The sequence below is a fragment of the Pongo abelii genome, chromosome 10 (genome assembly GCF_028885655.2).
Source record: "Pongo abelii isolate AG06213 chromosome 10, NHGRI_mPonAbe1-v2.0_pri, whole genome shotgun sequence".
NCBI lineage: Eukaryota > Metazoa > Chordata > Mammalia > Primates > Hominidae > Pongo > Pongo abelii.
In genome coordinates, this window is record NC_071995.2 from 54,220,610 (window position 1) to 54,326,033 (window position 105,424).

Sequence of the window (105,424 nt, forward strand, 5' to 3'; positions counted from 1 at the left end):
GCATATGCTCTACCAAATACTGGGCTATAATTTATTATAATGAACCTCCAGAGGGTTCAGATAAATTCATGCATTCCTTGTGATATGAATTAAAACATGTGCAAAGCCGGGCATGGTGGTGCTTGCCTGTAATCCTAGAAACTCAGGAGGCCAAGGCAGGAGGATTGCTTGAAGCCAGGAGTTAGAGGCTGCAATGAGTTATGATCATGCCATTTCACTCCAGCCTGGGCAACAGAGCAAGACCCCTGTCTCGCTAAGATAGTAATAATAATAATGATAATAATAATAAAAAAAGAGGTTTGCAAAGTGTATCTTCCTGCTGGGCACGGTGGCTCACGCCTGTAATCCCAACACTTTGGGAGGCTGAGGCGGGCGGGTTACTTGAAGCCAGGAGTTTGAGACCAGCCTGGCCAACATGGTGAAACACTGTCTCTAGAAAAAACTCAAAAATTAGTTGGGCATGATGGCACATGCCTGTAATCCCAGCTACTTGGGAGGCTGAGTCAGGAGAATCGCTTGAACCGGGAGGTGGAGGTTGCAGTAAGCCAAGATTGTACCACTGCACTTCAGCCTGGGCGACAGAGCGAGACTCTGCCTCAGGAAAAAAAAAAAAAAAAAAAAAAAAACCCACAAAGTGTATCCTTAATCAAGCCTAGAAGGTAACATCCACCCTTTCCTATATAGGACATATCCTTTGTGTACCAATGACAAAGTCTCTCCAGCTGCAGAGTTCTTAACAGCTGTACTTTGACAAACCAGAAAGGTGCATCACAAGTAACTTGTTACTGATTAACATTAAACTTATTTATTTAAAACTATGAATAATTTGTTTTCTAAATTAAAACAGTTTTAAGTTTCCAGAAGAGTACTCTCTTTATTGTATTTGAGACAGGGTCTCACTCTGTTGCCTAGGCTAGAGTGAAGTAGTACAATCACAGCTCAGTGCAGCCTCAGCCTCCTGGGTTCGAGAGATCTTGCCACCTTGGCCTCCAGAGTTGCTGGGACCACAGGTGCACAGCATTATGCCGCCTAATTTTTGTATTTTTTGTAGCGATGGGGTCTCACTATATTGCCTAGGCTGGTCTCAAACTCCTGGACTCAAGTGATCATGATTCTTCTACCTTGGCCTCCCAAAGTGTTGGGATTAGGGGCATGAGCCACCGCATCTGGCTTGAAGAGTACTCTCATTTATACTTCTGATAAGCTTTCTGATGGAAAAGAAAGGCATTTTTAGGCACAAAGCATGAAATGGACAGCACCTTGGGTATACTTTCAGGGACATGAAAAAATGTAATTATTACTTATATGCATCATAGAAGAAAAAATAAGGTTTATAATAGTTGGTTTGGAAAACTAGACAGAACACAGCATTTCTTATGGATGATGGGAGAAGATGGAATTAACACCAGGCTGATATTAGTTGACAATAAATATCAGAGTGCTTGCTCAGTGCTCTAGTTAATTTGTCAGATTTCGCAGGGATTTTTGGTACAAAAAAGCTTTGTGGAATATATGCATTCTATGTGCCAGGCTTATTGCAAGGTATTATTAGAGAAAAAAGACTTAAAATAGAAGCTACTCTATAGCTATATTAGATCAGATTGGCACTTGGGAAAGTTAGCTTATAGACCCAGTTTTGCCATTAAATACAGAACTTCATGAAGTTCTATGGCTTCTCTGAGCCTCAGCTTCTTCATCAATAAAATGGGCAGAGGTGAACCAGATGACCTCTAAGGTTCCTTTAGATTCTAAAATGATATAATTTTTAAAACCTTTGAAATGTTTATTCAAGTCTTCTCTCCTTGAGGTGTTCTTGGGACTGGAGACATTCCATTTGAAACCCTGAGACAACCATACCTCAAGCTCAGGGTGTTTTAAGAATTTTCCACCAGGCGCGGTGGCTCACGCCTGTAATCCCAGCACTTTGGGAGGCCAAGGCGGGTGGATCACGAAGTCAGGAGATCGAGACCATCCTGGCTAACATGGTGAAACCCTGTCTCTACTAAAAATACAAAAAATTAGCTGGGCGTGGTGGCGGGTGCCTATAGTCCCAGCTACTCGGGAGGCTGAGGCAGGAGAATGGCGTGAACCCGGGAGGCGAAGCTTGCAGTAAGCTGAGATCACGCCACTGCACTCCAGCCTGAGCGATAGAGCGAGACGCCGTCTCACACACACACACACACACACAAAATTAGCCAGCGTGGTGGTGGGTGCCTGTAGTCCCTGCTACTCGGGAGGCTGAGTCAGGATAATGGCGTGAACCTGGGAGGCGGAGCTTGCAGTGAGCCGAGATCGCACCACTGTACTCCAGCCTAGGCGACAGAGCGGGACTCCGTCTCAGAAAAAAAAAAGAAAAAAAGAATTTTCCAAAAGAAGGTATCCTTTAGGTTTTCATCCCTATGCCCCAGTCTGGAATCTCTACACACAGAAGTGTGGACAGACTTATAGTCCAGATTGACAATGGCTAGTGATAGAGATAAGAAAGATATACTTTATTGTTGCCACTGGCATCAAATTTAAAAGCTTAGGCTGGCAAGCAAGGCCTCTCATTAAACAACCTTCCTTACCTCATCTGTCCCTATCCGATAAAGCCCTTACTTTTCAGCTGAGTTGGTCACATCCATTTTCCCCTTCCTGTCTCTGTTCTTGCTGGTCCCTCCATCTGGATGGACAGGGAAGGAAGAATAATGAATGTCCGTTATTTCCTTCAAGACCAAGCCCTGTCTTACTTTATGTTTCAACAGCCATGAACACAAGGGATTTCTAGAATGCTACACTACCATACACTTATGTTCCCCTGCTTACTCATGGAGGTTCCTCTATTCTCCACAATTAGACCCTAAAGACGTGGTATTGAGTGGGCACTGACTGAAAGCTTATCTAGTTTATGAGTGGAGTGGAATCTCAGAAGGTAGAAGAATTAAAGGTTCAGGCCTCTCCTACCTTTATCCTGTATCTATCCCAAAACTCTTCTTTCTCCTCCCATTATCTTTCCTGTCTATAACTCCTTATCTTCAAGCTTAATGTAAGGGCAATTCTGGGCATGAAAAGACAACACAGTTTGTACTTTTGGTTTCATATTTTTTCAGTTCATTTCAGTAAAAACATAATATATAAAAGGCATTGCCACCATTTTCCCCTCCTGGGGGTGATCCATCAAGCCAGTGTGGGCTGCTCCAGTGGTTCATAGCTCATCATGCGATATGTGCAGGGCATGGTCACAAAGATCTGCAAATGGCAAACAATTTAAAGGAAAATGCCATTCTCATACTGATATATGCCAGTATCAAGAAAATTTCCCAGACCAAGCTGACACAAACACACACCAACCACCATTCTGCAGAATATATGCTTATAAATGATAAAACATCCCCACTGCCCTCTCATCACCTGTATCTCAGGGTCAAGGAGACACAAATTCTGAAAGCTGACAGAAAATGTGGAGGAACACCCCAAGTCCCTAAGCCAAGGGAAATGGAAGACAGCTCTTGACCTAATACCAGAGGTTTCTGGGATGGGGGTGTATGGGTGAGTTAGGGAATGTCAGGTTCCACAGAGCTACTAGAACAGGAGATAAAGTGGGGGCAGCTTACCTGTTCGCTTACTGCAAAGTTTGTCTTTAACATTGTCAGCCTCTCGGGAAAAGAATTCAATGAGTTCATCCTCGTATTCCTCCACAATGCTCTCACACTGCCAACCCAAGGGAGAAATGGGTGACACAGGGCAATAAGAGGCCTCTTGCCTTCACTTCCAAAGAGGAGGACAAGGATATCAGCCTAACTTTCTAATTGGTTCTCCAACAACCCCTTAATGTCCAAGAACCAGCTACCGATTCCCATAGCTCACCGCAAACTTGAGGGTGCCGCTGATATCTGAGTCGATTCGGATGCCTTGTAGGTCCAGTTCATTGGATTCTCCATTCCGGCCCACTACACGTACGTAGTTCTTGCGATGGGTGGAAGGATCAATCTGTTCCCCATACTCCTTCATCCGGTCACATATCTCCTCCAGCAGCTCTGTGAGGTGGGCCTCTGAGCGGGCATAAGGCACCTAGAAATGTCCTCAGCCTTGGGTCACTCTCTTCTACCTCTGTACATTAGTAATTTATATCCTTACTTTTCTTTCCAAATCTAGCTCCAACAACCTATTCTAAAAGGCTTTCCCTAATTGATTTTAATTTTTAATTAGTTTTTTTTTTTTTTTTTGAGATGGGATTTTGCTCTTGTTGCCCAGGCTGGAGTGCATTGGCGCGATCTCGGCTCATTGCAACCTCTGCCTCCTGGGTTCAAGTGATTCTCCTGCCTCAGCCTCCTGAGTAGCTGGGACTACAGGCATGCACCACCACACCCGGCTAACTTCTGTATTTTTAGTAGAGATGGGGTTTCTCCATGTTGGTCAGGCTGGTCTCAATCTCCAGACCTCAGGTGATCCGCCTGCCTCGGCATCCCAGAGTGCTGGGATTACAGACATGAGCCACTGTGCCTGACCTAGTGTGGTTTTTATTTATTTTATTTTATTTATTTATTTGTTTTTTTGAGATGGAGTCTCACTCTTTCGCCCAGGCTGGACTGCAGTGGCGCTATCTCAGCTCACTGCAAGCTCCGCCTCCCGGGTTCACACCATTCCCCTGCCTCAGCCTCCCGAGTAGCTGGGACTACAGGCACCCGCCACCACGCCCAGCTAATTTTTTGTTTTTTTTAGTAGAGACAGGGTTTCACCGTGCTAGCCAGGATGGTCTCGATCTCCTGACCTCGTGATCCGCCCACCTCGGCCTCCCCAAGTGCTGGGATTACAGGCATGAGCCACCGCGCCCAGCCTGGTTTTAAATTAGTATGGTTTACTTGATAGTAAACCATAAGTTTACTATGGTTATTTCAAAGTACTTTTTTTTTTTGAGACAGACCTTACTCCGTTGCCCAGGCTGGAGTGCAGTGGTGTGATGACTGAGGCTCATTACAGCTTGGATCTCCCAGGCTCAGGTGATCCTCCCACCTCAGCCTCACACAGGTGCACACCACCATACCCAGCTACTTTTTTGTATTTTTTTTGTAGAGATGGGGTCTTGCCATGTTGCCCAGGCTGGTCTTGAACTCCTGCGCTCAAGTGATCTGCCTGCCTTGGCCTCCCAGAGTGCTGGGATTACAGGTATGAGCCACTGTACTTGGAAGTAGTTTCAAATATATGATTTTATTTTACCTCATTGTACAATTCTTTTTTTTTTTTTTTTTTCTTTTTGAGACAGAGTTTCACTCTTGTTGCCCAGGCTAGAGTGCAATGGCGCGATCTCGGCTCACCACAACCTCCACCTCCCGGGTTCAAGTGATTCTCCTGCCTCAGCTTCCCGAGTAGTTGGGGTTACAGGCATGTGCCACCACGCCCAGCTAATTTTGTATTTTTAGTAGAGACGGGGTTTCTCCATGTTGGTCAGGCTGGTCTCAAACTCCCGACTTCAGGTAATCCGCCCGCCTCAGCCTCCCAAAGTGCTGGGATTACAGGCATGAGCCACCGTGCCCGGCACCTCATTGTACAATTCTAAGAAACAAGACAGTTAACATTAGCTCCAAGTTATAAACAGAATTTTTTGATTAACCTGATCAACTTATACTTCTAATTTCTATAGATGAAGATAATTTTTTTTTAAATTATACTTTAAGTTCTGGGATACATGTGCAGAACGTGCAGGTTTGTTGCATAGGTATACATGTGCCATGGTGGTTTGCTGCACCCATCAACCGGTCATCTACATTAGGTATTTCTCCTAATGCTATCCCTCCCCTAGTCCCCCACACCCCAACAGGACCTGATGTGTGATGTTCCCCTCCCTGTGTCCATGTGTTCATTAATATTTTATTTTTGGCCGGGCGTGGTGGCTCACGCCTGTAATCCCAGCACTTTGGGAGGCCGAGGAGGGTGGCTTACCTGAGGTCAGGAGTTCAAGACCATCCTGACCAACATGGAGAAACCCTGTCTCTACTAAAAATACAAAATTAGCCAGGTGTGGTGGTGCATGCCTGTAATCCCAGCTACTCGGGAGGCTGAGGCAGGAGAATCGCTTGAACCCGGGAGGCAGAGGTTGCCGTGAGCCGAGATTGCGTCATTGCACCCTAGCCTGGGTAACAAGCGTGAAACTCCATCTCAAAAAAAAATAATAATAATAATTTTGTTTACATTGAAACTAATATCCTCAGTAAGCACAGTATTAAAGAGGTAGTGTAGGCTCTGTGAATAACAGCTATTAAAGTACCATAATCTTTTTTCTTTTCTTTTTTTTTTTGAGACGGAGTCTCGCTCTGTCACCCAGGCTAGAGTGCAGTGGTGCCATCTCAGCTCACTGCAAGCTCTGCCTCCCGGGTTCACGCCATTCTTTTGCCTCAGCCTTCTGAGTAGCTGGGACTACAGGCACCCACCACCACGCCTGGCTAATTTTTTGTATTTTTAATAGAGACGGGGTTTCACCGTATTAGCCAGGATGGTTTCGATCTCCTGACCTTGTGATCCGCCCGCCTCAGCCTCTCAAAGTGCTGGCATTACAGGCGTAAGCCACCGCGCCCGGCCTTTTTTTTTTTTTCCAAGACAGAGTTTTGCTCTTGTCAACCAGACTGGAGTGCAGTGGTGTGATCTTGGCTCACTGCAACTTCCGCCTCCTGGGTTCAAGTGATTCTCCTGCCTCAGCCTCCTGAGTAGCTGGGACTATAGGCATGCACCACCGCGCCTGGCTACTTTTTTGTATTTTTAGTAGAGACGGAGTTTCACCATGTTGGCCAGGCTGGTCTCGAACTTCTAACCTCAGGTGATCCGCCTGCCTTGACCTCCCAAAGTGCTGGGTTTTGGGTTTTTTTTGAGACAGGGTCTTGCTGTGTTTCCCAGGCTGGAGTGCAGTGGCACGATCACGGCTTACTACAGCCTTGACCTCCTGGGCTCAAGTGATCCTCTAGGCTCAAGTGATCCTCCCACCTCAGCCTTCCAAGTAGCTGTCACTACAGGCACATGCCACCATGCACTGCTAACTTTTGCATTTTTTTGTAGAGTTGGTGTTTTTCCATGATGCCCAGGCTAGCACTGTAATCTTAACGTTGCCTTATATATTGCTTATTAGATACATCTTTGTGTACATGTGTGTTGTTTTCGACTAAAATTTCCTAATTATGAGGATAAGACCTTTTATTCTTATTTCTGTTTTTTCATTTTTTATTTTTAGCTCCGACTCAGATTTTGAACGGATGTTTATATGTATACCACAGTGCTACATTAAAAACGAGTCATGTGGATGTGGAGAAGGGTGCTGATCAGGACTCCCTGTTTGCTACAAATTCTACAGCAGAAACAAAGTATTAAGGTTTGCAGCCAGGAAGCAAGTGCATGGGGAATAAGCCTGCAGCTTCTTCCAAATGAGACAGAGCCAAATCTTTTTTCTGAGTGTGTTTTCTTCATTTCTATTAAACCAAGGTCCTTTTTAAGCAGTCGAATTTTCATCCAAAGCCAGAGTGAGCTACTTTGTTTGGGGGAACAGTAACAGTTACCTCCACTACTGACTGGCTGCCATCTGGATTGATCCGGAAAGATCCCATCTGAATGGTCTTCTTGGGGTCCACCTGGGCAATTTCCCATTCTAGTTCATCCACCAGAGCCCTGCATGCTGGTGGAAGAGGAGAGAATGAGAGCAGGGGACAGGGTAGGGGGTAGGGTGTGAGGAGAATGGGATCAACCCAGGATTTCCATTCATCCTTCTCCCAGGCCTTGGATCTCACGCCCTCCCAAGGCTCTGCTTCCTCCACTTCTTTTTCCCGTTGTGCCTTTACCTCCACAGTGGAGATCCTGGCTCCTCCGAGCCCAGGCGGTTCCCAGCAGGGCCCCCAGAAGCAGGGCCAGCCAACCCCAGCCTTTCATCTTTAGCGTAATGGGGTCGCTCCACCTGGGTTTGTGTGGGAATAAAACATAAGTGTGAGGAGCCGACTCCATTTTTCCCTGACCCCCCCACTCCTCACCCCAAGGCTTTCAAAGGCCTCACTGGGACTCTGGCTCTACTTTCCAGGAAATGGCCGGGACACAAAGGGGCTTCTCTGTTCCAGCGCTTGAGGGCTCTGATTCCCCCAGGGTGGTGGGTGGGAGCGCGAGCTCAGGACTTGCGGCTCAGCCCGACTCTACGTGGATACGTGAGGCCCTGGGTGTTGGTACTTTAGCACTGCATGCCTAGGGTTCACGGGGCTTTGTGGCAGCTACAGGAGGTAAGTTGGCGATTACGTGAGGACTACAGGCACTAGGGAACTGCCGGCAGGGAGCCCTCAGTCAGGCCAGGAGGCCAGCGAGGAGAGCAATAACTAGGGCCCATTTGGATCCTGCACCGAAGATTCCTGCGTCGCCACCTCCAGCCCGTAAGTGATTATCCGTACGCACACCAGCCCCCTTTCTAAGGACTCCGCCATTGCTTTCGCTTCAGTCCATCCCCAACCCTCAGCGCCCAGCGCCTCGCCGCCCGCATCCGTCCCACCTCTGCTCCCAGGGCCGCCGCCGTGGCCCAAGCGCTGGAAGACCGCTGGATTCTCACTTTGGCCCCAGTGGCTCCCGAAACTACACCTGGCTGCAGGGAGCAGGGCTGTCCGGGATTCTCCAGAGCGCTTCGCCGCCTGCCACACACGGGGTGTCCCGGTGACCGCCCGACCCAGCTCCCCTGGCGCTAACTGGTACCTAAGCAGGGCTCCAGCGTGCTGCGGTGCGAGCCCCAATCAGACACCGACCCCAAACCCGCCCCTCCAAACTCTCGCGTGAACAGGCAGCTTAGGAGAGGCTCCCGGACAGCAAGGACCCCGGTCAATCGCCGAAGGACCCAGACTTGCGTGGCGAACGGCTCCACGTGACCACCAGGGGTCAGCCGTAGAATAGGAGTGGCCTTAAGCGACGACAGAGCCCGGGCGTGCTGTATGGGAGCGGCTAGTCGTGCGCGTGAGCCAGCCCAGGTGGGCTAGGACCTTCAAAATGGTGCGCTGCCGGCCAGCGAGCAGCCCAGGTTTCAATACACAGGAAACTACATCTCCCAGGAAGCACGGCAGCACCAGACCCATCTTTGTGAGCAATTACAGGTCTCAAGCTATCCTGGGACCTGTAGTTTGTCGGCTTACACAATTAACGGAAACCATACTGTACATCTTCAGTCTGACTTAGGGTACTGGGCAGCTATAGCAAAGACCCAGCATTGCCCAGAAAAGGCATAAATTATACCCTTTTTTTTTTTCCTTTTTTTGAGACAGAGTCTCGCCCTATCGCCCAGGCTGGCATACAGTGGCGTGATCTCGGCTCACTGCAACCTCTGCCTCCCGGGTTGGAGCAATTCTCTGCCTCAGCTAGGGTTACAGTCGCCATCCACCACTCCCGGCTAATTTTTGTATTTTTAGTAGAGACGGGGTTTCACCATCTTGGTCAGGCTGGTCTTGAACTCCTGACCTCGTGATCCACCCACCTCGACCTCCCAAAGTGCTGGGATTACAGAAGTGAGCCACCGCGCCCGGCCTAATTATACCCTTTCATATCCATAACTTTGGATTCCGGACCTTTACCTTCAAAGGAGAGGAAGACTGAAGCCAGAGAACTCACACTAGCAGTTCTCTAATGAGATAAATGGCAAACAATATTTTATTTTTATTTTATAAAACATGCAGTTTACAACAAATTTTTAAAAAATGGAACAAAACTTGGGACAGGAGAGTGGGATGGAAAACAGATGCTTCTCAGCCATCAGCAGGAATAAATGAAGCCGGCAGCCAAGCTTTGTCCAGGATCCAAAGGCCCTTTTGGCAATGGTATTGGCAACACTGGTTTGCTTGGGCCACCAACACTACTTGCTGGCCCCTCCAGGTATCCCTGAAGCAGTTGGTGACTTGTGCTAAGTCTTGAACTACTGTGGTATCCTCTGTCACTGTCCAGGACTTCAATCCCTAGCCAGCTAGGAACTTACAGTTATGGTTCCAGAAGCTTCTCTGCCTGGATATTAGTCACCCAGGATATTAAGAATACCAATTACCTTCCATCTGGGTCAATTCTAGACTCCATGTCTGTACCACTGTTTTGCAAAGAATGAAGAAGGAATGAATCTGGCTCCTAGAACCTTTGCAACAATTCTGCAGTGTTCCAGTTCAATTAATAGCACCATCTGTGACCCTAGACCCTGAGCACGTCCAGTACTGGAAGTGGACAAGGTATAGCCAATTTAGGAAGCCATCTCCCAGTTCTGGGGCTATAGAACAGTAAAGGGAGAGGGTAGTGGTTCTTTGGGAAGGGTAGTCAGAGCGCCAGCACTGAGGAGAAGACAGCTGCATCTGTCAGAGACAAAACCAAAAGCGTGATTCAAGCTGAGTGGAGAAAAAGCATCTTCTCATACTTCCTATGAAGGAAAAATGCAAGAGAAAAAAGGGCACGGACCTTCCCTGAACATTTTAGACTTGGGCAAGAGGAAGTTATAGTTAATGGAGAGTTTCGATAAAATGTATTTTACTGAATGTTAGGAGGATGAAGTGCTTTGTAAACTGTTAAGTGCTATTCTCCATATGTGCAATCAAAATCCATCCAATTGGGGGCGCCAGGCTCATGCCTGTAATCCCAGCACTTTGTGAGCCCAAGGTGGGTGGATCGCTTTAGCCCAGGAGTTTAAGACCAGCCTGGGCAACATGGCAAAATCCCGTTTCTACAAAAAGTACAAAAATTAGCTGGGTGTGGTGGTGTGTGCCTGTTGTCCCAGGTACTTGGGAGGCTGAGGTGGGAGAATCACTTGAGCCCAGGAAGTCGAGGCTGCAGTGAGCTGTAATCACGCTACTGCACTTCAGCCTGGGTGACAGAGTGAGACCCTGTCACAAACAAACAAAATACAAAATCCACCCAGTCCAGTTTCCCTTGTCCCATCCCAGGTCTTACTCTTGGGACTTGTTTGGCCCTCAGGCTCAGGCACCTTCCAGTCCATCTTTCTGCCCTTCTCATAAAGACCCTTGAGCACCTTGTGGAAAGACTCAGGCTCAGTGCCATTTTTGCTTAGCTCCAGATACTTTCGGTAGAGCTGAAGGGCTGTGCGGGCATCCTCAATACTGTCATGGGTTTCCCCTTGAATCTTCAGGTCTGGGGTAAGTAAAGGTGGAATAGTTTGGGACCCAGCAAAGGGAGGTAGGAACATGTCTCCCCACTCCTACCTGACTCTAGAAAACTAAAAAGCCTGAATGCCCTTAAGGAAAATTGTCAAACATCTTCTTCAGTGCACAGAAGGGATATTGAAATTAATTAAATCCATTAGTAACTGTCACCACTAACTGAGGGTCTCCCTTACTCCCACTTTGTCCTCTAACACTTTTCCTACTTTTTCTTTTCCCCCCATGCTTTTATTTTTTATATTTAAATTTTATTTTAGATTTGGGGTACATGTGCATGTTTGTTACATGGGTGTATCATGTACTGGTGGGGACTGGGCTTCTGGTATCCCTAATATGCAAATAGTGAACTATGCACCCAATACGTAATTTTCAACCCTCACCCCTCACCCACCACCCCGACTTTTAGAGTCCCCAATGTCTATTATTTCCATCCTTATGTCCATAGGTACTCATTGTTTAGTTCCAGCTTATAAGTGAGAATATGTGGTATTTGATTTTCTGTTTCTGAGTTAGTTCACTTGGTATGATGGCCCACAGCTCCATCAATGTTGCTGCAAAGGACATGATTTCTTTTTTTTTAAATGGCTGCTTCTGCTATTAATATAGCAGGGGCCTACAAGGCAGAGCAACTCACCCAGAAAGTACCAAGCAAGGAATCGCAGGGAAATCATTCGTTTTCGGGGCATATGGAACAGGTAGACAGTGTCAAGGACTTGGTCCTTGGGCACCTGGCAAGGATAAAAAGGGTGGAGACTTAAGGTAGGGGACCTATAATTCCCCATTCTCTAAAGGCACAATGTATACCCTGAGGGGCCCACTCTCACAAGAAGACTCTTAAAAGAGCCCTGCCAAACCATCAGGTTGATGACCCGGAAGTCCTTCTGCAGGCCATGACCCACAAACTTGACTCCAATGTCAATGAGAAAACGAAGCTTTAAGTAGGTAGACTTGAGAGTTGTTAGGTGCTTGGAGGAAATTTTGGCATCGAGGTCACCAGGCTTTATACCCGAGTATTGAGTCAAGTAATCCACCACCTAAGAATAGAGAAAAGGACAAGTCTTTTTCAGGAAGTGAGATGGAGTTTTCCCCTATCACTCTTCCCTGGGTTCTTGAGCACTGTAAATATGCACCAGGGTGTGCCTCACTTGCATCTCCATATCCTAATACCTGCTCCTGGGTAGAGATGTAGTCATCAATGAAGGGGATACCCTCATTGGGTCCCTGGCCCCGAACACAGGTAATCCTGGCTACTGACATCTGGCTTGGTTTAATGGTAGACTTGGTACCATCACTGCGTAACTCTGCTTCCTCCTACATGAGAAGAGTTAATAAAGAAATCAGAGAAATGCTTACAACTCCTAATATCCTCAGAGTTCTCTTCCAATGCCCCATCCCTTTGGTCTTGGTTACCTCATTAAGGGTGACAAACTCAGCATCCAGACCCACCAGGTCCCCAATCTGTGGCATCTCATTCAGCATCAGTGGAATAAAGGTAGTATGTGTTTTCCGCTGCTTCCGTGCCAGCGAGGCTTCAGCCAGCAAGACACTTGCCTCAATAGGGTTCTTGACTAGAAGGGAGAATGCAGAGGACACAGAGCTTGGATAGGGAAGTGACTAGGGGAGAGAAGCCCAGTGTGGCTGATCATAGACTCTGGGTCTTCACTGTGATCCCTCAGTAATCAAAGCACGTGAGAAAAAAGATCATGTCCGATAAATGGGACAGGTACACAGAGCAGGTCACATCACAAAATTATCAACAAACATGCTGAGAAAAAAACCAGAAAAGACCACAGAGAAGAAAGAATAAGATTTTCACTTGGACCTTAGTTTACAGAATCCAGAAAAAGGTTACAGAGAAACTATGGTTTAAAGGTACTAAATAGGTACTTAATAAGGAGCTTATAGCCGGGCGCGGTGGCTAATGCCTGTAATCCCAGCACTTTGGGAGGCCGAGGCGGGTGGATCACCTGAGGTCAGGAGTTTGAGACCAGCCTGCCCAACATGGTGAAACCCCGTCTCTACTAATTAGACAAAAAAAAAAAATTAGCCGGGCGTGGTGGCACATGCCTGTAATCCCAGCTACTTGGAAGGCTGAGGCAGGGGAATCGCTTGAACCCGGGAGGCAGAGGTCGCAGTGAGCCGAGATCACGCCATTGCACTCCAGCCTGGGCAACAAGAGCGAAACTCTGTCTCAAAAAAAAAGAATAATTAGATGTAGCATCATAACCTAAGCCATTCTGATCAAACATCCCCCCCATCTCATTTCCACTCCATTCTCAAGATTTACAGCTGCTTTTTTTTTTTTTTTTAAAGACAGGGTCTCAGGCTGGGCACCGTGGCTTACACCTGTAAACCCAGCACTTTGGAAGGCCAAGGAGGGCGGATCACAAGGTCAGGAGTTCAAGACCAACCTGGCCAACATGGTGAAACCCTGTCTCTACTAAAAATACAAAAAATTAGCCGGACATGGTGGCAGGCGCCTGTAGTCCCAGCTACTCGGGAGGCTGAGGCAGGAGAATTGCTTGAACCCGGGAGGTGGAGGTCGCAGTGAGCCGAAATTGTGCCATTGCACTCCAGCCTGGGCGACAAGAGTGAAACTCTGTCCAAAAAAAAAAAAAAAGCAGTCTCATCCTGTTTCCCAGGTTGGAGTACACTGGTGCAATCATGGCTCACTCACTGCAGCCTTGACCTCCTGGGCTCAAGTGATCCTCCCACCTCAGCTTCTCCAATAGCTGGGACCACAAGTATATGCCACCACACTCAGCTAAATTTTTTTTTTTTTTTTTTTGAGACAGGGTTTCACTCCCATCACCCAGGCTGGAGTGTAATGATGCAATCTCGACTCACTGAAACCTCCGACTCCCAGGCTGAAGTGATTCTCCTGCCTCAGCCTCCCAAGTAGCTGGGACAACAGGAGCACATCACCACACCCAGCTACTTTTTGTATTTTTTGTAGAGACAGGGTTTCACGATGTTGCCCAGACTGGTTTCGAACTCTTGAGCTCAAGTGATCTGCCCGCCTCAGCCTCCCAAAATGCTGGGATTACAGGCCATAAGCCACTGTGCCTGGCCTACACTAGGCTAACTAAAAAAAAAAAGAAGAAAATTTTTTTTTAGGCTGGGTGTGGTTGCTCACGCCTGTAATCCCAGCACTTTGGGAGGCCAAGGTGGGCAGATCATAAGGTCAGGAGTTCGAGACCAGCCTGACCAACATGGTGAAACCCTGTCTCTACTAAAAATACAAAAAAATTAGCCGGGCATGGTGGTGGGCATCTGTAATCCCAGCTACTCAGGAAGCTGAGGCAGGAGAATCGCTTGAACCCAGGAGGCAGAATTTGCAGTGAGCCGAGATTGCGCCATTGCACTCCAGCCTGGGTGACAGAGCAAGACTCCATCTCAAAAAAAAAAAAAAAATTTTTTTTTTCAAAGAGATGGGATCTTGCCATGTTGCTCAGGCTGGATTTCGCACTTCTAAATTTAAGGTCTGATAAGCAGGAATCTCTAGTATCTCCAGAAATATTAACACTGGTTACCAATCCTAAGTACTTGCAAGCAATGTCCCAGATTTCATCCTGAAGCCCAGTCTAAACTGTCCACACACTTGGGTCTACTATGTAGCACTTACTGTTCAGGTTGTATCTGGAATTGAGATTCCGTTTGACATAATAAAGGATTGCAGGTACTTTCCAATTCATGTCAAACTGCACAGCTTCATGCTATAGAAGAGAAAAAGCACTTATGGCTAATGTATATCACCCTTTTCCTTTTCCCCACTTCAGACGGAGGCAAGGATTCAGGTGCTAGTTGTTTTTTTTTTTTTCAGGTGCTATTTTTAAGTGCTAATGGTTTTTATTCCTGAGGATTCCTTCCTCTCTCCCTGTTGAATCTGCCTGGCATTCTATAGAGCCCTAAAGATATGGATGCTAGGAAAAGGGGAAATGAAAGAAGAAACAGAACATGTTGCAACTAACCTTATCAATAGGTTCAATAAGAAAGTCATTGAACAGATACCACTGCTGGTGAGTAACGCCCTATGGAAATACAAAGAAAGCCTGTGGCGATACAAAGTGATGGCTGGACCACTCTGTCTCAGACTCAAGGACAGATCTGGGACTCACTGTGGCCATCCCAGAAGTGTTCCTGCCCTCTACAACGTCACTCACCTCCTTGCGCTGGTGGTAGGTCTCTCCAACTTTGATGTGAGCCACCAGGCTGCCCCCTGTGCGTGAGTCCAGGATGTGTACCACAGTAGCCATCAGGTCATACACACAGACACCATGCTCCTCCTCTGCCCTGGCTGGGCCCCACTGTGAGGGGGGTACCCAGGCTGCTAAGCTAAGTTTAAGGATGGGGAAGGGAGGGGAATGGGGACAGAGGACAGGGAGTTGGGGGTATAGGGGATGGGGGACCAGGGTGGGTTATCTCCATCCTAGCCCATCTAGGACCCCAACACTGAACTAAGTGACTGTGGAAAATCCCCTAACAGGTAAATACTACGCCTTATTCTCTTCCTTTTCCCTCTGCTAAGTTTCACCTTCCCCTGCCCTCCTTTACCTTCTGCCCCACCTTCTCTCCCTTATTCCCTTTCCTCTTCCCGGTTTTTCAACAACCTGCATCTCATCCCCATCAGTCCAATTGCAAACATCCAGCCCTTTGTTTTTGGTCATCTTCATGCGAATGGAGAAAGGAAGCCAGACGTTCTTCAACTCCTCAATGGAGGGACACACCAGCACACCCTCTGGACTCCCTAGTTCCTTCCTATCAGGTCAGAAGAATTGGAAATTTGTTCCGAAAGAGATCTTGACAAGAGGAACCACTGGGCAATTCAATCCTTTGACAACTCCCAAGACAGCACCCACCAATCAGCCAAAGCAAATTCCTTGTTCTTGGAGACTTCCCCACTGTGTTTCTTTACTGCCATCTTGAAGGCAACCTGAACACAGAAGAAAAACATCCAGTTCTTCAGGAATGTAATCATATATGGAGGTCAGAAGGGGGATAAAATGAAAAATTATTCTGGAAGCCCTGTTTCTAGTCTGAGTCCTTACCTCAGCCTGCATTCTCCAGAAATCAGCCTCTTTTGAGCTGTTCACCTCACAATTGATGACAAGAATATCTGGCAGATGGCGGATGTTGCGGGTCTGAATCTGAGAGGAAGAAACAAACAAGGAATGGCAGGGAATGTACAGGAAAAGGAGTCTGGACAGGGACCTGAGTCTGCATCCTCAAACTGGGATTCTTCACTCCACCAGAGATCCCAGGATGGCAGTGCTGACAGAGCCAGCCACACATGGGATGGTGGTTGAATCTCCATGGCAGGACCAGGACTCTAGTCCAGCCCAACAGTCCACTCACCGTGGGCTGGTACTTTTCACAGGTGTCACACCAGGCCTGTGTATTCTGGTCCAGGCAGATGCTTCGCTTCAGCACCTGAGCAAAGTCATAGTTCTTCCCAGTTTTATCTGAGGGAAAATTAGATGCTTTACTCCTGGTTCTCCCCTCTACCCACAGTTAGTCCCCAACACCCTCTCCCTGATATTACAGGACATTTTGGGGAGCCTTCCCAACTGAGCTGCAGGGTACACCACTTCTGCTACCATCAGGGTAGGAGAGTGTGAAAAGCAGGGTGGATGAGGCGCGCACGGTCTCACTGCCACAGCGGCAGAGGCTGCAGTTCTCCATCTCACAGCTGAAGAGCTGCCCAATAACAGAGTCCCCCGATGAGCAAAAGCTGCTAAGAGTGGAGAGAATGGTATATGCACATTGAGGAAGTTAGGAGACCTTTTAAATCACAGAGGGGCCTGTCATGATGGCTTTAACTATTTCTATCCTGATTTCATACCTGCCTCCAGCACCTCGATAAGCCTGTGGTACTTCCAGCTCCTGCATATCTTGATGCAGTTGAGTGAGAATGAAGCGATTCCACCTCTGAATGAGCCTGGCCAGATTGCCCTTGCCTGAGGCCTCATCTGAGTCAGCCAGGATCAGACCAAGGGCTGAGGCCTCAGGAATAGTACGGAATGCCCGAAGAAAATTATTGCCCTGGAAATTTGTTGGTGGAAAGGGGTTATTTTGTCTTTTGTGTCCACCTTCCTTCCCCTTCCATTTTAAGTGTCTCAGGTCTCCAAGTACTGACCTGGCAAGGGTCACCACGAGAGAGGTCCAACATGTGAAACAGGAAGCCCAGCTCACATGCCAGACAGAACTCCTTCTGGCAAAGGTGGTTTTGAATTAGACAGCGTACAGGCTCCAGGAAATAGAGCACCTAGAAGGAAAAGTGGGAGAACTAATGTAGGAAACTGGCCTGGGGGTGAGGAGAAATATAGAGGTTAAGTGAGCTGGTGGAAAATACACAGCAGGAGTCCACCGAAGCAGTGAGTCCACCAAACCAGTGGAGTTCAGAGGAGACTTGAAAGTTGTAGAGGCAAGAAATAATTGTAGAGGAGACCATGGTAAAGGGAACATGGCTGAGGAGACCTGGAAAGAGCAGGGTCGAGAGCCATAAGGAAGAAGAAAAGCAGTAGGCACGTTCAAGTTATAGGAATACCCAACCCTTACCTGGATCATGCAGTTACAGTAAGCGTTGGGAATGTGGGGCTCTAATCCAGCAAACAAGGTCTTATTGTAGTGTTTGAAGTCAAAGTCCTCCAGCCCTAGCTTGGAATATTTGATGGTCACCTAAGGCAGAAATTGTCTGAGCAAGACAAGGATATTCTCGGAGTCCCCAGATCTTTCCAGTAGCCACAGCCTTTCCTAGAACCTTCCTCCTGGGTCCAGGGTGGTAGGTGAAGGCCTCCTGACTGAGTCCTTCAATCCTTTCTCATATGACTTCCTTCCCAGGGTACCCTTCCCCACATCCCACAGGCCCTGATGTCCCCCAGCACCTTGCGGTATTTCTTAGAAACCATGTGGAGATGTGGTTCCTCTTCTCGTCCTACTGGTGACTCAGTGACCTGGCTGAAGCTGTCAAATTCACTGTCTGACTCCTTGAGTCTGTAAGGTATCTAGGGATTTTAGGAAGAGGTAACCTTGTTTGATGTCTTGTCATCTTTGGCTTCACACTCATTTATCCCAACATTGAAACAGCCACCAAGTCCTGAACCTTCTATATTCATAGCATTCTCAGCATCCACTGCTTCCTTTCTATTTCCACTGCCATCACTCTGCTTCAGCATAGATGGACAACTGTGATGGCGTCCACACTGGTCTCCCTATATTCACTCTGTCCAGCACACTACTACCAAATTAACCCTTGCAGAATGCTGCTTTCTGTGTATTACTTCCTCTATTATACACTGGTGTTCAAAGCTTCACAATCTGGCCACTTCTAACTTTAATCGCTCACTACATCCCAATATGAACAGCTACTCCGGCCAGACTGGTATACTCATATAGTCCCCCGCAGATATGTGTTTTGCATTTATGCCTCTTGAGACCTTTACTAACGCTCTTCTCTCATCTTGGATATTCTCCTCTGTTACTATCTACTTAACTGATATCCCACCTTTCCAGCTTAATACCCAGCTCTTTCATTACACCTTCCTTGGTCACTTTAGCCTGGAATAACATTTTTCCTCCAAACAGCTCTGGCACTAAATGCTTATGACATTCCTTCAGCATTTAACAACAGAACGTAATTTCTGATATGGCTATGTCTTCTCTTCACCAACCAAATACTAAGTTTCCTAACAGCAAGGACCCTAGCTTCTCTATCTTTGAATCCTCCCTAACACCTAGCATAGTTCCATCAATTTGGTTGGTTACCAACAGGATCTAAAAACAAAAGAAAGACTAGTAAAGGAAAAAGATAGGAGAAACTTCAGTGGGCCGGGGTGGGGGCTGACCCTCCACTCTGAACACACCTGATTGCGCAGCCTGGTGCGGGGATTGGGTGCATAGCCAATGAAGCCCACCTTCTTCATGGTGCGCAGAATCTCTGCATCCACAGGTGGTGCTCGCCTACAATCCAGTATAGTTCTAGGACTTAAAGAGTTGTGGTGTACACCGGTCCACTCCCAATCCCCAAGGGTCCAGAGAAAAAGAAAATACTGAAGGTAGACAAAAATCAGGAAAGTAGTAGAATAATAACAGGGCTAGCAGAGAATTCTGGTATCTTGGCCCTTTCCCTGTCCCTCCCGCCTTTTGGCCCAGAGGTAGGGTACAACCTGGGAGCTGGAGCAGAGTTGGCAGCAGGCCAATCAGAGAGAAGTGTGTCAGTGGTGAGTGGGACAGGGATGAGGGAAAGAGGCAGCAGGTCCTGGCTCCAGTCCAGAGGAGGCAGTGAGTCCACGAGACACGGCAAAGCAAACTCAGTCTCACGGGAGTAGGGGTTGAAGGAAGGCTCTGGGGAATCAGTCCAGAGGTGCACACAGCCCTCAGAATCCCCAAAGGCCAGAGCCTGCTTGCTGGCTGACACATCAAATGTCATTAGCAGAGGCCCCACAGGATTCACATGAAAGATATCTGCTGGGTTGGCCAGGCCTGTGGGTTCACAGAATTGGCACTGCCCTACAAAGGAGGAAGAAACCCATTGAGCCCTAGAAAGTGAAAGGGAGCCATATTATTATGCCCTTCCTATCCTCTTCCCCTGATTTCAGGACAAGATGGGCCCCAAATCCATGCCTAGAGACAGAATGCCACCTGGTGCCTTCCATAAACCACAGATGGTTCGCTACTCAGCAAAGAGCAATTCTACAGTTATTTTGCCTACTTTATCTTTACCTTTTTCCATGTTCCTCGCATTCAAGAAAATAAAAGCTCTAATCTCTGGCCAAACCCAAGTAAAACCTTGGGACCCTGATGAAAGGTCACTTCTTTCCCCAACAAAGAGGTTTCAGGATGAGTACTCCTTCGGGTTCTAGCTCTCCTTTGCTCATCGATCCCTCCTACCCAATCCCATATGCCCTTCATACCTGACTGAGAGATGATAGCAAGACGAGAAGTATATGTAGGAATGAAGCGCAAGAAGGCAGGATCCACATGTACTTGAAGTGGTGTGATGGCACGCATCATGCGCAAATCATACACCTTGAGGAAACGGTCGCAGGCCAGGCCAGTGAGGCGGCTGGAGAAGCCACAGGCAGCTAGCAGGTTGCCATGCACATCAAAGTCTGACAGACTTCCTGAGAAGGCATCAAACTCATGTTCTACCTTAAAAGTACGGAGGTCTCTCAGGGAAACCTAAAAAAAAAAAAAAAAAAAAAAAAAATTCAGTTATCTGCAAATTCTATTATCAGGAAAAATACCTGCCACCTACCTAACCCAGTGGGGTCCCTACCAAAGGAACTAGGGCTTTAGAACAGGGAAACTTAAAGCACAGAAAAGGCAAATAGAGAAGCCCAGAGCCAGAAGGGGCTTCAGGGAGACTTCATTATCATAGAAAACATCAAGCTGCAAAATAATCTCATAGTAGAACATCACTGAGTAGTAAGTGAATTCACTCCACTCATCCCTCATCTCCAATCCAACTACACCCCAGAGTTAAGGGAAAGCAGATCCCAATCAAGTATCTAGTGAAACAGGGCCCTGCAGTGGGAGGAGAAATGGAACTTGGCCACCTTGCCAGACGTGTGGCCGCAGAAGAAGAAGCGATTTGTCTGTCTCATGATGGTGACTCCAGGCGTCTCTACTGCATACTGGAGAGGGAAGCAGGAAAAACCAGTGAGAAGAATGATTTTTCCCACAGACCAAGGGAACAGAAAGGTTACACCCACATCTCAGGCACATTACCAGCCCAAGCATACCCTGCCCCCGCAACAACCTCAGACCCCACATAGGTCTTTCTTGCCCCAGGCTTGTACCTTCTGAGTCTCCTGGACAGTGTTAAGATCAATCTCTACTATGTGATTCTGCAGCCCACCAACGAGTAGAGTGCTGCTGTCAGTCAGTAGGAGACTGTGCATATCTTCATTCTCATCCAGCCTGGTGGGGAGAGGAAAGGCTAAGGGGTCCAGGCCTTACAAGCTGTCAATCCCTTAGCCTTCCCACCCTATGAAGCATCCTCGTTCCCAGTCCAGATCTGAGAAGCCACTTACAGGTAATCAAATATAATGAGGCCCCCACGGGCCATATACTTGAGGTTGTTCTTGGTGAGAAAAAGGATACCATTCTCCAGGCTCTGGATCTGCCGAATATCATCACTGCCATTGACTTGAAAGGATGAGTAGCGCTCCAAGGCTGGGCCAAAAAATGAAGTGGCATGGCCCTATAGAGGACAAAGACAACAGAGACACTTAGAGTGGAGGGGCAAGGGCCATCCTACGGCCAGGTCAGGGACTGAACATGGCTCAGCTTTGATCCTTTCTTGCTTGGCCTTTGTGACTAGGAGCAACTGAGGCAAAAGGCTAGGAACCAGTCAATCTTAGTGATAAAGACACTGATAATACTGTCTTGTTTGTTTAATGTGTTACACAGCATTTTTGTAAACTCTACCTCATTTTGTCCTCACAATGACCCTGCTGAATATGTAATGGCTCACTTGGTTAGAACAGTATATAGAAGGTCAGGGACATGGTCCAATTCTCTACTGGTCAGCTGGCTTTCTTATGTTTCACATCTGGGAGGATGTGCATAAAGTTATATGCAAATACTATATCATTTTCTATAAGGGATTTAGGCATCCTTGAATTTTGGTATCTGGTATCTTTAGATCTTGGAACCAATTCCACATGGATACCAAGAAGATGATGGTAACTACTAAACCTCCTTAAATATCCCATCATAACCTCAAACTCATGACATCCTAAATTAAATTCATCATTTTTATTTCTATTTTTCTTACTGTATTCTCTATGGTACCAAGATCTACCTAGCTGACCAAGCCATATATCTGATAATCAAGTCCTATTTTTTTCCTAACCACTAGATAACCAAGGATTTTAAAAATTTTTTATTTATGTATTTATTTTTTGAGATGGAGTTTCACTCTTGTTGCCCAGGCTGGAATGCAATGGCACGATCTCAGCTCACTGCAACCTCTGCCTCCCAGGTTCAAGCAATTCTCCTGCCTCAGCCTCCCAAATAGCCAGGATTACAGGCATGCACCACCACACCTAGCTAATTTTTTGCATTTTTAGTAGAAAGGGGGTTTCACCATGTTGGCCAGGCTGGTTTCGAACTCCTGACCTCAGGTGATCCACCTGCCTCGGCCTCCCAAAATGCTGGGATTACGGGCATGAGTCACCGCACCTGGCCTATTTTGCTTCCTAAATATTTCCCAAATCTGAGGCTGGGTGCTGTGGCTCACGCTGTAATCCCAGCACTTTGGGAGGCTGAGGCAGGTGGATCACTTGAGGCCAGGAATTTGACACCAGCCTGGCCAACATGGTGAAACCTCATCTCTACTAAAAATACAAAAATTAGCTGGGCACGGTGGCACACACCTGTAGTCCCAGCTACTCAGGAGGCTGAGGCAGGAGGATTACTTTAACCTGGGAGGCAGAGGTTGCAGTGAGCTGAGATGGCACCACTTCACTCCAACCTTGGCAACAGAGTGAGAGTCCATCTAAAAAAAAAAAAAAAGCCCTTCAGTGGCCTTAAGGTTCAAGTCCAAGGTCAAGCTCTTTTAACATAGCATATGAAGTTCTCTAGAATGTTCCTTCCCCAGATATCTGCATGGCTCCTTCCCTCCCTTCTAGAGGGCCTAGAATAGTAAAGGAGAGGCACAAGGATGAGTTAGAGGCATGGAGCTCTGCCTCTTTGTTCCCCTTTTTGGTGCTGCATCCAAGTCTCTATTCAAATGTTACTTTATCAGAGAGAACTCCTGACCAACTATCTAAAGTAGCAACATTGTTTCTAAAAGAGCCATTAGGAAAAAAGATTAAAATTAAAACAAAACACTACAAAACCAAACAAAATAGCAACACTTCCCACCCTTCATTACCTCAACCCCCTTACTCAACTGTACTTTTCTTTTAAGAGATGGGGTCTTGCTATGTTGCCCAGGCTGGTCTTGAACTCTTAGGCTCAAGCAACCCTCCCACCTTGGCTTATCAAAGTGCCGGGATTACAGGTACCACTGTGCCTGGCCTCACTGTATTTTTCTTTTTCTTTTTTTTTGAGATGGAGTCTTGCTCTGTCACCCAGGCAGGAGTGCAGTGGTGTGATCTCAGCTCACTGCAACCTCTGCGTCCCAGGTTCAAGCAATTCTCCTGCCTCAGCCTCCCAAGTAGCTGGGATTATAGGCGCCCACCACCACACCCAGCTAATTTTTATATTTTCAGTAGAGACGGGGTTTTACCATGTTGGCCAGGTTGGTCTTGAACTCCTGACCTCAGGTGATCTGCCTGCTTTAGCCTCCCAAAGTGCTGGGATTACAGGTGTGAGTCACCATGCCCAGCCAGTATTTTTCTTAACAGTACTAATCAACACCTGATGTATTGTAATGTTTTTCTGTTTACTGCTTATTCCAAACCTAGACCTTAGAGCAAGGTCTGACACCTAGTATGTGGCTCAAAAAAACACTGGTTGAATGAATAAATGTCTACCTCTTCCAGTCCGGTAAATCCTAATTGCTTGTAGTTCCTGAATTTTGTACTCATCAAGCTTTGTAGTATCTTGGGAATCTTTGTTTATCCTATGCTAAGACAGCCTTTTCCCATCTTTTTCACCTGACTTCTACTCATGTTGCAAGACTCAGTTCAAGGGTTACTTCCTCCTTGATGCCCTGTCTGACTATTCTCCATCCTGTCCAGCATCCAGTACAGATTTTCACACTGGCGCTCAGTACCATGAAATTATCTGTTTTTGTATATGTTTTTTACCTCACTGTCCTGTAAACTCCTTGAGGGCAAGGATTATGTTTTATTTAGCTTTATTCACAGTGCCTAGCATAGCAGTAGACACTGCCTATTAAACTGAATGAATAACACACACAAAAATTCATCCCTTCTAATGGAAAAACAATTCATGACCTAAGAAGTCAATCAGTAAATGAAGGACCGTATTTCTTTTTTTTTTGAGACAGAGTCTCGCTCTGTCACCCAGGCTGGAGTGCAGTGGCGCGATCTCGGCTCACTGCAACCTCTGCCTCCCAGGTTCAAGCGATTCTCCTGCTTCAGCCTTCCGAGTAGCTGGGACTACAGGCACCTGCCACCATGCCCGGCTAATTTTTTGTATTTTTGGTAGAGACAGGGTTTCACCATGTTAGCCTGGATGGTCTCGATCTCCTGACCTCGTGATCCGCCTGCCTCAGCCTCCCAAAGTGCTGGGATTACAGGTGTGAGCCACCGGTCCCGGCCGGACAGCACAGTATTTCTTACAAAGTCTTTGGGCACCATAGCATATTGGCAATACGGGTACAGATTTTAAAAAATTAAGATTGATAACTGCTCTGAGAGAGATTAAAATCAGCCAGAGAAGACAAAATGATTCAATGTAAGATATGCAGAATCATTCATTAAATATTCTATAATAATAAAAATAGAAAACAGAGGTGGGGCAATAGCAATTGAGATTAGATTTGGATGGCTACAGACTAAGCGATGGGTACAACTATCAAGATAAATCAAAACACTGGATGGGCAATTGTGACAAAAGTGGGATGCTGGCCAGGCGCCGTGGCTCACACCTGTAACCCCAGCACTTTGGCAGCCCTATGCAGGAGGACCATTTGAGCTCAGGAGTTTGAGACAAGCCTGGGCAACATAGTAAGACTAAAAATTTTTTTAAAAATCAGCTGGTCTTGGTTGCGCATGCCTGTAGTCCCAGCTACTTGAGAGGCTAAAGTGGGAGGATTGTGTGAGCCCAGGAGGTTGAGGCTGCAGTGAGCCATGATCACATTATCCCATTGCAGTCTAGCCTAGGCGACAGAGCAAGACCCTGTCTCAAAAAAAAAAGAAAAAAAAAATGGGATGCCTCCTGAGAAATATGTCATTTATTCCTAGATCCTAGATTCTCCCTTTATCCCTCCAACCAGACCCAGCTGTCTCATCACTACAACTCCTCGGTACTGGCTATCTGCAAAGCACCTTCCTTGGGTTAAGACCAGATAAAGACCTTCAACATCTTTCAACCCTCACAAAGGGGTACAGTTAGGGCTTACCCCGTGGCTCCCCACCCACAGCATCTCCTCGTGCAAGTCAAAGTGGGAGACGGAAACAGGTACACCCACTTCAGCCACCACGCTGTGCAATTCAGAGTAGACACCTTCCATTATGTGCACTGATTCCTGGACGGGAAGAGCCTCCAAGGCCACTCCCTCTGGGTCCAGCTCCACATTCTGTAGCAGACTTGGGTTCAGGTGGGCATCCAGGACAGGGTCCAGGGCAGAATGCATGGCTGGGGCATACTCTGCCAGTCCAGGGTCCAGACCCTCAAAGTTCATGATGACGATGGCAGCTTACACCTGTGTCACACCCTCCCTTACCACAGTCCCTTTAGATGCCTGACCCAACCTTCAGCAAGACAGCATCGATGGGCCTAGAATGGACATCCTGGCCTGTAAGGGGAAAGAGGTTGCTGAGTCAAGGGTAGGCCCAGGTACTGGTACTTAGGGTCTTCTAGGTTATGCGGGCAGGAGGGAGATGAGGCAGGCATGAGGGATGAGACTGCCAGCCAAAGGATGAAGCAGGCGGGGGAGGGATGGGCAGTGGGGGTGGAGGTGGTAGAACTGTTGTCCCTATCTCTCCTCCGCTAGGCCCTCTGTACTCTCCACCACCCCATTATCTAACCTAATCCTTGACTTCCCTTCTTTCTCACTTCGGACTGCTCACTTGCCTTGTTCAGCCCTGAATCATCAGGGGAAGGGAGCGAGAATTGCGGGGGTTGGAGTTAGGTAGAGGGATCTAAGGTGCTTTCTCCCAGAATCGGGGGTGAAGACGGGTGGGTTGGACGGTGGGGAGAACGAGAAGTCAGTTTCCTAGAATCCTCTCCAATAGCTACCCAGGATTCTCTAGAGGAAAACAATAATGGCCAGTTACCCACAATTGGGGCGGGGGCAGGGGAAGGTGATGGAAACGGCTAGTTACCCAGAATTCTCTGGGGGAACCAGAGAAATCGGTTATCTAGAATTCTCCCACGGCAGCGGTGAGGAGGGGGATAGGGCAAGGGTCAGATGTGTTCCTGGGATGCTTACGGGGAATGGGTCATTACCAGGATTTCTCCATGGCGGATATTTTGGAGCGCGTGGAATTAGAACGAGTAGGGGGAGCGCAAGCGCTGTCAGCTCCGCGGGAAATTCCAGTTTCCCCAGTTCTCCCCCACGCCTAGGGCTCAACCTAACCTCTACGGCGCTAAGGACCGGGCTCCGAGGCGCGCCTTCCAATCAAGAAGGGCTCGGGGCATATTTAAGCCAATCAGAAAGGCTCCGGGCGCATCTAAGCCAATCAGAAGGAGCGAGGTACGGCGACTCCAGGAGAGAACGTGTGACGCACGCGCCGGAAAAAGAGGTTACGGGGCGCCGCTGGGACAAACGCAACCAGACGCCGGACTTGTTGGGTGGCGTTAAAAAGTAACTCTGTATTTAGTCTTTTTGAACAAAATTACGTCTAGGTTTGAAAACCAAACTTTTATGCTTTCTATAACTTTAGGAACTCCAAAATGAGGGACACCCAAGGCAAAGCACTAGGAGTCGCTGTTGGGTATTCCCAGCGGGGCTTAGTCTACCTCCTCTTCCTGCGGTGCTCTAGTGAGCCACTCCACCACCTCTGACCCTGTTGCCCCCGAAACTCGCTGGCATTTCCTATTATTTCTAGATATGGGAGAGAAAAAAAGGAAGCGGGAGCCGGACTCCTGACACAGTCCAAGTGGCTGCATCTTCTACAGGCATCCATCTGAAACTCCCATCCGTGATTGTTCCCTCCCCAGAGACCCCGGTAACATTCCCGGGTAACAGGATACCCTTGGTTATCAAATTCCCCTAGCTCTTGAGGCTGGCTGGACGTTATCCCTCAGAGGGGGATGAGCATGGCAAATTGGGACTTTTGTTATTCTGAAGGATTCGTGGGTCCTGTGAACTCTAATTGCTTTGAAATGGGTCTAGGTTGTGAGATGTCTCAGAGCACTTTAGCTCAGCTGTTATTACTGTTTCTAAAGGCCACATAAAGGGACTCTGATGGGAGACATTCCTCATGGAGGATTCAGTTCTATAACATTTCTCTCAATAAAGGCTGGTAAATAGACCTTCATTAAAGGAACCAAGAATTTAAATTTCTAGGACTCAGAGGGGTGGGGTCCTATATCCAGTCAGAGGTCCTAGAGCCTAGACCAAGAGAAAAACACAGATGGTCTCTCAAACTGATTTGATCTGACTTCGCAGGTCATTAGATATAGAATCTCCGAAAAAGGTGGATGCTGAGAGACACAGACAGTTCCTACACTTTAAGAAATCTCCATCTTGAGGTCTCAAATTGAGAAAGACTTAACAGACCCATGAGAGTTACAGATCCTAATAACCTGGGCTAAATAATCCATGTCTGCCGGGCGCAGTGGCTCACGCCTGTAATCCCAGCACTTCGGGAGGCCGAGGTGGGCGGATCACCTGAGGTCGGGAGTTCAAGACCAACCTGACCAACATGGAGAAACCCCGTCTCCACTAAAAATACAAAATTAGCCGGGCCTGGTGACGGGAGCCTGTAATCCCAGCTACTTGGGAGTCTGAGCCAGGAGAATTGTTTGAACCCGGGAGGCGGAGGTTGCAGTGAGCCGAGATGGCACCATTGCACTCCAGCCTGGTCAATAAGAGCGAAACTCTGTCTCAAAAAAAAGAAAAGAAAAAAGGATACTGTGAGGAGACACAAGAGCATCCATGACAGATTATTTAGCTCAGCTGTAATTACTGTTTCTAATACAGTAATACTAGATTGTGATCTGCCCGCCTCGGCCTCCCAAAGTTCTGGGATTACAGGTGTGAGCCACCGCGCCCAGCCTTTTTTTTTTTCTTTTTTTTGAGAGGATCTCACGCTGTTGCCCATGCTTAAGTGCATTGGCCCTCTCACTCACTGTAGCCTCAACCTCCTGGGCTCAAGCGATCCTCCCACTTCAGCCTCCCAACTAGCTGTAACTATAGGCACCAGCCACCAAACCCAGATAATTCTTTTTTTTTTCCTCTACAGGTGGGGTTTTGCCACGTTGCCCAGGCTGGTCTCGAACTCTTAAGCTCAAGCGATCCTCCTGCCTCGGCCCCCCAAAAGTTCTGGGATTACAGGCATGAGCCACCATACCTGGTGTACAGTATCCAATGTAATGCAGTGATTAAAAATTCAGGATCCAGACCAGGATGGTGGCTTGTGCCTGTAGTCCCAGGGGTGGAGGTTGCAGTGAACGGAAATGGTGCCACTGCATTCCAGCCTGGGTGACAGAGTGAGACCCTGTCTCAACAACACCCCCCAAAAACCAAGAACAAAAAATAATGCAGGATCTGATGCTAGATTGTCTGCATTAGAATTCTAGCCACTTAAGCCGGGTGTGGTGGCTCATGCCTGTAATCCCAGCACTTTTGGAGGCCGCAGGCAGGTGGATCACCTGAGACTGGGAGTTCAAGACCAGCCTGACCAACATGGAGAAACCCTGTCTCTACTAAAAATACAAAATTAGCCACCAGGCATGGTGGTGCATGCCTGTAATCCCAGCTACTTGGGAGGCTGAGGCAGGAGAATCACTTGAACCCGGGAGGCGGAGGTTACGGTGAGCTGAGATGGCACCATTGCACTCCAGCCTGGGCAACAAGAGTGAAACTCCATCTCAAAAAAAAAAGAAAAAAAGAAAAAGGAATTCTAGCCACTTAGAAGCTCTGTGATCTTGAGCAAATCGCTTATCTTTGCACCTCAGCCTCCTCATCTGTAATATAGGGTAATAGTATCTACCTTAAAGGGTTGTTGTGAAAATTAAATAGTTTAGTACATGTAAAGTGCTTAGACAAAGTATTTGGCATTAAGCGAGAGTTGGATATATTAGCCATCATTATTAACCACCTGGGGGAACTTCAACTGATTTGGAGTCTAGGCATACAACTGGAAAGACCTGCCTAGGAGTGTCTTGTGAATGCGATTTGCATAACGGTTTAGGCCCAGCTGACGTCAAGGGCTCCTTATAGTTCCAGGTCAGTTGTAGCCCTGGATGTAGTTCCTGCCACGCAACAGTCCCACAATCTCCCCACCAACCCTGCTTCCTACCCAACTCCTGCAGCACCAGGAAGTGAAACAAAGAGGCAGAGCCCTGTGCCTCCAACTCACCCTTGTCCCTCTCATCCCATCCCCCAGGCTCTACTTCCTCCTCCTTTTCATCTTTCTTTCATCTCTTATCTTTTAGGGCTCCCAGAATGGGGACCAGAGATGGGAAGAGCATAGGAGACGTTGTACACAAGTAAGGTGAACTCCCTATCCTGCCCCCTCCCCTTTCCTTATTCCATTTGTGTCCACCTTATTAGGATGAAAGGTAAATCAGTTCTCACCCAAACTCAGATAATTCTCTGATGCCGGAAATGTTTAATCTAAAGGGTAGATTTCCTTTTTTTTTTTTTTTTTAAGACAGAGTCTTGCTCTGTCACCCAGGCTGGAGTGCAGTGGCGCGATCTCGGCTCACTGCAACCTCCGCCTCCCGGCTTCAAGTGATTCTCCTGGCTCAGCCTCCCAAGTAGCTGGGACTACAGGCGCCTGCCACCGTGCCGGCTCATTTTTGTATTTTCAGTAGAGACAGGGTTTCACCATGATGGCCAGGCTGGTCTCGAACTCGTGACCTCATGATCCGCCTGCCTCGGCCTCCCAAAGTACTGGGATTACAGGTGTGAGGCACTGTACCAGGCCCTTGGTAGATTTAACTTAGAATCGTAATATTTTTTTTTCTTCTCTCAGCTCATACCTACAGAATCATAATATTTGAACCAGAAGTGTCATTGGGCAGTTTTGAATAGTTCTAAGGGAAGGGAGACCTCTATTCAGGACAAGTTTCTCAGAAGAAAAGGGTCAACCTCTTGGGGGAGGCTTTGGAAGCCAGCTGTGTGGTCACCGATGGCCTCATTCTGACGTCTTCGAAATTGTTCTGGGACCCTCCACTGGGATCGGGGCAGTCCCGGCTTTGGACCACCTTCCACTCCCACGCCCAACCTCACACTCTTAGCTGTTTCACTTGATGTTGCATCATGGAGGGTGATGAAATCGGTGTCAGTGGATTTTACCCATGGATGCAACAAGCTGAAGGACCAGCCAGTCATTGACACTGCACCTTCAACTACCCAGAACTCCTGGGCTTCCTAGCCATGGGGTCCAAAGCTGGGACTGCCCCGACTCCGGTGGAGGGTCCCAGAACAATTTGGATGACGTCAGAATGAGGCCATGGGGCTAGGTGCTGGAATGTCTAAGTTGAACTTCCAGGCCTTATTTGCACTAGTCCTGAAAAAAACATCATCCAACTCTTATAGAGCCTATGAAATCTTGGGCCACTAGGGTTGAGGAATCAGGTGGTTCTTAGTCAATAACCCTCTTCCCACAAGAGCCTTTCTAACCTCCACTGTGAGGCCTGAAATGGGGAGCAATAAGACCTCATACTGGCTTCCCAGTTCTCCAAGTTCCTTCATGCCCATTCTCTCCCATGAAACCAGGACCATCCAGTTGAAATAATGCTGTTTCCAACTGAGAAAAAGAAGCCCATTTATTCCTAATAGGGGGCATCAGGTAGGAATCAAACTTCATTGCAAACAGCTCACCATCCTATTGGGAGATGAATGAATATTTCTCTGTTTTGCTTTTTCCTCAAGCAGGAGGAAGTGAGGAAATTAGGTTTGGGGTGGGGTAGGGGTATAGCTTTGAGAGGCAAAAAGATCAGGGAAAGATCAAACAGGAAGGAACTTGAGACCAGATTAATTTAAATATTTGTTCTCCCTTCCCCCTCCCACCCCATCCCCGCTGTGCCCCCCATCTCCACCCCTTCTATAGTTATTTCGATTCCTGGAGAGCATTACACATGTGTCCCATCCCAGGCCTCTAGCCACAGCAACCACACTACTCATTTCCCCTGGAACTGAGGCTGCATACCTGGGCTCCCCACAGAGGGGGATGATGCAGGGAGGGGAATCCCACCTGCTGTGAGTCACCTGCTGGTATAAAGGGCGGGCCTTACAATGCAGGGACCTTAAAAGACTCAGAGACAAAGGGAGAAAAACAACAGGAAGCAGCTTACAAACTCGGTGAACAACTGAGCGAACCAAACCAGAGACGCGCTGAACAGAGAGAATCAGGCTCAAAGCAAGTGGAAGTGGGCAGAGATTCCACAAGGACTGGTGCAAGGCGCAGAGCCAGCCAGATTTGAGAAGAAGGCAAAAAGATGCTGGGGAGCAGAGCTGTAATGCTGCTGTTGCTGCTGTCCTGGACAGCTCAGGGCAGAGCTGTGCCTGGGGGCGGCAGCCCTGCCTGGGCTCAGTGCCAGCAGCTTTCACAGAAGCTCTGCACACTGGCCTGGAGTGCACATCCACTAGTGGGACACATGGTGAGTGGCAGCTCCTGGAGCCTAACAGGAGTCTCTCCAAGCTCTCCAAGGCTGTGGCAGAAGACCGTGGCCTTGAGTGGAAGCTGGAGGGTTGAAGGCCATTAGGGAGTAAGAGAGGACAAGAGAGTAGGGTTCCTGGAGAGTCATGGGCCTGAGGGTCCAGGTTGGCTTCAGAAGTACTTATCTTACTTCTTCATTCTTTCCACCTCTTCCTTCATTCCAGGATCTAAGAGAAGAGGGAGATGAAGAGACTACAAATGATGTTCCCCATATCCAGTGTGGAGATGGCTGTGACCCCCAAGGACTCAGGGACAACAGTCAGGTACCACTGGGATGTGGCTGGGCGATGAAGGAGAGGGACTGAGAACATGGCTGGGTACCATGGTAAATCAGAAGTTGTGTCTAAAAATAGTAAGAAACTGGGTGAGTCTTCAGTGAATGGAGTAGGAAGAGGGTGTCCTCTTTCATTGCTTTCTTCTCTCCCTAGTTCTGCTTGCAAAGGATCCACCAGGGTCTGATTTTTTACGAGAAGCTGCTAGGATCGGATATTTTCACAGGGGAGCCTTCTCTGCTCCCTGATAGCCCTGTGGGCCAGCTTCATGCCTCCCTATTGGGCCTCAGCCAACTCCTGCAGGTATGAAGTAGGGGCCTAGAGGATGGGGGCTTGCAGGTGTCAGAGACAGAGGGTTGGGGGTTAAGGGGTTTAGAGTCTTCTCTGACTGTGTCCTATGTCCTTTCAGCCTGAGGGTCACCACTGGGAGACTCAGCAGATTCCAAGCCTCAGTCCCAGCCAGCCATGGCAGCGCCTCCTTCTCCGCTTCAAAATCCTTCGCAGCCTCCAGGCCTTTGTGGCTGTAGCCGCCCGGGTCTTTGCCCATGGAGCAGCAACCCTGAGTCCCTAAAGCCAGCAGCTCAAGGATGGCACTCAGATCTCCATGGTCCAGCAAGGCCAAGATAAATCTACCACCCCAGGCACCTGTGAGCCAACAGGTTAATTAGTCCATTAATTTTAGTGGGACCTGCATATGTTGAAAATTACCAATACTGACTGACATGTGATGCTGACCTATGATAAGGTTGAGTATTTATTAGATGGGAAGGGAAATTTGGGGATTATTTATCCTCCTGGGGACAGTTTGGGGAGGATTATTTATTGTATTTATATTGAATTATGTACTTTTTTCAATAAAGACTATTTTTGTGGCTGTATGAGTCTAATTTCTAGGCTCAATTGGGAAAGAGAAATTGATGGAAAAATAAGGCCAAGGGACTACAATATGCATCCTTTTCTTCTATTCTGAAGGGCTATGGTGAAGAATGATATTTTCTCATGATCCCCTGGTGTATAGAATAACTGGGATCTCTTTAGTATTAATTACTGTATGGCTGAGCAAGCAGAATGGGATTACCAGATTAGGAAGTGGGATCATACCTAAGGGTCACTTGCTCCCTGATCCAGTGTCTCCTTCCCTGCTTTCTTGGCCAAGGGTATATCTGATCAAAGACAGGAGTCCTGATCATTGCAGGATCAAAAGTCAGAGTTCAGTTTTGAGCAGGAAGGGCATTCCAGGGAAATGAAGGTAAATATCCCAGAACAATGGGACTTTCCTCTCAAAGGACAATTGGAGTCCCTTTGTTTTGTTTTTTTTTTTTTTGAGATGGAGTCTCATTCTGTTGCCCAGGCTGGAATGCAGTGGCGTGATCTCGGCTCACTGCAACCTCCACCTCTCAGGTTCAAGCGATTCTCCTGCCTCAGCCTCCCAAGTAGCTGGGACTACAGGCACGCACCACCACGCCTGGCTAATTTTTGTATTTTTAGTAGAGATGGGGTTTCACCATGTTGGTCAGGCTGGTCTTGAACTCCTGACCTCAGGTGATCCACCTGCCTCGGCCTCCCAAAGTGCTGGGATTACAGGCATGAGCCACCACGCCCGGCCTTGGAGTCCCTTTGGAAGTTTGGTAACTCAAGGGTAGCTGAAATTCTTTGAAAAAAAGAAAAGATGAGGGGAAGTGGCTAGTGATTATTTCCTTTCTTTTTTTTTCCATAGTCACAGCATCAAAAAGTGTCGGCTTTGAAGTCAGACAAATCCAGACAGGTTTGTGTTTTGGCTTTGCCAATAATCAGCTGAGTGACAATGAGACAGTTATATAACTACTCATCCCTCCCCCCACAATGCGTATATAGCTCCCAGCACCCCTAGAAGAGTCTAACGGACAGGAGGGGCTACTCCAAACAGGAAGGGAAGAAGAAGAAATATGACAAGAGGAATGTAGAGGGGTGGATGGAAGAGAGGCCACAATTTTCTGACTTCATTCCTGTGCAGCTTGTTGGTGTCCCTAAGAACATTAGCCTTTGTGAGCAGAGAAATAAAGAGGATCAGAGATGAGACATTTCCAGATCAGCACAAAGTTTATTAGCCATTTCTGCTCAGAAGAGCCCCTTTCTGACAGACAAGAAACAGCCACCTGTGCAGGGCCTTTCATTTATATCTCAAGCTACATCAGGAGGACATCTTAGAGCAATGTCAGTTGCCCCCTGGGGTTCCCTGGGTGTGAGATTGTCCAGAGTCCTATGACAGACCTTCAAGGTTTTAAGTTCCACAGACTTGGACTTTGTCCAGGTCCACAACCAAGGAATAGAAACCTTCCTTTCAGGTAAATAACATATTGTACAAAAAAGGGGGGATGATAACATAATAGAGAAAGAGCTAAGACCCATTGCTTCTCCTCTGTAAAAACACCAAACTTTAGCCAATACTATAAAAAGAAATTCCTGCTGGGCACGGTGGCTGACGCCTGTAATCCCAGCACTCTGGGAGGCCGAGGTGGACAGATCACCTGAGGTCAGGAGTTCGAGACCAGCCTGACCAACATGGAGAAACCCCGTCTCTACTAAAAATACAAAATTAGCTGGGCATGGTAGTGCAGATCTGTAATCCCAGCTACTTGGGAGGCTGAGGCAGGAGAGTCACTTGAACCCGGAAGGCGGAGGTTGCAGTGAGCCGAGATCGCACCATTGCACTCCAGCCTGGACAACAAGAGAGAAACTCCGTCTAAAAAAAAAAAAAAAAAAAATTCCTGGCCAAGCGCAGTGGCTCATGCCTATAATCCCAGCACTTTGGGAGGCCAAGGCATGAGGATCACTTGAGCCCAGGAGTTCAAGACCAGCCTGGGCAATATAGCAAGACCCTGTCTTTAAAAAAAAAAAAAAATAGGGCATGGTGGCGCATGCCATGGTCCTAGCTACACAGGAGGCTGAGGTAGGAGGATTGCTTGAACCCAGGAGGTTGAGGCTGCAGTGAGCTGTGATTGCACCACTGCATTCTAGCCTGGGCAACGGAGTGAGACCCTGTTTAAAAAAAAAAAAAAAATCCCCAGCAATCCTACCATCCCCAGCCTCCAGGAGTGATCTGTCTCCTAAGCATTGAGAAAGTGGAGACTAGGTAGCATAAACTAGTGTGCAAAGCTTCACACTCACATTAGATTGGCAGGATCATTTTATGGGGGAGGAACAGGTACAGCCAGCTTAGGGGCAGAGTAGGGGAGGAGACTGGTAAGAAAAAGAGGTCTACTTCCTATCCATCCCTTTCTTCAGGGTAGAGTTTCACATGGTAGGCTAAGGCAGAAAGCTCTCAACCCCTGCAGGAAAAGAAGAAATTCAGGGCTTGAGTCAGGAGTGAAGGAAAGAAGAAAGCAAGTTATCCTAGACATGAAGGAATGGAAGAAAGAAATGGAGTCCTATCCTGTATCTGTGCTCCCAAGGGCCAATGCCAGTGTGCGCCAGTTTAGCCTAACCAGCTATTAAAATGTTGAAATCCTTCCAAACTGGAAAGAAGCCACTGCCCTGAGCCCTCCAAGTACCTGTCAACTGCCCTGGACTGCCCCCAGGACCCCTATACCGCCCAGCACAGCAGGCAGCCTCCAGGATCCTATTTAGATCTATGGCTCAGCATCTGTTCTGATTCATTGTTGTCTCTTCTGTACCCATGTTATGCTTTCACCTCTCACCCCAATGGAGTCACACAGGCCTGAGTTTGAACAGTTAACACAGCTTGGAAGGGACACATGCCTGATTCCCATCCTTGGAGAACAACATCATGCTATGAGGAGTAGGAAGGGCAAGAGATATGAAAAGAACAGAGGAAATGTGGTTCCTAGAAGTCAGAAGGCATCAAGGGTCCATCAGTGTAGAAGTGACTGGGGCGGGAGACGTAAACCTCATCCACGGTGTTCTGGCCAGCCAGCAGTGGGTCACCATTCAGCATGATTTCTTCAATCTTTACACAGTTTCTGAAGACTAGGTAATCCAGAGAGAAAAGTGAGGCCCTGATCTTAGTTAGGAGTTCCCAACCCAGCAGGGAAAGGGAGGGAGGATGGCAGGAAAGGCCTGGGAAGAGCCTGAGGGGGAACTTGTGGGATGAAAGAGCAGGGAGGTGGGGGAAGGCATGTGTAATTCCTAAAAAAAGGAATCACAGAATGGACCGCTCTCCAATGAGGAGCTTGGAGCTCAGCTTTTTCTGTAATGGGAGAGGGAGAAGGGGTAGGAAAGGGAATGCGTGCCATCTTCCATAGCTCCATCTCATCACTTACTTTCCATTGGCTCAGTGTTCAAATGTCTCAGATCACAGGGCAAATCTGGCTCCGGCACTGGCTGTGATACAGGTCCTCGGTCTGGCTCTGGCACTGTTTGTGATACCATGCATAGTGTGGGCTCTATCACAGGCTCCAGAGTGGACTCCAGCACAGATTCTAGCTCTGGCCCCAGATCCAGCCCTGCCTTCAGCAGTTGCTCTAAGTCCTGGCTGAGCTCTGGCTCTGGCGCCAGCCCTAGTTCCAGCTCTAATGACTCCAGCTCTGGCTCTGGCTTAAGCTCCAGCGGTTGTTGCACTTCATCCACCTGTCTGGATACCCAAAGACAGACAAAGGGGCAGGGCTCAGTGGTTCAAATGAAATAGGGAATGGTAGAATAAGCAGAAGCTAGTCTAAGAAGGCAGTAGGGCGGAGGGCTAAAGAGCATGGGTTTGGAATCAGGCCTCCTGGAGTTTGAATCCTGGCTGGGGGACCTTAGGCAAGTGACCTAACTTTTCTGAGCCTCAGATTTATCATCTATAAAGGAGAACAATACATAGTAATTTTTGAGAGGCAGTAGGGTGGTTAAAAGCAGGGCTATGGAATCTAACAGACCTGTATCATTTATTAGCCACGTACCTTAGGTACAAAACTTGACTACTCTAAATCCAGTTCCTTAGCTGAAAACAGTAACAGTGTTTACTTCACAGGACTATTTGGTAGATTCAATAAAATGAGAAAATAAGCGCAAACCATTTAGCCTAGTGCCTGGCGCATAATAAACTCTCAGGCCAGGCACGGTGGCTCACACCTGTAATCCAAGCACTTTGGGAGGCTGAGGCGGGCAGATCACTTGAGGCCAGGAGCTCAAGACCAGCCTGGCCAACATGGTGAAACCCTGTCTCTACTAAAAATACAAAAGTTAGGCCAGGTGCAGAGGCTCACGCCTGTAATCCCAGCACTTTGGGAGGCCAAGGTGGGCGGATCATGAGGTCAGGAGTTTGAGACCAGCTTGGCCAATATGATAAAACCCTGTCTCTACTAAAAATACAAAAATTAGCCAGGTGTGGTGGTTGTGCGTGCCTGTAGTCCCAGCTACTCAGGAGGCTGAGGCAGGAGAATTGCTTGAACCTGGGAGGCAGAGGTTGCAGTGAGCTGAGATCGTGCCACTGCACTCCAGCCTGGGCAACAGGGTGAGACTCTGTCTCAAAAAAAAAAAACAAAAATTAACCAGGCATGGGTGGCGCTCGCCTATAATCCCAGCTACTCAGTAGGCTGAGGCAGGAGAATTGCTTGAGCCTGGGAGGCAGAGGTTGCAGTGAGCTGAGACTGCACCACTGCACTCCAGCCCGGGCAATGAGAGTGAGACTCTGTCTCAAAAAAAAAAATCTATCCCCAGCCAAGTGCCATGGCTCATTCCTATAATCCTGGCAATTTGGGAGACCAAGGCAGGAGACTGCTTGAGGCCAGGAGTTCAAGACCAGCCTGGGCAACATAGTGATACCCCATCCCTACAAAAAATTTAAAAAACTAGCTGAGTGTGATGGCTTGTGCCTGTAGCCTCAGCTACTTGGGAGGCTGAGGCAGGAGCATTGCTTCAACCCCTAGGTCAAGGCTGCAGTGAGTCATGATTGTACCACTGCACTCCAGCCTGGGTGACAGAGACCCTGTCTCAAAAAAATATATATATAGGCCGGGCGCGGTGGCTCACGCCTGTAATCCCAGCACTTTGGGAGGCCGAGGCGGGCGGATCACAAGGTCAGGAGATCGAGACCATCCTGGCTAACACAGTGAAACCCCGTCTCTACTAAAAAATACAAAAAATTAGCCGGGCGTCATGGCGGGCGCCTGTGGTCCCAGCTACTCGGGAGGCTGAGGCAGGAGAATGGCGTGAACCCGGGAGGTGGAGCTTGCAGTGAGCCGAGATCGCGCCACTGCACTCCAGCCTGGGCGACAGACCGAGACTCTGTCTCAAAAAAAAAAAAAAAAAAAATATATATATATATATATATAGGCGGGGCGTGGTGGCTCACACCTGTAATCCCAGCACTTTGGGAGGCCAAGGCGGGTGGATCGCTTGAGTCCAGGAGTTCAAGAATAGCCTGGGCAACATGGTAAGACCCCATCTCTACAAAAAATACAAAAAAAATTAACCGAGTTTGGTGATGCATGCCTGTATTGCTTGAGTTCAGGAGGTCGAGGCTGCAGTGAGCCAGGATCACACCACTGCACTCCAGCCTGGGCGATAGAGCAAAACCCTGTCTGGAAAAAAAAAAGCTCCATGCTTGCATCAAGTAGGTACGCATTAACACCAGTGATTATGATCATTATTATCCAGAAACCCCTGTGGAGACAACCTAAGGATGGCAGCAGAAAAATATGAGATAGGATAGACTAGAACCAGAAAAAACTAGAGTGGGCTAGGAGGGAGGGAAGGCTGGGGAGACTAGAATAGGGCAGGTTAGGAGAAGGCAGAAAGGAGAGGCTGTGGGAATGGCAGGGCAGAGCAGCTGACCATCATCCTGGTGCTCCACCCAGGAGCAGGTAATGCCCCCTTTTGACGATTCACTGAAGCAGAGCCAAAAAGGATTAGGGAGGATGGATGAAGAGTTCATATCTCACCTATTAGAGACCACAATGAGCCTGTGTTTCAGGTATTTCCTCCGTTCCTGGAGATTAACTGTGAGGAACATATACAAGAAGCAGAGAAGATCAGTGGGCCAGACACATAGCCTGAGGTTCCCCTAGTGCAGATGGTCCTGGCAGTCTCATCCCCATAGTAACCAGCAGTATCCCATGGACAAATCCCTTAACTCTTCTAGATATCAGTTTTCCCATGCTTGAAAGGAAGGAGTGGGATCTATGGATGTCTGAAGATCTCTGCAATCTAGCAATGAAGTATGTCAACGATTCCCACCTTTCTCCTGGTAGTAGCACCCAAAAGCTTCATCCCGGGGGATTCGGGGATAGAGGAAGCGCAGTGGGTTTTCAGGTATATTCTCCTCAGTGAGCAACTGGTAATGGCGGATGATTTCAGTCAGCGGGAGTGACTGCAGCACCTCCTTGGTGTAGGGTTGCACAGAGTAGATGAGCACCTTGTCTGGAGAGTGAATGCAGGAACAGGTGGGCTTGAGGGAAGAGGCCGGGCCTTGGAGCTCTCTGCTCTGGCTGCCCAGTCCCAAACCAGCTGAAGGATTCAGGACAGAGCCAGGGAAGCCAAGGGCAGGCAGAGGGGCAAGAGGGGAGCCAGGCAGAAAGGAGAGGCTGTGGGAATGGCAGGGCAGAGCAGCTGACCATCATCCTGGTGCTCCACCCAGGAGCAGGTAATGCCCCCTTCTGACGATTCACTGAAGCGCAGTAGAAAGGTGCCAGAGATGGTCTTCTTCAGCAGCCGGCGCTCCTGGCTCCGACTCACAAAGCCCATGATGCGTCTGGAGCACAGAGAGCAGCTGTGAGCCACCCCCCCAACCCCCTGCCCCACCAGGCCCCTGCCTCCCTGCTCCCCTTGTATGGAGAAACAGCCCAGGTTTGGAACCCAGGTTTTAGACCAAGCCCTGCCACTTAGCTTTTTTTATCTTTTACAAGTCACTTCACTTTGCTGACAATAGCCACCTTCTGAGGGTTTGAAGAGGTACGAAGATTCAGTGAGATCACACAGATGAACAGCAATTTTCTTTTTTTTTCTGGGAGACAGGGTGTCATTCTGTCACCCAGGCTGGAGAACAATGGCACGATCACAGCTCACTGCCGCCTCGACTTCCCGGGCTCAAGCAATCTTCTCACCTCTCAGCCTCCAGAGTAGCTGGGACCACAGGTGCACACCACCATGCCTGACTAACATTTCTATTTTTTGTAGAGACGGGGTTTCACCATGTGGCCCAGGGTGGTTTTGAACTCCTGGGCTCAAGTGATCTGTCCGCCTCAACCTCCCAAAATGCTAGGATTACAGGCATGAGCCACCGCGCCCGGCCATAAATAGCACTTTTTTTTTTGTTTTGTTTTGAGACAGAGTCTCGCTCTGTCACCCAGGCTGGAGTGCAATGGCACGATCTTGGCTCACTGCAACCTTCTCTCCTGGCTTCAAGTGATTCTCCTGCCTCAGCCTCCTGATTAGCTGGGATTACAGGCGCCTGCCACCACGCCCGGCTAATTTTTGTATTTGTAATAGAGATGGGGTTTCACCATGTTGGCCAGGCTGGTCTCGAACTCCTGACCTCAGGTGATCCGCCCACCTTGGCCTCCCAAAGTGCTGGGATTACAGGTGTGAGCCATCGTGCCTGGTCATGAATAGCACTTTTAAAAGCCAAATGCTACACAAATTGGTAGGCAGTGTGGTGAAAAGAGCATGGGCTTGGAGTCACACAGGCCTGGGTTTGAATATCAACTCTGTCCCTTGGGTAAGTTCTTTAACTTCTCTGAAACTTAGAAATGAAGATGAAATGAAGATGGCAAAACCCACCACTCAGCGTGGTTGTAAGGATGAGATGAGAGAATTAATGAAGAGCACCCATCAAGCTCTGGAATGTAGGAGATGCTTCACAAACACTGTTTATGGCTATTATTGTTTTTTTTTTTTTTAAGATGGAGTCTTGCTCTGTCACCCAGGCTGGAGTGCAGTGGCGCACTCTCGGCTCACTGCAAGCTCCACCTCCCAGGTTCATGCCATTCTCCTGCCTCAGCCTCCCGAGTAGCTGGGACTACAGGTGTCCACCACCACACCTGGCTAATTTTTTGTATTTTTAGTAGAGACGGGGTTTCACCGTGTTAGCCAGGACGGTCTCGATCTCCTGACCTCGTGATCCGCCCACCTTGGCCTCCCAAAGTGCTGGGATTACAGGCATGAGCCACCGCGCCCGGCCTTATTATTGTTAACAAAGCCACATGAGGGGCGCAGAGACTCCACTCTCAAGCCCGGAAAGCACAAGGCCATGAGGGAAGGGTGACCAAGGCCTTACCCATCATTCCAGAGATCCTTCAGGTGGTCATGTACCAACTCCAGAATTTTGTCCAGCCATGTCCAGAATGGTAACTTGCCAGGAGGGCTCTCTCGCTGGAGGAGGAATGGAAAGGTAGAAAAAGCTGAGGGGTTGCCCCTGGTGTAGGGAAGGAGGGACATGGGAAGGCCAGTATTTGGAATGTGGGCTAGATCTAGCTCCACAGGATTCAGGGAGTTACCTTAGTGAAGTCAGCCCAGGACAATAATGGATCCTCAGTCCTACAGTTCTGCCCTGTGGGACAGATAGCCACAGACAGATGATGAGGGAAGCCAGGGGTCCTGGGATAGATAGGACAGAGGGACAGAAAAGACTAAGGCTGGGGAAAGGCTGAGAGAAAAGGAAATCTGTACCGAACAGCTTGTTTCTCAGCATGCTCAGCTGGTCTGAGTTGAGGCCTCGGCCAACATAGGAGGAGAACTGCCAACTGAGAGCAGGGCCCAGCAAGCTCCAGGGGGCCTTGGGGGGGTTGGAGAAGAACTGCTGGTTCTGCAGGGGTGGGAGCAGTGCAGGCTGGCTCAGAAGCAACTTATCACACCAAGCTTCCAAACCCCTCCACTCCCCCCTTGACCTGTCGGCCCCACTCCCTACCTGAAGGTTTGGGCTGAGCAAATTGAACCAGAGAACTGAAGCCCAGGCAATTGAGAGCTGGTTCATGTTGGAAATAATCACCACAGGGAGGGTGTCCGTCTGGGGAGAAGACAGGAGTCACAGAGAGGGATGTGATGTTTCTAGCTGCAGGTATTTGTTAGAGGAAAGGAGTGCTAACCCACCCCAAGAGGCTTCTGTTTATCCCCTTCTTATGCCTTCTTCCAAAGCTGCTTTCTCTCTCCTTGCCCTCCATTTTCACTCACTTTCAGCTCCTGCTTCAGACCCTGGTAGGTATATTTGACCGTGAAGCTGATGATGTGCAGTTCCTCTGTCACACCTAGTGGCCCCTGGGACAGCCAAAGACATAGTCATCAGAAGGCTCTTTGGCAAGCTCCCCCTGCCCCCAAGTCCTCTGTCCAGACCTCACCTTATTGCTGCCCTTTCCTGAACCACCTGAACGTTGCTCCACCAGAGTCTGTGAATTGAAGGGAAGGAGAGAAAATGCCAGAGTGGGCACCCTAGTGTCCCTGGAACCCCTGTTTGGCTTCAAGACCTCTCAAGCCCTGGGAACTTCCCCCAACCCCTGTTCCTTTGGACTAAAAGCAGGCCAGCTGTGGTGGCTCATGCCTGTGATCCCAGCACTTTGGGAGGCTGAGGCGCATGAATCACCTGAGGTCAGGAGTTCGAGACCAGCCTGACCAATATGGTGAAACCCTGTCTCTACTAAAAATACAAAAATTAGCCGGGCATGGTGATGTGTGCCTGTAGTCTCGGCTACTCAGGCGGCTGAGACAGGAGAATTGCTTGAACCCAGGAGGTGGAGGTTGCCGTGAGCCAAGATTGCGCCACTGCACTCCAGCCTGGGGGACAGAGTGAGACTCCATCTCAAAAAACTAAAAATAGTAATAAAAGCATAGGTCACAAACTATTCTTACCAGGTAGCCAAAGTCCCAAATCAAACCCTGACTCTGCCCCTTCTCGGGGGTCAAAGTTTTCTGGTTTGAAGTCAGAATGTTGAACTTCCGGAAGCTGTTCCAGGAGGAAGAAGATACATGGAGACAAGGAACGGAATTATTCTAAAAACTCAGCAGGAAAAAAAACAGCAGTTCCACTTCGTTTCAGATCTCGCCATCTCCCTTTGTCCATATCCCAAATCCCCCTCCTCCTTGTTTGTGCCACTAGGGCTGCCGAATGTGGTTCTGCAGGTCATGCACTGTACAGATGTTTGCAGTGTCCTTGTCAAGCACCTACCCTTGTAATTGAGGAGGATTCCTGAAAAGAAATAAATAAAAAAAAAATCATTGGGCAAAAGAGTATGGAAGTTAGGAGTTTGGTCTTTGGGATCAGATAGACCTGGGTTCAAACCCGACTTGAGCTCACTAGCTATGTGGCCTTGAGAAGAGATGTAATCAGTCTCTCTAAGCCTGTATCTTTGTTTGTATGGTGCACTGGTAATAGTTAATTCATGGGGTTGCTGTGACAATTAAATGAGTAGCTGACATGCTGCATGTCACAAAGTAAGTGTTCAACAAAAGAAATGAATTATAATTTCTATGAGGTGGGATTGGAAGGAGGAAGAAGATAGCCCTAGGGCCCTGTTGTGAAGAGTATCTCCTCCACCCTAGCAGCCCGTGTCCTGGCCACCCTTCACCTGCTCCAATTTACCTGTCAATGGAGACTTCCACAGTCAGTGACTCATTGCCTTCCTGGAGTCTCACCAGCAGCCTAGGGGAAGGAAGGGGGATACGGGAAACCTCAACCTTCCAGATAGGCTAGATGTTTGAAAAAGAGAAGAGGGATTATAAGAGGTAGGGAGATTGCAGGGAAAGAGAAGAAAAAGCCAAGAGTGAGAAGAGCTGTAAAGCTAGAAAATACACAGTGGCAGGGTTGGAAAAAGGAAGTGGGAATGAGTTCTGGAATGCCAACCTTGTTCGGACGGTGAACTTGCTCCCAGTCTTGAGGATGAGGGGTCGATGGGGAGTTTGGGGCATGCAGGGCTGGGTTTCTACCACAAAGGCTCTGAGGAGAGAGAGGTGTGGAGAGAATATATAGCTCAGTATCTGTAAGAATGGCTTCCCTTGTTCCTTCTTTCCCCCAGGGTTCCTGCCTGGCCTCTAGACCTGTGGAGCAGACGCTGTAGCAACTCTGTGACCTGGGCGTTGCGTAGGTCCACCCCTTTGGTCAGAGGGTCATCCTGATAGCTAACCAGGCAACTCAGTCCCTTCAGCTCCTTCAGCAGCTGCCTTAGGTGAAACAACAGCTTTGCTCCAGCTGTGAACCTGGGTGATAAAATTCAGGAAGAAGGAATCCATGAGTTTCCTGGATTCCCCCATCCAGGTTCTAAGACCTCTCTGTAAATATGTGAAGAGTCAGAAACTGACTGGGGGGCAGAAAAAAAAAGAATCCAGGAAGCATATAAAGGATTATTCAACATGATTCATAATCCAAGAAATGAAAATCAAAGCTATTTTCACATATAAAACTGCTAACAGATATAACATAACAGTTTTCATATGCTATGTACAATTTATATTAAGCCCTTTCCACATATTAATGCATTTAATCCTCAAAACAACCCTCTGAGGCAGGTACTATTATTTTCCCCACATTACAGATGATAAAACTGAGGTAGAGAAAGGTTAAGTGACTGGCTCAAGGTCATACAACTAGTAAGGGATGAAGCTTGTATGTGATCCCAGGCAGTCTCATTGTACAACTCACACTTTTTTGTTTTTTTTTTTAGACAGTCTCACTCTCTTGTTGCCTAGGCTGGAGTGCAATGGCGTGATCTTGGCTCACTGCAACCTCCACCTCCTGGATTCAAGAGATTCTCCTACCCTGGCCTCCCGAGTAGCTGGGATTACAGGCATGTGCCACCATGCCCGGCTAACTTATATATATATATATTTTTTTAGTAGAGATGGGGTTTTGCCATGTTGGCCAAGCTGGTCTTGAACTCCTGACCTCAGGTGATCTGCCCACCTTGGCCTCCCAAAGTGCTGGGATTACAGGCGTGAGCCACTGCACCCAGCCCCAACTCATATTTTTAACTACTGTACTTTACTGTCTCTATAATTAAAAATAATAATAATCAGCAATGTGGTGACAGGAAAACAACCATACACTACACATGAGAAAATAGATTCGATTGGGACAACTATTCTGGGAAACGATTGTAACTATCTTTTTTTTTTTTTTTTTTTTTTTTGGTGGGGGTGGGGGTGGTTTCTGGCAAAAACCTGAAAGCCTGCTAGACAAATTCTAAAAGAGCTGTAACACTTGGAACTATCTTTTAAAAAGCCTCCCCAGCTGACATGGTGGCTCACACCTGTAATCTCAGCACTTTGGGAAGCAAAGGTGGGCGGATCACTTAAGGCCAAGCACTCCAGCCAGGGAGACAGAGAGAGACCCTGTCTCAATCAGTCAATCAATCAATCAATGCACGCATGCATGCTGGTCCTGTACCATAAGTACTATATGCCTGTTTTTCAATCTACCTGAGCAATTGTGGTATTTTTTCATCTACTTTTTTAAGAGGTGAGGGTCTTGCTATATTGCTCAGGCTGACCTCAAACTCCTGGACTCAAGCACTCTTTCTGCCTCAGCCTCCTCAGTAGCTGGGTATTATGGTATGTATACATATATACTTTTATAGACAGGTCTCGTTCTGTTGTCCAGGCTGGACTACAGTGGCATAATCATGGCTCACTGCAGCCTCCAACACCTGGGCTCAAGCAATCCTCCTACCTCAGCCTCCTGAGTAGCTGGGGACTATAGGCGTGTGCCACCATGCCTAATCTTTTTTTTTTTTTTTTTTTTTTAAGACGGAGTCTCGCTCTGTCACCCAGGCTGGAGTACAGTGGCATGATCTCAGCTCACTGCAACCTCTGCCTCCCGAGTTCAAGTGATTTTCCTGCCTTAGCCTCCTGAGTAGCTGGGAATACAGGCATGCGCCACCACACCTGGCAAATTTTTGTATTTTTAGTAGAGATGGGGTTTCACCACATTGGCCAGGCTGGTCTTGAACTCCTGACCTCAAGTGATCTGCCCACCTTGGCCTCCCCCAGTGCTGGGATTACATGTGTGAGCCACTGTGTCCGGACATGCCTAATTAAAAAACAAATTTTTTTTTTATAGAGATGGGGTCTTGTTATGTTTCCCGGGCTGGTCTCAAACCCCAAGCCTGAAGTGATCCTCCTGCCTCAGCCTTCCAAAGCACTAGGATAACAGGCATGAGCCGCCATGCCTGGCCTGGTATATTTCTAAAAGACTAAATTATAATAAATTTTTAAATGAGAAAACATTGAAAACAGTAGGTATTTTTCAAGTATGTTGGAGGACACACTAGTGATTTTTCCACATCACAATATAATTACCTTAAAATATAGAGTTTCCTGGAAAAAGGTAACAAGAAATTGAAAATAACCTAAATAGCTGAAAATAGGAGTTCATTAATTAAATTATGTTACCACCATATAGGGGACTGTTGCGTGGACATAAGAAATAACATGGATAAATATAATATACTGTTGGCCGCGCATGGCGGCTCATGCCTGTAATCCCAGCACTTTGGGAGCCCAAGTCGGGTGGATCACCTGAGGTGAGGAGTTTGAGACCAGCCTGGCCAACATGGAGAAACACTGTCTCTACTAAAAATACAAAAAAACTAGCCAGGCATGGTGGTGTGTGCCTGTAATCCCAGCAACTCGGGAGGCTGAGACAGGAGAATCGCTTGAACCTGGGAGGTGGAGGTTGCAGTGAGCTGAGATCGTGCCACTGCGCTCCAGCCTGGGCAACAGAGTGAGACTCCGTCTCAAAAAAAAAAAAAAAAAAAAAAAAAAAATATATATATATATATATATATATATATATAAAATACTGTAAAAAAAAAAAAACCCATGGATTTCAAAATAGTATGGACAATATGATTCCATTTTTGTTTAATAAGCTAGGTAATAGGTAATTTTCTCTTCCTCCTTCCTTCCTTCCTGTCTTTCTTGTCATTGTATTCGTTGCAGTAAAAAAAAAAATACACATATATATATTTCTGGGTGAATAAAAAAGAAGGAAAAACCAGATTGTGGGTTAATTCATTCCTTTCCCTGAAGGAGACTGGGCTCTGGGCTCCCTGCGTGGTGAGGATGAGGAGCAAAATAGAGCTGCAGTTAGCAGGGAGCAGGGCTCATTCTGGGGAGCAGAGACCAATAGAGAACAGTATCTCTTGCTATATGCAGGGCACTGCAACTTACAAATCACAGCGTGTGGCGAGGATGAGGGTTGGGGTGGTACCTCTCACCATGTCTCCAGCTGTTCCAACCCGTGGTCAATGGGAGCTCTGATGCAGGCTTTTTGCTGCTGGGCCTTCCACTCCTCCAACTTTGGCAGCAGTAGCTCGATTAGGGTCGTTAATCGGCCTAGCAGTGCTTTGGAGGCATCCAGCACCTCCTAGGAAAGAGATGTGAGTGTTGAGCGTCTCTCCCTTTCACCCTCCACCACCCAACTGGGGATGAAGAAACAAAGAAGCCAGCGCTAGAGGACCAGGGTCCCCACATCCCTCATTTTTCCAGGTCCTTGTTGCTCACACGTTCTGTCCTGTCTCCCACCTTTCTCCTTTTGTCCAGTTCATTGAGAGTTTCCTGCAGAATCTTCTGCTCTTTGGTCTGATGGGGGTCCAGAGAGGGTGTCTTCCCTGGATGGTGGGAATAGGAGTCAGTCCAGGGGTTCTTTCCTCTCCTTCCTGACTGGGGTCGGAGTCAGGAAGGAGGAATTTTGTGGAGGAAGAAAGGGAAACCAAGCAAAGCACAGGCACCTGTGGGACCCTCAGGCAAATTCTGAATGGTCATGCTTGGACCAGACACCCCCTCAAATAAAACACTGTTAGTTTTCCATGCATTTCCTCAATATTTACTGTCTCTCAGCTACACCTCCAGCTCAACCTCCACAAAGCACTTCCAGCTTTGCACGGCAGCAGGACTGTAGTCAGTGGGGTGTGTCTGACAGTGACTACTGCTCATTGGAGCTTTCTCCTGTTCACTTCCAGCTCCGGCTTCTCAGCAGGCACTTATCTTTCTCCAGCCCCTCAATGTGCTTCCTACCTTTGGCCTGGATCTTATATCGGAAGCAGAAGACATCCTGCTGGTCTTTCAGTTGACTGACGGATTTTACCAGCTTCTGCAGAGGGGAGAGGACCCCGATGAGGCTGCTTCTCAGGGAGGTGTTAGGCTGAACGCTGTCCACCCTAACTCCTACCACATCTACTAACCTCCATCATAGCCCTTAAATCCAGGATCCGGGATTCAATCTCATGTTGCTGGCTTTCCACAGGTGTTTCGAGAACTGGCTCTCCTTGCTCCTGAAAAAAGAGGCTCTGAGCACGTTTTAACTCTGGCCTTTCATGCCTTAAGTTCAGGCCTGAAATTATACCACAGGATGTCGGGGGATCCTGTTCTGAGACAACTCCCTGAGTCCTTTCCATGGTTCCTCTCTACTTCAGGAGTTTCCAACATTACCACTGAATTGTCCTCACCGATTGGGCCCTCTGAGCCTGGATCAAAATTCTTTTTTCTTCCAGAAGGAGGTTAAAGATCATCTCAGCCAACTGGGTAGGATCCTGGGAAAAGGGCTAGAATAGGTAAACAGAAAGGATTGATCCAATTCAACCACTCTCAATGACCTATTGCCCTAGACCCTCCCCACCAATGTCCACAGTATTTCCTCCTCCTTCGGGGTTCCTAGCCCTTTGTCTTTTCATCATAGCATCCTCCCAACAGTGTCACGTATATGCAGCCCTTCTCTCTGCTAGTGATTCCTCAAGTCCAGACTCTGTCCTCCTTTCCCCAGATTTGTTCCCGTCTCCCTTTCCACCTCCAGGTACTATTCCATTCTCCAAACCTTACTCCTCTATGCTCAGCTCCCAGTGCTACCCCATTACTCCCAACCATTCCAAATACCTGAATGTCCCGGCAGAATTTCCGCAAATTGTGCTGCAGCAACAAGGACTCTGGGTCCTGGCTGCAACGGCCACACTCATAGTTCAGCTGATCCAAGAAGTGGAAGAATAGCATGGTAGCCTTGGAATCATCACTCCCGAGTGCAGCTTCCTGCCTGGGCACCAGGAATAAGAAGTATTAGTGTCTCTGCAGTGTTACTGTAGTCCTGAGGCTTTCCAACCCCTTCCTGCCATTAATGATTCCAGGATCCCGGGGGCCCAGAAGTAAGGAACCACCTTTTTCATTCCCCCAACTTCCTGAAGGCCTCACCAGTTCTGGTCTTCAATCCAGACAGCCAAGTACTGTCGAATGTCCACAGGCAGAAGGCTGTGTGAGTAAAGCTGGTGCAGCTGGTCCTGAAAGGGGCTGTCAAGATTCTGCAGCATTTCCCACTGCGCCATTTGGGCTCTGCGTCAGAAGGATGAGGGTTCCCAATTGGATATTTTGCTGGACTAAATCATCCATAGTTTCATGATTGTTCATGATTACTAATTTAAAATGTTTAAATTATACAAGTAATAAAAATATAGAAAACATTAAAATCTATGTTGATCCTACTCCTAATCTTGGTTCTTTCCCCTCCTCTCCAGAAGTAACCACTGCTATCAGTTTGGTGCATATTCTTCCAGGGAGTGCTACCGGTTGAGTATCTGCTATTCCAAGCATTTTGGATTTCAGATTTGTCCAGATTTTGGAATATTTGCATTACTTACCAGTTGAGCATCCCTAATCCAAAACTCTGAAATCGGAAATGGTCCAAAATCTAACTTTTTGAGCACCCACATGACACTCAAAGAAAATGCTCACTGGAGCATTTTGGAGCCAAATTTTTCAGATTAGGAATGCCTAATCTGTTTTTTTGTTTTTTTGTTTTTTGTTTTTTTTTTTAGATGGAGTCTCACTCTTTTGCCTGGGCCGGAGTGAAGTGGCATGATCTTGGCTCACTGCAACCTACATCCCCCTGGTTCAAGTGATTCTTCTGCCTCAGCCTCCTGAGTAGCTGGGATTACGGGCGCCCACCACCACACCCAGCTAATTTTTGTATTTTTTTTAGTAGAGATGGGGTTTCGCCATGTTGGCCAGGCTGGTCTCAAACTCCTGACCTCAGGTGATCCACCTACTTCGGACTCCCAAAGTACTAGGATTACAGACATGAGCCAATGTGGCCCCAACCTGTATTTTTTTTTTTTTTTTTGAGATGGAGTCTCGATCTGTTGCCCAGGCTGGAGTGCAGTGGTGCGATCTCGGCTCACTGCAAGCTCCGCCTCCCGGGCTCACGCCATTCTCCTGCCTCAGCCTCCCGGGTAGCTGGGACTATAGGCACCCGCCACCATGCCCGGCTAATTTTTTTTTGTATTTTTAGTAGAGACGGGGTTTCACCGTGTTAGCCAGGATGGTCTCGATCTCCTGACCTCGTGATCTGCCCACCTCGGCCTTCCAAAGTGCTGGGATTACAGGCGTAAGCCGCTGCGCCCGGCCAGCCCCAACCTGTATTTTAATAGCTTCAATAAGTGGGCCTTTGTGCTTTAATGGGAATTTTCTTTTTTTTTTTTTTTCTTTTTTTTTTTGAGACAGGGTCTCACTTGGTCACCCAGGCTGGAGTGCAGTGGCATGATCTTGGCTCACTGCAGCTTTTGACCTCTCAGGTTCAAGCCATTCTCTGCCTCAGCCCCTCAAGGAGCTGGGACTACAGGAGTGTGCCATCATGCCAGCTAATTTTTTGTAGAGATGGGATTTTGCCATGTTGCCCAGGGAGATCTCAAACTCCTGAGCTCAAGTAATCTGCCTGCCTCAGCCGAAATGCTGGGATTACAGGCATGAGCCACCATAACCAGCCTAATGGTAATTTTCAAACACACACTAGAGTAGAGTGAATAGTACAAGGATCACCATCCAGCTTTAACAAACATTACTATTTCCACTATCTTATTTCATCTATCTCCCTAATTCATTTATTTTGCATTTATGTGTTTGTTATTTATATTTGATTATGCTAAAGCATTTAAAGATCAGTGTTGACGTTAAGTATTTATTACAGCATGATCCCTGCTGGCTCTGAAGCTTCTTTTTTTTTTTTTTTTTTTTTTTTTTGAGATGGAGTCTTGCTCTGTCACCCAGGCTGGAGTGCAGTGACACGATCTCGGCTCACTGCAAACTCTGCCTCCCGAGTTGAAGGGATTCTCCTGCCTCAGCCTCCTGACTAGCTGGGATTACAGGCGCCCACCACCATGCCCAGCTAATTTTTGTATTTTTAGTAGAGATGGGGTTTCACCATATTGTCCAGGCTGGTCTGGAACTTCTGACCTCAGGTGATCTGCCCACCTCGGCCTCCCAAAGTGCTGGGATTACAGGCATGAGCCACCGTGCCCAGCCACCTGAAGCTTTTTTAGGAGCCAAATCTTTTTGGAGGTCAGGTAAGTACACCATATAAACTGCCCTCCATATAGGAAGGAGGAGCTCCATTCTAGAAGACATCTAAATGCTATGCAATGGGTGGCTCAATCCCTAAGAATATGACACGTTTATGACCTGTGAATCTTTGATTATAGGTTATCAACTTTGTGAGATCCTGAAACTTCACTTAAAATTTTTTTTTTTTTTTTTTTTTGGCAGGGCACAGTGGCTCATGCCTGTTAATTCCAGCACTTTGGAAGAGGCGGGAGGATCACTTGAGGTCAGAAGTTCGAGACCAGCCTGGCCAACGTGAAAGTCCATCTCTATTAAAAACGTAAAAAAATTAGCCAGGCACGTTGGTGGGTGCCTGTAATCCCAGCTACTCAAGAGGCTGAGGCAGGAGAATGGCTTGTACCCAGAAGGCAGGCATTGCAGTAAGCAGAGATCACATCACTGCGCTCCAGCCTGGGTGACAAAGCAAGACTCTGTCTCAAAACAACAACAACAAATTGGTTTTTGCCTGTCACCAAGCAGGCTGTGCCATGCATCTTTCTCCCCACTGTTCCCTGCTCACTGCCAGCTGGTGTCTATTTAGGAAACTGAAACTACGCTTGTTGCAGCCTGAGCCAAACAGAACAGAATTCATGCATATTTGTGGTCTAAAAAGGTCACATGATTTTATTACAAAGTAAAGAGAAATGCTTGGGGTGGGAGAGTCTTCTACTAACATGAATAACATCAGCTGCCTTTCTACCTCCAGCAGGAACAAGGGAAGGGAGGGATTGGGCAGGGGCTATTTTCATTTTAACCCTTTTAGTAGTGCTTGATTTTTAAAACTATGTATCTGTATTGCTTTTATGATACAAAAAAAAAAGTTAAAAAAATGATTAGGTGGCCAGGCATGATGGCTCATGCCTGTAATCCCAGCACTTTGTGAGGCCCACAGGACGGGAGGATGGCTTGAGCTCAGGAGTTTGAGACCAAGCTTGAGCAACATAGTGAGATTCCATCTCCAAAAAAAAATTAATGATGAGGTCCCAATTCTTCAGGATTTAAGTGTCTGATATTAAAGGAGCAAGTCAGCAAAGATTCAAATATGAAAACAAAACAAAAAACCTGGTCTCCCCAAATGGATTGCAAACACTGAGGTTAAGGGCTGAAACAATTTTTTCTCATTATCTCTCATTCTTAGGCACATATTTTGCACTCAAGAAGCTTTTCTGAAATGAACTGAATTTTGTGTGTGACCTTAGGCAATCGTTTCATCTTTCAGTACTTATACTTTTTAACAAAACAAAGATAATAGATTTATCTATCTTTGTTTTTAGATTTATCTATCTTTGAACATCGTTTTTTGGTGAAAATTAAAAATAATGCAGAGCAGAGGGAAAAACGTCAGATACCGAACCAACATAACAATGCCAGATTCCGGGTCTCGGAAGCTGCAGGGCAGTTTTGGGAGAGGGGCATTAGGGTTGGGGAAATAGGCTAGACAGAAAAAGATCGAGGACCGAGCAGGCGACAGCTCCTATTTCAACCTGGGGACCGAAGCTACCCCCTCCAGGGCGTAACCCCTGGGGCCAGTCGCCTTTCCCTCGGAGGAACTCTCACTCTCACCCCCACCCCTACCCCAGCACACCCTCTCAGGGGCCGTACCTGATTAGGGTTGCAGTACCCGCGCCCTCCAATGGCTCTGGTCGCGACTTCCCGTCCCTAGTATGAGCTCGGGTACTAGAACCTCACGCCCCGCCTACATCTTCGGCTAACCCCCCTCGGACCCGCCCCCTTGTAGTTGGCAGCGGAAGTCCGGAGCGGCCCCATTCCCAGCCGCCACCCCGACACTGGCTGCCACTCAGTCAAGCCCGTCCCAGACTGCGAGCTCACTGGCGCCGCCGCAACTCCGCCCCTCCACAGGGCGGGACAAGCTGAGCCGAAACCACACCTGCAGCTCCAGCGATTGGTGGAGAAGTTCAAGTAGGCACTTTCTACGAGGGGAGGAGTCCAATTAGTGGACTAGCCCAAGACTGAAACAGCTGATTTTCGAGAACCCGCGCGTGAGCCACGGAACCGAAACTAGCTTGATGAGCCTGGAGACGCCAAGGGCTCCATGGGAAGGGGTGGGACCGGAATTTCGACGCCTTGGGATAGGAAGAGGAGGGCTGAGGTAATGAAAACAATTTTTATTTTTTATTTTTTGAGACATGGTCTCGCTGTGTCACCCAGGCTGGAATGCAGTGGGGCGATCTCGGCTCGCTGCAGCCTCGACCTCCCGGGCTCAGGTGATTCTCCCGCCTCAGCCTCCCAGGTAGTTGGGACTACAAGCCTGCATAACTCCGCCAGGATAATTTTTCGTATTTATTGTAGAGACGGGGTTTCGCCATGTTGCCCAGGCTGATCTTGAACTCCTGACCTCAGGTGATCCTCTCCCTCGGCCTCTCACAGTGCTGGGATTACAGGCGTGAGCCACCGCACCTGGCTAATAGCTATTTATTGAGAGTACTGTGATAAGCATTTTAGATTCATTGTATCATTTTAAATTTACAGGGCAACTCATTGAGGTTAAAATCATTCTATCTCCTTTAGAAATTTAAAAACTGATCTTAGTTCAAGAAAGAAGTTACTAGTCAGTGATCACCGAGGCTGTAACAAGTGGAGCCTAGATTCAAAACCAAACCCTCTGACTTCAACCCCCAAACATTTACGTTCCTACGTTTTACTGTACAGCCTTCCTCCTGGATAAATCAGAGATTAAAATTTTGAAGACATGTATATAGCTTTTCAGGATAGTACAGTTATTAATTCTGTGGTTACCACATTCTTTTATATCTCAAGACTCCCAGCCCCGGGATCTAAGTCATAGCTCTTGATTATGGCCCACCCCCAGTAGGGAGCTGAACTTACTACTTCTGATATGAAAGAAGCCAGGGTAGTTGTTTCTTCCAAGTCACTCACATCTGAGATGGCCCTCAAACCCTCCTTGGTGGTCTCTGGCTGAGAGATGTTTGCGTCTTTCTGATCTTGGTAATACTGGATCAACTGCTGAACCCCAGACCTTAATGCAGGTTTAAGTGCAGCACTGATCGCTAGACCCATAGGCCCCCCTGACATCCCAGCCATGGTCATCAGAAGGTCATATCCCAGATCTATGGCCCCATCTCGGCCTCGTTCCCTGGCCTTGCCCAGGCAGTTTTGAGTAGCATAATACAAAGCTGTGCCCAGGTTGTAGAAGGTTCCCACTCCTGGCAGCAGCTGGACGACATTGTGCACACCTTGCTCCTTCTCATTCTCACAGTCCTCTGTGGGGAGGGAGCGCCCGACCCTTCCTGTGCTTCGCTGCTCCCTGGCTAACAGCTGCAGAGCAGAGGCCAGGGCTTCCACTGACACGTTCCTCTCTGTGCTTCTGCCTTTCTGGAGCCCTCGAAGATGCTGGATGAGGACCTGTGTAGCATTCACACCACCCTGGCGGTAGAGCTGTAGCTGTAGAGCCCAAATATCAGCCTGGCAACCAGCTTCCTCCAGGGCATTCCTTAGAGCCAGGCTTACCAAGAACTTGGGTAGAGGGGCCATGTGGCTGAAACCAGGCAGTGACTTTGGGTGCAGAAATTGGCAGGACAAGGGGTCTGAGGAGGGTGTCTGGGATTCCAAGGACAAGGGAAAGTGCATCAAGACATTTGTCTGCTTTCCATATGAAGTGGCATCCACAGGGTGCAGCAGGAGGTAGCAAAGTAGCAGCTCAACTGGTATCATGATGAGTCTGAGGCCACACATGTCTGGAGCAGAGTACCCTAGAAAGGGGAGAAATCCGAAACATACAAACCATTTCCCTAAGGGCTATGGTAAGCCTAAGACTCAGTTAGGGGGACACCTCATACATCACCTACTTCCAAGCTTTTGTACTTTCTTTTTAGAGACAGGGTCTTGCTCTGTTGCCCAGACTAGAGTGCAGTGATGGTATCACAAATCACTGCTGCCTTGAATTCCTGGGCTCAAGGGATCCTCCTGCCTCAGCCTCCCAAGCAGCTGGGACTACAGGTGCGTGACTCCATGCCCAGCTAATTTTTAAATTTTTTGTAGAGATGTGGTTTTGCCATCTTGCCCAGCCTGGTTCTGAACTTTGGGCTCAAGTGATCCTTCCACCTCCACCTCCCAAAGTGATAGGTTTCCAGATGTGAGCCACCGCGCCTGGCCCCAAGCTTCTGTTCTTTTTAGGTAAAGGCCTAGGAAATAGGAAATGCACCCCAATTGCTCCCACTTGGTCTCCCGCATTTACAGGTCACCAGGGACTTCTGTTTTATTTCCACCCATATATAGGGACCCCAAATTACCACACAGTCCAGTCATTGAGAAGTGAGACTGCCTTGGTAGGTTTGGTCGCTCCCTGATCCTGTTCTGCCTAGTTCTGTGTCCCATGAGGAAAGGAGATATTTGCTTTCCCCTATGATCAGTGAAGGATGTAATCTCTGCAAATATTTGCCCATTTATACTGGCTGCTCAAACCTTGTGCCCCTTGTCACACACTCAACCTCTATACCTACAGTCCTGTTCTTTGGCATTTCCTGTATGTCCCTGCCACATTCCCACTCTAAGCTCATGATAGGAGCCAGGGAAATTCAGAATTAGGAAAGATGAGATGTTTGTGATACTCTCATTTCTCTTCATTTTAAAAATTAAATTAGCGGCTGGGCATGGTGGCTGACGCCTGTAATCTCAGCACTTTGGGAGGCCAAGGCAGGCGGATCAAAAGGTCAGGAGTTCAAGACCAGCCTGACCAATATGGTGAAACCCTGTCTCTACTAAAAAAAAAAAAAAAATACCCGGGCGTGGTGGTGGGCGTCTGTAGTCCCAGCTACTCAGGAGGCTGAGGCAGGAGAATCTCTTGAACCCGGGAGGTGGAGGTTGCAGTGAGCCAAGATCGCACTACTGCACTCCAGCCTGGGTGACAGAGTGAGACTCCGTCTTAAAAAAAAAAAATAAAAGGGGGAGCTGACACCTACTAAGTGGAGAGGGGCGGGAGAGGGGCAAGGCTAACACTGGTCACATATGTGTTTAAGCGAAGAGGTGAAATAAAGAGCATTCATCTGTCCTAAGTGGTCTCCAACATTTCTAACTACTTACTGTGTGCCATCCTTGAATACAGTCCTGGGAAAGGAGACTTGTTACCTATGTGACATTGAATAGCTGAAATGAGCTGGGATCAATTCCTGGATCATTTTCCTCACAAAGCACTTCAGAATAGCTGTGGAACATTTGATAGATTATATTGTCACTGTCCATGGACATTTAAATGATCTTGAGAGCTTCTTCAACTTTTTGCCTAATTCTTCAATATGCTCCCAAGACTCATACCTGCAGTTCTTGGTGATGTGGACACCCAAAGCTTTGAACTGTGACACCAAGCATCATGGGAGATGGTTTCTCAGCAAACTCAATCACTATCTGAGCTAACTGGTAGGCCAGCCACCCCAGTGGGTATATTTGCCACCATCCATACATTTCCCAGGATGGGCAGCTGGGTGCTGGGTTTATTCGCACTTCCCTAAGGGACTACTAGATTCTTCACAATGATGTTGGTATTGCCTTCCTCCTCATTGAATTTTTTGACTCTCACGGATGAGGGTTTCAGTGGTATCCTTTCCTCGCATCTGAAACTGCAGAACATGGGCCTCAGTTGGGCAGCCCACCTCCTCCAAGGGCACCCTCAGAGCTAAGTTGGACAGGTACTCAGGCAGAGGGGCTAGGGAGGCGGCTGTGTGTAAGAGATCTTGGCAGATCCTGGGATCTGGGAGAGGAATCTGGCTCTCCATGTTCTCCAAATATGGAGAGCATGTTTGATGGATGTCCAGTCTCTGTGAAAGATGGCTGGAGAGTCTCATTCTGGGCATTTCTTGGAAAGGCAGACACCAGGGACAGCAGGACACAGCAAAGGAGCAGCACAGCCTGGACCATGGGGGGACAGCAGAGCAGCCCTGCTGGAAGGAAGCAGTGCTCAGGTTGGGAAGTGGAGAAAGGCTCAGGACAAAGAGACACCAAGACTGGCCAGAGCTAGAAAGTGTCTTAGCTCTTGGAAACTTTGGTTGCCCTGAACACACCTCATCTTCACTCTTAAAGGATGTGGGTGATCCTCCTATTTTAAGGAGAAACAAGTCAGAGGAAAAAAACAGTCCAAACATCTCATTTGCTTTAGTATCTTCATGACCTGAATTACTATTATTGTTACTGTTGTTGTTGCTGTTTTTAATCTGCCCTTTCCCAGAATCACAACGAAACCAGAAAGTTGATGGCTTCCAAAACAGTGAAGGACAAAACATTTGCAAATATTTATGCATCTCTTCCCAGCCCAGACTTTGTCCTTCTCACCTTTGACCCATACTGACAAACTGACCTTTCCCCTTTTAGGCCCTGCAGTCCTGTTCCATATCTTTTTTTTTTTTAATTTTCCTTTTTTTTTTTTGGATACACAGTCTCACTCTGTTGCCCAGGCTAGAGTGCAGTTGCAGTGGCACGATCACAGCTCACTGCAACCTCCACATCCCGGGTTCAAGCGATTCTTGTGTCTCAGTCTCCCTAGTAGTTGGGATTACAGGCACGCACCACCACGCCTGGCAAATTTTTGTTTTGTTTTGTTTTCTGGAGACAGTCTCACTCTGTTGCTCAGGCTGGAGTGCAATGGTGTGATCTTGGCTCACTGCAACCTCCGCTTCCCAGGTTCAAGAGATTCTCTTGCCTCAGCCTCCCGAGTAGCTGGGACTACAGGTGTGTGCCACCACGCCCAGCTAATGTTTTTGTATTTTTAGTAGAGATGGGGTTTCACCATGTCAGTCAGGCTGGTCTCAAACTCCTGACTTCAAATGATCTGCCTGTCTCGGCCCCCCAAGGTGTTGGGATTACAGGCGTGAGCCACAGCACCCAGTGACATATCTTTTTTATCCTAAGGTTTTACCCTAAACCTATATATGAGTTGAGGAAAAGGTCCTCCATATCTTCTTGAGGGGAGAAAGGGTAAGGCAGAATAGCTGGTGATCTCTGGGACCCCTAAACCATTTTTCTTTTCTTTTTTTTTCTGAGACGGAGTTTCGCTCTTGTTGACCAGGCTGGAGTGCAATAGCACCATCTCAGCTCACTGCAACCTCCACCTCCCAGGTTCAAGTGAGTCTCCTGCCTCAGCCTCCTGAGTAGCTGGGATTACAGGCGTGTGCCACCATGCCCGGCTAATTTTGTATTTTTGGTAGAGACGGGGTTTCTCCATGTTGGCCAGGCTGATCTTGAACCTCTGACCTAAGGTGATCTGCCCACCTTGGCCTCCCAAAGTGCTGGGATTACAGGCTTGAGCCAGCCACAGCGCCTGGTCACCATTTTTCTTATTAAAAGAATATATTGGTTGGGAAGCCAAGGCGGGCAGATGGCTTGAGCCCAGAAGTTTGAGACCAGCCTAGGCAACATGGCGAAAGCCCCGTCTCTACAAAAAATATAAAAATTAGCCAGGAGTGGTGGCATGCACCTGTAGTCCCAGCTACTGGGGAGGCTGAGGTGGGAGGATCACCTGAACATGGGGAGGTCAAGGCTGCAGTGAGCCATGATTACACCACTGCACCATCCAGACTGGGTGACAGAGCGAGACTTTGTCTGAAAAAGAGAATATACTGGATGGGAGTCCAGGGAAACTGGACAGATTGACAAATAAGACAAAATCAGAGCAACTTTTTTTTTCTTTTTTAGAGTCCAGTGCAGGTATTGCTCTATCTCCCTGGCTGGAGTACAGTGGCCTGATCATGTTTCACCACAGCGTTTAACTCCTGGGTTCAAAAGATCCTCCTGCCTCAGCTTGTCAAGTAGCTGTGACTACTGGTGTGCACCACCATGCCTGGCTAAATTTTTTTTTTTTGTAGAGATGGGGTTTCACTATGTTTCCCAGACTGGTCTTGAACTCTTGGTCTCAAGCAGTCCTCCCACCTCAGCCTCCCAAAGTGCTGTGATTAGAGGTGTGAACCACTGCACCTGGTTTATTTTTCACTTTTCTAATTCCAATGCAAAACACAAATAAAACATGTTCATCAGCTGAGCAGTAACTTTCCAAATCTAACCAAAACTCCAGGAATTAGGCTTTATCTTGGGTTTAGGGGTAACATTAGTCCAAAAATTAGGGAAATAAGACATCTGATGCCTCCTAAAAATGGTACCAGTTCCCACATATCATTATGGCCTAAAGTTTCCTCTGATGTCACTCACCTCAGGCACATGGCCAAAGGGAATAGGCCAGTGGCAGGGTCCAGGGTCCCTCCCTCTATTTTTTTCGGTTCTTTCAGTTCCCAGGAGTGGCCCCTGACAACTAAGAGCAAAGACAGAAGCAGAGGAGTAAGTCTCCAGGGACACAGTGCCAAGTTAGAAACAGCAAGAACTAGGTGGAAAGGAGTCCAACCCTGTCTGAAATTACTAGACCCCAAACCCCTGGGGAATCCTTAAGACAATATATATACATATACATATACCTACATGGATAAAATATACATACACACACACACACACGTATACCAGGATGGAGTGCAGTTGGCACAATCACAGCTCACTGCAGCCTTGAACTCTCGGGCTGAAGTAATCCTCCCACCTCGGACTCCTATATATCTGGGACTTCAGGCACGTACCACCACACCTGGCTAATTTTTAAAATTTTCTTGTAGAGAAGGGACCTCACTATGTTGGCCAGGCTGGTCTCAAGCTCCTGGGCTCAAGAGATCCTCCTGCCTAGGCCTCCCAGAGTGCTGAGCCACTGCACCCAGCCTCATAGGACTCTATAGTTTCTGGGTAGCAACACTAGAAGGAGTAAAAGATTTAACCCTTGTCTCCTAAGATCTATCACAAAGCAGAAATATCCATTCTTAACAGTTTTTCCTCATTGTACTGGAAGTTCTAACTAGTGTAATGAGGAAAGAATAAAAAATAAATGGCATAAAACTAGAAAGGAAGATGTAGAACGATATTTATTTAAAAACAACATAGCCCTGGCTGGCTCAGTCGGTAGAACATGAGACTCTTAAAAACAACATGGGGGCTGGGCGCAGTGGCTAACGCGTATAATCCTAGCACTTTGGGAGGCCGAGACGAGCAGATCACGAGGTCAGGAGTTCAAGACTAGCCTGGCCAGCATGGTGAAACCCCGTCTCTACTAAAAGTACAAAAAATTAGCCAGGCATGGTGGTGTGCACCTGTAATCCCAGCTACTTGGGAGGCTGAGGCAGGAGAATCACTTGAACCCGGGAGGCGGAGATTGCAGTGGGCCGAGATCTCACCACTGCACTCCAGCCTGGCGACTGAGCGAGACTCTATCTAAAAAAAAAAAAAAAAAAAACCAGCAACAACAAACAAACAAACAAACAAAAGACATGGGGCGGGGCTTGACACCAGGAGTTCGAGACCAGCCTGGCCAACATGGCGAAACCCCATATTTACAAAAAATAAAAAACATAGCCGGGGTGGTGATCTGCATCTGTAGCCCCAGCTACTCGGGAGGCTGAGGCAGGAGAATTGCTTGAACCCAGGAGGGGGAGGTTACAGTGAGCCATGATTGTGCCACTACACTCCAACCATGGCGGCAGAGTGAGACCATGTCTCAAAAAGTAATAGTAATAAAATTTTAAAAAGTAATGCAAAATAAAAACAACATGGATTGGGCATGGTGGCTCACATACTTTGGAAGGCCGAAGTCCAGGAGTTCAAGACCAGCCTGGGCAGCATAGGGGAGACCCTGTCTCTGCAAAAAAAAAAAAAAAAAAATTAGCCAGCTCAGCTGTCCAGCTGTGGTGGCACACGCCTGTAGTCTCAGTTTCTCAGGAGGCTGAGACAGGAAGATCACTTGTGCCCAGGAGTTTGAGGCTTCAGTAAGCTGTGATCATACCACTGAACTCCAGTCTAGGCGACAGAGGGAGACCCTGTCTCAAATAAATAAATAAATAAATAAAATAATAATAATTTAAAAATAAAAAAATTAAAAGAAACAATGTGATTGTTTATGCATAAAATTCTAAAGAATACAATTTTAAAAGGACCAATAAGTTAATTTAGCAAGGTAACAAGATAAAATATTAATATATAAACGAATTCTATTTCTGTAATCTAAAAACATACATTGAATGTCAACTTAGGGCTGGGTTCGGTGGCTCACACCTGTAATCCTAGCACTTTGGGAGGCCAAGGCGGGTGGATCACGAGGTCAGGAGATCGAGACCATCCTGGCTAACACAGTGAAACCCTGTCTCTACTAAAAATACAAAAAATTGGCCAGGCGTGGTGGCTCACACCTGTAATCCCAGCACTTTGAGATGCTGAGGCAGGTGGATCACGAGGTCAAGAGTTCAAGACCAGCCTGGCCAACATGGTGAAACCCCGTCTCTACTAAAAATATAAAAATTAGCTGGGCATGGTGGTGTGTGCCTGTAATCCCAGCTACTCAGGAGGCTAAGGCAGGAGAATCGCTTGAACCTGGGCTGCAGAGGTTGCAATGAGCTGAGATCATGCCACTGCACTCCAGCCTGAGCGATAGAGTGAGGTTCCATCTCAAAAAAAAGAAAGAAAAAAATTTAGCCGAGTGTGGTGGCGGGCGCCTGTAATCCCAGCTACTCAGGAGGCTGAGGCAGGAGAATCTCTTGAACCCGGGAGGCAGAGGTTGCAGTAAGCCAAGATCGCGCCACTGCACTTCAGCCTGGGCAACAGAGCGAGACTCTGCCTCAAAAAAAAAAAAAAAAAGAAAAAGACAAAAAAAAGAAAGTTAACTTAGAAAAACAATTCCAGCTGGTTACCATGGCTCAAGCTTGTAATACCTGGACTTTGGGAAGCTGAGGTGGGAGGATTGCTTGAGGGTAGCAATTTGAGACCAGCTTTGGCAACATAGTGAGACCCTGTCTCTACAGAAAAATAAAATGAAAAAAAAAATTCCAATTACAATAGTGTTTAAAATAAACAAATAAAATTCCTAAAAGAAGAAACAAGACAAGGATGCTCACTCTTGCTACTTCTATTCAACATTGTACTGGAGGTTCCAGCCAGAGTAATTAAGCAAGACAATGAAATAAAATGTACCCGATTAGAAAGGATGAAGTAAAACAACCTATACTGATGGGTAACATGATATTGCATATTAAAAAAACTCAAACTTACACACACACAGACACACACACACAAAATAAGTACTAATAAATGGGTTCAGCTAAGTTGCAGGATACACTATCAATACACAAAAATCAATGATATCTCTATATATGTGCAATGAATAATTTGAAAATGAAGTTAAGAAAATTCCATTTATAATAGCAGCTATAAGTGTAAAACTTGTACATTGAAAACTACATGGGTTGGGGGAGGGGGGAGGGATAGCATTAGGAGATATACCTAATATTAAATGACGAGTTAATGGGTTCAGCACACCAACATGGCACATGTATACATATGTAACAAACCTGAACGTTGTGCACATGTACCCTAAAACTTAAAGTATTAAAAAAAAAAAGTCAAAGAAAAAAATAGAGCTCTCATCTTTTAGAGATTCATACTGAAATACTTATGGATGAAAATATATTATTTGCTTCAAAATGGTGGAGGTGGGAAAATGTGGAGTATATGACTATGAATTAATAATTCTTGGAATTAGGTGATGAGAAATGGGTGTTTAATAGACTATTTTCTCTACTTTTGTATACATTTGAAATTTTCCATAATAAAAAGTTTTTTTTTTTAAAAAAAAGAAAACTACAAAACATTACTAAAAGAGATTAAAGGAGACTAAAGAAGATTAAAGAATGAGTTAAACCTGAAACTATCATAAGGAAGGAAATAATAGAGATTAGAGAAGAGATAAATAAAACAGAGAATACCTTTAGGCACAAATACTTGTGAAAAAATTAAAAATAGGCCCGGCAGGGTGGCTCGTGCCTGTAATCCCAGCACTTTGGGAGGCCAAGGCAGGTGGATCACGAGGTCAGAAGATCAAGACCATCCTGTTAACACTGTGAAACCTCATCTCTACTAAAAATACAAAAAATTAGCTGGGTTTGGTGGCACACGCCTATAGTCCCAGCTACTCGGTAGGCTGAGGCAGGAAATTGCTTGAACCCAGGAGGTGGAGGTTGCAGTGAGCCGAGACAGCACCACTGCACTCCAGCCTGGGCGACAGAGCAAGACTCCGTCTCAAAAAAAAAAAAAAAAAAATTGGCTGGGCGCAGTGGCTCACACCTGTAATCCCAGCACTTTGGGAGGCCAAGGTGGGTGGATCATCTGAGGTTAGGAGTTCAAGACCAGCCTGGCCAACATGGTGAAATCCCGTCTCTACTAAAAATATAAAAATTAGCTGTGGTGGCGCATGCCTGTAATCCCAGCTACTTGGGAGGCTAAGGCAAGAGAATTGCTTGAACCTGGGAGGTGGAGGTTGCGGTGAGCCGAGATCATGCCACTGCACTCCAGCCTGGGCGACAGAGCTAGACTCTGTCTCTAAATAAATAAATAAATAAATAAAACAAAAAAACAAAAATTAGCCAGGCATGGTGGCAGATGCCTGTAACCCCCGTTACTTGAGAGGCTGAGGCAGGAGAATCACTGGAACCGGGGAGGCAGAGGCTTCGTACCACTGCACTCCAGCCTGGGCGACAGAGGGAGACTCTGTCTCAAAATAATAAACAAATAAATAAATAAATAAATAATACAAATAATAGAAAAACCACAGAGAAAATCATTGCAACCAAAAGTTGGTTCTTCAAATAGATGAACAAAATTGACAAACCTTTAGCTACACTAACAACAAAAAAGATAAAAAGACTCAAATTATTAAAGTCAAAATGAAAGTGAGAACATCACATTTTACAAAAATTAAAACAATTATAAAAGAGTAATTAAACAATTACATGCCAACAAATTGGATAATCTAGATGAAATGAACAAATTCCTAGAAACATATATCTTACCAAGACTAAATCATGAAGTAATAGAAAATTTGAATTAAAGATATTGCATCAATAATCAAAAACCTCCCCAAAATAAAAAGCCCTGGACCAGATGGCTTCATTCTGCCAAACATTTGAAGGAGAATTAATGCTAATGCTTCTCAAACTTTGCCAAAAGATCAAAGAGAAGGAACATTTCCTAACTCATTCCAGGGGTGAGCATTACCCTGATACCAAAGGCAGACATACACTAGGAAAAAAGAAAACATACACCAATATCTCTTATGAATACTGATGCAAAAATCCTCAACAAAATGCCAGCAAGCCAAATTTAGCAATGTATTAAAATGATTATACACTGTGGGATTTATTCCTGGAATGTAAAAACGGCACAGTATATGAAAAACAATCAATATAATTCACCACATTAACAGAATGAAGGATAAAAATCATACAATCATCTTAATTGATGCAGAAAAAGTATTTGACAAAATTCAACACCCTTTCATGATGAAAACACTTAACAAACTAGGAATAAAAGGAAACTACCTCAATATAATAAAAGGCATGTATGAGAAACTCATAACAAACATTATATCATACTCAATGGAGAAAGATTAAAGGCTATTCTGCTAATATCAGGAACAAGAAAAGGATGCCCACTTTTGCTAGTTCCATTCAACATAGCCCTAAAAGTTCTAGCCAGAGCAATTAGGCAAGAAAAGGAAATTAAAGGCATCCAGATTGAAAAGGAAGAAGTGTAATTATCTCTTGTTCTTATGAATTTTTTTTTTTTGAGACGGAGTCTCGCTCTGTCGCCAGGCTGGAGTGCAGTGGCTCCTTCTGGGCTCACTGCAACCTCTGCCTCCCAGGTTCAAGCAATTCTTCTGCCTCAGCGTCCTGAGTAGCTGGGACTACAGGCGCACACCACCATGCCCAGCTACTTCTTATGATTTTATGTGTAGAAAACCCTAAAGATTTCACACAAAAAACTATTAGAACTGATAAATGAATTCAGCAAATTAGTGGATTACAAGTCAACAAACAAGAACCACTTGCATCTCTACATATTAACAACGAGCCATTTGAAAATAAAATTTTGAAAACAATCCCATTTACAACAGGATAAAAATAAAATACTTAGGAATTAATTTATCCAGGGAGCTAAAAAGTTTATACAATGAAAACTGTAAAACATTGCTGAAAGAAATTAAAGGAGATACAAATACATGAAAATGCATTCCATGTCCATGGATTAGAAGACTTACTATTGTTAAGAGGCCAACCATACCCAAAGTGATCCACAGATTCAATGCAATCCCTATCAAAATCTCAATCATGTTTTTTTGCAGTTATTGAAAAGCCCAACCTAAAATTCATATAAAATCTCAAGGGACCCCAAATAGGAAAAACAATATTGAAAAAGAACAACTTCCTGATATCACAACTTACAGCAAAGCTACTATAAATCAAAACAGTGTGATATTGGCATAGCAGCAGACATATAGACCAATGGAATAGAATAGAGGAGAGCCCAGAAATAAACTCTTGTCTTGCATATACGGTCAAATGATTTTTGACAAGGGTGCTAAGACTATTTGATGAGGGAAAAGACAACCTTTCTAACAAATGTTGCTATGGGAAACTGGATATCTACCTGCAAAAAGATGAAGTTGATCCATTATTTAACACCATACAAATATTAACTCAAAATAGATCTAAAATCCAAATATAAGAGCTAAAACTATGAAGCTCTTAGAAGAAAACATAGGGGCCAGGCGCGGTGGCTCATGCCTGTAATCCCAGCACTTTGGGAGGCCAAGGTGGGTGGATCACGAGGTCAGGAGATAGAGACTATCCTGGCTAACACAGTGAAACCCTGTATCTACTAAAAATACAAAAACAAAATTAGCCGGGCATGGTGGTGGGTGCCTGTAATCCCAGCTACTTGGGAGGCTGAGGCAGGAGAATGGTGTGAACCTGGGAGGCAGAGCTTGCAGTGAGCCAAGATCGCACCACTGCACTCCAGCCTGGGCGACAGAGTGAGACTCTGTCTCAAAAAACAAACAAACAAACAAACAAACAAAAAAACATAGGGCAAAATCTTCATGACATTGAATCTGGCAACGATTACTTGGATATAACACCAAAGACACAGGCAACAAAAGAAAAAAACGGGCAAATTGGACCTCATGAAAATTTTAAAATTTTGTACACCAAAAGACAATATCAACAGAGTAAAAAGGCACTCCACAGAATGGGAGGAAATATTTGCAATTATATACCTAGTAAAGATTTATATCCAGAATAAATAGAGAACTCCTAAAACTCAACAAAAACAAAAATGGCCTGACTCAAAATGGGCAAAGGGCATGAACAGGCATTTCTCTAAGGAAGCTATACAGATGGCCAATAAGGACATGAAAAGATGTGCAACATCTCTAATCATTAGGGAAATGCAAATTAAAACTACAATGAGATACTATCTCACACCCACTAGGATAGCTATTATTTTTAAAAACAGAAAACAACAAGTGTTGTCAAAGATGTGGAGAAAATGGAACCCTTGTGCTTTGTTGTTGGGAATGCAAAATGGTACAGGCCCTGTGGAAAACAGTATGGCAGGTCCTTAAATTTGTTTTTGTTTTTTTTTGAGACAGAGTTTCATTTTTGTCACCCAGGCTGGAGTGCAATGGCATGATCTTGGCTCACTGCAACCTCTGCCTCCTGGGTTCAAGGATTCTCCTGCCTCAGCCTCCCAAGTAGCTGGGATTACAAGCATGCGCCACCATGCCTGGCTAATTTTTTGTATTTTTAGTAGCGACGGGGTTTCACCATGTGGGTTAGCCTGGTCTTGAACTCCTGGCCTCAAGTGATCTGCCCGCCACCTCAGCCTCCCAACATGCTGGGATTACAGGCGAGAGCCACCGTGCCCGGCCCTTAAAAATTTTTAAATAGAATTGCGATACAATCTAGCAATTCCACTTCTGGATATATATCCCAGAGAATTGAAAGCAGGATTTCAAAAAGATATTTTCACATCTGTGTTCATAGCAGTACTATTCCCAATAGGCAAGAAATGGAAGCAACCCAAATGTCTCTCAATGAACGAATGGATTTTAAAAATCCATTTGGTGGTGGATGGCCGCGGTGGTTGATGCCTGTAATCCCAGCATTTTGGTAGGTTGAGGCAGGTGGATCACTTGAGGTCGGGAGTTCCAGTCCAGCCTGGCCAACACGGTGAAACCCGTCTCTACAAAAAAAATATATATATAAAAATTAGCCAGGCTTGGTGGCAGGTGCCTGTAATCCCAGCTACTAGGGAGGCTGAAGCAGGAGAATCACTTGAACCCAGGAGGCAGAGGTTGCAGTGAGCCGAGATTGCACCTCTGCACTCCAGCCTGGGCAACAGAGTGAGACTCTGTCTCAAAAAAAAAAAAAAAAAAAAAAAAAAAAAAAAAAAGGTGCATACATGCAATGGAGCATTATTCAGCTTTAAAAAGGAAGGAACAGGATGGGCAACATAGTGAGATCTGGTCTCTACAAAAAATAAACAAAATTAATGGGGTGTGGAGGTTCATGCCTGTGGTCTTAGCTACTCAGGAGGCTGAAGTGGGAGAATTGCATGAGGCCCAGAGGTCAATGTCCATCCTGGGTGTCAGAGTGAGGCCCCATCTCTAAAAAAAAAAAAAAAACGAAGGAAGGAAATTCTGACACAAGCTACAACATGGATGAAATTTGAGGCTATTATAAGTGAAATCAGCCAGTTACAAAAAGACAAATCCTGTATAATTCCACTTATGTGAGGTATTTACAGTACTCAAATTCATAGAAACAAAGTGGAAGGGTGGTTGCCACAGGCTTCAGGGAGGGGAAGATAGGCAGCTGTTGTTTAATCAATATGCAGTTTCCGTTTTGCAAGAGAAAAAGTTCTGAATGTGGGTTGTACAACAATGTAAATATACTTACCACTACTGAACTGTACACTTAGAAATGGTTGTGGGCTGGGCACAGTGGCTCATACCTGTAATCCCAGCACTGTGGGAGGTCGAGGTGGGTGATCACCTGAGATCATGAGTTTGAGACCAGCTTGGCCAACATGGTGGAACCCCGCCTCTACTAACAATATAAAAGTTAGCCAGGTGTGATGGTGGACACCTGTAATCTCAGCTACTTGGGAGGCTGTGGCAGGGAGAATTGCTTGAACCCGAGAGGTGGAGGTTGCAGTGAGCTGAGATTGTACCACTGCACTGCAGCCTGGGCAACAGCAAGACTCTGTCAAAAAAAAAAAAAAAAAAAGAAAGAAAGAAAAAAAGAAATGGTTATGATGACAAATTTTGTTACATGTTTTTTTTTTTCTTTTCTTTTGAGACAGGGTCTTTGTCACCCAGGCTGGAGTGCAGTGGGGTGATCCTGGTTCACTGCAGTCTCGACCTCCTAGACTCAGGTGATCCTCCCACCCTAGCCTCCCGAATAGCTGGGACTACAGGCATGCACCACCACTTGCTAATTTTTTGTATTTTCTGTAGAGACGGGTTTTTGCCACGTTGCCTAGGTTGCCCAAGCAATCTGCCCGTCTTGGCCTCCCAAGGTGCTGGGGTATTACAGACGTGAGCCACCATGTTTGGCTTGCTATGTGTTTTTTACCATACAAAAACTAAACTAAAAAAAAAAAAAGGAAGTGAGAAAATGATGTTTTTTCTAGGAGATTTTTTAAGATGAAGAAAATAAGTTTTCCGATTGAGTGAACTCACAGGGTAACAGAAAATAGATGAATAAAGACCCATGCTTAGTGTGTTAGTCGGCTAGGGTTGCCATAACGCAAAACTACAGCCTGGATGTCTTAAGGAATATAAATTTACTTCCGACAGTTCTGAAGGCTGGAAGTACAGGATTAAGGTGTCAGCAGGTTCAATTGCTCCTGAGACCTCTCCAATTGGCTTGCAGATTGCCATTTTCTCACTGTGTCCTCACATGGCACATGGCCATTCCCCTATCCCCATACACTCTGGGTGTCTCTTCCTTTTTCCTTTTTTTTTTTTTTTTTTTTTATGAGACAAAGTCTGATTCTGTTGCTCAGGCTGGAGTGCAGTGGTGCTATCTCAGCTCACTGCAACCTCCACCTCCCAGGCTCAAGCCATTCTCCCACCTCAGCCTCCCTAGTAGCTGGGACTACTGGTGCGCACCGCTGTGCCCGGCTAATTTTTGTATTTTTTTGTAGAGATGGGGTTTCACCATGTTGCCCAGGCTGGTCTCGAACTCACGGGCTCAAGTGATCCACCCGCCTCGGCCTTCCAAAGTGCTGGGATTACAGGTGTGAGTCACCGCACCCAGCCTTTTCCTCTTCTTATAAGGGCATAGGTCCTGTTGGATTAGGGTTCCATCCTTATGACCTCTTTAACTTTGTTTATTTATTTATTTATTTTTTATTTTTTTGACACGGAGTCTTGCTCTGTCACCTAGGCTGGAGTGCAGTGGTGCAATCTCAGCTCACTGCAACCTCCGCCCCCCTCCTACCTCTGCCTCCCAAGTAGCTGGTATTACAGGCGCCTGCCACCACGCCTGGCTATTTTTTGTATTTTTTAGTAAGAGATGCAGTTTCACCACTTTGGCCAGGCTGGTCTCAAGCTCCTGACCTCAGGTGATCCACCCGCCTTGGCCTCCCAAAGTGCTGGGATTACAGGCGTGAGCTACCATGCCTGGCTGTTTTTTGTTTTTGTTTTTTTTTGAGACAGGGTTTCCCTCTGTCACCCAGGGTGTAGTGCAGAGGCATGATCATAGCTCATTGTAGCCTGGAACTCCTTGGCTTAAGCAGTTCGCCCACCTCAGCCTCCCTAGTAACTAGGAATATCAGCATGTGCCATCGTGCCCAGCTAATTTATTTCTTTTTTAAAAAATTTAATTAATTTTTTAGAGATGAGATCTCACTATGTTGCCCAAGCTGGTCTCCAACTTCTGGCCTCAAGCAATCCTCCCACCTTGGCCTCCCAAAGTGCTGGGATTGCAGGCATGAGCCAATTTTTAAATTTTTTGTACAGACACGGTCTCACTTTGTTGCCCAGGGTGGTCTTGAACTCCTGGCGTTAAGTGATCCTTCTGCCTTGGCCTCCCAAAATGTTGGGATTACAAATATGAACCATTGTGCCCGGCCTTAATTACCTCTTTAAAGGCCATATGGCCAAATACAGTTGACCCTTGAACAACACCAGTTTGAATTTCAAGGATCTATTTATAGGTGAATTTTCTTCCATCTCTGCCATCCCTGAGATAGCAAGAGCAACTCCTCTTCTTCCTCCTCAGTCTATTCAATGTGCAGATGATAAGGATGAAGACCTTTATGATGATCCACTTTCACTTAATGAATAGTAAATATATTTTCTCTTCTTTATGATTATCTTAACCTTTTCTGTTCTCTAGCTTAATTTTTTTTTTCAGACAGAGTCTTGCTCTGTTATCCAGGCTGCAGTACCATGGTATGATCATAGTTCAATGCAGCCCCGAACTCCTGGACTCAAGTGATCCCCTGACTCCAGCCTCCTGAGTAGCTGGAATTACAGGCATGAGCTGTTGCACCTGGCCAGAGACAGGGTTTCAGCGTGTTAGCCAGGATGGTCTCGATCTCCTGACTTTGTGATCTGCCCGCCTTGGCCTCCCAAAGTGCTGGGATTACAGGCATGAGCCACTGCACCTGGCCGCACCTCTGATTTTCAATGTGTGAATTATCATATCTGTGAAAGACTTGATGACTGTACAGCATTCTCCCCAAATCTCATCTATTGCCCCTTGCCTTTTTGTTGTTTGTGTGTGGTTTTTTTTTTTTTTTTTTTTTTTTGAGATGCTGTTTCGCTCGTTACCTATGCTGGAGTGCAATGGCGTGATCTTGGCTCACTGAAACCTCCGCCTTCCGGGTTCAAATGATTCTCTTGCCTCAGCCTCCGGAGTAGCTGGGATTACAGGCCCCTGCCACCATGCCCGGCTAATTTTTTGTATTTTTAGTAGAGACACGGTTTCACCACGTTGGCCAGGCTGGTCTCGAACTCCTGGCCTCAAGTGATCTCCCCACCTTGGCCTCCCAAAGTGCTGGGATTACAGGCATGAGCTGCCATGCCCAGCTGTCTTTTTTAAGAGACCGGGTCTCACTATGTTGCCCAGGTTGGACTCAAACTCCTGAGCTCAAGCAACCCTCCTGCTTCAGCCTCTCCAGTACCTGGGACTATAGGTGTGTGCCACTGCACCTGGCTTCACTCCTTTTTTACTCCTAGGGCCATCTGACCTTTAGGAAATTTAAACTTATTTTATTTATTTATTTATTTTTGAGACGGAGTCTTGCTCTGTTGCCAGGCTGGAGTGCAGTGGTGCGATCCCCGCTCACTGCAACCTCCGCCTCCCGGGTTCAAGCTATTTTCCTGCCTCAGCCTCCTGAGCAGCTGGGAATATAGGCACATGCCACCACCCCTGGCTAATTTTTGTATTTTTAGTAGAGACGGGGTTTCACCATGTTGGTCAGGATGGTCTCGATCCCTTGACCTCATGATCCACCCGCCTCCGCCTCTCAAAGTGCTGGGATTACAGGCGTGAGCCACCGCGCCCAGCCGGGAAATTTAAACTTATTGTAACACTTCAAGTTTAACAGAATAAAGCAAGCACATTCTGTGATTTAAGGAGTCACAAAATTTTATTATGAAGCAAAGTCTTCCTTTTTTTCTTCTTTTAATACAGATGGGGTCATGTTATGTTGCCCAGGCTGATCTCGAACTCTTGGCCTCAAGCAATCATTCCACCTCATCCTCCCAAAGTGCTGGGATTACAAGCATGAACCACTGTTCCTTGCTGTCCCACCAGCCCCCTTTTTCTTTTCTTTTCTTTTTTTTTTTTTTTTGAGATAGAGTCTTGCTCTGTCGCCCAGGCTGGAGTGCAATGGCGCAATCTCAGCTCACTGCAACCTCTGCCTCCCGGGTTCAAGCAATTCTCCTGCCTCAGCCTCCTGAGTAACTGGGATTACAGGCACGTGCCACCATGCCCAGCTAATTTTTGTATTTAGTAGAGACGGGATTTCACCATGTTGGTCAGGCTGGTCTCGAACTCCTGACCTTGTGATCCGCCCGCCTCAGCCTCCCAAAGTGCTGAGATTACAGGTGTGAGCCACCATGCCCGGCCCAGCCCCCTTTTTCAAGGTAAGAAGAATTATCTTCACCACCATGGGTAATCACAGGCTGACATAATCATAGTTGAATATTCTATTTTATATCCAGGGAATAGTACAAGAGACTTGGTGATAATTTTTAAATTATTCAGTTTTTAAGTACTGCCTGTCTTGTTGATATTAAACCAGATGTTTAGTTGGATTTTGAATACCACACATACAGTTTGTCAAGAATTAGTACATACTCTTTTTGTGCCTAACCCTTTTACATAAAGTACAGGACTCCTAGGACTAGTATCTACATCACAGCCCTTGAATAAGGCCCACAGCAAGGAGAGAACTGAGTTTCCTTCTGAAGCCTTGCCTTCCAAGGCCATGGTTGTTGTTTGTCACCCCTTGGTGACTCATATCTGTGGTGCCCCCACCCCTTGATCCCTGATGTCTGGTAGAAGGGTGTTTGCTTCTTTTTCTTTTCTCTTTTCTTTTCTTCTTTTCTTTTCTGAAACAGAGACTTGTTCTGTCACCCAGGCTGGAGTGCAGTGGCACGATCTTGGCTCACTGCAACCTCTGCCTCCTGGATTCAAGCGATTCTCCTGCCTCAGCCTCTTGAGTAGCTGGGATTACAGGCACGCACCACCACGCCTGGCTAATTTTTGTATTTTTGGTATAGACGGGGTTTCACCATGTTGGTCAGGCTGGTCTTGTACTTCTGACCTCATGATCTGCCCACATCAGCCTCCCACAGTGCTGGGATTACAGGTGTGAGCCACCACACCTGGCCTGTTTGCTTCTTTTTCATAGGAATACTAGATTAGCTGTGAATCCCAGCCTTCACTGTAGGTTTAACACAGAGAGCCTGTGGATCCCCCTGAGAGCCTCAGTATGACCATCAGGAGGTCACAGCCAAGGTCTATGGCTCCATATCTGCCTCATTCCTTGGGTTTGACAGAGTAGTTCTGAGCAGCAGAGTACAAAGCTGTGCCTGAGTTTGTAGCAGATTCCCACTCCTGGTGACAGCTAGACTGCATTACAGACATGCTGCTCCTGCTCATGCCCACAGCCTACAGTAGAGAAGGTACACTTGCTCTGAATTAGGCTGAACCCTGCCTAGCAGCTACAGAACAGACATCAAGATATCCCCTGGGAAGCATCTACCTGGGCTGCCGTCCTTATGACACCTTGTATCTGGTTGAATAAACCCCGCGTGTTTTCACATCCTCCAGCCTAGAGATGAAGCTTTGGGGTCCAGGAGTTAGCCTGGTGGTCAGCGTGCTCCAGGGCAATCCTCAGTGCCAGGTCTATCTGGATCCTTGGTAGAAGGACCAAGTGGGTGAGGCCAGGAAAGGTCTTTGGGAGCAGGGTCTGGCATAGTTAAGACCCTACAGACAGCAGCTGAATCCCCAGAGATTAGAAAAATGGCACCAAGGGTGTTTATCTAGGTTTCACAGGATGCAGCAGGAGGCAGTAAAGGAGCAGTCATCCTGGGTCTTAGGTGATGCCTTGCTGGGTCAGACTATGCTGGAATGAATGACAATACTCAAACTGTTTCTCCTGGGTCATGGTCTGAAAGGAGCCCAGGGCTCAGAAGACATCTCATGCAATAACCTTCAGCTTCTGTTCCTTTTAAATTGGCCCCAAGAAAAGAGAATGGGACTCAATTATTCTTCTTGGTCTCCCCATTCCAGATCACCAGACTTCCTCTGCTTCACTTCCTAATTATGGGGCCCAAATTACTGCACAATCCCGTCAGTGAGAAGTGGGACTGCTCTGATAGGTGTAGACACTCTGCCCAGTTCCCTGTCCCATGAGGAGGGGAGATGATTGCTTTCCCCGATACTCAGTTAAGGGACATAATCTCTACAAATATTTGTCCTTTTGTTAAAATCTTCAGCCTCAAAAGACATTGGCATTTCCGTGTCCCTGTCACATTTCACCTCGAGTTCACAAAAGAGGCCACAGAGACCCAGAGTCAAGAGAAATAAGAAAACTGTGCTTCTGATATAAAAGCAGCTTTTCATTTCTCTTTTCAGTTTACAAATTAACGTAAGCAAGCTACAGCATTCGGGTGGGGAGTTGGAAAGTATAAAGAAGATGAAGGGGAAAGATAACAATACCCTTCATATCTAGTACATAATAAATCCACAGTATTTGACAACTGAAAGAGAGATAAATTGGGGAGAAGAAATAGGAGCTAGGAACTACTAAGAGAGGGGCAAAGCTGATTCTAGTCACGTGTCTTTTAGCTCTGGGATCAAGTGAACATACATCTGTCCTAAGCTGTTCCCATCATTCTTTTTTCCTCTTCCTTCTCCTCCTCTGTTCAACATTTCTAACTACCTGCTATGCTATGCTGAGTCTCTGTACACAGGTCTATCAGAGACATTTCAGAAAGTAAATGTAGTGGTAGGCTAAATCAGCCTGAAAATATTTCTAAATAAGCCTGAAAATGTTTCTTTATCAAGTCCAGTAAAATGAGTTTCAGAATTTTTGTGGCATGAATGAAAAAGTACATCTGATCTTCTACATATAGGCATTGCAAAGTTCTTTTTTTTTATTCGTTAGAGTTTGTTTATTGAAAATTTGAAGCAGAAAATGAAAAATAAATATTTTTAGGCCGGGCACGGTGGCTCACGCCTGTAATCCCAGCACTTCGGGAGGCCAAGGCAGGCAGATCACCTGAGATCAGGAGTTTGAGACCAGCCTGGCAACATGGTGAAACCCCATCTCTACTAAAAATACAAAAATTAGCTGGGCATGGTGGCGGGCGCCTGTAGTCCCAGCTACTTGGGAGGCTGAGGCAGGAGAATTGCTTGAACCTGGAAGGCAGAGGTTGCAGTGAGCCGAGATCATGCCACTGCACTCCAGCCTGGGTAACAGAGCGAGACTCTCTCTTAAAAAAAAAAAAAGTTTTTACACAGTTTCACTAAGTTCCATACTTTAAGGACTAAAATATAATAAAAACTATTTCTGCTATATCTATGTACCAACAAATCATACTTTCCTTCCAATTATTTTTATTTATTTATTTTTTCTGAGACAGAGTCTCGCTCTGTCGCCCAGGCTAGAGTGCAGTGGTGCGATCTCGGCTCACTACAGGCTCCGCCTCCCGGGTTCACACCATTCTCCTGCCTCAGCCTCTCGAGTAGCTGGGACTACAGGTGCCTGCCACCACGCCAGGCTAATTTTTTTGTATTTTTAGTAGAGACTGGGTTTCACCGTGTTAGCCAGGATGGTCTCGATCTCCTGACCTCATTATCCGCCTGTCTCGGCCTCCCAAAGTGCTGGGATTACAGGCATGAGCCACCGTGCCCGGCCTCCAATTATTTTTTAAAAGGTGTAGCAATTTCCATTTATTTATTTATTTATTTATTTATTTATTTATTCATGTAATTTTTGAGATTGGGTCTTGCTTTGTTGCCCAGGCTGGAGTGCAGTGGCATGATCTCAGCTCACTACAGCCTCTGCCTCCCGTGTTCAAGCAATTCTCCCACCTCAGCTTCCTGAGTAGCTGGGATTACAGGGGCATGCCACCAAGCCCAGCTAATTTTTGCATTTGTAGTAGAGATGGGGTTTCACCATATTGGCCAGGCTGGTCTCAAACTCCTGACCTCAGGTGATCCACCTGCCTCAGCCTCCCAAAGTGTTGGAATGACAGGCATGAGCCACTGTGCCCAGTCGCAATTTCCTTTTAGTTACAAAGAACTATAAAACTCTTATTTAACTCTAGAAAGAATGAAATTCTTTCATCGTACAAATTAAGATACACAGTATAGTTGCAAATCTACACTCAACTGTGTTAATATTAACATATATACAATGCTACTATCTTCATCAACTTTTTCAGTTGGGCATCACAAAGATGAGTCTTCTGATGTTCTATAAACAATATATTTATACAAAAGTCAGAAGTTTAGCTAAAATTCAGCCTACACAGTAATAAATGAATATGGAATGGAAATCAAATAAAGTTCTTAAATAGGATGAAAAAGTCCCAATGTCTCTTAAGCAGCAAGAGCACCTTCCCACTTTAGTTTCAAGATGAGCACCATCCTCCATTTATCCTTGTATTTCCAGGGCCCAGTGTTTCCATGGAAGATCCTTACCCAGCTGCTTGTTTGGAGCCTGCTGCAGGGGGTACAAGGCTGTCCAGCTGTTGGCGATGTCCTGTATTAATCAATCATTCATAAAACTTGTTCTGGCCGGGCGCAGTGGCTCATGCCTGTAATCCCAGCACTTTGGGAGGCCAAGGTGGGTGGATCATAAGGTCAGGAGATCGAGACCATCCTGGCTAACATGGTGAAACCCTGTGTCTACTAAAAATACAGAAGAAAAATAAATTAGCCGGGCATGGTGGCGGGCATCTGTAGTCCCAGGTACTCGGGAGGCTGAGGCAGGAGAATGGTGTGAACCCGGGAGGCTGAGCTTGCAGTGAGCCGAGATCGCACCATTGCACTCCAGCCTGGGCGACAGAGCGAGACTCCGTCTCAAAAGAAAAAAAACAAAAACAAAAACTTGTTCTCTATCAGTACCTGGAACTGCTTCCTTTGATCCTACGTCAAATGAGCCTCCTTCACAGTTTTCTGCCAGATCTGTATCTTCTGTTCTCTTTGACCCAGTGCTTTCTGATATACAGAGGGAAGACTCCCAGGAATCTCTGTTGTGTCCTCTTCCATTTCAAAGGGAATAATAAATATATAGAATTCAGAAGGTGGTAAAAGCCAGAAGACACCTGTGTCGCTGTTCTTTCTGCACACAACCATTAGATTATCCCAATAGTTAGGCACTGTAGCAAGGCCAGTCCTGGCCATATGGTTCTCTTTTGACCAGGATTAATGCTGGGTCCATTACCTAGCATTGGGTAATGGGTATGAAAAGGGGCAAAAGTTACTATCTGGTTCCCAGAGAGAATGAGTGGGCACGTAGGCATCAGAATGTGAAAGACACAACCTGTCGTAGAAGAGATGGACAAACGATGGCAAACAGCAATGACTTTAACGTTGTCACAACTATGGAGGTAAAGCCTAGTTGCTACAGGGCCCAAGACAAAGGTGCTATTCCTGCACTTCTCAATTGTCACAGATCATAAGGGAGACAGTAGGTATATAAAAGATTCGTTGCAATGATGAATCTTTACATGTGCCCCCACCAGAGTATCTGAGCTCTTAGCCAATGTCTCCTTGTAAACCTGGCTCATCACCATCATGTGGTGTATCCTAGGGGCCACATTAGAATTACAAGCAATCTGGGACGGGTGTGGTGGCTCATGCCTATAATCCTGGCACTTTGGGAGGCCGAGGCGAGTGGATTATTTGAGGTCAGGAGTTTAAAATCAGCCTGGCCAACATAGTGAAACCCTGTCTCTAATAAAAATGCAAAAATTAGCCGGGCGTGGTGGTAGGCACCTGTAATCCCAGCTACTTGGGAGGCTGAGGCCGGAGAATCACTTGAGCCAAGGAAGCAGAGGCTGCAGTGAGCAGAGATCACGCCATTGCACTCCAGCCTTCCAGCCTGGGTGACAGAGTGAGACTTCATCTCAAAAAAAAAAAAAAAAAAAAAAAAAAAGAAAAAGAAAAAGAAAAAAAAGAAGAAGAATTACAAGCAATCTTAGCTCTTTTGGTTGTCCCTTCAACTTGAAGAGCCCAAGCCAATTTCTTTCTAGACTTGAGGCAAGTTGATGTACCAAATGGATTCCCAGTCAAACAGGACCTCAACCAATGTTCCAGCTTGTAGAAAGAGAAAGTCTTGGAGATCTTTGAGAAGCCACTATCTGCATGCAGTGGTTACCACAGTGCAAGTTCATGAAGTGGATAGATCTTCCTAGCTCTTCTTATTCTACCTTCAATAAGGAAGCTTCTTGAGACACTAGACTACTACGGTTTGAACGAAATGATGCAGTGAGTTGTCCTGGATCTAAAAGCAGCTCGGGAGATCAGACAGATGATCATAGACAAAAGCTTGATGACTGTAATCATTCCAGTTCTTATTATGACAATTAGCTTTTTCAGTCAGGTCAGGAGACTGAGCTCCGTTTCTGGGACTGGGCCGCTCTGTTTCTGGGACTGGGCCGCTCTGTTCCTGGGACTGGGCCGCTCTGTTTCTGGGACTGGGCCGCTCTTCTCCAATCAAAGGTGTCCTTAGTAGAGGCCTTGTCCAATTGTTGAATGTATAAGAAGAGCAGAAACCGCAGGGTGTCCACTGAAGGCTGATTTCTCTGCTTTTCAACTTCCTCCTCAGACATGCAGTTGGACAAAACCTCAGACCATTCCAGGCGCTCCTCAGGTGTCTTCACTGAAAGACTATCAGATATTTCAAAGTAAAGCCACATCAGGTCCTTGGCCAACTGCAGCTTCCCACAAGCGATGTGCCTCCATGTAGACCAGTAGAGGTGTGGGGAAGATCCTTCTGTGGTCCGGATTCGCACATAGTTGAATATCTTCCAGAGATAGTGAAGACTAAACTTGGATAGAGTGGGGGAACTGCAAGGCACCCACTATAAAGGGTTCTGCTTGCACCCAGAGGAGAACTCTGGGCTCATCCAAGTTATCTCTAAGGACACCTGGGTGAAAACGCGTCTTTGCATACCTGCTAAGGCAGGTGCCCTCTGCCGCACTTCTCCGTGTGAGCACCACGGCGCCCCGCATCCCTTCACTGACTGGGCCTGACCCTCGCCCTGGCCTCGTGAAGTTCTTTTTTTCTTTTAAATCATTCACAAGATATTATTTATTTATTTTCAAGACAGGGTCTCGTTCTGTTGCCAGGCTGGAGCGCAGTGGCATGATCTCGGTCACTGCAACTTCCGCCTCCCAGGTTCAAGTGATTCTCCTGCCTCAGCCTCCCGAGTAACTGGGACGTGCCACCACACTGGCTAATTTTTGTATCTTTAGTAGAGACAGGGTTTCACTATGTTGGCCAGGCTGGTCTTGAACTCCTGATCTCATGATCCACCCGCCTCAGCTTCCCAAAGTGCTGGTATGACAGGTGTGAGCCACTGCGCCTGGCCATTGTGAAGTTCTTAATTTCAGAGTTATTCATCAGCCATTTGCCTACTTCTTCCAAATGCTCCCAAGACTCATCCGTGCACTTCTGGGTGACATTGACAACAGAAGCTGTTACCAGCTTAGGGGAAGGGAGCTTCTCAGTAAATTCAAACATCAACGCTGCTGTCTCATAGAGCACCTGCCCATGTCCATAGGTACATGCCTCAGGAAGGGTGATGGGAGTGCTGGACCCGCATAAGCTCCCCTGGGGTTCCCCCCAGATCCCTCACTATGATATTAGTATTGCCAATCACTCCCTCCTCCTTGAACTTTTGACTCTCACGGATGAGGGTTTCAGTAGTATCCTTTCCTCCCATCCTAATGAGCTGAAGCTGCAGAACATGGGCCTCAGTTGGGCAGCCCACCTCCTCCAAGGCCACCCTCAGAGCTAATTTGGACAGGTACTCAGGCAGAGGGACTAGGGAGGGGGCTGTGTGTAAGAGATCCTGGCTGGTCCTGGGATCTGGGAGAGGAATCTGGCTCTCCCAGAAATGGGAGATGGATGCCCAGTCTCTGGAAAAGACAGCTGGAAGGTTAGGGCCCCACTTTGGGCATTTCTTGGAAAGGCAGCTACCAGGGGCAGCAAGACACAGCAGAGGAGCAGCACAGCCTGGACCATGGGGGGACAGCAGAGCAGCCCTGCTGGAAGGAAGCAGTGCTCAGGTTGGGAAGTGGAGAAAGGCTCAGGACAAAGAGACACCAAGACTGGCCAGAGCTAGAAAGTGTCTTAGCCCTTGGAAACTTCAATTGCCCTGAACACACCTCATCTTCACTCTTAAAGAATGTAGGTGATCCTTACCTGCTCCAGAAAAACAAGCCAGAAGGAGTTGGCCCAAAACACATCCTTTGCTTCAGTGTTTCCCTAATCTGAATGACTACTTTTTAGACCTGACATCTTTACCCAAATCAGAGTAACTTTTTAGTCTTTACCTATTTAATTCCAATGCAATACCCAAATTGAACACATTCATTACCATGCTAGTACCACTTTCTAAGCTTTTATCAAAACAACATGAATTGGGCTTCATCTCTCTTCTAGGGGTATCTGCAGTTTGGAAAATAGGGAAAGATGGCATATAGTTCCTCCTACAACTGGTAAAAGGGCCCACATAATTGTACCCTAATGGGAGGCACCTAGTGGTTCCTCCCTGGAGTTATGACCAACCTCTGGCAGACAGCCGAAGGAAACAGGCCAGTGAAGAAGTCCAGGCCAGGCCAGGTGCAATGGCTCACGCCTGTAATCCCAGTACTTTGGGAGGCTAAGGTGGGCATATTACGTGAGGTCAGGAGTTTGAGACCAGCCTGGACAACATGGTGAAACCCTGTTTCTACAAAAAAATACAAAAATTAGCTAGGCATGGCGGCAGTGCCTGTAGCCCCAGCCACATGGGAGGCTGAGGTAGGAGAATCACTTGGACCCAGGAGGCGGAGGTTGCAGTGAGCCGAGATCACACCATTGCACTTTAGCCTAGGCGACAAGAGCAAAACTCCGTCCAAAAAAAAAAAAAAAAAAAAAAAGAGGTCCAGGTCCCTCTTCCTATTTCACTCACTTCTCTTAGTCCACCTAACAACGAAGAAGAAATCAGAAAAAAAACTTTTAAAACAGGGAGCTACTGGGACACACACCTAAAACTGGGAGAACTAGATGTAGAGATATCCAAAACTGTCACCCGAATCTCAAGCCTCTACTGCTGCTGCACAGCTCAGGGAGATTTTTGGATCTTGTCTAAGTCTCCCATTTCTGACCTGAGTTCACCATCCATAACTGGACCCATCTCCTCCTCTAGCCTTCTGGTTCTTCAGCTGGCATCCTCATCCTCAGTATGTATCTTAGTTTATTTGTGCTGCTATAAAGGAAATACCTGAGGCTGGGTAATTTATAAAGAAAAGAGGTTTATTTTGCTCATGATTCTGCAGACTGTACAAGAAGCATGGTGTGGCTGGGTGTGGTGGCTCATGCCTGTAATCCTAGCATTTTGTGAGGTGGAGGTGGGTGAGTCAGGCTGAGGTCAAGAGTTTGAGACTAGCCTGGGCAACATGGCAAAACACCATCTCTACTAAAAATACAAAAATTAGCCAGGTGTGGTGGCGGGTGCCTATAATCCCAGCTACTCAGGAGGCTGAGGCAGAAGAATCGTTTGAACCCAGGGGGCAGAGGTTGCAGTGAGCTGAGATCATGCCACTTCACTTCAGCCTGGGCGAAAGAGTGAAACTCCATCTCAAAAAAAAAAAAAAAAAAAAAAAAAGCATGGTGCCAGCATCTGCTTCTGGGCCTCAGAAGCTTCCACTCATGGTAGAAGGCAAAAGGGAGCAGGCAGCACACAGCAAGAGTGGAAGGGAACAACAGGGGAGGGAAGTGTCAGGCTCTTCTTAATAATCAGTTCTTGCAGGAACTAAGACAACTCACTCATTCCCTCGAGAATGGCACCAAGCAATTCATGAGGGATCCACCCCACAATCCAAACAACTCCCACCAGGCCCCAGCTCCAACGCTGGGGATCAAATTTCAGCATGAGACTTCGAGGGGACAAATATCCAAACTATTTCAGTATGAAATTGCCTTTTCTTAGAAATTCTTTGAATTTCTAACTCTGGTGCTTTGGGAATGACAGGGGAAATTGAATGCATAAACATGGGAGGGGACAAGGAAAGTGAGGGTGGGTTTATCTTCAGGACTGAGGAGTAGAATGACAGAGGACATGAAGACAAAGGCAGGTCCCCCAACCAGACCTCCTGTCCTTATCTGCCACGTGTTCCTCATCAATGCCCAGCAGTTGTCACTTCTTGCGCACTTGGGTTTTCATTGCTGTTGTTTGTTTTTAATTAATAGAGTATTTTTTAGGGCAATTTTAGGTTTACAAAAACATTGAGCAGAAAGTAGAGTTCCCATATAATCCCTCTTCCCGCACCCCTCAGTTTTCCCTATTATTAACATCTTACATTGGTGTGCTACATTTGTTATAATTAATTATTGTATTATTATTATTGAGACAAGGTCTCACTCTGTCACCAAGGCAGTAGTGCAGTGGTGTGATAATAGCTCACTGCAGCCTTGACCTCCCAGGCTCAAGTGAGCCTCCTGCTTTAGCCATCCATGTAGGTGGGACAACAGGCATGTACCATGATGCTTGGCTAATTTTTTAATATTTCTGTAGAGACAGGGTCTCACTTTGTTGCCCAGGCTTGAGCTGATTCTGGAAGGATGGCTAGTGGTCGGATAGAACCCTCCAATAAAGGGACTGGCATGATCCACAGCTTGCTGGCATGAAAAGGCCTGCTCTGTGTGGGTGACTGAAAATAGTCAAGGGGGGCTGGGAATGGTGGCTCATGCCTGTAATCCAGCACTTTGGGAGGCCAAGGTGGGTGGATCACCTGAGGTCAGGAGTTAGAGACCAGCCTGGCCAACATGGTGAAATCCCATCTCTACTAAAAATATAAAAAATTAGCTGAGTGTGGTGGTGAACACCTGTAATCCCAGCTACTCGGGAGGCTGAGGCAGGAAAATTGCTTGAAGCTGGGAGGTGGAGGCTGCAGTGAGCCGAGATTGCGCCACTGTACTCCAGCCTGGGCAACAGACAGATGGAGACTCTGTCTCAAAAAAAAAAAAAAAAAAAAAAAAAGAATTTCTGCAGAGGCTGGGCTTGGTGACTAGCACTTTGGGAGGCCATGGCAGGCAGATCACTTGAGGCTAGGAGATTGAGACCAGCCTGGACAACATGTTGAAACTCCATCTCTACTAAAAATACAAAAATTAGGCCTGGCATGGTGGCTTATGCCTCTAATTCCAGCACTTTGGAAGGCTAAGGCGAGTGGATCACCGGAGGTCAGGAATTCGAGACCAGCCTTGCCAACACGGTGAAACCCTGTCTTTACTAAAAATATAAAAATTAGCCAGGCGTGGTGGCCTGTAATCCCAGCTACTCCAGAGGCTGAGGCAGGAGAATTGCTTGTACCTGGGAGATGGAGGTTGCAGTGAGTCGAGATCATGCCATTGCACTCCAGCCTGGGCGACAAGAGTAAAACTCTGTCTCAAAAAAAAAAAAAAAAAAGAAAGAAAGAAAGAAAAAAAAATTAGCCAGGTGTAATCCCATCTACTTGGGAGGCGCTGAGGCACAAGATTTGATTGAACCTGGGAGGCGGAGTTTCAGTGAGCCAAGATCATGCCACCGCACTCCAGCCTGGGTGACAGAGCAAGAGCAAGACTCTGTCTCCAAAAAAAAAAAAAAAAAAAAGAATTTCTGCAGACAGAATAGAAAATGAACTTGAACTAAGGAACTAAAGGAAGAAGAGATTAGAGGGAGGAACCCCAGAACCCTAAAGAGCCAGCTATTTTAAGAGTCTAGGTCAGGCCAGGCACAGTGGCTTATGCCTTTGGGAGGCCAAGGCAGGAGGATCACTTGGGCCCAGGGGATTGAGACCAGCCTGGACAGCACAGTGAGACCTTGTCTCTACAAAAACTTTCAAAGTAGCTGAGCATGGTGGTGCACTCCTGTAGTCCCAGCTCCTTGGGAAGCTGAGGTGGGAGGATCACTTGAGCTCCAGAGGTCGAGGCTATGGTAAGTTGTAATCACACCACCGTACTTCATCCTGGGTAATAGAAGGAGATCCTATCTCAAAAAAGGAAAAAAAAAAAAAAGAAAAAGAAAAAAAGGAGGAGGGGATGCATTTTGGTGGTTGAACCAATGTATTATAGTATGTGTCTCATTCTGTTAAGCTCTGTCAGCAGCAGCTGCAGTAAAAACAACTTTATTTGATCTATGACCCTGGGTGGTGGAAGTTAAGGAGGAGGGAACCAGTTAGTTTCCTGGAGTCCCAACCTTAGTCCCAAGAGGTCTCTTTTACATACATGGAGAGCCAGTAGCTGAATGGGGCAAAAAAGAACCCAGGAAGTAAGTGAAAGGTCTTTAGACAAAATGGATATGGGGTTTCTTTTTGGGGTGAAGAAAATGTTCTGGAATTATTGGTGACAGTTGCACAAAACTGTAAATGTACTGAAAGATACTGAGTTGTACACTTCAAAATGGTTAAAATAGTGAATGCTATGTGAATTCTACCCACTCCCAAAATAAAAAGAAGACATTCAAAATCTCAAAGGATTCATCACTGGCAGACCTGCAGTATAAGAAAAAAAATTTTTTTTTCCAAGGGGAGGGTCTTGCTCTGTCTCTGAGGCTGGAGTGCAGTGGCCCAATCTCAGCTCACTGCAACCTCTGCCTCCCAGGCTCAAGCCATCCTCCTGCCTCAGCCTCCTGAGTAGCTGGGACTACAGGCACGTACCACCACACCCAGCTAATTGTTGTACTTTTTGTAGAGACAGGGTTTTACCATGTTGCCCAGGCTGGTCTGAAACTCTTGAGCTCAGTTGATCCACTCACCTTGGCCTCCCAAAGTGCTGGGATTACAGGCATGAGCCACTGCACCTGGCCTAAGAAATGTTAATAAAAGTCTGTAGGCAGAGGAAAATGACTTCCATTGAAAATCTGGATGTACATAAAGAAATGAAGACCATAGGAAATAGTAATTAAATAGGTAAATATACATTTTTGTTTATTTGTTTTTGTGTGTGTGTGTGTTTTTTTCTTTTGAGATGGAGTCTCACTCTAGCTCAGGGTGGAGTGCAGTGGCACAGTATCGGCTCACTGCAATCTCCATCTCCTGGGTTCAAGCAATTCTGTCTCAGCCTCCCGAGTAGCTGGGATTACAGGCGCCCACCATTATGTCTGGCTAATTTTTAAAATATTTTTAGTAGAGACGAGGTTTCACCATGTTGGCCAGAATGGTCTCAAACTCCTGACCTCAGGTGATCCGCCCGCCTCGGCCTCCCAAAGTGCTGGGATTACAGGCATGAGCCACTGCGCCTGGCCCCTTAAATATACATTTTTAAAAGAGATAATTGACTATTGACTATTTAAGGCAAAAATAATGTAGTTTATAACATATGTAAGTGTAAAATGTAGCAATAGCACAAAGGCTGGGGGGGCAAAATGGAAGTATACTATGGTTTCTTACACTGTAAACAGCACCTGAAGGTAGTCTGTAATAAATTAGAGATGACTACTATAAACCCTAAAGCAACACTAAAATAACAAAGCAGGTGTGGCACAGTGGCTTATATCTGTAATCTCAGCACTTTTGAGGCTGAGGCAGGAGGATCACTTGAAGCCAGGAGTTTCAGATTAGCCTGAGCAACATAGCGAGATGCCATCTCTACAAAAAATAAAAAATGTTCTTCAGGGGCTGGGTGCAGTGGCTCACATCTGTGATCTCAGGACTTTGGGAAGCTGAGGCAGAAGGATTGTGTGAGCCCAGAAGTTCAAGACCAGCCTGGGCAACATATGGAGCCTCCATCTCTATAAAAAATAAAAAATTAGCCAGGTGTGATGGCACAAACCTGTGGTCTCAGCTACTTGAAGGTGGGAGGATCACTTGGATGTGGGAGGTGGAGACCGCAGTGAGCCATGATTGCACAGTGCACTCCAGCGTGGGTGATAGAGCAAGACCATGTCTAAAAAAAAAAAAAAAAAAAAAGCCAGATGTAGCGGCACATACCTGTAGTCCCAGCTACTTGGGAGGCCAAGGTGGGAAGATTGCTTGAGCCCAGGAGTTTGAGACTGCAGTGAGTCATAATTGCACAAATGCACTCCACACTGGGTGACAGAGCAAGACCCTGTTACAGAAAGGGAAAAACAAAACAAAACAAAACAAAAACAGAAGACAGAATTATAAAAAAATAGTCAGTTAAACCCAAAGAAGAGCCGGGTGCAGTGGTTCACGCCTATAATCCCAGCACTTTGGGAGGCCGAGGTGGGCAGATCATGAGGTCAGAAGATCAAGAGCATCCTGGCTAACACAGTGAAACCCCGTCTCTACTAAAAATATAAAAAATTAGCCAGGTGCGGTGGTGGGCGCCTGTAGTCCCAGCTACTCGGGAGGCTGAGGCAGGAGAATGGTGTGAACCCAGGAGGCAGAGGCTGCAGTGAGCCAAGATCATGCCACTGCACTCCAACCTGGGCGACAGAGCGAGACTCTGTCTCAGAAAAAAAAAAGCCAAAGAAGCAAGAGAGGAAAGGAGAACAAAGAACAGATGAGACAAATAGAAAATAAGTAGCAAAATGTAATATTTAAACCTTACAATATCAATAATGATATTAAATATAAATGGTCTAAACAACAAAATTAAAAGGCAAAGATTGTCAGACTGGATAAAAGAAAAAAGTCCAACTATGTGCTTTCTACAAGAAACCCACTTTAAAAGAAACAAATAAATTATAAGTAAAAGGATTTTTAAAACTATACCATGCTAACACTAACCTAGAGAAAGCTGGAGTGGCTATGTTAATATCACAAAAGCAGACTTCAGGGCTGGAAATGGTGGCTCACGCCTGTAATCCCAGCACTTTGGGAGGCTGAGGCAGGAGGATTGTGTGAGCTGAGAAGTTTGAGACCATCTTGGGCAACATAGTGAGACACTGTCATTATAAAAACAGAATTTTTTTTTTAAGAAAGAAAAGTAGGCCAGCAGTGGTGGCTCATGCCTGTAATTCCAGCACTTTGGGAGGCCAAGGTGGGCAGATCACAAGGTCAGGAGTTCGAGATCAGCCTGACCAACATGGTGAAACTCCGTCTCTACTAAAAATACAAAAATTATCTGGGTGTGGTGGTGTGCACCTGTAGTCCCAGCTACTCAGAAGGCTGAGGCAGGAGAATAGCTTGAACCCGGGAGGTGGAGGTTGCAGTGAGCCAAGATTGTGTCACTGCACTCCAGGCTGGTTGACAGAGCGAGACTCCATCTCAAAGAAAAAAAAAACAGAAAAAAAGAAAAGTAGACTTCAGAGGAAAGAATATTATAGGGATAAATAATGTCATTTGATAGTGAAAAAGGGGCCAATTTATTAAGAGAACCTAACAATTCTAAGCATTTATACATATGATAACAGAGCTTCAAAACACAAGAAGTAGGCTGGGCACCGTGGTTCATGTCTATAATCCCAGCACATTGGGAGGCTGAGACAGGTAGATCACTTGAGGTCAGGAGTTTGACACCAGCCTGCCCAACATGGCAAAACCCTATCTCTACTAAAAATACAAAAATTAGCCAGGTGTAGTGGTGCCCACCTGTAGTCCCAGCTACTTGGGAAGCTGAGGCATGAGAATTGCTTAAAACCGGGAGGCAGAGGTTGCAGTGAGCCGATATCATGCCACTGCACTCCGGCCTGGGTGACAGAGCAAGACTCTGTTTCAAAAAAAAAAAAAAAAAAATCCAAAACAATGTACCAATAAATTTAAAAGGATTCAAGTCATACAAAGTATGTTCCTTGAGCACAGTGGAATTAAATTAGAAACTAATTACTGATATCTGGATGATAGCCTAGTATTTGGAAACTAAATAACACACATTTAAGTAATTTTGATTTCAAAGAATAAAAAGAAAATTCAAAAAGTACTTTGAGCTGAATGAAAATGAAGACACAACATGTCAAAATTTGTAAGATGTTGGTAAAGCTGTGCTTAGAAGGAAATTTAGAGCACATGAACATACAGATTCAAGAAATGGAGTGAACCCTAAGTAGAATAAATTCAAAGAAATCTATTGCAAGACACATCATAAGCAAACTTCCTAAAATAAAGACAAGGAAAAAAGTCTTGGAAGCAAATAGAAACAACACAGTACCTATAAAGGAACAATTATTCCATTGACAGTAGATTTCTTATAAGAAGCCATAGAGACCAGCAAGGAATGGCACATTTTCCAAGTACTGAAAAAAACAAACAAACAAACAACTGTCAACTTTAAATCCCATACCCAGCAAAAATATCCTTCAGGAATGAAGGTGAAATCAAGAGATTCTCAGATAAGGGAAACTAAGATAATTTGCCTCCACCAGACCTACTCTTAAAAAAAAAAAGAAAGAAAGAAACAAAGCTTAAAACATTATGAAGAAAATTTGGGAGGCTGAGATAGGCAGATCACTTGAGGTCAGGAGTTCAAGACCAGCATGGCCAACATGGCGAAACCCCATCTCTACTGAAAATACAAAAATTAGCCGGGCATGGTACCGCATGCCTGTAGTCTTAGCTACTCGAGAGGCTGAGGCAGGAGAATCACTTGAACCTGGGAGGCAGAGGTTGCAGTGAACCAAGATCACATCACTGCACTCCAACACTGGGCAACAGAGTGAGACTCCATCTCAAAAAAAAAAAGAAAAAACCAAACAAAACAAAAATTATGAAGAAAGAAGAGGAAGTATAAAAATATAAATGCATGACAATAGGTCAATCCTCTCATCTTGAGTTTTCTAAATTATATTGGATGCCTGAAGTAAAAATTATATTATCTGATATGGTTCTCAATATATAGATAGGAAATATTTAAGATAATTATAGTATACAAGGGGGAGGGAATGTTAAGGGATCTAAATGGAGGTAAGATTTCTATACTTTCCTTAAACTGATAAAATGTTGACACCAGTAATTGTGATAGGTTTCATATGTATAATGTAATATCTAGACCAACCACTAAAAACATTCATAATAAATAAAAATTTATAACAGATAAATCAAAAAGGAATTTAAAGAAATGTTCAAGTAATCCACAGGAAGGGGGAAAAAGGTCAAAGAGTGATGAAAATGAGAGATGAAACCAACAAAAATAAACATAAAATGGCAGACTTAGCCCTAATATATCAAAAATTACATTAAATGTAAATGATCTAGGCATACCAATTAAAAGACTGGTAGAAAAATAAAAAACAACATGTATATGTACATGTATACGCAAATATAATGACATAGGTAAGTTGAATGTAAAAGGATAGGCCAGGCGCAGTGGCTCACACCTGTAATCCCAGCACTTTGGGAGGCCGAGGTGGGTGGATCATCTGAAGCCAGGAGTTTGAGACCAGCCTGGCCAACATGGAGAAACCCCACCTCTACTAAAAATACAAAAAATTAGCCAGGCGTGGTGGCGCCTGCCTGTAATCCCAGCTACTCGGGAGGCTGAGGCAGGAGAATCGCTTGAACCCAGGAGGCAGAGGCTGCAGTGAGCCGAGATCATGCCATTGCACTCCAGCCTAGGCAACAAGAGTGAAAGACCATCTCAAAAAAAAAAAAAAAAGTAAAAGATAAATCATACACATTCTTTTGAGTAATATGTTACTCAAAAGAAATCAGGAGTGGACATGCTAATACCAGATAAAATGAATTAAGAGCAATGAAAATTACTGCAGTTTGAGAGGAACATTGTTTAATTAATAAAAGGTTAACCCACCAAGAGGACACACCAATTTTTTTTAAATATAGTTTTGCTCTGTCACCTAGGCTGGAATGCAGTGGTCAGATCATGGCTCTCTGCAGCCCTGACCTCCCAGGCTCAAAAGATCCTCTGACCTCAGCCTCCTAAGTAGCTGGGACTACAGATGCACACCACTGCACCTGACTAATTTTTGTATTTTTTTTGTAAAGATACTTTCACCATGTTGCCCAGGCGGGTCTTGAACTCCTGGCATCAAGTGATTCACCTGCCTCAATCTTCCAAAGTGCTGAGATTACAGGCGTGAGCCACCGTGCCCAGCCTAAGACACAGCAATCCTAAATGTGTACATATCAAACAACAGAGGCCAGGTGCAGTGGCTCATGCCTGCAATCCCAGCACTTTGGGAGGAGGTAGAGGCAGGCGGGTCACTTGAGGCCAGGAGTTCAAGACCAGCCTAGCCAACATGGTGAAACCCCGTGTCTACTAAAAAATACAAAAATCTGCCAGGTGTGGTGGCATGTGCCTGTTATCCCAGCTACTCAGGAGGCTGAGTCATGAGAATCAATTGAACCCAAGAGGCAGAGGCTGTAGTGAGCCAAGATAGCACCACTGCACTCCAGCTTGGGCAACAGAGCAAGAATATGTCTCAAAAAAACAAAAACAAAAAAGCCCCAATAAAATAGAGCTTCAAGATATATCAGGCTGAGGTTGGGCATGGTAGCTCACGGCTGTAGTCCCAGCACTTTTGGAGGCCAAGGCAGGTGGATTGCCTGCGCTCAGGAGTTCGAGACCAGCCGGGGCAACATGGTGAAAGCCCATCTCTACTAAAAAAGATACAAAAAATTAGCTAGGCGTGGTGGTGTGCACCTGTAATCCCAGCTACTTGGGAGGCTGAGGCATGAGAGTCGCTTGAACCCAGGAGGCGGAGGTTGCAGTGAACCGAGATCGCACCACTGCACTCCAGCCTGGGCGACAGAGTGAGACTGTCTCAAAAAAAAGAAAAAAAAAAGTCTAGCGGACAAAAATTAAGGCCAGGCCCAGTGGCTTGTGTCTGTAATCCTAGTGTTATGGGATCGATTTTTCTTATAGAAAAACCTCTGTGGCCACGGTGCCCGAGTTCTTGTTCTTGTCCTGCATCCAGGAAGAATAAGGGTCACAGACAAGTGAAGGGTGAAGATGAAGAGTTTTATTTAGTGTTAGAACAGCTCAGAAGATACCCACAGTGGGTAGCTCCTCTCTGTAGGCAGGTCATCCCATGGAGTGTTCAATTCTCAGCAGAGAGGAGGCCCTGGAGAGGGTGGCTCCTCTCTGCAGGCAAGTCATTCAGACATCTCTGCAGGTCTCTGAAGCTCTCTGCAGAGACAGTAGCTCCTCTCTGGCAACAGGTCATCTCTGTAGCTCTCAGCAGAGGATACTCCTCTCTGCAGCTGGTCGCACCGACGTCTTTCTGCCTTCTTTGTCCTCTGGCCATCCTCTGCCCTGCTCTGGCTGACCCCAGGGCTTTTATGGACCTCAGAGGGGAGAAAGTTTGTGCCAGTTGGCCCATGGGAAGCCGTGGGTGGGCCTGGAAGAGATACCACAAGTCCCCACTCTGGTCCGTGGGACTGTCAGTCCAGCCCCAGCCTTCAATTCCTCCCTGGCCCAAAGGTGGGGCCGTACTGGGGATCTGCCCCCTTCTGCGTTGGAATCAATCTGCCTCCCACTGCCATTCATGTTCCCTGGGTTCAGCCCCAAACCCCGCTCCAAGATCAGAGCAGGTGCCTGGACTGGAGGGAGACCAGGCAGACACCAGACACCCCCATGACTGCAGGGATTGGGGGTCCTTCCTGGAGCTCCCAAGCATGCAGGCTGTAGAAACACCCAGCTCCTGTACCTGGAAGGGCAGCCACAGTGGCACGTGGGAAGGCAGATCTTACCTGCTCCCGGCTCTCCCTAAAGAGCACAGGGAAGCTCGGATCCACAGCTGCAGTTTGGATGGCTATAGCTCCGTCCAAGAGGATGGGGCTCCTGCCTGCTTCCTAGAGCAGGAGGCCTGGGTCTGCAGCTGCGGTTTGGGTGGCTGCAGCAGCACCCAGGGAGCTCCTGTCCCAATTCAGAAGGGGCAGGACTCCCATCGGCTCCATGGAGTGTGCAGCCCCAGCTGTGCAGCCAGCGTCATGGCACACTGCCATCATTTCTCCCTCTGAAGAAGTATACCTAATTGCTGTTAGGATAGGGATGATGACCATTCTTAACTGCTTCATGCTGACAAGGGGTGCTGTTGTGGGAAAACAACAGTCAGGTCTCAGAGGCCTATCTAAGAGTCCCTAGTAAAAGGCAGCCATCGACTAAGGCTCCATTTGCATGGCCATTTGAAGTTTGATGGCCCATCCCTTGGTTCGTCTGAGCTGCAGTCAGAGATCACTGGTTCATTCAACCTATAATTGTTAAAAGCTATAAACAGCTCAAAAGAAAAACTTCCTTTATTCTGAAAAAACAGAACATAAGGATCACCAACGTTCCAAACAAAAAGCAAAAAGTCAAAAAAGATTAGGCTTCCAATAGTTCATTCAGTTTACCCAGTCAACTCCTGTTCACAATTTTCAAAGTTATCAGAAACCTGCACTGAGGGTTATAATCCATCCTTTGAAGAGGATCAAAACAAGACAACAATTGTCTATGAATGTCCAAATGTCCTAGGGTAGTCACAGTAAAAAACACAACTGACAAAGAAATTTGGTCACCTCTGGGACTTAAAATAATCTAACACAATAACCTTAATTATGATTGATAACACAAACTCAGATATCAGAACTCTAGAAATCCCATGCGATTTTGGAATACACATTAACATTGTTCACTAAAATATAACCTGAGGATCAAACACCACCTATTTCAACAATCCTATGATGTGACATAATACCTTTGATCCTAAGTTCAGTGGACAAAGTGAAGAAAGAAAATGATGAACTCAGGGATTCTATCTCCCAGCTTCAGAAGCAGATACTGAGCCCCAAATCTGCTAAGATCACCCTGAGTGAGAGTCTCATCTCCTGTAGAGGAAGAACTGAAATTGTGGAAAAACAAACCCAAGATCTTATCATGTATGTGGCTGACCTGCAACTAAAAGTGCATGCACAGACTTGCCGGGTGTCTACGGTTAAAGTGAAGGCATTGATTGGAAAAGAATGGGACCCCGCAACTTGGGATGAGGATGTGTGGGAGAACCCTGATGAAGCCGGGGACACTGAGTTTGAAACTCTGACTAACCTTTTTTGCCAGAAGGAACAGCTTCCCCATCCCCAGTGGTGGCAACATCCCGTCCCTGACCCATGCTGCCATCAGCCTTTCCACCTGTCTGAGGAGATGAACCCTGTGTTGCCTGAGGCAACAGCGATGGCCTCCCCTGAGGCAGTTTCCAGGTAAAAAAAATGTTGATTCTCCTCAGGATCCCACCCCAACATCCCTATTTGCTTCTTCTAGACCTATAACTAAAGTCCCAGCAGGCTCCTGCAGGTGAAGTTGAGAGTGTGACCCATAAGGAGGTGCACTACACTCAAAAAGAACTGCTTGAGTTCTTTAATTTGTATAAACAGATATCTGGAGAACAGGCATGGGAATAGATATTAAGGGTGTGGGATAATGGTGGAAGGAACACAGAGTTGGATCAGGTTGAATTTACTGATTTGGGCCCACTAAGTAGGGGCTCTGCATTTAATGTTGCAGGTTGGGGAGTTAAAAAAGGTTCTAATAGTTTATTTGCTTAGTTAGCTGAAATACAGATTAAAAGATGGCCGACTGTGAGCAAGCTGGAAATGCCTGATCTCCCTTGGTTTAATGTAGACGAAGGGATCCAAAGGCTTAGGGAGACTGGGATGGTGGAGTGGATTAGTCACATTAGACCTACTCATCTCAGCTGGGAAGGTCCAGAAGATATACCCTTTACCAATGCCTTGCAAAATAGATTTGTGAGGGCAGCACCTGCATCTTTGAAGAGCCCTGTAATTGCTCTTCTCTGTATGTCAGATCTAACGGTGGGAACCATAGTCACTCAACTACAAAATTTAAATACAATGGGAATAATTGGATCACGAGGTGGCAGTGGCCAAACGGTGGCATTCAACTGTCAAAGGCAAGGTGGGCATAGCTACCATAATGGACAGCAGAGACAAAGCGGCAATCAGAATAGTCTGACTTGTGTAGAGCTCTGGCATTGGCTAATTAATCACAGTGTTCCTTGAAGTGAAATTGATAGGAAGCCTACTGCATTCCTACTTAATTTATATAAGGAAAAAACTTCTAGGTTGAATGGACAAAAGATTAATTTGAATGATAAAAACAGAGAATCATGGCCCCTCAATCAATTTCTAGATTTGAACCAGTTTACAGACCCAGAACCCCTTGAACGAAGGGGAGACCAGGTCCCCTTGAGGAAGGATCACACCACATTACTGACAATTTATGCAGTAAATCTTTCTCCCCATCCTTCCCCAAGGAGATCTCCAGCCTTTTACCAGGGTAACTGCATTGGCGAAAGGGAAATGATCAGACATTTTGTGGACTACTGGATGCTGGCTCTGAGTTGACATTGATTCCAGGGGACCCAAAACGTCATTATGGTCCTCCAGTTAAAGTAGGGACTTATGGAGGTCAGGTAATTAATGGAGTTTTAGCTCAGGTCTGACTTACAGTGGGTCCAGTGAGTCCCCGGACTCATCCTGTGGTCATTTCCCTAGTGCCAGAATCATAATTGGCATAGACATACTTAGCAGCTGGCAGAACCCCCACATTGGCTCCCTGACTGGTAGGGTGAGGGCTATTATGGTGGGAAAGGCCAAATGGAAGCCATTAGAGTTGCCTCTACCTAGAAAAATCATAAATCAAAAATAATATCACATCCCTGGAGGAATAGCAGAGATTAGTACCACCATCAAGGACTCAAAAGACACAGGGGTGATGATTCCCACCACATCCCTGTTCAACTCTCCCATCTGGCCTGTGCAGAAGACGGATGGAGCTTGGAGAATGACAGCGGAGCATTGTAAGATTAACCAAGTGGTGACTCCAATTGCAGCTGCTGTACCAGATGTGGTTTCATTGCTTGAGCAAATTAACATTTCTCCTGGTGCCTGGTATGCAGCCATTGACTTGGCAAATGCCTTTTTCTCCATTCCTGTCCATAAGGCCTACGAGAAGCACTTTTCCTTCCTGAAGCTGGCAAGGCCAGCAATATACCTTTACTGTCCTACCTTAGGGGTGTATCAACTCTCCAGCTTTGTGTCATAATCTTATTGAGAGACCTTGATCACTTTTCACTTCTGCAAGATATCACATTGGTCCATTACATTGATGATATTATGCTGATTGGATCCAGTGAACAAGAAGTAGCAAACACACTGGACTTATTGGTGAGACATTTGTGTGCTAGAGGATGGGAAATAAATCCGACTAAAATTCAGGGGTTATTCCCTCTAAGGTGCAGGATAAATTGCTGCATTTGGCCCCTCCTACAACCAAGAAAGAGGCACAACATCAAGTGGGCTTATTTGGATTTTGGAGGCAACATATTCCTCATTTGGGTGCGTTACTCAGGCCCATTTATCAAGTGGCTCAAAAGGCTGCCAGTTTTGAGTGGGGTCCAGAACAGGAGAAGGCTCTGCAGCAGGTCCAGACTGCTGTGCAAGCTGCTCTGCCACTTGGGTCATATGACCCGGCAGATCCAATGGTGCTTGAGCTGTCAGTCACAGATAGGGATGCTGTTTGGAGCCTTTGGCAGGCTTCCATAGGTGAATCACAGTGGAGGCCTCTAGGGTTTTGGAGCAAGGCCCTGCCATCTTCTGGCGATAACTACTCTCCTTTTGAGAGACAGCTCTTGACCTGTTACTGGGCTTTGATGGAAACTGAACGTTTGACTATGGGTCATCAAGTCACCACACGACCGGAACTGCCTGTCATGAACTGGGTGCTTTCTGATCCATCTAGCCATAAAGTGGGTCTTGCACAGAAGCATTCTGTCATCAAATGGAAGTAGTGGTATATATGTGATCGGGCTAGAGCAGGTCCTGAAGGTACAAGTAAGTTACATGGGGAAGTGGCTCAAATGCCCATGGTCTCCACTCCTGCCACCCTGCCTTTTCTTTCTCAGCCTGCACCGATGGCCTCACGGGGAGTGCCCTATGATCAGCTGACAGAGAAAGAGAAGACTACGGCCTGGTTCACAGATGGTTCTGCATGGTATGCAGGCACCATCCAAAAGTGGACAGCTGCAGTACTACAGCCCCTTTCTAGGACATCCCTGAAGGACAGCGGTGAAGGGGAATCTTCCCAGTGGGCAAAACTTCGAGCAGTGCATCTGGTTGTGCACTTTGCATGGAAGGAGAAATGGCTAGATGTGCGATTATATACTGATTCATCGGCTGTAGCTAATGGTTTGGCTGGATGGTCAGGGACTTGGAAGAGGTATGTGGATGGACCTCTCTGAGTGGTCAAAACTGAAGATATTTGTATCCCATGTGAGTGTTCACCAAAGGGTGACCTCAGCAGAGAAGGATTTTAATAACCAAGTGGACAGGATGAACTGTTCTGTGGACACCACTCAGCCTCTTTCCCCAGCCACCCCTGTCATCGCCCAAAGGGTCCATAAACAAACTGGCCATCGTTGCAGGGATGGAGGTTACACATGGGCTCAGCAACGTGGACAGCCACTCATTAAGGCTGACCTGGATTCGATCACTGCTGAGTGCCCAATTTGCCAGCAGCAGAGACCAACACTGAGCCCTCGATATGACACCATTCCTCAGGGTGATCACCAGCTACCTGGTGGCAGGTTGATTATATTGGACCTCTTCCATCATGGAAAGGGCACAGGTTTGTCCTCACTGGAATAGACACTTACTCCGCATAAGGTAAGACATCCTCCACGCAATACTTCTGCCAAGACTACCACCCGTGGACTCACGGAATGCCTTATCCATCATCATGGTATTCCACACAGCATTGCCTCTGACCAAGGCACTCACTTTACAGCTAAAGAAGTACAGCAGTGGGCTCATGCTCATGGAATTCATGGGTCTTGCCATGTTCCCTATCATCCTGAAGCAGCTGGATTGACAGAATGGAGGAATGGCCTTTTTAAGTCATAATTACAACACCAACTAGGTGACAATACTTTGCAGGGCTGGGGCAAAGTTCTCCAGAAGGCCATGTACGCTCTGAATCAGCGTCCAATATATGGTACTGTTTCTCCCATAGCCAGGATTCACAGGTCCAGGAATCAAGGGGGTGGAAGTGGAAGTGGCACCACTCACCATCACCCCCAGTGATCCACTAGCAAAATTTTTGCTTCCTGTTCCTGCAACATTAAGTTCTGCTGGCCTACATATCTTAGTTCCAGAGGGAGGAATGCTGCCACCAGTAGACACAACGATTCCATTAAATTGGAAGTTAAGATTGTCACCTGGACACTTCGGGTTCCTCCTACCTTTAAGTCAACAGGCTAAGAAGGGAATTACAGTGTTGGCTGGGGTGACTGACCCAGACTATCAAGATGAAATCAGTCTACTACTCCACAACAGAGAAAAGAAAGAGTATGCATGGAATATAGGAGATCCATTAGGGCATCTCTTAGTATTACCATGCCCCGTGATTAAAGTCAATGGGAAACTACAACACCCCAATCCAGGCAGACGACAAACAGTCCAGACCCCTCAGGAATGAAGGTTTGGGTCATTCCACCAGGAAAAAAACCATGACCTGCTGAGGTGCTTGCTGAAGGCAAAGGGAATACAGAATGGGTAGTTGAAGAAGGTAGTCTTCAATACCAGCTATGACCACGTGACCAGCTGCAGAAACAAGGACCGTAATTGTCATGAGTATTTCCTCCTTTTGTTAAAAACATGCTTATGCATGTAAACACTTGTACTAAGAAAATATCTTCATTTTATTTCCTTTTCCTTTATCATGTGACATAAGATTTATTGATGTCCTATCAGCATTTAGGTATTGTTAACTTTATGTAATAATATTGGGGTTGGGGTTTGGTGCATTTCTGGTTATGCGAAGGATAGTTGTATTATGTTAGGCACAACTATGACCTTATTATTGGCTTTATTCAAAGATTATGTATGATCTTAGGAGATGTGTATGGGTTCAAGTTGACAAGGGGTGGACTTGTGATGGTTAATACTGAGTGTCAACTTGATTGGATTGAAGGATGCAAAGCATTGATCCTGGGTGTGTCTGCAAGGATATTGCCAAAGAAGATTAACATTTGAGTCAGTGGGCTGGGGAAGGCAGACCCACCTTTAATTTGGTGGGCACAATCTAATCAGCTGTCAGTGAATATAAAGCAGGCAGAAAAATGTGAAAACATGAGATGGACCTAGCCTCCCAGCCTACATCTTTCTCCTGTGCTGGATGCTTCCTGCCCTCAAACATCGGACTCCAGGTTCTTCAGTTTTGAGACTTGGACTGGCTCTCCTTGCTCCTCAAGCTTGCAGACAGCCTATCATGGGACCTTGTGATCATGTAAGTTAATAATTAATAAATGCATATATATATATATATACACACACATATATATACACACACATGTACATATATATGTACACATCTCCTGAGATCATATATAATCTTTGAATAAAGACAATAATAAGGTAATAATTGTGCCTAACATAATACAACTATCCTTCCCACAACCAGAAATGTACCAATCACCAACCCCAATATTATTGCATAAAGTTAACAACACCTAAATGCTGTATATATATATATCCCTAATACAACTGTGAAACAAAATTTCGGGTAAAGCAGTTTCCATGGCAGTTTGATATTTAAAGGCCAAACTCCCCCAGACTTCAAAGAACACTGGGGTCAAACACCACCAAAGGAGAGCATCACAGGCTAACCAGGACCCCTGCTTAGCACAACAGCATAAAAGCCTGGATACATGCAATGGCATCCCACTTTCCCTTTCAGCAGTAACTCCAGATTCCATGCAATACTGGGGCCAAACAGTATTGCAACTGCGAGAAAGTTCTAAGGAGGGCTTAGTAGTAGACCTCAGAACCTCTGCCAAAAGCATCCTCTTTGGAGAGGTGGAAATCCAGAGGATCCCCTGGAGCATCCCCCTTTGGGATCCAGTCTTACTCTGACCTTAGGTGGGCACCAGTGCCACTTTATGTTTTCCCTCCAGAGGCAATGGCCTACTATGAGCTGTGTAAGGCCACACTTTCTCATGCTTCCTGTTCCACTAGAGTGATAGCCATGAACTAAAAGGCATTACAGCTTTATTTTCCTTTCAAAATATTTGATCTAAACACTTATTTTCCTTTAAGCCAATCAGTTAGAGCTCTTTTATATAAATATGACACACCTGACACATATATATCCACACAGAAACAGACAGAGATCCAGTAGTTTTAAGATTTTTAATGTGCCAATCTCCTAATTGCATTGCTGGCCCTGGGGTTAAGCCCTTTAAGAAGCAGGGCCAGGAAAACATGTAGTTTCTATGGCCTAATAAGGACACGTAACTGGAAGACAAAAACATTTTGAGAGGGATCCATTTGCTCCTAATTCCTGGGGCTCCATGAGGAAAACAGAAGTCTTTCCCAATATGGGTCAGTGGCACCTCTTTTCATTTTCCCAATGAGTCCCAGGCCATCAGAGGATATCTTGGGGCCCCTCATGTGCGCATCAAGAGTGGCAAGACAAGAATGGAGAAAGATAATTCAGTTGACTGAGAAGAAAAGACCCTTCACCAGAAAAACAGAGAAATGACATAAAGGCCTTTTAAGTATACCTAAAGCTTGGATATCTATGAACATCTACTTTTAGTTAAGCTAACTTTTAACCATAGTGCTCCTTTTAAAGAAGTCCTTTTAAATCTTTTTGTTTTTTCTTTTTTAAGGCAGAGTCTCACTCTGTCGCCCAGGCTGGGGTGCAGTGGTGCAATCTAGGCTCACTGCAACCTCTGCCTCCTGTGTTCAAGCGTTTCTCATGCCTCAGTCTCCCAGGTAGCTGGGACTACAGGTGCATGTCACCACACACAGCTAATTTTTGTATACTTAGTAGAGACAGAGTTTCACCATGTTGGCCAGCCTGATCTTGAACTCCTGACCTCAAGTGATCCACCCACCTTGGTCTCCAAAAGTGCTAGGATTACAGGCGTGAGCCACTGCACCCGGCCCCTTTTAAATCTCTTACTACCCAACCTTAGCCATGCCAAAAAGGCCAACTGAACCATGGAGTAGAGAATACAGTGATTTATATCATTCCTGCAACCAGTTTGCATGGAGAGAGAGAAGCCAGAAGTCCCACAACTTTTACCCTTTTTTTTTATTAGCACCAACACATTTATTTATTAACCAAAGGGATGATCCTAATTAATCCAACACACTTTGAAATAGCTGCATGTAAAATGTTTGTGATAAAGATAATTGAACACAGTAATGAAAAAAAAAAAAAGAAAGAAACAGTATGGAGATTTGCTCATTGAACTGAGCTTGGTCATTCTCTTAGTTAACTCCTGTCCAAAGTGATGATGGAATTTTCATTCTACTTTTTCATAGACCCGAGTACAGGCGACATTGTTCATGACACACTCCACCACTAATTTCCCATCTTTCAATTTTCTTGTTATTGTGCTTTCCTTCCCATCCCACTCCTGATGCTGAACCAATGCACCATGGGTAAAGTTGCAGACAGTCTGAGTTTTTCTGCCATCAGCTGTGGTTTCTTCAAACTTCTCTCCCAGGGTACAAGAAAACTGTGTTGTTTTCAAAGTGCTCTCAGTTTTTATGGTGAGGTTTTTGTCATCACAAGTGATGATACAATCTGGCTTGGCCATTGCGCCCATTTTTCGCAAAGCTATTCCCACTCCTAGCTCCTTCATGTATTCATCAAAGCCTTTGCTGTCCACCAGGCGCCATCTTCCTTCCAGCTGCTCAACTGTGGCCATGGTGGGTGCGGGCGGGCTGGCGTGCAGAGAGGGGTCTGTGTCGGCGTGGCAGCGTGCTGTGTAACTTTTACCCTTTTACTGGCATGTCAGGCTTCTGGGTTCCCTTCCCCCAAGCCATGGAGCCCTATTGGCCCTGAAGTCCTGTGAAGGGGAAAAAGCTTTTTTCTTTCTCCAGAGTCTGAGGGTCAAAGGAGTCCAGTGATGTAGGATGCACGCCACCCATGAAGTGGGGGGGCCTAATCAGCAGGAATTAGCCATGCTCACCTGTGCTTTGCCCTGACTCCTGCTGTCATCTGCCTCAGGTCTAGTGTTCCATTCCAGGGATTCAAACCAAAGCCTGGGACAAGGAGATGCCTCAGGAGAGTGTATGAACCCTTTAAATTAGTCCCAGATGGCCCTCGCCAAATTGCAGCTAGCAGCTGGCAGGCGGCGCTCCTCTGTTGCTTCCCTATCACAAGCAGGTGAAGCTGTGGGGGAAGGTCCTCCTCAAATAAGGGAGAGAAAGGGAGTCTCGGGAATAGGGGACCTGGCCCAAGGTGACAACTAAAAGGTTGGGCTTTTCCTGAGATGTCCCTCACAGTCATGCTAAGAGAGGGGGGTGCCTAGATTGGAGAGGAGAACTGAAAGGACTGCTTGAGTCCAGGAGGAAGTCCATCCTCCTTCCCTTGATCCCCAGAATCACCCAGGGCTCCTAGATGGTAATGGTGGTCTAAATTACCAAAGCCAGGGAAAGGAAACTCGGGACCCATCAGTTCTACTGCATCATTTGGGAGACCAGCCCTGTACCCGGGGACTGGTGTCTTAGGAAACAGTCCTCCCTCCAGTGGTCCATATTTGTAGCAGTCAACAGGTGCAACTTAGGAGCTCTGTGGTTTGTGAGCCTGCAAGCTGGCTATTAGAGCCTCTGCCTTTTTCTTGTGTTTCCTTTCCTTCTCTTGGGCCTCCTGATCCCTATAGTAAAAGACCAAGGTGGCCGCTTTCAGGAGGTCCTCTAAAATACTACCTGGTCCTATGGCCTGCTTCTGCAGCTTCCTCTTGATATCAGGGGTTGACTGAGTAGTAAACTCATTCCCTATGACCAGGTGTCACTCTATTGAATCAGGAGATAGAGGGGTGTATTTTACCAAGACCCCTCTTAGCCTTTCCAGGAAGTCAGTGGGACTCCCATCCAATCCCTGATGTACCACAGATAGCCCAGTGCAATTCAGAGGCTCAGTTCCAGTCCCTCACAAGCCCTCCAATATGCACACCTGAAAGAATTTCTTCTTCCATTGTCTCATTTCATTATTGGGGTCCCATTTAGGGTCCTCTAATGGCACTGGTATTCTTCCAACTGGATAAGGCTCTTCCCATTCCCTGGCCCTATACAAGATGTAAAGCTCATCCCCAAAATTCTCTGCCACTTGACAAGAGTGGCCTACTTTTCAGCAGTGTTCAGGGTTTGATTCAAAAGTAACATGGCCACCCTTCCAGGAGAGCTAAAATACTTGGGTTAAGTTCTGGAAATCTTTTTTTTTTTGAGACAGAGTCTCGCTCTGCCACCCAGGCTAGAGTGCAGTGGCGCGATCTTGGCTCACTGCAAGCTCTGCCTCCTGGGTTCACGCCATTCTCCTCCCTCAGCCTCCCAAGTAGCTGGGACTACAGGCGCCCGCCACCACACCCGGCTAATTTTTTGTATTTTTAGTAGAGACAGGGTTTCACCGTGTTAGCCAGGATGGTCTCGATCTCCTGACCTTGTGATCTGCCCGCCTCGGCCTCCCAAAGTGCTGGGATTACAGGCGTGAGCCACCGCGCCCGGCCTGGAAATCCTTTTTATATTTTTCAGGGCCATCTGAAAACCTGCCAAGATCCCCCTTAATTTGCCTTAAGTCCTGAAGAGAAAAGGAGACCTGGACCTTAATGGGGCCATATTCACCAGGCATCTGTTGTAGGGGCAGGAGTGAGACTGGGAACAGTCTAAAATTATTTCTAGAATGAGGCAAGCTTGGAAAAGAACCTGGATAGGAAGGAGCGGAGGGAGTTGATTCCCCCGCTGGAGGTAACTCTGGGATTTGCTTCCCCAGTTCCCTGGGATTGCCCCTTGCAGCCTCTCCTGAGATGGCCACTAGGAGGGCTGAATCAATTCTACAATGTTGGCAAAGGTCTGGGTCACCCTGCAAGGCAAAGGCCTGCACATAAAGGACCTTGGACTATTTGTCTTTGCGTTTACAGAAAAGATTTTTTCCTGAGGCAATGCTTCTTTTCTGTGCCTCAAGGTGCTTGGCCCTAAATTGGCAATCAAATAAATTACAAGAACACTTTCACCACAAATTTACATACAGATATGAAGGCACAGGTTGCTTTGCGGTACCCTTAACCTTCTATTTTATACTTGATGACTAAGCCAAATGCTCATTTTACCCAGAAATCTCTCTGGTTTGCAACAACATCCTTAACATTTAAGGATGTTGCTGCCCTATCACAAGCAGGTGAAGCTGTGGGGGCAGGTGTTACAATCTAACATTGTATATAAAAGAGATAGGAACCATGACAGCCTAGAAAGCAAGCAAGAAATAAACAAATAACAATAAAAAAGATTGGAGGTCCTAGTGTCAACACCCCAGTGGGCAGTCGGGGACTGGATTTAGTCCAAGGGCCTTTGGATAACACCAAGGTATGGCCTCGGCCAGATACCCTCAGTTACCCTAAGACCTCCTTCCAGTCCCATGCGACAGCTAGACCTCAATGAGGGGAAACTGGGTTGGAACAAAGCCAACATTCCCAATACTCGAGGGTGATGGGGGGTTGACAGTGTCCTCCCCAGCAAGCCTGTCCTCCATGTCTTAAGTCTGGCAGCTGTGCTAGTTACTTTTAACTGGCTGAGAGAGGCCTGGTATTTTTCCTTCATTTTGACTATTGTGGAGTTTAGAGACTCTGAAAAAATGGACAGAATTGCTTTTACTCACCCTTCTGCAAATCCCGGACAAGCTCCCAAAATATTATGGGATCTCTGGGGTGTAAATTTTTTCTAGCTAAAAACCTCTGTGGCCATGGTGCCTGAGTTCTTGTCCTTAATCCAGGAAAAATGAGGGACGCAGACAAATGAAGGGTGAAGAAGATGAAGAGTTATATTTAGTGTTAGAACAGCACAGAGAAGGCCGGGCGCAGTGGCTCATGCCTGTAACCCCAGCACTTTGGGAGGCTGAGGCAGGTGGATCACGTGAGGTCAGGCATTCGAGACCAGCCTGGCCAACATGGTGAAACCCTGACTCTACTAATAATACAAAAATTAGCTGGGAGTGATGGTGCACGCCTGTAATCCCAGCTACTAGGGTGGCCGAGGCATGAGAATTGCTTGAATTCGGGAGGCGGAGGTTGCAGGGAGCTGAGATCACACTACTGCACTGCAGCCTGGGCAACAGAGATTGTCAAAAAAAAAAAAAAGAACCGTTCAGAGGAGACCCACAGTGGGTAGCTCCTCTTCGTAGACAGGTCGTCCTGTGGAGTGTTCAGCTCTCAGCAGAGACAAGGCCCTGGAGAGGGTGGCCCATGGTATCTCTGCCTTCTTTATCCTCTGGCTATCCTGTGCCCTGCTCTGGCTGAACCCATGGACCTCAGAGGGGAGAAAGTGTGTGCCAATTGGCCCATGGGAAGGCCTGGAAGAGGAACCACAAGTCCCCACTCTGGTCCACGGGACTGGCAGCCCAGCTCCCAGCCTTCAGGTCTTCCCTGGCCCAAAGGTGGGGGCCTTACTGGGGACCCACCTCCTTCTGCCCAGGAATCAATCTCTCTCCTGCTGCCATTCATGGCCCCCAGGCTTGGCCCCAACCCCTGCTCCAAGATTAGAGCGGGCACCAGTAGTGGAGAGAGGGCAGGCAGACACCCCCGAGCCTGCAGGGATGAGGGAGGGTCCTTCCTAGGGCCCCTAAGGGTGCAAGCTGAAGAGACACCTGGCTCCTGCACCTGGGAGGGTAGCTGCAGCGGCACCCGGGAAGGTAGATCCTGCTTGCTCCTGGCCCTCCCCCCGCAAGAGCAGAGAGGCTCCAATCTACAGCTGAGGTTTGGGTGGCTGTAGCCCAGCCCAGGAGGGTGGGGGTCCTGCCTGCTTCATAGAGCAGGAGGCCTGGATCTGCAGCTGCAGTTTAGGCAGCTGCAGTGGCACCCCAGGAGCTTGCATCCCAACTCAGAAGGGGCAGGGTTCCCACTGGCTCCATGGAGTGTGCAGCCCCAGCTGCACAGTTGGCATGATGGCAGCAGCCTCTGCCACCACCAGCACTTTGGGAGGCTAAGGCAGGAGGATCATTTGAGCCCAGGAGTACAAGACTAGCCTGAGCAAGATGGTGAGATCCCATCTCTACAAACATAAAAAAAAATTAAAAAATTAAAAATTAGCCAGGAATGGGTGCCTGTAGTCCTGCTACTTGGGAGGCTGAGATGGGAGGATAGCTTGAGCCCAGGAGTTTGAGGCTGCAGTGAGCTATGATCACATCACCGCACTGTAGCCTAGGTGACAAAAAGAAACCCAATCTCTATTTAAAAATAATAATAACAGAACTAAAATAAAAAATAGATAAATCCCATATTATAGTTGGCGACTTTAACACTCTTCCTTCAATAACTGATAGACTTACTACGTGCAAAGTCAGCAAGAATACAGAAGAACTTAACAATATCATCAACCCATTTAATTGACATTTATAGAATACTCCAACAGCAGAATGCACATTCTCAAGTACCTATAGAACACTCACCAAGGTATACCATATCTGGGCCACAGAAGAAACCTCAACACATTTAAAATAATTGGCTTTTTTTTTTTTTTTTTTTTTTTTGTTAAGAGACAGGGTGTTGCTCTATTGCTCAGTCTGGAGTGCAGTGACACAATCATAGCTCACTGTAACCTCAAACTCCTGGGCTCAAGAGATCCTCCTGCCTCAGCCAACATGTCTGGCTGATGTTTGAAATTCTTTGTGGAGACAAGATCCCATTATGTTGCCCAGGCTGGTCTCAAACTCCTGGGGTAAAGGGATACTCCCACCTCAGCCCCTCAAAGTACTGGCATTACTG

At 46.5% G+C, this 105,424-nt stretch overlaps 6 protein-coding genes, 1 long non-coding RNA gene and 1 other non-coding gene across 23 annotated transcripts; 2 read left to right on the plus strand and 6 right to left on the minus strand.

Moving 5' to 3' along the window:
• Positions 1–3,060: 3,060 nt before the first annotated feature.
• Positions 3,061–9,021, minus strand: CNPY2 (canopy FGF signaling regulator 2). The gene is made up of 6 exons (XM_009247903.3): positions 8,489–9,021; positions 7,800–7,912; positions 7,521–7,636; positions 3,847–4,050; positions 3,594–3,690; positions 3,061–3,228 (listed from the first exon to the last, which is right to left on the minus strand). The coding sequence occupies exons 2-6, from the start codon at positions 7,885–7,887 to the stop codon at positions 3,185–3,187; spliced, it is 549 nt and encodes a 182-aa protein (XP_009246178.1). The 5' UTR covers positions 7,888–7,912; positions 8,489–9,021; the 3' UTR covers positions 3,061–3,184.
• LOC129049133 (uncharacterized) lies at positions 5,057–12,484 on the plus strand. The gene is made up of 2 exons (XR_008511954.2): positions 5,057–5,145; positions 7,199–12,484. It is a non-coding gene; the product is annotated as an uncharacterized LOC129049133 (long non-coding RNA).
• PAN2 (poly(A) specific ribonuclease subunit PAN2) lies at positions 9,605–26,374 on the minus strand. Of its 12 annotated transcripts, none has more exons than XM_054527308.2 (27): positions 26,220–26,362; positions 25,845–26,019; positions 25,171–25,566; positions 21,164–21,333; positions 20,930–21,050; positions 20,687–20,764; positions 20,042–20,309; positions 19,295–19,637; positions 18,992–19,088; positions 18,014–18,133; positions 17,688–17,807; positions 17,266–17,394; positions 16,972–17,171; positions 16,727–16,860; positions 16,485–16,591; positions 16,178–16,276; positions 15,989–16,062; positions 15,740–15,887; positions 15,293–15,436; positions 15,101–15,160; positions 14,755–14,845; positions 12,540–12,697; positions 12,297–12,440; positions 11,984–12,163; positions 11,764–11,857; positions 10,903–11,100; positions 9,605–10,310 (listed from the first exon to the last, which is right to left on the minus strand). In XM_054527308.2, exons 3-27 carry the CDS (start codon positions 25,450–25,452, stop codon positions 10,276–10,278), a joined length of 3,594 nt encoding a protein of 1,197 aa, XP_054383283.1. In that variant the 5' UTR covers positions 25,453–25,566; positions 25,845–26,019; positions 26,220–26,362; the 3' UTR covers positions 9,605–10,275. The 12 variants fall into 12 exon arrangements, with proteins under 12 accessions (XP_054383283.1, XP_054383281.1, XP_054383279.1 ...); XM_054527306.2 differs by having other exon boundaries at positions 16,727–16,863; XM_054527304.2 differs by having other exon boundaries at positions 11,954–12,163; positions 16,727–16,863.
• Positions 26,375–30,411: 4,037 nt separating this feature from the next.
• IL23A (interleukin 23 subunit alpha) lies at positions 30,412–32,753 on the plus strand. The gene is made up of 4 exons (XM_002823397.6): positions 30,412–31,547; positions 31,771–31,869; positions 32,035–32,181; positions 32,288–32,753. The coding sequence occupies exons 1-4, from the start codon at positions 31,386–31,388 to the stop codon at positions 32,447–32,449; spliced, it is 570 nt and encodes a 189-aa protein (XP_002823443.1). The 5' UTR covers positions 30,412–31,385; the 3' UTR covers positions 32,450–32,753.
• Positions 32,754–33,938: 1,185 nt separating this feature from the next.
• STAT2 (signal transducer and activator of transcription 2) lies at positions 33,939–52,991 on the minus strand. 4 transcript variants are annotated; one of them, XM_009247907.3, is made up of 24 exons: positions 52,741–52,991; positions 48,961–49,098; positions 48,652–48,805; positions 48,228–48,311; positions 47,964–48,053; positions 47,797–47,872; positions 47,305–47,390; positions 46,998–47,146; positions 43,822–43,980; positions 43,628–43,720; positions 43,367–43,426; positions 42,953–42,973; positions 42,637–42,730; positions 42,129–42,176; positions 41,965–42,048; positions 41,702–41,800; positions 41,464–41,599; positions 41,292–41,344; positions 41,072–41,166; positions 39,411–39,547; positions 39,034–39,216; positions 38,739–38,796; positions 36,138–36,448; positions 33,939–35,844 (listed from the first exon to the last, which is right to left on the minus strand). In XM_009247907.3, the coding sequence occupies exons 2-24, from the start codon at positions 49,089–49,091 to the stop codon at positions 35,702–35,704; spliced, it is 2,544 nt and encodes an 847-aa protein (XP_009246182.2). In that variant the 5' UTR covers positions 49,092–49,098; positions 52,741–52,991; the 3' UTR covers positions 33,939–35,701. The 4 variants fall into 4 exon arrangements, with proteins under 4 accessions (XP_009246182.2, XP_002823442.3, XP_063567899.1 ...); XM_002823396.5 differs by having other exon boundaries at positions 48,228–48,323; positions 52,741–52,953; XM_063711829.1 differs by having other exon boundaries at positions 47,964–48,050; positions 52,741–52,883.
• Positions 44,919–44,982, minus strand: LOC112135949 (U7 small nuclear RNA). Its single transcript, XR_002917168.1, has one exon. It is a non-coding gene; the product is annotated as a U7 small nuclear RNA (small nuclear RNA).
• A 258-nt stretch (positions 52,992–53,249) lies between the features above and the next one.
• On the minus strand, positions 53,250–55,537 carry APOF (apolipoprotein F). Of its 2 annotated transcripts, NM_001133869.1 has the most exon segments (3): positions 53,250–54,543; positions 54,628–54,869; positions 55,410–55,479. In NM_001133869.1, coding segments are annotated over 3 exon segments (897 nt in total). In that variant the 5' UTR covers positions 55,426–55,479; the 3' UTR covers positions 53,250–53,904.
• A 43,919-nt stretch (positions 55,538–99,456) lies between these two features.
• Positions 99,457–102,032, minus strand: LOC129049134 (fatty acid-binding protein 5-like). The gene has a single exon (XM_054527315.2). The coding sequence runs from the start codon at positions 100,376–100,378 to the stop codon at positions 99,971–99,973; it is 408 nt and encodes a 135-aa protein (XP_054383290.1). The 5' UTR covers positions 100,379–102,032; the 3' UTR covers positions 99,457–99,970.
• Positions 102,033–105,424: the final 3,392 nt, after the last annotated feature.

Excerpts from the sequence above, each read along its gene's own strand:
- CNPY2 (XM_009247903.3), bottom strand. The coding sequence starts at position 7,887 with ATGAAAGGCTGGGGTTGGCTGGCCCTGCTTCTGGGGGCCCTGCTGGGA. Across the intron at positions 7,637-7,799 it reads CCAGGATCTCCACTGTGGAG|CATGCAGGGCTCTGGTGGAT; the intron begins GTAAAGGCACAA and ends CTCTTCCACCAG. Across the intron at positions 3,229-3,593 it reads ACTTTGCAGTAAGCGAACAG|ATCTTTGTGACCATGCCCTG; the intron begins GTAAGCTGCCCC and ends TGCCATTTGCAG.
- PAN2 (XM_054527303.2), bottom strand. The coding sequence starts at position 25,452 with ATGAACTTTGAGGGTCTGGACCCTGGACTGGCAGAGTATGCCCCAGCC. Across the intron at positions 19,638-20,041 it reads TGCTATCATCTCTCAGTCAG|GGCAGTGCCAATTCTGTGAA; the intron begins GTATGAAGGGCA and ends CCTCCTTTGTAG. Across the intron at positions 11,858-11,953 it reads GCTCTTTTAAGAGTCTTCTT|GTGCCCAAGGACCAAGTCCT; the intron begins GTGAGAGTGGGC and ends TATCCTTGCCAG.
- IL23A (XM_002823397.6), top strand. The coding sequence starts at position 31,386 with ATGCTGGGGAGCAGAGCTGTAATGCTGCTGTTGCTGCTGTCCTGGACA. Across the intron at positions 31,870-32,034 it reads GACTCAGGGACAACAGTCAG|TTCTGCTTGCAAAGGATCCA; the intron begins GTACCACTGGGA and ends TTCTCTCCCTAG. Across the intron at positions 32,182-32,287 it reads GCCTCAGCCAACTCCTGCAG|CCTGAGGGTCACCACTGGGA; the intron begins GTATGAAGTAGG and ends ATGTCCTTTCAG.
- STAT2 (XM_002823396.5), bottom strand. The coding sequence starts at position 49,091 with ATGGCGCAGTGGGAAATGCTGCAGAATCTTGACAGCCCCTTTCAGGAC. Across the intron at positions 43,981-46,997 it reads TTGGAACAGCTGGAGACATG|GTTCACAGCTGGAGCAAAGC; the intron begins GTGAGAGGTACC and ends TTTATCACCCAG. Across the intron at positions 36,449-38,738 it reads CTCATTGTGGTCTCTAATAG|ACAGGTGGATGAAGTGCAAC; the intron begins GTGAGATATGAA and ends TTGGGTATCCAG.
- LOC129049134 (XM_054527315.2), bottom strand. The coding sequence starts at position 100,378 with ATGGCCACAGTTGAGCAGCTGGAAGGAAGATGGCGCCTGGTGGACAGC.
- APOF (XM_009247901.3), bottom strand. The coding sequence starts at position 55,494 with ATGGGACACAGAACTAGGCAGAACAGGATCAGGGAGCGACCAAACCTA. Across the intron at positions 54,870-55,409 it reads CTCAATGACTGGACTGTGTG|GGTACTCTGCTCCAGACATG; the intron begins GTAATTTGGGGT and ends TCCCCTTTCTAG.